Genomic DNA, 144,179 nt, shown 5'->3' with positions numbered 1-144,179 from the left:
CGCAGCCCCTCCTCTGGCAACCGCCTGTAGCTCTGGTGTAGTCACTCTGAATCCAAGTGGCCGCGCTCCTCTTCCTCCTCCTCGTCCTCAGGGCAGGCCCCAGTGTTCAGAAGCAGTCGTCCTGAATCCAATCAGCTCACCGCAGAGCTTCTCCTCTGGCAACCACCTGTAGCTCTGGTGCAGTCACTGCGAATCCAAGCGTCCACGTTCTCCTCCTCCTCCTCAGGGCAGGCCCCGGTGTCCTGAGTCCACACAGATCTCCTCGCCACTCCTTCCCTGGGCAGCCGCCGGAGCCCCAGTGGTTGCTCCGAGTCCCAGCGCTGTGCCGAGCGGCCTCCTTTACGGCGCTCCCAGTTGTCCGAGTTCACTGCTCCAGCGGAGGGAGGGGCGTCTCGCCGGCAGCTCTACTTCACAAAGTTTCCTGCGTTCCGGGACTACCGTCCCATCCGGGACGCCTTCCCAACGGGTGAGAGTCACCCAGCTGCTTTGAGTTGGTCCGAAGTGTCTCAATATCTCCTCTTTTGAATCCTGAGTCCTGGAGCAACCTGAAATGCAGCCACCCTCTAGGCCACCATCTTGAAACCTCCGAGATTTAAAAAATTTAAGGTGAACAAGGCAACAGATAATTTGTCTTTTGGGGATCTGTATGATGCCCCTATTCCCCCTTTTTGTTTAGAAAGCATGTTTTTAAGCATTAAATGGGCACGCTCAACAATGCTTTGTCCAGTAGGATTTTAGGGAATTCTTGTGACATGTTGAATACCAAAGGTGGACCAAAATTGTTTAAAGGCCTGGGACATATATCCAGGACCATTATCTGTTTTAATTTGTTTGGGAACATCTTTGTTTTTTTCTCCATTATGAGCAGAGGTCATAATAAACAGTGTGTTATCATTAACAATGTATTTGCTATCAGAGAATAGATTAAAAGGCTCATGGTGGGTTTTGAATACTTCTACAGCTACTAATAGTTCTGTTTGTTGTGCAGATAGAGTATTAAACAGCAATGTTTCTGTAACATTATCTATAGTAATAGCACCTGTACCATTTTTTGATATAAGGGTAGCTCTTATAATAGGTTCTTTTTGGGTGATTTAGGGAAAATTATAAGATGTTGACTCCAAAATTGGAGAAGAGAATCAGATGGCAAATGATTGTCAAACACAGCAGAAGTACTAGTAAAGACTATAGAGCATGAATTTGAATTATTAATAAGATATTGTATCTGATCAGTAGTGTATGGAGTAGTGATTGTTGAGGGATGTGATCCAAAGATGGAAAGGGATACTTTTAATGCCTTAAGGATTAATTCTGCCACAGATTCGGTAAACAAAGATAAAACCTTGCTAGGGGCATAATTCATGTGAACCCATACAATAGGACCCTTTTGCCAAAACACTCCTGTGGGTAACTTATTTATGGCCAAGACAATGAATGATAAAGGCTTAGCTAGGTCAATACGATCAAGATGAACCTTTTCCATAGCTGTTTCAACAAGCTTGAGAGCTGTTCGAGCCTTAGGGCTAAGAACCCACTGAGAAAGGGGGTCAGAATCACCTTTAAGAATATCAATCAGGGGGCCCAAACTTGAGGTGGATAATGAAGGTAAGGCCTAATCCAATTAATATCACCCAAATTTTTTGAAAATCATTTAAAGTTCTAAGTTTTTCCACCCAAATGGTAATTTTTATGGGTTTTACCATAGTTGCATTTATGATAGATCCCAGGAAGTTTTGGTGTCATTTGTACTTTATCAATGTCAATATGTAAGCCCCATCTTTCCAGTGACTTTAGTAAGAAATTATAACATTATTCTAAGACAGGTTTTTCCTTATGAGCTAGCAAAATATCATCCATATAATGATAGATTAAAAGTTGAGGGTTAATTTGTTAACCCCGGTGGAAATTAATCTGATTACCTTGCCCTTCATATGGTCCTTGGCCTGTCAGCATGTTTAGATTCCATTGAGGATTGCCTGCAACTGCATTACGTCAGGCAGTATCAGAATAGGACTCCTGGTTAGCCACCTTCCACATGAGATATTGTCCCCCAGATAAACATGCCTTTGCTAAATTACCCCAATAAGTCGGAGTAAGATTTTAACTTGCAACATTCTCTAATAAAGAAATGGTAAATGCAGCTTGTACTCCATAGGACATAACTGCCTCTTTTAATTGTTTTACTAATTTTATATCTAATATTTGATGATATCGCTGATTGTTTTGATCTTCAAATACCAGGAATATTGGGAACACTGATCGAGATTCTACATCAGTCCACTGTCTGGGGGCCGTCCCTGTGCAGCAAGTATATGCACCCCTACAACTTGGAAACGAGTGGTGATCTGGATTATACACCAGAGGGTGTGGCACGGTAGGGGTTAAATGCCACTGAAGGAACTTCTTTTCTAGTTCTGTCTCAGATATCTCCTGTTCTTCAGAGTCACATCCCTGTTCTAAGCCTGAACACCTACTTTCTCTTTTAGAAGCTTGACTTAATTGTTCTTCTTTTACAGTTTCTAGTATCTTTTTCCCTTCTCTTAAATGTTCTTGAAATTTTGGATTTTTGGAAATCAGACAAAAACAAACTAATGTCCATATCGCAACAAAAACAAACAGAAATGAAACAAGAAAAGGTAACACAAATAACACGTTACACATATTCATTTACTACAAGACGTCCTTTGCTGTCTCTTGGGACAGCCTTTCATTACATTCTCTCACTAGGGGAATCTTCCGTTATGTTCCCTCTCTAGGGGAACCTTGCATTAAATCCTTAAGGCAATCATTTCCTCAAATAGTGAAACCTGCTAGTTGACTGTGCTACTGAAAAATTTTCTTTTTTTTTTTTTTTTGTGGTACTGGGGATTGAACTCAGGGCCTTGTGCTTGAGAGGCAAGCACTCTACCAAATGAGCTATCTCCCCAGCCCAAAAATTTTCTTCTTTATTACTTTCCTGAGCACTCACCTTTCCCTGTACAGGCCACCACTTGCTGCTTGCCGCCAACCAGCAGGACAAATGACATGTACACTTCAGAAGTTCATGAAGCAGCTTTCTCTTTATTTGGATAACACCCTCACTATATAAGCAGTCTCTTGCATAAGGAATTGTAATCAGATATGTCCATCCAATCCTATTAAAGGTCAAGCGATCACGAGCTCAAGCATACATGTAAGATATATCTGTCCACATTCTAAGCGGCTGAACTAATTATCATACAGCCAATAATAAATGCTTCCTTTTTTTCTCAAGTCACATTCAGCACATCCTTTGGCTCTCTGCCAGTCACCATCTTAGATGCATGTGGCATAACACTGGGTCCTGGCTCTTGCCCACCACATGTAACAAAAATGGCATGGAATTGACACCAAAAAAGACATGTAGTACAATGGTACAGAACACACAGGAAAAAAAAATAAATAAATAAATAGGGTTTTCTCATAATTAAGGCACCAAAAACACATTGAAAAAAAGATACCCTATTGAACAAATGGTGCTGGGAAAAATGAAAATTCATATGTAGCAAAATAAAATCATAACTCTATCTCTAACCCTGCAGACAAATCATCGGAAAGGTGAGTAAAGATAGGCACTAAAACAGAGATCCTGCTAATAATAGAAGAAAAGTAGGACCAAATCTCCACCTAGTCATCTTAGAAACTGACCTCCTTAACAAGTCTCCAAAAGCACAAGAAGTAGATTCAAGTAATCATAAAAGGGATGGACTAAAAATAAAAATCTTCTCAGCAAAGAAAATAATCTGTAACATAAAGAGTGCCTATGGAATGGAAGAAAATCTACCATATACACCTTAGATAAAGTGATAATCTACAGAATATATAAAGAACTCAAAAACGTAACACCAAAAATAACAAGATCAGGGCTGGGAATGTAGCCCAGATGGTAGAGTTCTTGCATTACAAGCACAGTGCCCTGGGTTCAATCCCCAGCACCACAAAAAGCAAAACAAAACAAAAATTTCAATCAATAAGTGGGGCAATGAATTGAACCAACACTTCACAGAAGAAAAAATACAAATGATCAACTAACATGAAAAATTGCTCATCATCTCTAGCAGTCAGAGATATGCAGCTCAAAACCACTTTATGATTTTATCCCACTCCTATTACAATGATAATTTTCTAAAACATAAAACATATTTTTTGTTGAGGATATATGGAAAAAGGTACACTCATATATTGCTGCTTGGTCTACAAATTGATTTAACCATTCTGGAAATTTTATTGAGATTTCTGAGACAACACGGGATGAAACTACCATTTGACCCAGTTATCCCACTCCTTGATATAAACACACAAAGGATTTAAAACCAGCATACTACAGTGACTCAGTCACATCATTGTTTATAGCAGCTCAGTTCACAATAACTAAACTAGCGAACCATCATAGATGTCCTTCAACATATGCACGGATAAAGAAAAAGTAGTATATGCAGACAATGGAATGCTATTTACACTTAAAGAAAAAGAAAGTTATGGCATTTTCTAGTAAATGCATGGACCTAGAGATTACCACAATAAGTGAAATGAATGAAACTCAAAAAACTAAAGGCCACATATTTTCTCTGACAGGCAAATGGTGATTCATAATGGGGGGTAGGCGGAATGAAGAGTCTGGTTTGTGTAGAAGCTACCGGGGGGAAAGGAATCAGTGTAAGGAGGGGAATGACAGTAAAATAATCTGGACATCATTATCCTGAATAAATGTGTGATTACACTACCTTTGTGTCTGCAACACTTGTAGCCTCTGGAAGAATTTGTACTCCTTTTGTGTACAATTTTTCTGGATTCATTTTACTGTCATATATAATTAATTGGAAACAATTAAAAATAATTTTTTACAAATAAATGTTTGTCACATTCTTTTTATTTATAGGATTTCTTTTCAGTATGATTTCTTTTCTAGTGAGAAATGTATACTTTTCCATTAAAAGCTTCATCATATTCTTTGCATTTGTATGATTTCCCTGGTGGTTAATTAGTCATATTATTTTATTAAAAGTTTTGCAACGATCTGAACATTCCTAAGGCTTCTCACCAGTATGAATTCCATGATGTCAAATAAGGTTTGATTTTACATTAAAAGCTTTGCTGCACTCTTTACATTGGTAGGGCTTCTCTCCTGTATGAATTTTTTGATGGCGAATAAGGTGTGATTTTACAATAAAAGCTTTGCCACATTCTTTACATTGGTAGGGTTTCTCTCCAGTGTGAATTCTCTGGTGCTAAGGTCTGATTTTCATTAAAGGCTTTGTTGCATGCTGTACATTTGTAAGGCTTCTCTCCTGTATGAATTCTTTGATGGCAAATAAGGTGTGATTTTACAATAAAAGCTTTGCCACATTCTGTACATTAGTAGGGTTTCTCTCCAGTATGAATTCTCTGGTAATGACTAAGGTCTGATTTTTCATTAAAAGCTTTCTTGCATGCTGTATATTTGTAAGGCTTCTCTCCTGTATGAATTTTTTGATGGCATATAAGGTTTGATTTTGCAATGAAACCTTTGCCACGTTCTTTATATTGGTAGGGCTTCTCTCCAGTATGAATTATCTGATGACAAATAAGGTACGATTTGTCATTAAAACTTTGTTGCATGTTGTACATTTGAAGGGCTTCTCTCCTGTAAGATTTCTCTGATGTTTAGTAATTTGTGATCTTTGACATAAAGCTTTGCCACATTCTTTACATTGGTAGGGCTTCTTTCCAGTATGAATACTCTCATGTTGAGTAAGGTATGATCTTTGATTGAAAGCTTTGCCAAATTCTTCAGATTGATAGGGCTTCTCTCCAGTGTGAATTCTCTGGTGTTGGGTAAGGTATGATCTTCGATACAAAGCTTTGCCACATTCTGAAAATTGGTCATGTTTCTTTCCATTATCAAATTTCTGATGGTGAATAAGGTCTGATTTTGCATTAAAAGTTTTACCACATTCTTTCCATTTGAACAATTTCTCTCCAGTATGAATTCTCTGCTGGTGAATGAGGCATGGTTTTTGATAATATAATTTCTGTTGTTCACTTTCACTTAAAGTTTTCCATATTGTCCTGTGTTGTAAATAGTCAAGGTCACTTTCCATATTTTCCATTAATCACTTTTTGAAATATATGTCTTATGCCATGGTCTGGTAAAAATTCTTTGGTATTATGAGACGTCATTGCTGAAATAAATGAAAGTTTAAGAAAATTACTTAGTAGACTGGGATTTTTAGTATATATATCAGGAAATTATAGCAGAGTTACCAATGTCAGAACAGCAGCAGTGAAGCAGACTAGTAATCCAAGGTAACCATTACTTCAGAAACATGTTACATAAAAATTTACAGTCACAAATATGTTATAAAAATTACACAAATTATTGTAGAGAGCACAATATCAAAGATGACTATATTTCTATGGAGAGCAATATAGTAAAGGGAAGGAATGTATCAATGTATCTTATTTTTATCAACCAAAGTCTTTCCTTTTTTCTTATATAGCATTGTGCAATGAGGAAAAAAAATCTATAAGCTGCCTTCACTCTCAGTAGAATAAGGGAAATATAAAACATACGCCAGTATTTCTGGCTTCTTTGAAGATTGTGTGAAAACTGGTTTCTGTCTCTGAAGACACAGAGATTTGGAAATAACAAGTAGATTTTGGATGATAATACAATGAATATTCAACAAGTTTTAAGAAGGTAGGGAATCTTAAGAAGAAATATAGACAAAATTTTAAAGAGGAAAAAATATATATAAAATATATATATGTGTCTAGAAGATCTTACATAAAAACAAATTTGAGAGACAATAAAATCCTTGCAGAGCCTATGACAATATTACTTAGATGATGCCAATTATTTTTTGATCATCAGAGAATAATGTTAGAAATCAAAAGTGGAAAAGATATTAAAAAATCCACACATATGTGGCAATTGATTGAACAGTCTTGAACATAATCTTTTTCCAGAATTGAAAAATGAAATTAAATGACTTTTGTATTTCTCAAAGTTATCTTCAGACTCCATGTAAATATCCCTCAAGATCCCAATGATATTTTTTGCAAAGACAGAAAAAAAATTATTCTAGAAATTTTATGGAATCTCAAAATTTTATGGATATATCAAAAATATTCAAAATAAAAACAAAATTGGGAGAATGTTTTTTCATGATTTCAGAACAATAGAAACTGTAAAATTAAATTGGTAATAGTGACATCAATTAAGAAAGATGGACATAGTGATTTCTGAGTGTAATAAGACCTCACATATACATCAAATTAAGATATTTGAACACAAAATTTTATTACAGCATTAATCAACAGAGCTGCGATGAGGAAGCAAACCAAATATCACTTGAAATGAATGGATGGAGCAATTTGGAATATAGAAACCACAGAATATTTTTCAAGTTAAAAAGTAATAAATTTTCAAAAAATCTATAATCAGGATAAATCTTCAGTACATTATGTTAACAGAAATATGACACTACCACAATGAAAAACATGGGAGTACTCTACAAATATAAGATAACTAAAAACAAAGAAAAAAAGAGAATGCCATTAATGATAGGAGAAGACAGAAATATGCACTTGTTTACATGGAAATATATTTATTGATTTTTGAGTTGTAAGCATTCTATAGATATATTTTGGGACAATTTGAATTAATATTGCTGAACAGTATGCATAATATAGTGGGAGAGCAGGTATTGTTTTGTGGTTTTGATCACAATTAAAATTTCAAACAACATATAAAAATAAAAAGAATTGTAAAAACTTTGAAAGGTGCTGGGGTTCAGCCCTAGCAGGAGTCCATGGGTTCCACACTGGTAAACGGGGCACGGGGATGGAGAATGAAAGACACAGACTAGTTCTGGAGCAATCAATTCCACTTTATTCTGGGGAAGGCTGGGTTCATATACATTTTTCTTCAGGCTATGATAACAGGCTTATGATTAATAAAATCAAACAAGTTTCCAAAGCATAGGCAGAAATTGTTTTTACCAAAAGATTATGAGAAAACAGTAACCTTACAGATCATCCTTACCTAATCACAATTGTTTTAAGCATATCTAACTACATCAATGAGCTAATACAATGTTTATTTCCTTAATATCTAAACTCTATGTGACCTAAGACTATTATTATTCTTGTGGTTAAAGCGATAGACAAATAATCTCACGTGACCATTTCTACTAGGTCCATCTGGTTAATATCTAAATTGCTGAGTGAAGGGCTACAGGAGGGCAGTGGTCGCAGTGGTTCTCATGGCCAATTTTTTTTACTGAATAGATTACATTGTCTTATGTAGCTCTTTTTTCCAGAACAGGGCATTGTGTACCAATGTTTATTATAGGGGTGACCTATTCTTTGTAGGAAGGAAGGAATGTTGTGAAACCTTATTTTTTACTTTACCACCACACATAAACAAAACCATCATCTGGATTAAACCACCCTGTAGGAGACAGGGGGAGATCTATATCTACCTTCTCTAAGGGCTTGCCTTTAGGGGGGTACCAGGGCTTGCCATTGATAAAATAAGCTAGTCCATATCTAGTACCTACTGTGGGAGGTGCTTTGTGCTTAGAACTTGGGGAAACATTGTTATAAATAAATTTCTGTGCCCCAACAGGTTCTGGCTGTGCCAGTAAATGCAGTGTTTGATTTTTAACATAATAAAAACATTCTCCTGTAGTGAGGTTAACATCACAGGGTTTCAACATGTGTTTTGTCTCCGTGATGTTTTTCTGGAAATTTGTAGAATTATTCCCATCACCTCTAGCAAGATCCTGAGACTGGGGAAATATATTATTAGGAAAACTCCACAGAATAACATCCAACCTAGGGAGGCATACATCTGGCATACAATCCTTTTAGGATGAGTCTCTGCAATCATCCTTCAGTGGAACTCTGTCAAGCACTGCAAGGAGAGCCAGGTGCCCCCACAGAAAGGTAAATTCAAAATACTATGGTCTTCATCCTATAAATAAGAACAAATTCATGAATTATATATAAGGGGCATGCATATAATCCAGAATTACTATTGTAAATAGCCTCAAAAAAAATAAAATAGTTGGGAATCAATCTAACAAAAGATGTTGAAAGACCTATACAATGAGAAATACAGAACACTAAAGAAAGAAACGAAAGAAAACCTTAGAAGATGGAAAGATCTCTCATGTTCTTGGATAGGCAGAATTATATTTTCAATGGCCATACTACCAAAAGTTCTATACAGATTTCAATGCATTACAATTAACCTCGATGATGTACCTTACAGAAATAGAGCAAGCAATTATGAAATTCTTCTGGAAGAATAAGAAACCCAGAATAGCTAAAGCAATACTTAGCAGGAAGAGTGAAGCAGGGGGTAGTGCAATACCAGAACTTCAACAATACTACAAAGCAATATTAACAAAAATGGCATGGTATTGGTACCAAAATAGACAGGTAAATCAATAGTACTGAATAGAGGACATGGACACAAACGCAAATAATACAATTTTCTCATACTAGAAAAGGGGCTAAAAATATGCAATGAGAAAGATAGCCTCTTCAGAAAATGGTGCTGGGAAAACTGGAAATCCATAAGCAGCAAAATGAAACTAAACCCCTATCTCTCACCCTGCACAAAAATCAAAATGGATCAAGGACCTAGGAATCAGACCAGATACCCTGCTTCTTATAGAAGAAAAAGTGGTCCAAATCTTCACATATCGACCTAGGATCAGACTTCCTTAACAGAACTCCCATAGCACAAGAAATAAAGGCAGGAATCAATAACTGGATAGATTCAACTGAATGCTTTCTCTCAGCAAAGGAAACTATCAGCATTGTAACAAGGGTCTACAGAGTGGGGAGAAAATATTTGCCACACATACTTCAGAGAGAGCACTAATTTCCAGAATATATAAACAACTCAAAAAACTCTACAGCAGAGAATAAAAATAACCCAATCAACAGATGGGCTGAGAATGAACAGATACTTCACAGAAGAAGCTCCATAGCAATCAACATATATATGAAAAAATGTTCAACATCCCTAGTATAAGAGAAATGCAAATCAAAACTACCCTAAGATTCCATCTCACCCCAATTCGATTGGTGATTATCAAGAAAAAAAAGCATCAGTGTTGGCGAGGATGGGGAAAAAGGTACACTCATACGTTGCTGGTCAGGTTCAAGTTAGTGCAGCACTCTGGAAAGCTCTGTGGAGATTGCCTCAGAAGCTTGGAATGGAAACCACCATTTGACCCTGCTATTCGACTCCTTGGTCTGCACCCAAAGGACTTAAATCAGCATTCTACAGAGATGCAGCCACATCAATGTTCATAGCTGCTCAATTCACAATAGCAGGTTTGTGGAACCAACCTAGATGTCCTTCATTTGATGAATGAATAAAGAAAATATGGTATGTATGTATGTATATATATATGACCTTATTTATATATATATACCATAAGTATATATATATATATAACATACACATACATATACATATATATACTCAACCATAAAGATTATACAATTATGGCATTTGCAGGCAAATGGATGAAATTGGAGAATATCATGCAAAGTGAGATAAGCCAATCTCAAAAACCAATGGATGAATGATCTTGCCGCTAAGCAGATGATGACACATAAGGGGAGTGAGAGGGGGTAGAATGGAGTAAGGAGGGACTGTATAGAGGGAAAATAGTGGTGGGAGGGTGGGGGGAATGAAAAAAACAGAATGAATCAAACAGTATTACCCTATTGTAAATATATGATACTACACAAATGGTATGTCTTACTCCATGTCCAGAGAAAACAACATGTATCCCATTTGTTTACAATAAAAATTTAAAAAGAAAAATCAATCCTAAAACAATAGAACTGATCACAAATACATTAACCTAGGTATGTAAATCCAATTGTGAGCTCAAAAATATACCATTCAAGAAAAACAAGAATCCAGAAGAAAAATGTTAATGGCATTAATTATAGTATGAGAGAGTGAGAACAAGATAGGCAGAAGGTGGAGGAGAGGAAAGAGGGGGAGAAAGGGGAGATGGAGAAAAGAGAGAGAGAGAGAGACTTAAACTATTTTCCTGTCTTTCAGCCCAGAAGTTTTAAATAGACACTTTTTTTCTTTAGTCTCAGGTTGGTCCCCGCTGAGCCTGCTAGCTACATTCCATTGCAAGGAAATTGCTGCCTAGGGATTTTTAATCCTTGTTAAGTTCTTAGCTTGGATTTGGCTGAACAGTGAGGGCTATTGCCAAATCCTTTTGGCAACATTTTCTAGGTTAATTGAGATCCACCATCTGGTACCTTAAGGTAAACAGAAATTGTGATTGAAAAATCTAGGGTGTAGAGAAAAAGGCATCTTTTAAATCTAACATCATAAGACTAGGTAAGATACTGAAATTTCTTAATGAAGTTTGCAGAGTTTGGAGGTGAAGGAGATGAGCCCCTTCTCTATCTGGAAAGATCAGAGAGGGAGAAGGAATATGGTCTCTGAACCCTCCCTCCACACCAACACCTCCCACAGGGGAGCTAGAACATGTGCTTCAGACCTTGTGGTGGGAGGACTGGGTAGAGAGGGCAGAAGTCAAAACAGAGTGGGGCAAAGGAGACAGAGGAGCAAGGGTCAGTGGGGCCTCTGCTGTAGGAGACCAGTATGGGGGTAGATCATTTTCTGGGTCAGAGTCAGAGAAGGAGGAGGGATTAGGAGGCAGAAGAAGCCAAAAGAAGGTGTTCAGGTTTGCAGGAGCAGCAAAGACTCACAGAAGTTGTATGCCATTAAGTGACCATTTTGATTGATTATCTGAAGGATACTGTGGCGAAATATAATTACACAACTGAATAAAGATTTGGTGGCTCTAGGCCAGGTGAAGAGGTTTAAGATTATCTTGTAGACACCTCAGTGGTAAATCTGCCAGAATGGAGGACCCAGATCCATGGTGGAGACAGATAAATAGCCAAGTCAGTGTGTAAGGCATCCCAAGTTCACAGACTAGTTGACTGGAGATAAAAAGACAACCACATGATGGGAGTTGTCACCCCCATCAGTGTGTGCCAGGCCAAAGGCAAGGGGGCTAAGGACCTGGTGGCAGGAATTTTGAGAGAAAAACTAAAGAGGAGTCTCATTCCAGAAAGGAAATCACCACCATAAAAATCTGTGATCCACCTATCAGATAAGGTCAACTAATGGGGCCAACCATAATTGTAAAAGTCATGGCAGGTGGAACCCCTATTTCTCAACTGCCTCAAGAGTACTAGACCAACAGTCATGTCTCACTTCAGCAGAGAAGTGTTTAAATCGACCTATGGGAACTTACCAATCTGAAACTGGTTGTGAATATGCAACCAAGCGTCAGGGTGAATGGAACATGAGAAGAGCATCAGAGGGTCTAGGGCAACAGATGGGATTCCACTTGTTTAATTGGCAGTAGAAGAGCCCATCCAAATCATGGCACAAATGACAGCACCCGGAAACCATTCCTGATGTGGGAACACACACAAGATATTTTATTAAGCAGAGAGGTAGAGGGTCTGCATACAAGGGTGTGAGAGAGAATGGTGGGTGAGCTATTCTTAGGTAGTAGAATTTTGTGGGGTAATAACAATCTGAAACCCATGATTGACTAGGAAGTTTGTGGGCTAACAATCTAGGTTGAAAGATGGTGGGGGGTAGAACAATGGTGGCAGCAAAATGGCAGATCTGATGCCAATACCATCTATAAACAACTTAATACAACCCAACAGACAAAGGAGGAGGGAAACACAGGCCATATAATCCTCACAGGTGGGAGGGAAAACAGGAAGCTGAAGAACACAGCTGTTATAATTTTCTTAGATGAGGGTTCAGCAAACAGTTTTCTCAAAAAACCAGATAGCAAAGAGGTAGGTTTTACAAGCTCCATAGTCTCTTCCACAACTGCTCAACTCTGCCCATAGAACTGAAGAAGAATCTCAGCCAAGATGTGAACCAATCAGTGATGTACTCCAGTAAAATTTTAACTAGAGAAACACAAGACAGGCAGAGGGTGGGGCAATGTAGATTTGCCTTTTGGGCAATAGTTTGAGTAGAGTAGCAGTAGTAGTAACAAAAGAAGTAGAAAAGTAGTAGTTATTGTGATTTGCACATGCTGTTCAGATCAAAACCCCATTCTTGTAGGAAAGTAGAAGGAACAAGTTATGAATGGGCAGTGAGTAATGCATGGCTCAGAATGTAGGCAGAGGCAAAATTTAAATTGAGGGCTGGGAGAATCAAGCCTGTGATTTTATTCATGCCTTTATTGACTCTAAAATGTTCACCTCATTGTCCAGGGAATTGGAAACTGGAAGATTGTTGACCTGTCATCTACTCAGACATACTGAGATTCTGCAGGAGACAAAGTAATGGAAGGCTAAGAAGCTTTCTAATAATCAATTGTTGAAAGCAAAATGAAATCTATCTCTTGGTTCCTGTGCACCACTACTACAGATGCTTCTAGTAATAACAGCAGCAATTTTGGCATCTGTAGAGCACTTATTACATTCTTTAAATGTCCCATTTATTCTTCATAACAACCCTATGATAGAGACAAAACTGACTTCTCTGATCTCTAGTACATGTAAGAAATGAAGCACAAATCAATAACTGATTTGCCAAAGATCATATAAACAAGAGGAGGTGAAGCTGAGATGTGAAACCTGGTTTGTTCTCTAAGCCCAGGTCTGCACCATCAGACTGTACTGACTATGGCTTCCTGTTTACTTCACTGTACTTTAGGGCTTGAGGGAGTCACATTACATCCCTAAGGAGTACTCAGAATTATCTGCAGTTTGAAATAGTGATATGCTGAACTTGAAGTGCACAGCATCAAACAGGAATTAAGCAGTGATTGTGCTTTCACCATAATAATCATCTAAGGTCTTAAAGCTCTTAATACACTGCCTGCCCCCAAGAACAGCTACAAATATTTTCTACAGGAGTTCCCTTTTAGGAACCATCTAGTCTTTTGGAATAAAATGTTTTCTAATAGTGTTAGCAGGTATCATGTTTCTCCTCCCATTCCCATTCTCTAAGCTCTTGAATAACTGGAGATTCACAGACAGACAAACAGTTTTAAGTAATAATAATTCACAGATTCTTGTCCCATTTACACAATTTCCTGAAGCTCTAACAGCCTGTAAAATCAACACTGGACACGATCAGAAGGCTGCTGTGACAGAGTAAAGGCAGAGAATTTTCATGGCCACAAGGCTCCTTCGATCTGCCTTTCTATAGTTCACTCACCTTTGACACTCCATTACTTCACTAATGCCCAGTAACCTGCAATTTGCATATTTCAATAATGTTCTATAAATAGAATCAACAGCAAGTTCTTTTATTAGTGACAATGATACATTACTAAGAGAAATGCTATGAAAATAAATTTAGTTCTGTTCACAAAATATTTCAGCCTTGCCTAGCATTTGTAGGATAGTTAGCTAATCTTTTTTTTACTTCCCCTACTTCCTTTAAGATGTAGAACATTTAACAGTAGTACAGAAAAGACACAATTACAATGAGGCAAGTTTTGTACCCCCAGGAACTATAAACAGGAAGGTTGGCCAACCACATTGGTTTGCCCAGGGACTCAGAAAAATTCACTGTAAAAACTGATACAACTAGGACAAACTAGACTGAGCTGGTTACCCTGCAGTCACACACACACCCTCTGGACATATGGGCTAAACAGTCTTTCTTTCATCCTGTTATCCTTTTTGGTGGTAAATGAATCCTTAATACCAGCAGAAATTTATAATAGAAAAGATTCACAGTAAGGCAACAAAACCAGGAGACAAAGGAGATAGGTCCCAAGAATAAATCCTATTTCTTAAACATTTTCTTTAGTTAAAAATGTTAAAAGTGGTAAAGGTATGTATGAAACAAACTTCAGCTTGTTTATTTTGCACTTGAAACTACTCCACTTGGAGACAAAAACATGGATTTTCATTTCTCTGATGTGAGATAATTTATTTTCATTATAAACCATACACTAAAAATCAGTATTATTTTACTTGAGACACAGCAAGGGTCAAATAATTTTACACTCAAATAGGTTTTAAAATATGTGGAAAACATTATTTATTTAATTATCAAATTAAAACTATCACATCTAATTATAAAAGTCCAAAGAGAAATCAAATGGGTGTAGTTGTTTGTTGATGCATACATATGTATCTGTGCAGTCACACACACTTATAGTTAGATTACATAGCTGTAACATGTTAGCATGAGACACATGTGGAGAATACAGAGGACAAAATATTTTTTGCTTCACTTTCAATGTTGATGTGTAAGGCAAGGAAAGGAAGCAAAGAGAAGGCAAGGTTATCACTCCTAGTTCCATACCAAGGAACATACCAAGAATTATCTATGAACTTGTGATCCTTCTGCCTCAGCCTCCTGAGTCACAGGGATTACAGGTGTGTGACACCAAGGCTGGCTCAGATAATATCTTTAAAACCTGCGTAAACAACAACTCATCTCACAGAATTTCAGTACTAATAGTTTCTTTCTTCACACTGTTAAGAATTTGGACTCTTGTTCACAAAAGGATTAAGGCAATAATTTTTATACTTTCAGATTGCATGATGGTAATCAAATATACAAAATAATTTTTTTTCTTTCTTAGAGTTGCTTGTACTAACAACAGAATAATTCCACCATTGTCTCTACCTTTTTTGGAAACATGCAAAGAAGTAATAATATAGAATCCCCAACCCCTGATATTCAGGGATATGTTCCAAGATCCCCAATGGATGTCTAAAACCATAAACACTACCACCACCCACCAGTAATTTTTCTAGGTAGCTTCAGTGTTGCCAAAGAGTACTGGAATTTATCCATTCTTAATGTTTTATGCCGTGGTGTCTCCTTTGCATCACTATCCATATGCTTTGAAGCCATTATTAAATAAAACAAGCTTATTTGATAAAAAATATGTGATACTGCAACAATCAAATAACTTGGAGGTAGCATATACAGTATGGAGACACCGGTCAAAGGTATTATTTATGTCCTCAGAGAGATGGAAGAAGATTTTATCCTGAGATTCTGAGTCATGCGCCCAAGGACACATGCTGTGATGTGTCAGAGACAGAATTCAAACCCATGCAGTCTGATTTCCAAGATCACATTCTTAGCCACCATTTTGATCATTTACTCTTTTGAATATTTACTAGTTATTTATTTCTAAAGATGTTACAATTAGTAAGATAACAAAATTATACTAAATCAGGGACATTTTCCATGAACAAATCAGAAATAGTATTTTTTTAAATTTAGTCACTAGATGCTATCAAAAATTCCATGACTGCCACATTTACTCCTTCACAGTGTAAAAAAGTGACTAAATTATACTCAGGGCATTTACAATTTTTTAAAATTCATAAAGAGTGTAATAGGTGAAGGTCAAGCAGTAAATAACTAGACAGTCTACCCAAAATAAAGCATCAAAGATAAGTCAAAGTCAGGATACCAATGCCTCTTTCTCTTCAAATTTAATTAATGTATTGTTTTGCATTTATTTATACAGATAAAATTCTTAAATTTAACAGAAGTTTAACTCAGTAACGTTAACCCACATACAGCAGCTTCAAACAAGATTATGATTTCTCTTTATTTGTCCATTTTAAAATTAAGAAAAAGTTAATAAATGTATTGAGAGTGATTTAGTTGTTCAATGTACTTGGCATGATAGATTTGAAAAGAGAATTCCAAATTCTACAGAGAACAGGTAATTGATAACTTAGGTCACTAAATTGGGCAATAATTGTTTCTCAATGATTTCACAAGTTGAAAGATAGGTGTTGAAAAGACGATGAGCACAATCTTCACAAAGGTGATTTTCTAAACACCAAAATAACTCAGCATAGGCCATTCTCAAAATTGGTTCATGCATTAAGTTATAGACTCCTATAAAATATAAACATTGTGTATATCACAAGAGGACATAAATTATCTCTCAGATATCATAATTTGTCTTTCTAATAATTGGCAAGTCTAGACTGAAGAACAAAAGATCCATGCTTTCAAAAGCTAAGAAAATTCCAAGGATACCCCCTCACTTATAACCTTCCAAGGTAAAACAGTGCATACTACCAACAAGCAATAAAACAAAGCATTAAAACATGAAAAAATAATCTGGATGAAGCATGAACTAGTGCTTCAATGGTTGTCTATTTTTTACCATTCTAATCAGTCTACAGCATATTTTTCCCCAGGGAACTTTTCAATTTATAACTTTGGTGAGGGTGGAGCTGGACATTTTCTCAACCAGACTGTGGAGCTGAGTCTGTTTGTTCAGGTTTTACTCAAGAAAATGTATGCTATAAAGACAGGCTCCCCAGCCCCATCCTCTCTTCTCACTTTTCTTCCTCATACCTCCCAAACTCTGCCTCTGCTTTGCTGATTTCTTATTCATTTCTTTTATATGGAAAACACCTTTTAATGACTCAAGACTCCTCAATAAAGCTGGAATTAGCTGAAAAGTCTGATTCCTGTTGACTGCATGTCACCAGGCTCCCCTGATACCTTCTCAGCTGCACTTTTGTGGAATCTTATCTCTGTTCTTTTATGGATGTAGATTATTTGAGCTTGCAACTCTTCTCTCTAGAATCTCCCCCTAGAAGGGTTTGTCCACTAACATGGTTTCAAGTACTCCCTCCACACTGAAGAATCCCACATCTGCTTATTCATTCCCAGCTTTCCTGTGAGCTCTATACCTGCGTGTATGTAAATGTCCAGTTAATTTTTCTTCCTAGGGTTTTCATACATGTATCAAAGTCATTTGAATCCAGATTTGTTAATTTTAGAGAAATGTATACCAAAGAGTTCAAATTAGGTCCTGACTCCACTTTACACTCAACCCATCTTTAATACCTGTCCATTCTCATTTTGGCATAGCTTTTTGATGTGTCCACTCTGATTTATTTCTTCTATTCTGTCTTAACCAAGGCTACCAGTGCCAATGGATAGGACATATGAAGAATCTTTCCAAGTATTTTCTTCCAATTTGAACCTTGCATTTCATTATTCAAAGAGCAGCCAGGTTTTCTTAAACCAAATCAGATCATAGCACTTCACCTGGAAGAATCCAAACCTATTTCACACAAAGAAGAGCCAGGTGACCATGCCCTGCTCCTCTCACCTGGTGCACCCTACTAATAGCAATGCAGCCATTCTGGCTTCCTTTCAAAACTTGGAACTCATCTGACTCCTGACAAACTTGGCTCCAAATGGTTTACCCAATGTTTAGCAAAATCTCTGTGTCACTGAGTCCTCTTTCAAATTTTGGTATAAATATTTTATCCTTGGACAGTGCTTCTCTGATCATTTGATTACATTCATGTGTGTGTTTGCTCATGTTTCTCATTGTACCTTTAGCAGACTGTGAATTTAGTGAGAACAGAAACTCATGGAATGTGACATAAAGGAGGCATCTGACAAATACCTGTTAAAGAAAGGAGTGCCTTTTCTTTACTCCAAAGATCTCAGACCAGAAAACGGACCAATGAAATGACTCAGTGAAGTATAAGGATGACCAGAAAAAGGCAAGAGAAAAGAAAAAGAAAGCTAACTTAAGGTCGTGAATGGTGTCAAAAGGCCATGCACTGTATATTACTTCTGTATTAAGTGTTCAGAGTGGACAAATCATTGAGACAAAGCCTCACAGCTTCTGGAGGTAAAGAAGAGTTATAAATGGGAATGACTGCAAATGGGAACAGGGTTTGTCTAAGAGTAAAGGAAAATTTCTAATATTAGGATGGTTTCAGTTTCCCAAGAACATTGTCACAGTGGGAGAAGGGAAGGAGAGGGCTGATGGAACACAATTTCTAACAGTCTGCAGAGGTAGGCAGCACTTGGAAAAGCCTGAAAATTTATTTTGCAAAATCTACCTAAAAACAGTTCTGAAGGACATAAGAAGCAGGTGAATATTAATGTATATTCATGTGTCTAATTAGAGTGTAATCAGCAGAGATGGGCATGGAAATAATAATGTCACCACATGATGGTTACTTTACATGTGAAATTATGTTTTCCCACCTACAATTTTATTTAACAAATAAATACTTGCAATCATAACACCAATAATTTAGTAGGGCAACTACTACTACCTTCATCTGAGGTATCCCATTATCTCAGCTTTGTTGAGGATAGTTATCTGACTTGCCCAAGGTCACAAAGTCACTATTTTCAGGTTTGAGACTGAATCCTTCATTCCAGTGTACTTCATTCAACATCACATTTCCAGATGTCATGTGCTATCTTGTTTACTTATTAATTAATTCAATAAATACTTACCTACTCTTCTGATAAATATTCACTGCTCAGTAGGGGCAATCACTGTGATTAAGTTTCTGAGCCATGTCTTTGCCTCCAGGGATTACAGTTAGTACAATTAACCCAGAATTACAACGTGTATATATAGATAGGACAGCAATAAAGAAACACTATTTTAAAGCACATAATAAAAGCACTTAAAATGCGCATTACTTATGACTGTTGCCATTTCAAAACACTACATGGACGCAAATTTAAGAGTTCAAAAAGAGAAAGGTATGATTCAACTAACATTCCAGGATTGATAACTTCAGAATTTATTGCTCACTAAAACACTACTTTAATTATCCTAGTTTTAATTAAAGCAATTATTAGAGTTGGTGAAATGCAATTATGAGCAACTGACTTCAGCTATGTAATTGACTAATATTTCTTTAAAATGCCTTATTGTCACTAGATATGTGCATGTAAAATGAAGTGACATTTTATTTCAAATGAAAAATTGGTACACAGAATATTAAACTGTTGCCATTAAACACTACATTGTCAACTGAAGTGGAACGAAGTCATTCTTAGAGTCCACCATTCTATGGCTGTTCAGTTTGCAAAGAAATAATTCCTGACCTCACACACACCTTCAATAGCAGCACAGCTTCAGCTAACTGCAGACACCAAGAGAAGATACTAAAGACCTCAGTTACTTCAACTGCACCAGTGAACGATGAAAACCTCAATCTTAACCATTCATCTACTGCCAAGCAGTGGCCATAACCTGCTCTAACACTGCCTGTGAGAGAGCCTTTCTCATGCCTCCTGACAATGTCTAAGAAATATAAAATTCTTATAATAATCTTGGCCACTGAGGATTTCACTATGCACAGGGGGATCCTGTGTAAAGCATAGGACAGGCAACTGAGTTAGCAGGCTGGACACTATTAGCTTAACCAACTGACAACACATTAGAAGAAATGCCAGAGAAGGAATTTAGAATGTACATAGTCAAACTGACCTGTGAAGTAAAGTATAGAATAAGGAGTAAAATCAAAGAACAATACAGGAAATGAAAGATTCCCTAAATAAAGAATTATAAATTGTGAAAAAAAAATACCAAGCACAAATCCTTGAAATAAAGGAATCAATAAACCAAATTACAAATTCAATAGGAAGCATCACCAACAGCCTAGACCACTTGGAAGTTGGAACCTCAGACAAAGAAGACAAAGTACATACCCTTAAAATATATTCAACCACCCAGAGAAGATGGAAAAAAAAAAAAACAAAAAAAGATGGAACAGAACTTCTGAGAAACACAGAATAACATAAAAATACCAAATTTAATATTTATCAAAATAGACAAAGGCATGGAGATAAAAACCTAAGGAATGAACAGTCTTTTCAATGACATAATAGATAATTTCCCAAATCTAATGAATGATATGGGAAATCAAATATAAGAGACTTACAGGACCAGAAGTGTACACAATTACAACAGATCCAACACAAAAGCAAATTATAAGAATAACTGACATAGATAATAAAGATAAGATTTTAAAATCTGTGAGAGAAAGAAATCAAATTACATTTAGGGAAAAGTCAATTTGGATTTCAACTGATTTTCAACTAAGAAACTCAAAAGACACTCACAGACTGAAGGGATTAGGAAAAAAAATATCATATATATGGCCTTCATAAACAAGTTGGGGTTTCCATCCTCATATTCAATCATGTGGACTTCAAGCCAAACTTAGAAGGGATAAAGAAGGGCATTTCATACTACTTAAGGGAATCATACATCAAGAAGACATAACAATCCTAAATATATATTCCCCCCAAAATGGAGCATCTACATGCAAACTCTTCTCAACTTCAAGAATCAAGTAGAATACAAAATAATAATACCCACTTACTTTATTACACCTTTCTTTCCCCTGGATAGATCCTCCAAACAAAAAACTAAAAAAAGAAACCATAGAATTAAATAATACAATCAATAATTTAGACCTAACAGACATATATAGAATATTTCATTCATCATCAATCAAGTACACAAAGGCAGCCCATGGATCCTTTTCTAAAGCAGACCATATGTTACAAAACAAAGCAACAATTATCTAATACAAAAAAAACAGAAATACTAACCTGCATTCTATCAGATCATTACAGAATGAAACTATAAATCAATAATAAATGAAAATAAAAGCTGCTCCAACACCTGGAGCCTAAATAACAAATGGACTGCAACAGAAACCAGGAAGAAAATTTAAAAATGTACTTAGAGGTAAGTGACAACATCTAAAACACATATCAAAAGGTCTGGGACACTATGAAGGCAGCCCAAAAGTAAAGGTCACTGCATTGAGCTCACTCATTAAAAGAATTAAAGGTCAACAAATAAATGACCTAACTTTACTTCTCAAATTGCTAGAAAAAGAAGAAAAACTCAACACCAAAAGTAGTAGAAGACAGGAAGTAATTAAAACCAGAGCTGAAATTAATGAAATTGAAACAAAGAAACAATTGAATAGATTCAGATAAATTAAAAGTTGGCTCTTTGAGAAGATAAATTGATAATTCCTTAGCTACACATTGAAGTGAAAGAGAGAGAAGACCCAAATTACTAAAATTATGATGTAAAGGGAATATCATGATGGACACTACTGAAGTACAGAAGAAAATAAAATTATTTTGAAAATGTATACTTCAATGAAATAGAAAATTATGAAGACCTTGACAAATTTCTAGAGACAAATAAACTACACAAACTAAATCAAGAGGACATGCACAATGTAAACAAACCAATAAAAACAATAAACTTGAAGAAGCTATCAAAATTCTACCAACCAAGAAAAGCCACATACCAGAGATGAATTTTCAGCTGAGTTCCACAATGCCTTAAAAGAATTAACACCAATACTCCTCAAATTATACCATTACATAGAAAAGAAGAGAACCCTTCCAAACTCATTCTATGAGTATTGTGCTGATACAAAAAAAAAGACAAAGACACATGAAGAAGTGAAAACTTCAGATCAATATTCCTGATGAACGAGACCCAAAAATTCTTTTAAAAAATTCTGTCAAATCACATACAAAAACACACTAAAATATGGTGCTCCACAATCCAATGGGGTTCCTCCCAGAGATGCAAGGTTAGTTCAACATATGGAAATCAATAAACATAATTAATCACATCAATAGACTTAAAGTTGAGAATCATATTGTCATCTCAAAAGATGGAGAAAATACATTTGACAAAATGCAGATCCACTCATGTTTGAAACACTAGAAGAACAAGGGATAGTAGGAACATAGGTCAACATTGTGAAAGTCTTCTATGCTAAGTTGAAGGAAAACAACATTCTAAAAAGAGCAAAAATGAAGCCTTCCCCATAAAATCTGGAAGAGGAAATGAATGCCCTCTTTCACTTCTTTTTGACATAGTCCTTGAAATTCTAGCCAGCGCACTTGGACATATGAAGAAATTAAAGGGATATGAATAGAAAAATTATAATGTAACATATCATTATTTTCCAAAGACACAACTCCACATTTAAAAGACCCAAAAACTCCATCAGAAAATTTTTACACCTAATAAAGAAACTCAGAAAAATAACAGGGTATAAAACCAATACCAAAAATCAAATGCATTTCTATACATCAGTGATGAATCAACTTGAGGAGAAATTATTAAAACTAGTCCATTCACAATAACTTCAAAAAAATGGGAATCAACCTAATGAAAGAGGGGATAGACCTCTACCATGGAAACTACAGAATCCTACATAAGAAAATGGAGGACATCCTTAGAAGATTGAAAGATCTCCTATGCTCTTGAATAGGCAGAATTAACATTGTCAAAGTGATCATACTACCAAGACTGTTACAGATTTAATGTGATTCCTACTAAAGTACCAATGACATTCTTCACAGAAATGAAAAAAGCAATTGTGAAATTTATTTGCAAAATAAGAGACCCAGAATAGCCAAAGTGATATATACTAAGAAGAGTAAAGAAGGACTGATCACAATGCAGACCTAGAGAGTAATGGTAACTGCCACTTGCCACTGACCAGTGGGACAAATGACACATACACTTCAGAAGTTCATGAAGCAGCTTCCTCTTTATTCAAATAACACCCTCAATATATAATCAGTCTCTTGCATAAGCAATTGTAATCAGATATGTCCATCCAATCGTATTAAAGGTCAAGCAATCATGAGCTCAAGCATACATGTAAGATATATCTGTCCACTCACTAAGCGGCTGAACTAATTATCATAGAGCCAATGGTAAATGCTTCCTGTTTTTCTCAAGGCACATTCAGCACGCCCTTTGCTCTCTGCCAGTTGCCAACTTAGATGCATGTGGTGTAACCCTGGGCCCTGGGTCTTGCCCGCCACATCTCCTCCTTTCTGTTTATAAAAGAGACTGTGTCTGTCTTATAAAAGAGACAGTGTCTGTCTTAGGTTGTCCATGGCAGAGCAACATCCTTACCCGTCATCAAACAATGAGGCTCTAGCCTTCATTTCCTGTCTTAGGTGGGTATGAGTTTCCCATGAACCATACCCGTCATTGACTACCAGTCCAGCATATTTAACCAGTCTTGGGGGGATGAGTCAGCATCAATTGTGACGAGAGCTTGGCAAATAATGGCTGTTTCTCTGCACCAATGTATATGCATTTTGTATAAACACTATATGCACAGAACAGATACAACACACAATAAACCTCCCATGGAAAAAAACCCAAACCATTCTTTACCCCATTGAAGAGCGGACTGGAGAAATGTGGCCAATTGTTGTAAAAATAGGAGGATATAGAATAGAAGAATTGGTAAGGGGTATAGGATAGGGCCACGTCTTTACTATCCCCCATAGTTCACGTGAGTCTCCTCCATTAACTTGGTGAGAAATCGCCAACACCATCAGCGGGAGAAGCCTCCTCTTTTTCTTCCTGTTTTGGGGTCTCTGTTGAGGCCTTGGCCAATTTCTCTTGCACCCAAATTGGCGATTGTGTGTCCTGTGGGAAAACACGAACAGATCCTTGGATCCAGATGAACACCAGATCTGGGCCTTTCCATTGTCCAGATAGAATGTCCTTCCAGAGCACTTGAGGTAGATGTTTTTTATTAGGCTCTGAATGACGGTCAGCAGCCGATCGGTCCACAGAATTGAGATTTTAAAAATTTTTATACTTTTTTTTTATTGTAAACAAATGGGATACATGTTGTTTCTCTGTTTGTACATGGCGTAAAGGCATACCATTTGTGTAATCATAAATTTACAGAGTAATGTTGTTTGATTCATTCTGTTATTTTTCCCTTCCCCCCACCCCTCCCACCCCTCTTTACCCTCTATAAAGTACTTCCTTCCTCCATACTTGCCCCCCTCCCTAACCCTAACTCTAACCCTAACACTAACCCTTCCCTCCCCCCCATTATGTGTCATCCTCCACATATTAGCGATATCATTCGTCCTTTGGCTTTTTGAGAATGGCTTATCTCACTTAGCATGATATTCTCCAATTTCATCCATTTGCCTGCAAACGCCATAATTTTATCATTCTTTATGGCTGAGTAATATTCCATTGTATATATATATACCACAGTTTCTTTATCCACTCATCAAATGAAGGGCATCTAGGATGGTTCCACAGTCTGGCTATTGTGAATTGAGCAGCTATGAACATTGATGTGGCTGTATCTCTGTAGTATGCTGATTTTAAGTCCTTTGGATATAGGCCAAGGAGTGGGATAACTGGGTCAAATGGAGGGTCCATTCCAAGTTTTCTAAGGAATCTCCACACTGCTTTCCAGAGTGGCTGCACTAATTTGCAGGTATGAGTGTACCTTTCTCCCCACATCCTTGCCAACACTTGTTGTTGCTCGTATTCTTGATAATCGCCATTCTAATTGGGGTGAGATGGAATCTTAGGGTGGTTTTGATTTGCATTTCTCTTATGTTGAACATTTTTCCATATGTTTGTTGATTGCTTGTAGATCTTCTTCTGTGAAGTGTCTATTCATTTTGTTAGCCCATTTGTCGACTGGATTATTTGAATTCTTGGAGCAGAGTATTTTGAATTCTTTATAGATTCTGGAGATTAGTGCTCTATCAGAAGTATGATTGGCAAAGATATTCTCCCACTCTGTAGGCTCTTTCTTCGCATTCCTGATAGTTTCCTTTGCTGAGAGAAAGCTTTTTAGTTTGAATCTATCCCAGTGGTTGATTCTAGCTTTTATTTCTTTTGCTATGGGAGTCCTGTTAAGGAAGTCTGATCCTAGACCAACAAGGTGAAGATTTGGACCTACTTTTTCTTCTATAATCTGCAGGGTCTCTGGGCTGATTCCGAGGTCCTTAATCCATTTTGAGTTTAGTTTCGTGCATGGTGAGAGATATGGGTTTAGTTTCATTCTGTTGCATATGGATTTCCAATTCTCCCAGTACCACTTGTTGAAGAGGATATCTTTTCTCCATTGCATATTTTTGGCACCTTTGTCTAGTATGAGAAAATTGTATTTATTTGGGTTTATGTCCATGTCCTCTATTCTGTACCATTGATCTACCTTTCTATTTTGGTACCAATACCATGCCGTTTTTGTTACTATTGCTTTGTAGTAGAGTTGAAGATCTGGTATTGCAATACCCTGTTTCACTCTTCCTGTTAAGGATTGCTTTAGCTATTCTGGGTTTCTTATTCTTCCAGATGAATTTCATAATTGCTTGCTCTATTTCTGTAAGGTACGTCATTGGGATTTTGATTGGAATTGCATTGAATTTGTATAGCACTTTAGGTAGTATGGCCATTTTGACAATATTAATTCTTCCTATCCAAGAACATGAAAGATCTTTCCATCTTCTAAGGTGTTCTTTAATTTCTTTCTTTAGTGTTGTATAGTTCTCATTGTAGAGGTCTTTTACCTCTTTTTGTGAGATTGATTCCCAAGTATTTTATTTTTTCTCGAGGCTATTGTGAATGGGGTAGTTTTCAAAATTTCTGTTTCTGAAGATTCATCACTTATGTATAAAATGCGTTGGATTTATGGGCATTGATCTTGTAACCTGCTACTTTACTGAATTCACTTATGAGTTCTAAGAGTTTTCTGGTGGAATTTCCAGGTTCCTCTAAATATATAATCATGTCATCAGCGAACAGGGATAGTTTGAGTTCTTCTTTTCCAATTCATATCCCTTTAATTTCTTTGGTTTGTCTAATTGCTCTGGCCAGAGTCTCAAGAACGATGTTGAATAGAAGTGGTGAAAGAGGGCATCCCTGCCTTGTTCCAGTTTTTAGGGGGAATGCTTTCAGTTTTTCCCCATTTAGAATGATATTAGCCATGGGCTTAGCATAAATGGCCTTTACAATGTTAAGGAATGTTCCCACTATCCCTATTTTTTCTAGTGTTTTGAGCATGAAGGGGTGCTGTATTTTATCAAATGCTTTTTCTGCATCTGTTGAAATAATCATGTGATTCTTGACTTTAAGTCTATTAATATGGTTAATTACATTTATTGATTTCCTGATGTTGAACCAACCTTGCATCCCTGGGATGAAGCCCACTTGATCATGGTGCACTATCTTTTTAATATGTTTTTGTATGCGATTTGCTAAAATTTTGTTGAGAATTTTTGCATCGATGTTCATTAAGGATATTGGTCTGAAATTTTCTTTCCTTGATGAGTCTCTGTCTGGTTTAGGTATCAGTGTGATATTGGCTTCATAGAATGAGTTTGGGAGGGTTCCCTCCTCTTCTATTTTATGGAATACTTTGAGAAGTATTGGAATGAGCTCTTCTTTAAAGGTTTTGTAGAACTCGGCTGAGAACCCATCTGGTCCCGGACTTTTCTTTGTTGGTAGGCTATTGATGACTTCTTCTATTTCAGTACTTGAAATTGGTCTATTTAAATTGTGTATGTCCTCCTCGTTCAGTTTAGGCAATGCATATGTCTCTAGAAACCTGTTGATGTCTTCTAAATTTTCTATTTTGTTGGAGTATAGATTTTCAAAATAGCTTCTAATTATGTTTTGTATTTCACTTGTGTCTGTTGTGATATTTCCTTGTTCATTCTGAATTTTAGTGATTTGGGTTTTCTCTCGTCTTCTCTTTGTTAGTGTGGCTAAAGGTTTATCAATTTTGTATATTTTTTCAAAGAACCAACTATTTTGTCAATATTTTGTATTGTTTCTTTTGTTTCAATTTCATTGATTTCAGCTGAGTTTAACTATTTCCTGTCTTCTACTACTTTTGGAGCTGGTCTGTTCTTTTTCTAGGGCTTTGAGCTGTAGTGTTAGGTCGTTTATTTGTTGAGTTTTACTTCTTTTATTAAATGCGCTCCATGAAATAAATTTCCCTCTAAGTACTGCTTTCATAGTGTCCCAGAGATTTTGATATGATGTTTCTTTGTTCTCATTTACCTCTAAGAATTTTTTAATTTCCTTCCTAATATCTTCTGTTATCCATTCATCATATAATAGCATATTGTTTAATCTCCAGATGTTGGAATAGTTTCTGTGTTTTACTCTTTCATTTATTTCTAACTTCAATCCATTATGATCTGATAGAATACATGGTAGTGTCTCTAAGTTCTTGTATTTGCTAACATTAGCTTTGTGGCATAATATATGGTCAATTTTAGAGAAGGATCCATGTGCTGCTGAGAAGAAAGTGTATTCGCTCTTGGTTGGATGGTATATTCTATAAATGTCCGTTAAGTCTAAATTATTGATTGTGCTATTGAAATCTATGGTTTCTTTCTTCAATTTTTGTCTGGAAGATCTGTCCAGTGGTGAGAGAGGCGTGTTAAAATCACCTAGTATATTGTGTTATGGTCTATTTGATTTCTGAAATTGAGAAGGATTTGTTTGACATACATGGATGAGCCACTGTTTGAGGCAGAGATGTTTATGATTGTTATATCTTGCTGATTTATGCTTCCCTTAAGCAGTATGAAATGACCTTCTTTATCCCTTCTGACTAACTTTGGCTTGAAGTCCACATTATCTGAAATGAGGATGGATAGTCCAGCTTTTTTGCTCAGTCCATGTGCATGGTATGTTTTTCCCCATCCTTTCACCTTTAGTCTATGGGTATCTTTTACTATGAGGTGAGTCTCTTGCAGGCAACAAGATCTTGGATCTTTCTTTTTAATCCAATCTGCCAGTCTATGTCTTTTGATTGATGAATTCAGGCCATTAACATTCAGGGTTATTATAGAGATATGATTTGGTTTCCCGGTCATTTGGTTCATTTTTAAAACTTTATTTATTTATTTGTTTGACACGACTTGGTTCCTCCTTTATTTGACAATTCCTTTAGGATAATTCCTCCTATTGCTGATTTGCTTCTTTGTTTTTCATCTCTTCCTCATGGAATATTTTGCTGAGGATGTTCTGTAATGCTGGCTTCTTTTTGTAAATTCTTTTAGCTTTTGTTTATCATGGAAGGATTTTATTTCATCGTCAAATTTGAAGGTAAGTTTTGCTGGGTATAAGATTCTTGGTTGGCATCCATTTTCTTTCAGGGCTTGAAAAATGTTGTTCCAGGCCCTTCTAGCTTTTAGGGTCTGGATTGAAAAATCTGCTGATATCCGTATTGGTTTCCCCCTGAATGTAATTTGATTCTTTTCTCTCACAGCCTTTAAAATTCTGTCTTTATTTTGTATGTTAGGTATTTTCATTATAATGTGCCTTGGTGTGGGTCTGTTGTAATTTTGTGTATTTGGAGTCCTCTTGAACTTGATTTTCCATTTCATTCTTCAGATTTGGGAAATTTTCTGATATTATTTCATTGAATAAATTTTTATTCCTTTGGCTTGTTTCTCTAGGCCTTCCTCAATCCCAATAATTCTTAAATTTGGCCTTTTCATGATATCCCATAGTTCTTGTAGATTCTGTTCATGATTTCTTACCATCTTCTCTGTTTTTTCAACTTTGTTTTCAAGGTTAAATATTTTGTCTTCAATGTCTGAGGTTCTTTCTTCCAGGCGTTCTATCCTATTGGATATGCTTTCTATGGAGTTCTTAATTTGGTTTATTGTTTCCTTCATGTCAAGGATTTCTGTTTGTTTTTTTTTTCAATATCTCTAACTCTTTATTGAAATGATCTTTTGCTTCCTGTATTTGCTCTTTTAACTGTCGATTGGTGTGATCATTCAATGCTTCCATTTGCTCTTTCATCTCATTGTTTGCTTCTCTGATCATTTTATGTACATTCTGAACTCCTTTTCTGTCATTTCTTCTGCCATGCTGTCATTGGGTTTTATTGATGTAACATCTAGATTTGTTTGAAGCATTTTCTTTCCTTGTTTTCTCATATTGTTCAGGTATCAGTGGACCGCTGAGATATTGCAGATTTCCTCTATTGACTTACAATGTCCCTGAAGATTTCTATATATATCCCCCCTTAGCCTTCAGTAGGCTGAAGTCTTGGAAGAAGTTGATAATGCGGTGCTCCACAAGGAAGCTGCCTCTCTAGGAGTGGTGGCCTTCAGGTGGGGTATAATCCCTGCTAGTGGGCAGAGGTGCCTCTACTTGTTGACCACTAGTCATCCAAAGGGGACCTAGGCTGCGGGCTGAGGCAAGGCCTGTTTGGTCCTGAGTCTCTGGTTTTACCATCCTTGTGGGGAAACCTCACCCGGTCAGTTCCCTCCTAGAGGTTCCCCTCAATTTACAGGTACCACCTGGGCTGGGCTGCCTTCCTCTGCAAAGTTCTCAGGGGCCCGGCCCTACCTCCTGGGCCTGGGAGCCTCACCCTTCGCAGATGAATCTCCTTAGGCTGCCCCTCCTCAGAGAATCTGCCCGCAGGCCTGAACCTTGGCTCTGCCCTAAGCATGTCTCTGTGCGGCTCTTCCACCAAGAAGCCTCCTAGATCCTGGGACCCTGCTCTGCACCTAATCACCTGACTACGCGGCCCCTCCTCTGAGCAGCCACCTGGGGCCCCATACAATCGCTCTGAGTCCCAGAGACCCGCCACACGCCTTTTCCTCCAGACAGCTGCCCAGTATTCCGGTGCGGTCACTAGGAGTCCAAGAAACTCACTATGTGCCTCCACCTCCCACCAACCACCCATAGCCCTGGGCAATCAGTCACTCTGATTCGAACTGACCCTCCCCATTCCTCCTCCTTCTCCAGATAACCCCCCAGGTGTTCAGGAGTGGTCGCTCTGAGTGGCTCTGAATCCACGTGACCCGCTGCATGGGTCCTCTGGGCAACCGCCCGGAGCTCTGGTGCGGCCACTCAAGACCAAGCGACCCACCACGCTTCTCCTCCAGGCAGCCCCCCTGTGTTCAGGAGCTGTCACTTTAAGTCCAAACAACTCACCACTCGCCTTCTCCTCTGAGCAGCCGCCTGGAGCACTAATGCAGTCACTGCGAGTCCAAACAACCCGCCGCACTCCTCCTCCTCCTACTCCTACTCCTCCGGGCTGGCCCCGGGGTTCAGAAGTGGTCTGAGTCCAAACAGCTCGCCACGCAGCCCCTCCTCTGGCAACCGCCTGTAGCTCTGGTGTAGTCACTCTGAATCCAAGTGGCCGCGCTCCTCTTCCTCCTCCTCGTCCTCAGGGCAGGCCCCAGTGTTCAGAAGCAGTCGTCCTGAATCCAATCAGCTCACCGCAGAGCTTCTCCTCTGGCAACCACCTGTAGCTCTGGTGCAGTCACTGCGAATCCAAGCGTCCACGTTCTCCTCCTCCTCCTCAGGGCAGGCCCCGGTGTCCTGAGTCCACACAGATCTCCTCGCCACTCCTTCCCTGGGCAGCCGCCGGAGCCCCAGTGGTTGCTCCGAGTCCCAGCGCTGTGCCGAGCGGCCTCCTTTACGGCGCTCCCAGTTGTCCGAGTTCACTGCTCCAGCGGAGGGAGGGGCGTCTCGCCGGCAGCTCTACTTCACAAAGTTTCCTGCGTTCCGGGACTACCGTCCCATCCGGGACGCCTTCCCAACGGGTGAGAGTCACCCAGCTGCTTTGAGTTGGTCCGAAGTGTCTCAATATCTCCTCTTTTGAATCCTGAGTCCTGGAGCAACCTGAAATGCAGCCACCCTCTAGGCCACCATCTTGAAACCTCCGAGATTTAAAAAATTTAAGGTGAACAAGGCAACAGATAATTTGTCTTTTGGGGATCTGTATGATGCCCCTATTCCCCCTTTTTGTTTAGAAAGCATGTTTTTAAGCATTAAATGGGCACGCTCAACAATGCTTTGTCCAGTAGGATTATAGGGAATTCCTGTGACATGTTGAATACCAAAGGTGGACCAAAATTGTTTAAAGGCCTGGGACATATATCCAGGACCATTATCTGTTTTAATTTGTTTGGGAACATCTTTGTTTTTTTCTCCATTATGAGCAGAGGTCATAATAAACAGTGTGTTATCATTAACAATGTATTTGCTATCAGAGAATAGATTAAAAGGCTCATGGTGGGTTTTGAATACTTCTACAGCTACTAATAGTTCTGTTTGTTGTGCAGATAGAGTATTAAACAGCAATGTTTCTGTAACATTATCTATAGTAATAGCACCTGTACCATTTTTTGATATAAGGGTAGCTCTTATAATAGGTTCTTTTTGGGTGATTTAGGGAAAATTATAAGATGTTGACTCCAAAATTGGAGAAGAGAATCAGATGGCAAATGATTGTCAAACACAGCAGAAGTACTAGTAAAGACTATAGAGCATGAATTTGAATTATTAATAAGATATTGTATCTGATCAGTAGTATATGGAGTAGTGATTGTTGAGGGATGTGATCCAAAGATGGAAAGGGATACTTTTAATGCCTTAAGGATTAATTCTGCCACAGATTCGGTAAACAAAGATAAAACCTTGCTAGGGGCATAATTCATGTGAACCCATACAATAGGACCCTTTTGCCAAAACACTCCTGTGGGTAACTTATTTATGGCCAAGACAATGAATGATAAAGGCTTAGCTAGGTCAATACGATCAAGATGAACCTTTTCCATAGCTGTTTCAACAAGCTTGAGAGCTGTTCGAGCCTTAGGGCTAAGAACCCACTGAGAAAGGGGGTCAGAATCACCTTTAAGAATATCAATCAGGGGGCCCAAACTTGAGGTGGATAATGAAGGTAAGGCCTAATCCAATTAATATCACCCAAATTTTTTGAAAATCATTTAAAGTTCTAAGTTTTTCCACCCAAATGGTAATTTTTATGGGTTTTACCATAGTTGCATTTATGATAGATCCCAGGAAGTTTTGGTGTCATTTGTACTTTATCAATGTCAATATGTAAGCCCCATCTTTCCAGTGACTTTAGTAAGAATTATAACATTATTCTAAGACAGGTTTTTCCTTATGAGCTAGCAAAATATCATCCATATAATGATAGATTAAAAGTTGAGGGTTAATTTGTTAACCCCGGTGGAAATTAATCTGATTACCTTGCCCTTCATATGGTCCTTGGCCTGTCAGCATGTTTAGATTCCATTGAGGATTGCCTGCAACTGCATTACGTCAGGCAGTATCAGAATAGGACTCCTGGTTAGCCACCTTCCACATGAGATATTGTCCCCCAGATAAACATGCCTTTGCTAAATTACCCCAATAAGTCGGAGTAAGATTTTAACTTGCAACATTCTCTAATAAAGAAATGGTAAATGCAGCTTGTACTCCATAGGACATAACTGCCTCTTTTAATTGTTTTACTAATTTTATATCTAATATTTGATGATATCGCTGATTGTTTTGATCTTCAAATACCAGGAATATTGGGAACACTGATCGAGATTCTACATCAGCCCACTGTCTGGGGGCCGTCCCTGTGCAGCAAGTATATGAACCCCTACAACTTGGAAACGAGTGGTGATCTGGATTATACACCAGAGGGTGTGGCACGGTAGGGGTTAAATGCCACTGAAGGAACTTCTTTTCTAGTTCTGTCTCAGATATCTCCTGTTCTTCAGAGTCACATCCCTGTTCTAAGCCTGAACACCTACTTTCTCTTTTAGAAGCTTGACTTAATTGTTCTTCTTTTACAGTTTCTAGTATCTTTTTCCCTTCTCTTAAATGTTCTTGAAATTTTGGTTTTTTGGAAATCAGACAAAAACAAACTAATGTCCATATCGCAACAAAAACAAACAGAAATGAAACAAGAAAAGGTAACACAAATAACACGTTACACATATTCATTTACTACAAGACGTCCTTTGCTGTCTCTTGGGACAGCCTTTCATTACATTCTCTCACTAGGGGAATCTTCCGTTATGTTCCCTCTCTAGGGGAACCTTGCATTAAATCCTTAAGGCAATCATTTCCTCAAATAGGGAAACCTGCTAGTTGACTGTGCTACTGAAAAATTTTCTTTTTTTTTTTTTTTTTGTGGTACTGGGGATTGAACTCAGGGCCTTGTGCTTGAGAGGCAAGCACTCTACCAAATGAGCTATCTCCCCAGCCCAAAAATTTTCTTCTTTATTACTTTCCTGAGCACTCACCTTTCCCTGTACAGGCCACCACTTGCTGCTTGCCGCCAACCAGCAGGACAAATGACATGTACACTTCAGAAGTTCATGAAGCAGCTTTCTCTTTATTTGGATAACACCCTCACTATATAAGCAGTCTCTTGCATAAGGAATTGTAATCAGATATGTCCATCCAATCCTATTAAAGGTCAAGCGATCACGAGCTCAAGCATACATGTAAGATATATCTGTCCACATGCTAAGCGGCTGAACTAATTATCATACAGCCAATAATAAATGCTTCCTTTTTTTCTCAAGTCACATTCAACACATCCTTTGGCTCTCTGCCAGTCACCATCTTAGATGCATGTGGCATAACACTGGGTCCTGGCTCTTGCCCACCACATGTAACAAAAATGGCATGGAATTGACACCAAAAAAGACATGTAGTACAATGGTACAGAACACACAGGAAAAAAAAAATAAATAAATAGGGTTTTCTCATAATTAAGGCACCAAAAACACATTGAAAAAAAGATACCCTATTGAACAAATGGTGCTGGGAAAAATGAAAATTCATATGTAGCAAAATAAAATCATAACTCTATCTCTAACCCTGCAGACAAATCATCAGAAAGGTGAATAAAGATAGGCACTAAAACAGAGATCCTGCTAATAATAGAAGAAAAGTAGGACCAAATCTCCACCTAGTCAACTTAGAAACTGACCTCCTTAACAAGTCTCCAAAAGCACAAGAAGTAGATTCAAGTAATCATAAAAGGGATGGACTCAAAATAAAAATCTTCTCAGCAAAGAAAGCAATCTGTAACATGAAGAGTGCCTATGGAATGGAAGAAAATCTACCATATACACCTTAGATAAAGTGATAATCTACAGAATATATAAAGAACTCAAAAACTTAACACCAAAAATAACAAGATCAGGGCTGGGAATGTAGCCCAGATGGTAGAGTTCTTGCATTACAAGCACAGTGCCCTGGGTTCAATCCCCAGCACCACAAAAAGCAAAACAAAACAAAAATTTCAATCAATAAGTGGGGCAATGAATTGAACCAACACTTCACAGAAGAAAAAATACAAATGATCAACTAACATGAAAAATTGCTCATCATCTCTAGCAGTCAGAGATATGCAGCTCAAAACCACTTTATGATTTTATCCCACTCCTATTACAACGATAATTTTCTAAAACATAAAACATATTTTTTGCTGAGGATATATGGAAAAAGGTACACTCATATATTGCTGCTTGGTCTACAAATTGATTTAACCATTCTGGAAATTTTATTGAGATTTCTGAGACAACACGGGATGAAACTACCATTTGACCCAGTTATCCCACTCCTTGATATAAACACACAAAGGATTTAAAACCAGCATACTACAGTGACTCAGTCACATCATTGTTTATAGCAGCTCAGTTCACAATAACTAAACTAGCGAACCATCATAGATGTCCTTCAACATATGCACGGATAAAGAAAAAGTAGTATATGCAGACAATGGAATGCTATTTACACTTAAAGAAAAAGAAAGTTATGGCATTTTCTAGTAAATGCATTGACCTAGAGATTACCACAATAAGTGAAATGAATGAAACCCAAAAAACTAAAGGCCACATATTTTCTCTGACAGGCAAATGGTGATTCATAATGGGGGGTAGGCAGAATGAAGAGTCTGGTTTGTGTAGAAGCTACCGGGGGGAAAGGAATCAGTGTAAGGAGGGGAATGACAGTAAAATAATCTGGACATCATTATCCTGAATAAATGTGTGATTACACTACCTTTGTGTCTGCAACACTTGTAGCCTCTGGAAGAATTTGTACTCCTTTTGTGTACAATTTTTCTGGATTCATTTTACTGTCATATATAATTAATTGGAAACAATTAAAAATAATTTTTTACAAATAAATGTTTGTCACATTCTTTTTATTTATAGGATTTCTTTTCAGTATGATTTCTTTTCTAGTGAGAAATGTATACTTTTCCATTAAAAGCTTCATCATATTCTTTGCATTTGTATGATTTCCCTGGTGGTTAATTAGTCATATTATTTTATTAAAAGTTTTGCAACGATCTGAACATTCCTAAGGCTTCTCACCAGTATGAATTCCATGATGTCAAATAAGGTTTGATTTTACATTAAAAGCTTTGCTGCACTCTTTACATTGGTAGGGCTTCTCTCCTGTATGAATTTTTTGATGGCGAATAAGGTGTGATTTTACAATAAAAGCTTTGCCACATTCTTTACATTGGTAGGGTTTCTCTCCAGTGTGAATTCTCTGGTGCTAAGGTCTGATTTTTCATTAAAGGCTTTGTTGCATGCTGTACATTTGTAAGGCTTCTCTCCTGTATGAATTCTTTGATGGCAAATAAGGTGTGATTTTACAATAAAAGCTTTGCCACATTCTGTACATTAGTAGGGTTTCTCTCCAGTATGAATTCTCTGGTAATGACTAAGGTCTGATTTTTCATTAAAAGCTTTCTTGCATGCTGTATATTTGTAAGGCTTCTCTCCTGTATGAATTTTTTGATGGCATATAAGGTTTGATTTTGCAATGAAACCTTTGCCACGTTCTTTATATTGGTAGGGCTTCTCTCCAGTATGAATTATCTGATGACAAATAAGGTACGATTTGTCATTAAAACTTTGTTGCATGTTGTACATTTGAAGGGCTTCTCTCCTGTAAGATTTCTCTGATGTTTAGTAATTTGTGATCTTTGACATAAAGCTTTGCCACATTCTTTACATTGGTAGGGCTTCTTTCCAGTATGAATACTCTCATGTTGAGTAAGGTATGATCTTTGATTGAAAGCTTTGCCAAATTCTTCAGATTGATAGGGCTTCTCTCCAGTGTGAATTCTCTGGTGTTGGGTAAGGTATGATCTTCGATACAAAGCTTTGCCACATTCTGAAAATTGGTCATGTTTCTTTCCATTATCAAATTTCTGATGGTGAATAAGGTCTGATTTTGCATTAAAAGTTTTACCACATTCTTTCCATTTGAACAATTTCTCTCCAGTATGAATTCTCTGCTGGTGAATGAGGCATGGTTTTTGATAATATAATTTCTGTTGTTCACTTTCACTTAAAGTTTTCCATATTGTCCTGTGTTGTAAATAGTCAAGGTCACTTTCCATATTTTCCATTAATCACTTTTTGAAATATATGTCTTATGCCATGGTCTGGTAAAAATTCTTTGGTATTATGAGACGTCATTGCTGAAATAAATGAAAGTTTAAGAAAATTACTTAGTAGACTGGGATTTTTTGTATATATATCAGGAAATTATAGCAGAGTTACCAATGTCAGAACAGCAGCAGTGAAGCAGACTAGTAATCCAAGGTAACCATTACTTCAGAAACATGTTACATAAAAATTTACAGTCACAAATATGTTATAAAAATTACACAAATTATTGTAGAGAGCACAATATCAAAGATGACTATATTTCTATGGAGAGCAATATAGTAAAGGGAAGGAATGTATCAATGTATCTTACTTTTATCAACCAAAGTCTTTCCTTTTTTCTTATATAGCATTGTGCAATGAGGAAAAAAAATCTATAAGCTGCCTTCACTCTCAGTAGAATAAGGGAAATATAAAACATACGCCAGTATTTCTGGCTTCTTTGAAGATTGTGTGAAAACTGGTTTCTGTCTCTGAAGACACAGAGATTTGGAAATAACAAGTAGATTTTGGATGATAATACAATGGATATTCAACAAGTTTTAAGAAGGTAGGGAATCTTAAGAAGAAATATAGACAAAATTTTAAAGAGGAAAATATATATATATATATATATATATATATATGTGTCTAGAAGATCTTACATAAAAACAAATTTGAGAGACAATAAAATCCTTGCAGAGCCTATGACAATATTACTTAGATGATGCCAATTATTTTTTGATCATCAGAGAATAATGTTAGAAATCAAAAGTGGAAAAGATATTAAAAAATCCACACATATGTGGCAATTGATTGAACAGTCTTGAACATAATCTTTTTCCAGAATTGAAAAATGAAATTAAATGACTTTTGTATTTCTCAAAGTTATCTTCAGACTGCATGTAAATATCCCTCAAGATCCCAATGATATTTTTTGCAAAGACAGAAAAAAATTATTCTAGAAATTTTATGGAATCTCAAAATTTTATGGATATATCAAAAATATTCAAAATAAAAACAAAATTGGGAGAATGTTTTTTCATGATTTCAGAACAATAGAAACTGTAAAATTAAATTGGTAATAGTGACATCAATTAAGAAAGATGGACATAGTGATTCTGAGTGTAATAAGGCCTCACATATACATCAAATTAAGACATTTGAACACAAAATTTTATTACAGCATTAATCAACAGAGCTACGATGAGGAAGCAAACCAAATATCACTTGAAATGAATGGATGGAGCAATTTGGAATATAGAAACCACAGAATATTTTTCAAGTTAAAAAGTAATAAATTTTCAAAAAATCTATAATCAGGATAAATCTTCAGTACATTATGTTAACAGAAATATGACACTACCACAATGAAAAACATGGGAGTACTCTACAAATATAAGATAACTAAAAAACAAAGAAAAACAAACATGCAAAAAACCTAAGAGAATGCCATTAATGATAGGAGAAGACAGAAATATGCACTTGTTTACATGGAAATATATTTATTGATTTTTGAGTTGTAAGCATTCTATAGATATATTTTGTGACAATTTGAATTAATATTGCTGAACAGTATGCATAATATAGTGGGAGAGCAGGTATTGTTTTGTGGTTTTGATCACAATTAAAATTTCAAACAACATATAAAAATAAAAAGAATTGTAAAAACTTTGAAAGGTGCTGGGGTTCAGCCCTAGCAGGAGTCCATGGGTTCCACACTGGTAAACGGGGCACGGGGATGGAGAATGAAAGACACAGACTAGTTCTGGAGCAATCAATTCCACTTTATTCTGGGGAAGGCTGGGTTCATATACATTTTTCTTCAGGCTATGATAACAGGCTTATGATTAATAAAATCAAACAAGTTTCCAAAGCATAGGCAGAAATTGTTTTTACCAAAAGATTATGAGAAAACAGTAACCTTACAGATCATCCTTACCTAATCACAATTGTTTTAAGCATATCTAACTACAGTCAATGAGCTAATACAATGTTTATTTCCTTAATATCTAAACTCTATGTGACCTAAGACTATTATTATTCTTGTGGTTAAAGCGATAGACAAATAATCTCACGTGACCATTTCTACTAGGTCCATCTGGTTAATATCTAAATTGCTGAGTGAAGGGCTACAGGAGGGCAGTGGTCGCAGTGGTTCTCATGGCCAATTTTTTTTACTGAATAGATTACATTGTCTTATGTAGCTCTTTTTTCCAGAACAGGGCATTGTGTACCAATGTTTATTATAGGGGTGACCTATTCTTTGTAGGAAGGAAGGAATGTTGTGAAACCTTATTTTTTACTTTACCACCACACATAAACAAAACCATCATCTGGATTAAACCACCCTGTAGGAGACAGGGGGAGATCTATATCTACCTTCTCTAAGGGCTTGCCTTTAGGGGGGTACCAGGGCTTGCCATTGATAAAATAAGCTAGTCCATATCTAGTACCTACTGTGGGAGGTGCTTTGTGCTTAGAACTTAGGGAAACATTGTTATAAATAAATTTCTGTGCCCCAACAGGTTCTGGCTGTGCCAGTAAATGCAGTGTTTGATTTTTAACATAATAAAAACATTCTCCTGTAGTGAGGTTAACATCACAGGGTTTCAACATGTGTTTTGTCTCCATGATGTTTTTCTGGAAATTTGTAGAATTATTCCCATCACCTCTAGCAAGATCCTGAGACTGGGGAAATATATTATTAGGAAAACTCCACAGAATAACATCCAAGCTAGGGAGGCATACATCTGGCATACAATCCTTTTAGGATGAGTCTCTGCAATCATCCTTCAGTGGAACTCTGTCAAGCACTGCAAGGAGAGCCAGGTGCCCCCACAGAAAGGTAACTTCAAAATACTATGGTCTTCATCCTATAAATAAGAACAAATTCATGAATTATATATAAGGGGCATGCATATAATCCAGAATTACTATTGTAATTCTGAGGCAGGGAGGTAATAATTTCAATGCCATCCTCAATAACTTTGTGAGAACCTCTCTCCAAATACGAATAGAAAATGGCTGGGGATATAGTCCATTATTAGAGTACCCTTTTATCCTATCCCTATTACATTCACATATAAAAAATACATTACTATCTACATACACAGGATAAAAAATCAATCTGGATAAAATATAAAATTAATTTTAAAAGGTATAATACTTATACAATAATATTTATACAAACAAGTAAAAACATATAAAATTATATTGGCAATAGAAACAAGAATCATGCATAACTTAATTCCAACAATGTCCTAATTTGTGAAGTAATGGAAATTGTCATACATTCATAAAATAGGGACAAAAATAAAACAGTGTTATGTGAAGTGAAGAAACCTCTTCTACAAAGTGAAGTGTAGTCTATAAAATGAAAAAATAAAGGAAAGAAAAATTTAACCAACCATAGATATATTATTTACAAATGCTTTCATATCACTACAATCTGCAACTCTTACTATATACCAAAAAAGAGCATTTATTGTGAAAATTGACTTTTATTTCACAGAGAACCATAAAAAGTATTTATTTATAAAGAGCACCTGTAAGTGAATTTTAATGAATAAATATATGAATAATATTAAACTGCTTTAGGATATTAATTTATTAAAATTACTTGACCTAGAATTCTCCAAAAATGTGCACATTTTCACCTGGAGACCCACAAATAATAGAAAATATTTTAGATCATGCTGTCACTGACAAGCAAAGGGGAGTTGGGTGGTTAATTTAAATGAACTGGGACATCACTGTAGACACACAGAAGATTTTAAAGAATTTTAAAACATGATAAACTTAGGGCAGTACATATTCAATGATAACAGGAAAAATAAACCTAAGCTTCTGAAAATTTTTTCTGATAGATAACTTCTACATCACTATTTTAAAGTTTGGCTTCTTCCTTAAATTTTGGGCCTCTCAACTATGTCTTCTTATAACTGTAGGCCACAGTATTTTAAATCATTGTATCAGTATTCTAAAGTGAAGGGTAAATAACATACCAAGAAAAAGAGAGATTAAAAAATAACAGGAATGTCATTAACAATTTATTTATACCAAAAGTGCCCTGTTTTTCTTGAAAGCACAAATCTAAAACATAGACTTATAGAGAAGTTCCCAGAAGATATTCATCAAGGGAAGAAAATTAAATAATCATAATTAATTAAAAATTGTGAAGGGAAGTTATGCATACCCAGGAAGACCAAGTTGCTGTAATTCTCTAACATCACATCTCTATATAAGTTTTGTTGAGCTGGCTGAAGGCATTTCCACTCCTCTTCAGGGAAATCAATGGCCACATTCCTGAATGTCAACAGTTCCTGAAATAAGAATAGGTAAAAAAATAGTACAGAGGAGAAGAAAGCAGCCTGAATTTCATCTGACAGTGGCTGCAGACCATGGATCAACTGGAGGGGACTTTCAAAGCATCAGGCCTTGGATTGCCCAGAGAACCTCTGTTGAAGAGGTGATTGTGTACTGTTAGCCTTCAGACCAACTACAGACCCCCAAGGGAACACCAGTTGCCTGCTGTTGCCTGGAATTTCACTGCCACAGTACCCACAGAAATCAATACACATGACTGCCACAATTTTGAGACAATAGCCAGTACCTGTAGGACCTGTGGATGGACTGACAAAGCCCCATCTCCAAGACCACTAAGCCCAAGTCAATGCACCCTTCCACCAAGACTCCCAGACCAAAAGACCACATGCCACCTCCAGGACCCCTGAACTACACAGATCATGCTGTGCTCCAGGACTCCTTCCCAACCAATCACACCCTGTCCCTAAGACACCAAGGCAACCACACCCATGCCATTAGCAGCAGCTCCCCATTTGTCAACATACTTGTAAGCCAGTGTGGCCATCTTGGATTATCTCAGAAGTGTAAGCTTCCATCTTTAGGTGGGACAAATCCCATCCAGAGAAGCCTGCTGGAAACTGGAAACTCATTGTCATGTACCACTCATGCAGCAGGCTATCAAAGAATGTGAAGTTTGAATAATACATATCTGTTACAGTGCAGGGTTTTTTTTTTTTTTTTTTTTTGAAAAATTTTAAGTTTTTGTTTCTTTATTTTTCTTGTTCTATTTTCATTTTGTTTACCTGTTTCCTCAGAGTCTTTCTCTCACTTTTGTCATGCTAACAACTAACTTATTTTGATTACACTTTCACACTTTCTACAATCTAGAACTTCTATATACTCTTTTCTTATCCCTTTAACAGTTACATCCTATACCGCTTTTCATCCTCTTTATCCTCCATTAGAAACTGCAGACCTTATTGCAAATCTATCTGTTATACTGTACATAATAATTGAACTCATCCTCTCTGTTTGTTATGACAATATTGTTAATAACTTCAAAGGGGCTATTTGGCTTAGGGCTGCATACTATGTTTACTGGGTGCTGCTAATAGTGATCTCCCCTTTAAAGAATAGGTTTTGGAAACCTATAGGGTCACTATAAGCCTATAGGGGGGAAAATGCAACACCAAAGATCTGCACTGCTAGAGGGGAAGATACATGAACAACATGAAAAAACAAGGGAAGAAAATGTTCCAAACAAACCTTACTTCTACATTCAGAGAACACAGTGACAGCATGGCAGAAGAAATGTCAGAAAAGGATTTCATAATATACATAATTAAAATGATTTATAAAGCAATGGATGAAATAAAAGAGAAAATTCAAGCAATGGAATGATCACTCCAATAAGCAGTTGAAAGAGCAACTGCAGGAAGGTAAAGGTCACTTCAACAAAGACACAGAGATTCTCAAAAAAAAATGGAAATACTTGAAATGAAGGAAACAATAAACTAAATAAAAACTCAATGGAAAGTGTCACCAACAGACTAGATCACTTGGAAGAAAAAAACTTCAGATAATGAAGACAAAATATTTAATCTTGAAAATAATGTTGACCAAACAGAGAAGATGGTAAGAAATCATGAACAAAATCTCCAAAAACTCCGGGACAGCGTGAAAAGACCAAATTTAAGAATTATTGGAACTGAGGAAGGCACAGACATAGAAACCAAAGGAATGAACAACCTATTCAATGACTTGGTATTTAAAAATTCCCCAGACCTGATGAACGAAATGGAAAATCAAATGCAAGAGGTTTACAGAACACTAAGTGTACAAAATTATAACAGATCCACACCAAGGTACATTATAATAAATATGCCTCATATATAAAATAAAGATAGGATTTTGAAGGCTACAAGAGAAAAGCATCAGATTACATACAGGGGAAATCAATATGGATATCAGCAGATTTTTCAGACCAGACTCTAATAGTTAGAAGGGCCTGGAACAACATGTGTCATGCTCTAAAAGAAAGTGGTTACCAACAAAGAATCTTATACCCAGAAAAAGTAACCTTCAGATATGAAGATTAAAAAAAAATCATTCCATGATAAACAAAAGTTAAAAGAATATACAAATAGAAAACCCATGCTACAGAACATTCTCAACAAAATATTCCATGTGGAGGAAATGGAAAACAACAAGGTAGATCAGCAAAGGGAGGAACTACCTTAAAGGAAAGACTAATCAAAGCAGATACCAACTCAAGTTAAAAACCAAAAACAAACCCAAATGACTGGGCATACAAATCATATCTCAATAAATCAGTAAACCATAAAATGACTAGGAATTTATTAGCAAATCATCCATCTCAATAGTTTGAAACAAATAATTTTATAAAATTAAGAGTAGAGAAAAGAAAATCCTAAGCAAAAGAGTAAAATTAGAAGATACTGAAAATAAACATAACAAAGAATCACAATGGTCAATGATGGTGCTTTTAAAAAGCAAATGATCCAGATGTAGTGCAGTAAGCCTGTATTCCAAACAACTCAGGAGGATTAGGCAGGAGGATCAAGAGTTCAAAGACAGCCTCAGTAATTTAGTAAATCACTTAGTAACTCAGAGAGACCCTGGTAAATTCATTAATTCAATAAGTAAAAATTATATCAATTATGTACTATGTTATTGCATATATATGTATATATATAATGATGTCTCATTTGAAGTGAATATATTCTGTGAAATTTATTGTAAGATGATTCTGCTATTTTCCAAGTACCTAGACAAGTATCTAGTTGGGACAGATTAATACATAGTGAGGCCCTTTGATATATCCATTCCACTGTTGTACATGAAGTCTACCACTGACCAAAACACCATAATGTCACAATAGAATGATGTTATAAAGTTAAAGCAATCAGTGTAGACACATAATAAAATTAATACATTGTGGAACTCAAGGACATAACTCTTAATATGTCTTTTGCTATTTAGACAGTTTCAAATCATAGAGATTGTAGTGCAGGAAAGAGGAAAAATGGCATTCTTTCCAAAGAAAAATGCTAGGATATGGGGATATTTTTATGATAATAAAAATGCTATTGTATTCTTTACTCATAACACATAACCTATTTTCACATACTAAATATAAATATAAAAATTATGAAAAGTGAACTAAAAAGAAAACATGAAGCTTCCAGAAGTTGACAAAAAAAGTGTGATAGGATGCATATGGTGGTACACAACCAAAATATCCAGTACTCTAGATGCTAAGGCAGGAAGAACACAAGTCTATAACCAACCCAAGAAACTTATCAAAATGTGTCTGAAAATAAAATTTGAAAAAGAGCTGAGGATATAGCTCAGTAATAGAACACCAGTTTCAATCCCCAATATCAAAAAGGGAAGAACAACAAAAAAGTTATTTATTTTCAAATAATATTTTTAAATTCATAAATTATACAATATTAAAATAAAAATTTCATTCATCAAATGATTACATGAAATGGTCCAAGGACAAATGAACTAATTACCTCATATATAATCAAACACTTATAAGAAGAAAACTACAGACTGCAAAAAGAAAAGCAGGCAAGAGACTTGAATATTCACTTTAAATTGGCCATATATGTGTTCCATAATCATGAAAAACTAAAAATCTTTAGAAACTGGGTAATGTAAAATAAAATCACGTCATATACACAAAGTTAAATATTATTGATGAACATGTGGAAGAAAGGCATTCTCATAAATGGAAGATATAGTTAAACTGCTATTATCCATGTGCAGAATTTTTTTAATCAAACATACATGATACACCACCACGAGAAACAGACTGAAATTACAACACCTGGACATATGAAGGCATAACCATATTTCTCCTGAGTTGAAACCCAGGTGCATGGTTAAAGGGGATGTATATTTAGGAATAAATAAATAATAATCTGTTAAAAATAATGGTTCTAGAAGTTAGACTTATTTTTTGTTATATTCAGTTTGACAAGTACTAAAAAACACCATGTATACTTTAGAAAGTTGTCACATCAATGTTGTATTTCATATGTAAGAATATTTAAAAATGTGCAGAATAAGAAAATAAAAATACACAGAGGGACATCAAAGAACCAATTGCTCAACTTATGTATAGATGGTAAAACTATCATAAGGAAGACCATTACTCCAAGTCAACTATAATAATACCTCAATGAAATTAAAGAAGGGAACAATGCAAAAACATCCAAAATTCTCCAGGAAGTTTTTACATATATATAATTAGCCAAGAACTCTCAGAAATATAGAAGCAAAGTACCACCTATTATTACCTGATACTGATATATGTTATAAAATTATAATATTGCAGTAGTATAAAGACTAAGAAATCACAATAGAGAAAATTAGGTAAATCCACATGTATCTAAAGATTGTTTTTATTGTTAAGTGCAATAAAAAGGTCCATATAAACACAATCACATCAAGAAAATTATTTAATATGAATGAATAATACAATTCAAACAAAAGATAAAAATTAGAACTAGAGGCTCAGACAACTGGTTGGGATTGTGTGCAGAATATGTGCAACACTGGAATTATATTTCAGCACCACCCACGAGAAAGCAGATATTAAGAGGAATGAATATGAAAATATAGCAAAATATGAACCTCCTGACTTGATCCACTCACAGATATGCCAAATTAATATTTGCTCCTGTTTTGAATCTGTCTTAAACTTGTAAATTAATTAGCGGCATATAGTCTACCATCAGATGTGTAGGAAAGGTTGGGTTATACTAGTATATTAGCATTCCTTGGGCAATGACCCTTATAACTGGGACAGGATATTTTAAATCCACTATTCCTCTGAGTAGAGGAAGACAGTTTGGGTCATAAATATAGCACATTTAATTCTAAATTTCCTGTAGTTTGAATTTTAATTTAACTGGTGCACACGGAGAAAGAGACTAGACATACATGACTATAAAGATCAGAGAAAAGGAGTGGTTGTCTAGGAAAATGTAAGAGTCATGAGTTTTATTTCATGGGACCAGGGAAGAGGAGTTAAAACTTAAGGGTCCAAATTTTTCCTAAGACATTTGTCAGCATAATCTGCAAAAGGCTGTTGCTAACAGTTGAACTTCTTTCTATTCATCACCAAAGAGATAACAAGGGAAATACAGTCCATGACTGGCAGCCCAAGTGGAAGTGAAATACTTCATGAGCCCATTCCCTAAGCTCACCTCACTAATAACTCCAGGACTAAGCAATTCTTTCTGTAAGGAATTTGTCTGAAATTCAGATTTTTCCATTCAATGGACTACATCCTAAACCTCCAGGCTTTGGGAGCAATGACAAATGCACATGTGCATATCTCAGAATATCACAAAGAAGAGACTACATATTGGTATGCAAGCATTTCCATGAGCTAAAATCCCCACAAGGAGCTAAAAAACAGGATTAAAAGAACAGATCCCTGTTTATTTCTAAAATAAGATCACATCACCTTCTTTCAATGAGTATAAGACAGCCTCGGTTCTAGGAAACTTGCATCATAAATATAGTGCACCATTCAACTATAAGAGTTTCTGTGACTTGAGAGCACCTGTTAGAATGGCTACTATAAAAAATGGAAGAATACAAAGTACCCCAATTATATGGATATGGAAGAAAGAAACACTTTAAACTGCTAGAAATGAATTTACTAAAACCAATTTTTAAAAAGTCTTGAAAGTTGAAAGTTCTTAAAAATTTACAGAATAATAATTCTGGATGCATTTCCAAAGTACGTGAAATCAGTATGTTGAATAAATGATTGCATTCTCATCTTCACTGTAACAGTATTCACAGTAGCCAAGGTCAGGAAACAACTGGAGTACATTTTGGACAAAGGGTACCCCAGGAGATTTCTTCCAGCTTTAGGGCACTTAGCTACTTCCCTGAAATCTATACTCCTTAAATTAAATCTGCTGTCTAGCAAGATAAGGCCCAAGTACTGATATTCACTGGACTCTCAAGAGACATTAATTGTGCCAGCTGTGGGATCTCATATCAGATAGTTCTGAAACACAGTACTGTGAAAATATCAGAGAGAAAAGGAGAACTTTCTCACATAATTTCCATCAGTGGAACTTTCAACACAAAGATATTTTGACAAGGTATCTGGCCTTGGAGAGACAAAAGGAGAATACAAGCACATAGTTTTACAAAGGTCAAGTGATTTTTCTCTACTTTTATATCATGTGAAATTCTCATAAATAATAACAACAACAAAAGCCTTTGCTTTTGTCTTTTTTCAGTGGTACTGGGGATTTAACACAGGGGCATGTTAAATATGAGCTACATACCCAGTCTGTGTTTTAAAAATTGGAGACAGGTGTTTCTAAGTTGCCTCTGCTCAACCTAAATTTCTGATGTTGATCTTGGAATTACAATCTTAGCCACCTGAGTCTCTGGGATTTTATACATTTGTCATTGCACCCAGCCAGAAAACAAATCCTATAGAAAGTTCTATCTAGTTCTTGATAAATAATAATAATTATTATTATTATTATTAAAAAATAATGTGTTCATTTGAAATATAATAGGGAAAAATATTTGATAATATTGAGGATAGGAGAAGTTGTCATTGAAAATATGAACAGGGAGCTGAAATTTTAGGATTTTATTGACATATATATAGAGGTTTAAGCTGTGAGACAGGGTTCTAGATTTCACATTTTGCTTCCCATACATTTAGAATATTCAGGAGAATTCAACCAGGTTGTCACACATCTGTAATCCTAGCAACTTTATGAGTCTTGTCACAAGTTTAAGGCCAGACTCAGCATCTGTTTCAAATTAAAAATAAGAAGTTCCATGGGTGTAGCTCAGTGGTAAAGGACCTCTGGGTTCAAAGCACCAAAACAGGAGAATGAGCTCAGGAAGAAGGAAGAACTGAGAAATGTACAGACTACAGATCACAGCTCTCCTCATGCAGGAAAACAATACATGGAGTTGTGATTCTGATGATCTTCTCTCTCCACAATCCACCACACAATCTGGAAATGTGCTGGAATGCTGGCATGTATGTGCTTCGATGGAAGTTCAGATAGTGACTGAAAATATTCTGCAGAAAGATGACAGCCTACTGCTGACATATGCCCCACTTGAGTGGCAAGTGAGGATTCATGATTAAAGATCAACACCTTAATTTGAAATTTGGCCTTAGACCTAACCGCCAGTCTGTGATATTTTCTTCCTATGGTGAAAGCCCTAAATGAGCAAGTGAACTTGGAATCAAGATAAATTTTGTTGCCAGGCATGGGGGCACACACCTATAATCCCAGCAGCTTGTAAGACTCAGATAGGTGGATTTCAAGTTCAAAGCCAACCTCAGCAACTTAGCAAGAACCTGTCACTAAATAAAATTTTAAAAGTTCTCAGAATGTGGCTCAGTGGTTAAGTGCCCCTGGGTTCAATTCCCAGTACAAAAAAAAATTGTTTCTAATTTAAAAGCCCAAACACCTCCACTACATCACATGACTCATACAGTTTTTCTTATTATTTTAGAACTTGGCTAGTGGCACTTATTAAATAAAAGCAGGATTTCTAAGGGTGTGTGTGTGTGTGTGTGTGTGTGTGTGTGTGTGTGTGTGTGTGATTTTAATATATTTTCTTGCTTTCTTGTATCTGGGTTGGAATGGACCATGGCCAGCATTTGGAGGGAGAAAAACTACCTCTAGTAGCTTTCTGCTTACAGCTCCCTGCTTTCGTTCACAGCAGTGTCTCTCCAGATTTTTGATCCTGAGATAAAATACAGATAAGGAATTGTATTTCTCACCTGAAAGAAAGCAGGTAAGAGAATTGCCTAACATTTGTGCATATATAGAATAAGCACATACATTCCATATAAACAAAACCTTTTTTTTTATACCTGATTTTTTATGGGGCTTCCTTTCTAGGGCCAGAAAATCCTGGTTCAGTTTATAAGAAGGAATGACACCAGCCAGAAGTAAGCTGAACCTTTCTGTACAAATCAGCAAAGAAAAAAAAAACAGGTCTCCATCTAAACATACCTGATAGAGGCATGGAGCAGACAACCCTTTTATTGGGGATATGAAGTAAAAGCAGTGCAAGGAAACACAATTAGTTTTACCATCTTGAACCACCAGTGAAGTGGAATTTGGAATTAAGACAAGGAAGATTCACCCTTTTATGTTGGGAATATAAATGACATTGATGTCTACAGTGAAAATGTTATTACATACATTGGAAAGAAAATTCATGTGAGTGGCAGATAATGATTAAACAATTAATTTCTACAGTGTTTCCAGGTGGTTTGTCAGCGAGGGCCATAGCACATACATGTATTACTAGCCTCCATGAAAAGCATTTTCCATCTGTGTTCTCTAAAATCATTTCCCATTATAGAGAGAAGTAAACACAGTTTTCTGGATATTAAATGGCAACCCAGTTGCACAGAGAACTACCCATAGACAGAACCATATAAAATTTCTTCAAAGCTCCTCAAAGACTGATTTGCTCCTGTTGTAGAGGATGTGTCTGAGAAAATATTTTCACTCCATTTTGAAGAGAGAACCTAGAGAAGACATTCCAGGAACAACACAAATATTTTTTCCTACTTTCATGTTAAGTAACTCTTCAAAAACTGAGCTATCAACCTAGATTTTTTATGAGGTAAGTGTGTGGAGATGAAAGGGTGCAAAAAAGCACATCACACATCCAGAGTATGAGTATGACTAAGAAGAGATGTAAATCTAAAAGGCTCATAAATTATAAAGAATATATGTGGAATTTTTTCTAAAAATAAATGTCCATTTGTTGCTATCTCTACAACATATCATTTAGAAAACAATAGATTATAATGCATATTTCTTGGATGCCAAATCTCTTTTTTTCCTTTTATTTATTTATTTTTATTGTAAACAAATGGGATACATGTTGTTTGTCTGTTTGTACATGGGTTAAAGGCATACCATTTGTATAATCATAAATTTACATATGGTAATGTTGTTTGATTCATGCTATCATTTTTCCCTTCGCCCCCACCCCACCCACCCTTCTTTTCCCTCTATACAGTACTTTCTTCCTCCATTCATGCCCCCCTCCCTAATCCCTAACCCTAACCCTAACATAAACCCTTCCCACCCCCCCATGTGTCATCATCCACTTATCAATGAGATCATTTGTCCTTTAGTTTTTGAGAATGGCTTATCTCACTTAGCATGATAGTCTCCAATTTCATCCATTTGCCTGCAAATTCCATAATTTTATCATTCTTTATGGCAGAGTAATATTCCATTGTATGTATATACCACAGTTTCTTTATCCACTCATCAATTGAAGGACATCTAGGTTGGTTCCACAGTCTGGCTATTGTGAATTGAGCAGCTATGAACATTGATGTGGCTGTATCTCTGTAGTATGCTTATTTTAAGTCCTTTGGGTATAGATCAAGAGTGGGATAGCTGGGTCAAATTGTGGTTCCATTCCAAGTTTTCTAAGGAATCTCCACACTGCTTTCCAGAGTGGCTGCACTAATTTGCAGCCCCACCAGCAATGTATGAGTGTACCTTTCTCCACACATCCTCGCCTTGCTTGTATTCTTGATAATTGCCATTCTAATTGGGGTGAGATGGAATCATAGGGTGGTTTTGATTTGCATTTCTCTTATTACTAGAGATGTTGAACATTTTTTCATATGTTTGTTGATTGCTTGTACATCTTCTACTGTGAAGTGTCTGTTCATTTCCTTAGCCCATTTGTCGATTGGATTATTTCTATGTTTGGTGTAGAGATTTTTGAGATCTTTATAGATTCTGGAGATTAGTGCGCTATCTGAAGTATGAGTGGCAAAGATATTCTCCCACTCTGTAGGCTCTTTCTTCGCATTGCTGATAGTTTCCTTTGCTGAGAGAAAGCTTTTTAGTTTGAATCTATTCCAGTTATTGACTCTTGCTTTTATTTCTTGTTCTATGGGAGTCGTGTTGAGGAAGTCTGGTCCTAGGCCGACAAGTTGAAGAGCTGGACCTACTTTTTCTTCTATAATCTGCAGGGTCTCTGGTCTGATTCCAAGGTCCTTAATCCATTTTGAGTTGAGTTTTGTGCAGGGTGAGACATATGGGTTTAGTTTCATTCTGTTGCATATCAATTTCCAATTTTCCCAGCACCATTTGTTGAAGAGGGTATCTTTTCTCCATTGCATATTTTTAGCACCTTTGTCTAGTATGAGAAAGTTGTATTTATTTGGGATTGTGTCCATGTCCTCTATTCTGTACCATCCATCTACCTGTCTATTTTGGTATCAATACCATGCTCTCTCTGTTACGATTGCTTTGTAGTAAAGTTGATATTCGGGTGTTGCGATACCCCCTGATTCATTTTTCCTGCGAAGGATTGCTTTAACTATTCTGGGTTTCTTATTCTTCCAGATGAATTTCATGATTGCTTGCTCTATTTCTGTAAGGTTCATCATTGGGATTTTAATTGGAATTGCATTGAATCTGTATAGCACTTTTGGTAGTATGGCCATTTTGACAATATTAATTCTGCCTATCCAAGAACATGAGAGATCTTTCCATCTTCTAAGGTTTTCTTTAATTTCTTTCTTTAGTGTTCTGTAGCTCTCATTGTAGAGGTCTTTCACCTCTTTTGTGAGATTGATTCTCAAGTATTTTATTTTTTTCCAAACTATTGTGAATGGGGTAGTTTTCATAATTTCTCTTTCTGAGGATTCATCACTTATTTATAAAAATGCATTAGATTTATGAACATTGATCCTGTAACTTCCTACTTTACAGAATTCACTTATGAGTTCTAAAAGTTTTCTGGTGGAATTTCCTGGTTCCCTAAGTATATAATCATATCATCAGCAAATAGGGATAGTTTGAGTTCTTCTTTTCCTATTTGTATTCCTTTAATTTCTTTGGTCTGTCTAATTGCTCTGGCTAGCGTTTGAAGGATGATATTGAGTAGAAGTGGTGAAAGGGGGCAACCCTGTCTTGTACGAGTTTTTAGGGGGAATTCTTTCAGTTTTTCACCATTTAGAATGATATTAGTCATGGACTTAGCATAGATGGCCTTTATAATGTTAGGTAATGTTCCCACTATCCCTATTTTTTCTAGTGTTTTGAGCATGAAGGGGTGCTGTATTTTATCAAATGCTTTTTCTGCATCTATTGAAATAATCATGTGATTCTTGACTTAAAGTCTATTGATATGGTGAATTACATTTATTGATTTCCGGATGTTGAACCAACCTTGCATCCCTGGGATGAAGCCCACTTGATCATGGTGCACTATCTTTTTAATATGTTTTTGTATGTGATTTGCTAAAATTTAGTTGAGAATTTTTGCGTCAATGTTCATTCATGATATTGGTCTGAAATTTTCTTTCCTCGATGTGTCTCTGTCTGGGTTGTGTATCAGGGTATTATTGGCTTCATAGAATGAGTTTGGGAGGGTTCCCTCCTCTTCCATTTCATGGAATACTTTGAGAAGTATTGGAATGAGCTCTTCTTTAAAGGTTTTGCAGAACTCGGCTGAGAATCCATCTGGTCCTGGACTTTTCTTTGTTGGTAGGCTTTTGATGACCTCTTCTACTTCATTACTTGAAATTGGTCTATTTAAATTGTGTATGTCCTCCTCGTTCAGTTTAGGTAATTCATATGTCTCTAGAAACCTGTTGATGTCTTCTAAATTTTCTATTTTGTTGGAATATAGATTTTCAAAATAGCTTCTAATTATATTTTGTATTTCAATCATGTCTGTTGTGATTTTTTTTTGTTCATTCCGATTTTTAGTGATTTGGGTTTTCTCTCATCTTTGTTAGAGTGGCTAAGGGTTTATCAATTTTGTTTATTTTTTTAAAGAACCAACTATTTGTTTTGTCAATTTTTTGTATTGTTTCTTTTGTTTCAATTTCATTGATTTCAGCTCTGAGTTTAACTGTTTCCTGTCTTCTACTACTTTTGGTGCTGTTCTGTTCTTTTTCTAGGGCTTTGAGCTGTAGTGTTAGGTCGTTTATTTGTTGAGTTTTACTTCTTTTATTTAATGCGCTCCATGAAATAAATTTCCCTCTAAGGACTGCTTTCATAGTGTCCCAGAGATTTTGATATGATGTTTCTTTGTTCTCATTTACCTCTAAGAATTTTTTAATTTCCTTCCTAATATCTTCTGCTATCCATTCATCATGTAATAGCATATTATTTAATCTCCAGGTGTTGGAGTAGCTTCTGTTTTTTACTCTTTCATTTATTTCTAATTTCAATCCATTATGATCTGATAGAATACAAGGTAGTGTCTGTATCTTCTTGTATTTGCTAACATTACCTTTGTGGCATAATAAATGGTCTATTTTAGAGAAGGATCCATGTGCTGCTGAGAAGAAAGTGTATTCGCTCTTGGTTTGATGGCATATTCTATAAAGGTCCATTCAGTCTAAATTATTGATTGGGTTATTTAGGTCTATTGTTTCTTTATTCAATTTTTGTTTGGAAGATCTGTCCAGTGGTGAGAGAGGTGTGTTAAAATCACCTAGTATTATTGTGTTACGATCTATTTGGTTTCTGAAATTGAGAAGGATTTGTTTGACATACATGGATGAGCCACTGTTTGGGGCACAGATGTTTATGATTGTTATGTCTTGCTGATTTATGGTTCCCTTAAGCAATATGTAGTGTCCTTCTTTATCCCTTCTGACTAACTTTGGCTTGAAGTCCACATCATCTGAAATGAGGATGGATACTCCAGTTTTTTTTTGCTGAGTCCATGTGCATGGTATGTTTTTCCCCATCCTTTCACTTTTAGTCTATGGGTATCTCTTTCTATGAGGTGAGTCTCTTGCAGGCAACATATTGTTGAATCTTTCTTTTTAATCCAATCTGCCAGTCTATGTCTTTTGATTGATGAGTTCAGGCCATTAATATTCAGGGTTATTATTGAGATATGATTTGTATTCGTGGTCATTTGGCTCATTTTATTTATTTATTTATTTATTTATTTTGACACGACTTGGTTCTTCCTTTATTTGACAATTCCTTTAGGATAGTTCCTCCTATTGCTGATTTGCTTCTTTGTTTTCATCTCTTCCTCATGGAATATTTTGCTGAGAATGTTCTGTAATGCTGGCTTTCTTTTTGTAAATTCTTTTAGCTTTTGTTTATCTTGGAAGGATTTTATTTCATTGTCAAATTTGAAGGTAAGTTTTGCTGGGTATAGGATCCTTGGTTGGCATCCATTTTCTTTCAGGGCTTGGTAAATGTTATTCCAGGCCCTTCAAGCTTTTAGAGTCTGGATTGAAAAATCTGCTGATATCCGTATTGGTTTTCCCCTGAATGTAATTTGGTTCTTTTCTCTCACAGCCTTTAAAATTCTGTCTTTATTTTGTAAGTTAGGTATTTTCATTATAATGTGCCTTGGTGTGGGTCTGTTATAATTTTGTGTATTTGGAGTCCTATAAGCCTCTTGAACTTGATTTTCCATTTCATTCTTCAGATTTGGGAAATTTTCTGATAGTATTTCATTGAATAGATTGTTCATTCCTTTGGTGTGTTTCTCTAAGCCTTCCTCAATTCCAAAAATTCTTAAATTTGGCCTTTTCATGATATCCCATACTTCTTGGAGATTCTGTCCATGATTTCTTGCCATCTTCTCTGTTTTGTCCACTTTGTTTTCAATGTTAAATATTTTGTTTTCAATGTCTGAGGTTCTGTCTTCCAGGTGTTCTACCCTATTGGTTATGCTTTCTATGGCGTTCTTAATTTGGTTTATTGTTTTCTTCATTTCAAGGATTTCTGTTCGGTTTTTTTCAATATCTCTAACTCTTTATTGAAATGATCTTTTACTTCCTGTATTTGCTCTTTTAACTGTCAATTGGTGCAATCATTCAGTGCCTGCATTTGCTCTTGCATCTCATCATTTGCTTCCCTGATCATTTTAATTATGTACATTCTGAACTCCCTTTCTCTCATTTCTTCTGCTATGCTGTCATTGGATTTTATTGATGTAACATCTAGATTTGTTTGTAACATTTTCTTCCCTTGTTTTCTCATACTGTTCAGGTATCACTGGACTGCTGAGATATTGCAGATTTCATATATTGACTTATAATGTCCTTGAAGATTTCTATATATATCCCCTCTTTGCCTTCAGTAGGCTGAAGTCTTGGAGGAAGTTGATAATGCGGTGCTCCACAAAGCAGTACCTCTCTCGGGTGGTGGCCTTCCGGTGGGGTATATTCCCTGCTAATGAGCAGAGATACCTTCACTTGCTGACAAATGGTCATCCAAAGGGAAACTAGGACGTGTGCTGATGCAAGGCCAGTTTGGGCCTGTGTCTCTGGTTTTACAGTCCTTGTGGGAGAACCTCACCCGGCAGGGGAGACTTAATTGGTGGGGAGGTCCCGCTGGTCTGTTCCCTTCCTAAAGTTTCTGTTCAATTCACAACTACCACCTGGGCTGCTCAGCCTTCTTCTGCAATGTTCCCAGGGACCCAGACCGACCTCCTGGTCCTGGAAGCCTCACCCTTCGCAGATGAGTCTCCTTAGGCTGCCTCTCCTCAGAGAAGCTGCCTGCAGTCCTGGAGCCTTCGCTCCGCCCCTCAGTTTGTCTGTGCAGCTCTTCCATCAAGAAGCCGCCTAGGTCCTGGGACCCTTCTCTGCAACTAATCACCTGGCTATGTGGCCCCTCCTCTGAGCAGCCACCTGGAGCCCCTTACAGTCACTCCAAGTCCCAGTGACTCGCCACATGCCTCTTCCTCCGGCAGCTGCCTGGTGTTCCGTGCTTTCGCTCTGAGTACAAGTGACCCACCGTGCACCTCCTTCTCCTCCAGGCAGTCACCCAGAGATCTGGTGCATTTGTCATGAGTCCCAGGAACTCACTGTGCACCTCCTCATCCTGACTGCCACCTGTAGCCCTGGTGCAGTCACTCCGAGCCCAAGCACCCCGCCGTGCTCCTCTTCCTCCTCCAGGCAACCGCCCTGTGTTCAGGAGTGTTTGCTCTGAGTTCAAACCACTCAGCACGCTCCTCCTCCAGACAGCTGCCCAAAGCCCTGGTGCAGCTGCTCCAAGTCCAAGCGACATGACAAGCCCGTGCTTCTCCTCCTCCTCTGGGCAGCCCCCAGTGTTCAGGAGTGGTCGCTTTCACTCCAAACAGCTCACCACACACCCACTCCTTTGGGCAGCCTCCCAGAGCCCCAGTGGGTTGCTCCGAGTCCAAGCACTGTGCTGAGCAGCCTCCTCTCTGATGCTTCCAGTTGTCCGAGTTCACTGCTCCAGTGGGGGGAGGGGTGTCTTCGTCAGACAAATCTACTTCACAATGTTCCCTGCGTTCGGGGCTACTGCCCCATCCAGGATGCCTCCCCAATGGGAGAGACCCACCCGGCGGCTTTGAGTTGGTCCCAAGTCTCTCTATATCTTCTCTTTTTGAGTCCTGAGTCCTGGAGCAACATGAAATGCAGCCACCCTCTAGTTCACCATCTTGAATCCCCAAGTCTTATCCTATATGATTTTGTATTAAAGTCCCAAATCCACATAAGACAATGCATGATTCACTGTCCAAAACATTAACAAAAATCTTCAAAGAAGGAGTGGATATTTTTGTGAGTGTGTCATTCCACAATTTACATAACAATGATGTTGAGGAAATATATTCATTTTCCTGCAGCCATAGGGAAGTAAGATTTTCCTTACTTATATATCCTGTTAGAATTTCAAAACATAAGCACTAGAATTTCCTTGATATTAGCTTCAAATACAAAATATATGAAATATCCACAAAACAAACTCAGGGGAATAAAAATGTAATTTTTTTTTATTAATTAAATGCAAAACCTTTTATTTTCTTGAAATCCAATTCTATCTTCCTTTTTGGATTTATTTTCTTAACTTTGAAGCTAGAAACCACACACAAAAAAAAATGTGGGAAAATGCCTTGAACTGTCATTTAATACAGGGGATAGCTATATCTAAATCTTCAATAATAATAAAATCTAAAGGAATATTCAAAATATTTAGAGAAATATAAAATTCCATCACAGACAAAATAACATTGATGATGATATAAAACACATGAATATTTATAACCTCAAGGAGTTTATTATTATTTGTGGAGAAGTTTGTTATTGAAGATATATGTTGCTCACTCTCACAGAGACTTCCTAAAGTTGCAGCATATGTGACCATGATAACAGGTAAGAACAAAACAGTACTCATCCAAACACCAACCATACAATCCCATGGGCATGGTTCAAGTGAATATAAATTTTAGAAGAGAAATAATTATCTGGGAAAAATGGTTACTAGGATCCAAATTTTTAGTTGTAGTATATTCACTTTAAGAAATAGTATAAAACACCATGATTAAGTTTTATATGTATGCAATATGCATGTGATATTTCAAATGTATACATGTTTAGAAAGAAAATATGTAGAACTTATGAGAAAATAAATATGATCAGAAGCACATGAAACACTTACTTACATATCCCACGTGTAGATGATAAAACTCATCATTACAAGGAAGATAATTTTCCCCCAAATTTACGGATAATATGCCCAGTAAAGTTGCTATGTGCCTGTATGAATATATCATAGTAAATTCTATTTTTATGTGTATCTATAAAGTAGTGATGTATAAAACTATAAATAAATGGAAGAGACAAGGTAGGAGGAGAGGGAAAGAGAAATTACTGGGTAGTGAAGTGGAGCAAACTATATTCCATGCTTATATGATTATGTCAAAATGAACCCAAATATTATGTATAACTATAGTGCAATAATAAAAAAACAACATGCTTTACTTTTATTTAAATAAGTAACCATAAATTTCTAAAATTCATCCACAAAATTATATATAATTTTTAGCCAGGAAATTTTTCAATTATAAGAGAAAAAGGAGTACTTCTCATTACCAGATATTCATGTACATTGTAAAACTACACTACTACAATAATCAACAAGGAATCATAATATAAATTAATTCCACATATGAATCCATATGTATGTAAAAATCAAATACTTAATTGCAATAGAAAAGTCTAGACAAATCAAATCATATCAAGACAATCTCAGCAAATAAGCTAGACCCTGTCTCAAAATAAAAAATAAAAATCACTAGAGCTATAACTCAGTAGTGAAGTATCCTGAGGATCAACTTCCAGCAACACACGCAAAAAAAAAAAAAAAAAAAAGAAAGAAAGAAAAAGGAAAAGGAAAAAGAAAGGAAAAATGAAAATTCGCTGGCTCAGTAGGAAACGTGGTCCTTACAGACCACAGCTGCTCTCCTTCAGGAAAATGGCATGTTGAGATTTGATTACAATAATGGGCCCCCCTGTCAATCACCAACATCTGAGAAAATGCTGGGCCAAAGACACACACCTGTGTGATAGTATTTGAGGATATCCTGCAAGGATAAGGAAGGCAGTGAGGGGTCTCTGTCACTGACATGTTCTTCACCTGGATGGCCAGTAAGACAGAGGGTGCACTGCCCCCAAAGGAGGGCTCAGGCCTGTAGACTCAAGAGACTGCAGAGAGTCCCGGTTTGCCAGGTCTGGTTTCTGCCACAGCCAATACCGCCGTTCCAACAGCCTCCCCCCCAGGCTCATCATGCCACTGCCCACTCACCATTTCCGAGTGTTAAGGAGCCAGTTCTTGTCCATAGGAACCTCCAAGCCCTGCACAGCAGAGCAACCTGGGGATCCTAAGCAGGAGAGTGAAGCCTAGAGTTGAATGGCTGATATGATTGACTCAGGAGAAATGGAGAAGGCAGCGGAACCCCGCCCCCAATTCCCTGTCAGCACACAGGATTGGACAGTTCTAACTGCTCCTGATTGGACAGGCCTTCTGACCATGCCTCTAGGGTATGAGACCAGGGAGCCTTCCCTGTGAGTGACAGTGAATAATAGCCAATGCACATGAATAAGAACAGAATGATAAGTCATTGGTTGCAGGTTTTTTTTTTTTTTTCTTTTGAGGTCTGGGAATTGCATCCCATAGCCTCAGACTGCTGCTATTTGAAGACAATATTTTCTTCCAGAAGTGAGATCTAGTCCAACCAGCAGAACATTTGAATTTAACCTGGTGCATGTTTTCATTTCAGTTTATAGATTATATACACCAGTATATTATTCAGGAATGAAAATAGTATAATGGTAATTAATATAAAATGATATTAACTATTCTGTTCTCTGTTCTTGTTAGGAGACAGACTAAACTTTAAATGGAACAACCCCTTAAGGCAAAAATATCCAATGAAAACAGCACCTAAGGTGCCAGGGTAATTTAAATATCTCTAATACTCATATTGATAGCATAAAAAGAAAGAGTTGGAATTGATATAAATAGCATAATGCAACCTTTTGAGAATATTACCTTCATGTGATTTATAAAATACTACCAATAAAGAACATGTGCTTTTGGAACTACACCCTCAAGTTTGACTCTCTCCAGAATACTTTATTTTACCATAGCCACATGCAAGTTTTGAGGGATATGGATCCCCTGATGTCAGGGATTTAAAGGGCCTAGTATATCACTTTAAATGCTAGTGTTGAGGGATAGATTTCCCTAATAATATTGCTCCTCAGGCCCAAAATTATAAGAAACAATACCCTCACTGGAAGCAGGAAGTTCCAACCAGGAAGTGTCCAAAAGTAGATTATTCTTTCTCACTTCATTCTGACCACAGGTTTTTCACATTGCAGACATTACACGGCAGAAAAATGAAGATGCCTAGGGGTTGGGGACATTTAGCCTGCAATCTTCCACAGTCCTGATTCTGTTTTTTAAACACATGAAATGAAAATTTATTTGGCAATTTGAGGTTAGACCTATTGGCCAAGATTTAATATATGTTTCCTCCTGTAAATGTATTCCCACAATTAATAAGTAGGTGCACTGGGACTCAGGATAAGCTGTATCTGATTTCAAAACCAAAATAGTTACACCAATCACAAAACTCTTGCAATATTTCTTGTTCTCATCAGACTATAAAAATGACAATAATTCAAAAAAGCAGGATATATGGTATATGTATATAAAATCCACTACTGTGTATTACATAGCACAACACAAAGAGAACATTCTCATATAACTGTATCATCTTGGGGTTCCCATTCCAGAGTCCAGGGAATCCTGATTCATTTGCCTCCAGGGCAAACACCAGCTAAATTTTATCTCAACATACCTTTACATATCAAAATATAGGTTGATATTAAATATGTGGGAAGTTAAATCAAGGTTTATTAATTATAAAACAGGCTGGTCTAGAGGAACATAAAGGACCACTAAGCCCTATGTTTTCAATACAAAGTGAGACATGCACTGTAGAATCATGCAGCAGAACTCTTTTTATTGAGGGCATACAGCAAATGGAGGCCAAGTAGGTACATAAAATTAATGGAAGTACCATAAAATATCAAAGAAATTGAATCTGGATGGTAGACAAACAAGAGTTGGCATATTGTGTCTGGGCATGTGGATGATATGAGGACCCTGATGAGAAGGTTTTAAGATTTTGAAAAAAAGAAGTGGTGATATGTCAGAAAATGGTTAAGCACTATCTACACAGTAACTTCAAGGTGTTTTGACACTTGTGGGAGCAACTAATATTAATTATTCCATGAAGCCTTGATCCAAATGAGTCCTCTAAAATCATCCAAGTGTAGAGATAAGAAAACACAGGCTTCTAGATATCAAATGGTTTCTCAGCATCATATGTCAGACTAAAACTGTCCAGGACCAAATGGTATCAAATTCTTTCTAGGATTCTCCAAGTCTGGTTTACTCCTAATATAGGAAACATATATCAAGAAAAATAATATTTCTCCATTTTAAAGAGCGAGCCTAGCAAAAACATCCCAGGTGGTCGGTTTGAATTGAGACACTATTGTTTGCCCTTTTCTCATGTTAAGGAAAGTCTTCAGTAACAGGTCAACACAAGTTCAGTAACAGGTCAACCCAACAGGGCAAATGATCCCCCCATAAAAGAAAGAAAAGCAAGCTCAGGAGGAAGGAAGAAGTGAAAGCCCTATAGACCATAGTCCCTCTCATGCATGAAAACAATATATGGCATTGTGAATCTGATGATCATCTCAGTTCAAAATTCATCACAATCTTGGAAGGTGCTGGAATGCTGCCACATATGTGCTCAAATAGGACTTCAAGTAGGAGCTGCAGATATTCTGCTGGGATAGGACAGGACTTCCAGAGTCTACTGCTGACATATGCCCCGTTTGACTGTCCAATGGGGATTCAGGGCTGACTTTCCCCAGAAGAGGACTCAGGTCTGCAGACACTAGAGACTACCACAGGGATTGCAGTCTGAAATTGCCAGTTCTCACCATAATCCATGCAGCCAGTTTTAAGCAGCCTTACCCCTCAGTTTCAAGATGCCACAGCACACTCACCTATTACTGGCTTTTGAGGGGACCAGTTTTATTTCTATAAGATATTCCAGCATCTGTATGGCAGAGCAAACCAGGTCCCCTGAACATAAAAGAGAGAGCCTAGAGATGGATATAAACACTAGCAGACTCCAGAGACAAAAGCCACACCACATTGTCAAAGCCTGCTCCTCTTTACTGCCTGTGTGCTGGATTAGATAATGCTTACTTAAGGGCTCCTGAGTGGACAGGGCTTATGTTTTAACATAATCAGACTCAGTCTAGTGAGTTTTCTAAGAGGTGGTGACATCAAATACATAAATGAATGAGCTCACAATGGCAGGTTCTTGCTGTAGCTTTTTTTCTTTTCAGGTGCTGGGAATTGAAATCCAGAACCTAAAGCTGCAGCTAATTTAAGGCAAGATTTTCTTGGAGAAGTGGGGTCCATTCTGTCCAGGAAGACATTTGCATTTAACCTTACATATAAGTCCTTTTCAATATGTGGATTATATGTGTCTATATATTATTCATGGTTGGAAATAATAAAGTGACAATCCTATAAAATTTCATTTAACTTCCCTGCACTCTTTGTGAGAAAACAGATTGAACATTAAACTGGGAAGGAATCCCCTAAGACAGTAATATTTAATGAAAATAATATATGAGTTTCAAGGGTAAATAAAAATTTTCTAGTATTCACATAAAATAAGTAGTAGAAATTGAGCTTAATAACATAACCCAACATATCCATTATGTGAATATTACCATTATGTGACCAACAAAATATTACTAGTTTAGTATATGTCTTTTTGGAACAGCACACTCTGAAAACTATGTCAAGTCTCCAGAATATCTCAGTTCACAGAAACATTTTCAAAATTTGATAACTATGATTCCCCTGATCTCCGGAAGATGAAGGTCCTGACCACTTTTTTGTAAGTTATAAGTGAAGGATTCAGTTCTTTGCAGTAGTTGTGGCTCATGTGTTCAGATACAAAGCTTGGAGCCTATTATTTAAATGCATTAAAGGCAAACTTTTTTGCAATTTGGACTTAGACCTAATGTCCAGTCTATGACTTTTTTTCTTCCTATGATGAAAGCCCGTCAATAAGAAAGTGGGCTTGGAATCAAGATGAATTATGCTGCCAGGCATTGTGACACACACCTGTAATTTCAGTAGCTTGGAAAGCTGAGGTAGGAGGATAGCAAGTTCAAAGGCAGCCTCAGAAACTCAGCAAGACCCTGGTACTAAATAAAACATAAAAAGGGCTGGGGATGTAACTCACTGGTTAAGGGTCCCTGGGTGTTCAATCCCCAGTACACACACACACACACACACACACACACACACAAAGTGTCTAACTTGAAATCCCAAATACAATTACCTCCAATATACCACATAACTCAAACAACTTTTCTTATTAATTTAGGACTTGGTTAGTGACACTTGTTCAAAAAAGGATTGTGTGTATGTGTGTGTGTGTGTGTGTGTGTGTACATACTATATTATATATCTATATCTATATATATATCATTTATTATATATTTACATATATATATTGCTTGCCTTCTGCTCTCTGGAATGGAATTGACCATGACCAACATTGGGTGGGAAAATGTTCACTTCTGGAAACTTTCTTGGTAAAACTCCCTGCTGTCAGTGCAGTATCTCTCCTCTTTTTTGGAACCTGAAAATAAAAGAAATATTGGTAAGGAATTGTATTCCTCACCTAAAAGAAATGCAGACAAGAGATTTGTCTGCACCTATGTCCATATATATATGTGTGTGTGTGTCTGTGTGTGTGTGTGTGTGCCTATATTTTTATATGTGTGTGTAAATATATATATGAATATATATATATATTTATATATATATTATATGCACATTTCATATACCTGATTGGTTATGGGACTCCCTTTCCAGAACCTAGGGAAGTCCTGGTTCTGATTATAACAAGGACAGGCACTAGCCAGAAATAATCTGAACCCTTCTTTTTTTTTTTTTTTTTTTTTTTTTTTTTGCGGTGCTGGGGATCGAACCCAGGGCCTTGTGCTTGCAAGGCAAGCACTCTACCAACTGAGCTATCTCCCTAGCCTCTGAACCCTTCTTTGTTAGTTATCAAATAATACAGGTTTCTAAGTCTTTTCTGTACACAGCTGAACATGGGCAATAGGGGCATGGAGCAGTGAACTCTTACTGGGGACACAGGGAGAGAAAGACAAGGAGAAACTAAATTAGTTGAACTGCCAGAAAATTGGAACTTGAAATTTAGACAAGGAAGATTCAACCTTTAATATTTGGTAATGTGGATAACGTGGGTGGCTAAATACATGTATTAGTGGCTTACATAAGAGCATTATCCATCTGTGTCCTCTAAAATTATTCTCATTGTGGAGATGAGACAACTCAGGTTTCTGGACATTAAATGGCAACTCAGCAGCACCCAAAAACTACCCAGAGACAGAACTGCATGAAATCCCTTCAAAGTTCCTTAAAGGTTTGTTTGCTTCTGACATAGGGGATGTCCATCTGGAGAAATATTATTTTTTCTTCATTTGGAAGAGAGTGCCTAGAGAAGACATCCCAGAAGTAAAACAAATATTTTTCCTTCTTTCATGTTAAGGAATTCTTCAGAAACAGCTATCAACCCAGATAACTTATGAGGGTAAATGCTTGGAGATAACATGATGCAAAAAAGCACAAAACAGGGCCAGGGTCTGAGTATGACTCAGGAAATAAATGAATCTATAAGGCTTATAAGAAATTGAAAAGAAAATTTATGTAACCATTTCTAAAAAATAAAAGTTATTTTGTTTTTATTGTCATAATATTCAGTAAACAAACATTTATGCATATTTCTAGGATTTTTCTATTATTCCATATGATTTTGTATTAAACACTAAAATCCAGATAATAGAATGCATAATTCACTGTCAAAAAAAAAAAAAAAAACATCAAGGAAGAAGAGTGAATGTTTCACTCAATGTGTCATCCAACAATTTACTTACAAATAATTTTAAGAAAATATATTCATTTTCCTGCAGCCATAGGGAAGAGAGATTTTTCTTTTTTTTTTTTTCTGTTAGAATTTCCAAAGATACACCCTAGAATTCCATTTGAAATAACCTTCAATATAAACAGAAAAGAAACCTACATTTTATGCTCAGGGGAAGAAAAATGGCAATGTTGGGAACATGAGGTGGAAAGAGGCTTACATTGCCTATGTGAGAGGTTCTCAGGACCTGAACTGTGATACTGTGGTTAGAACACTAACTGCACTTTGCTCAATCACTATGGTATCCTAACCCCCTTCCATCTTCACCTGCATTTCTTTCCTTATTTTTTCTGCCAGTGACCTTTCAGCCCATGGTTTGTAATCTCTGCACATGTTGTAAGCCCATTGGGTCCAACAACTCTTAGTGATATTCTACCCAGTGACTGCTTGATGATATAATCCTGCCCATGTTACAATAAAGTTGATCAAATTCTCTGAAACTGATCACTAGAGGTCTTTCTTCAACTCCATTTCCACACCCTCCTCAACTATTTGCTGGGTTTCAGCTGGACCAAGAGATCCCACAAGGCAAATAATTTTTTAAATAATTAATACACTTTTTTTCTTGAACTCAAACTCTATCTGCCTTTTTGGATTCATTTTCATATCTCTGATGCCAAAAACTACAAAAAAATGCAAATAAGAGCCTTGAACTGCCAATTAATACAGGAGATATCTAAGTGTTCAATAATCATAAAAAGTTCAACATCTTTAGAAATTAGAGATATATAAAATAAAATTCCATCAGAGACAAAATCAAATAGTATTGATGAAGATATAAAATAAGTGAATACTCATAAACTCAAAAAGAGTTTAAGTTATCTAATTGTGGAAACTGTTTTGCTATTGAAGATATATCATACTCCCCATCACAGAGGCTCACTGAAATGACAGCATTTGTGACTATGATAATGTAAGGACACAACAGTATTCATCCAAACACTTGTAACCAAGGGAGATGATACAAGAGAATGTACATCTTGGAAGAGGTAAATAATAACTTCAGAGAAAACTGGTCACTAAGGGCCAGTCACATTTTGGTCACAGTATATCCAGTTTTAAAATAGTATAAAACACCATGTTTAATTTTTTGTAGATGTAATATTCACTGGTATTTCACATGTATATATGTTCAAAAAGAATGCACATAGATTTTATAAAACAATGAAAATCATCAGATGCTCATTAAAGACTCAATTACACATCCCATGTGTAGATGATGAAACTCATCATTACAAAAATGAAAAATATCCGCAAAATTAAAATACAATATATTCCTACCAAATTTGCTATGTACATATATGAATAAATCACGGTGAATTCTACCTTTATGTGTATCTATGAAGCAGTAATTTAAAAAAAAAACTATAAGTAAACGGAAGAGAGGGGAAGGGACAAGGAGAAGGAAAGGGGAACTAGTGGGTACTGAAGTAAAGCAAATTATATTCCGTGCTTGTATGATTATGTCAAAATGAACCCAAATTTTATGTATAACTATAATGCAATAATAAAAAATAACATGCTTTCCTTTTAATGAAATAAGAAACCAAAGTATAAAGTTTTAAAATTCATCCACAAAGTTATACATAACATTAGCCAACAAATTTTTCAATTGTAAGAGCAAAAGAAATACTTATCATACCTGACATTCATGTACATTATGAAACTATACTATTGCAATAAGGAATCACAATATAAATGAAATTCATATATAAATCTATATGTATGTGAAAATTATGTACTTCATTGCAATATAAAAATCCAGATAAATCAAACCGTAAGGCCAATCTCAGCAACTTAGCTAGATTCTGTATAAAAATAAAAATAGTAGGGATATAGCACAGGGTTAAATCTTCCCTCGGTTCAAATTCCAGTAAGAAAAAGAAAGAAAAAAGGAAGTAAAGAAAAAGAAAGCAAAAATGAACAATAAGGTATTTCAGGAGGAAGCAAGGTTCCTGTAGACCAGAGCTCCTCTCCTGAAGGAAAACAATATGGGGATTTGATTATGATAATCGTCCCATCAGTCAATCACCAGAATCTGGGAAGACCCGGCTGCTGGCACACACCTGCCAGATAGTATTTGAGGCAGGGCCTAAGGATGCCCTGCGAAGATAAGAATGATGGCAAAGGATCTCTTCCCCTGACATGCTCCCCACTTGAATGGCCAGTAGGACTGAGGGGTACTGCCCCAGAGGAGGGCTCAGGCCCGCAGCCTCCAGACACTGCCCAGAGTCCCCATCTGCTAGTGCCTGTTCCCACCACAGCCAGTCCCGCAATTCCAACAGTCTCCCTCCCCCAGTCTCCCTTCCCAGGTTCCTAATGCCACTGCACACTCACCATTTCCTGGTGCCTAGGACACAGGCCTGTCCCTAGGGATCTTCAGCACCTGCACAGTAGAGTAAACCAAGACTCCAAGGGATGAGGGTTAAGCCTGTAGCCAAATGGCAAAAATGGCAGACTCAGGAGGAAAGGACCCCCAGCCAGATTGTGGAGGCCAGCCACTCCTCCCTGGTTGCACACAAGATTGGATAGTTCTCACTAACTGCTCCTGATTGGACAGGGTTTCAGACCGTACCCCCTGAGTCTGAGTGCAGTGAGTCTTTTTTTCGTTGTTGTTGTTGTTTTTGAATGACAGGGAGTATTATCCAATCCAGGCATTAATAAAGCCAGAATGACAGGTTTGTTGGTTGCAGCTTTTTTCTTTTTTTCTTTTGAGGTCAAGGAATTGCACCTCAGAGCCTCAGGCTGCTTCTCTTTTAAGGCAAGACTTTCTTCCTGAAGTGGGATCTAGCCCAGTCAGCAGAACATTTGCTTTTAACATTACACATAAGATCATTTCATTTTATGGGTTATATCCTGTTTATCAATCATGAATGAAATTAATATAATGACAATTACTATAAAATTTCATTTGACTTTTCTGCTTTCTGTTCTTGTTTAGTAGACAGATTGAACTTTGAACTGGGAATTAACCCCCTAAAGCAACAATGTCCAATGCAACACAGAAGGCACAAGGATAATTAAAATATTTCTAGTATTCACATTAATAACATAAAAAGAAACAGTTAAAATTAATATAAATAACATTACCTGGCACATCCAGAATATTATCTGTGACTGATAAAATACTGCTAATAAAGTATTTGTGTTTTGAGAACTACACCCTCAAGTTTGACTCTATCATAACTCAGTTCACAGAAGCTATATTCCATATTTGAGAGCTATGAGTCCCCTGATGTCAGGGACTTAAAGGGCCTGTTCTATCTCTTTATATGCTAGAGTTGATGGATACAGTTTTCTACTAATATTTCTCCTCAGACTCCATAAGTAGGAGAAACAGTGTCTTCAGTGGGAGCAGGAACCTCCAAACAGAAAGTGTCCAAAAGTAGGTCATTATTTCCCACTTCACACTGGTCATAGTTTCTTTCCCATTACAGATATCAGACAGCATAAAAATAAATGTGGGGGAGCCCAGGAGATTAAAGTCACATAGCCTGCAATCTTCCACAGTCTTGACTCTATTGTTTAAATACATTAAATGCAAACTTATTTGGCAATGTGGACTTAGACCTGAAGGCCAGGCTGTAATATCTGTTTCTTCTGGTGGACAAACTTCCACAACTAATAAGCAGGTGGGCTAGGACTCATGATGAGTTGTGTCTGACTCCAAAGTCAAAATGCCTCCATCATATCACAAGGCTTTTCCAATGTCTTAATATCATCAAAAAAGCAGGATTTTCCTGGTTATGCTCTGGCATCTCCTTTTAGCATCTCAAGCACTTTTAGAAATATCTCTTTTATAATACCTTTTAGCATATTGCTTTTGGTCTGTAATATCTGCTGATGGCATGAGAGAGCCAATATATTTATTAATTTGACATGGGTTTAAGATATTTTGATAGATTTTAAAATGTATGAAATAGAAAAGGATAATATGATCATATCCATTTGTGTTATATGTACAGTAAATCCAGTTTTGATTTTTAATAATGAAGTGTTTTAATTTAATTGCTAAATGTATACTTTTTTCTTATGACATGTGTAAAATGTATGGATAAACTTGTGATAAATAAGGTATTAGGGTGATTATGTGTATATTTGTTATTGTAAAGAAATTTTAGTGTAAAATTGCCTTGGTTTTAACTACCTTTGGGTTAATATATGCACAGTGCTTCTAGCAGAGTCTCAAATGTAATGAATCAATAAATGTTAAAAAATTAAGTGAAACAAAAAGCACGATTTTGGGGGGCTGGGCATAAAGCTTATTTGGTAGAGCACAAGTTCCTGGATTCAATCCCCAACACTGAAAAAAAAAAAAAAAAAAAAGAAGGATTTGTGACATATGTTTATAAAATTCAGTCTTATGTAGTATATAACAGCATAACATGCTCATATATCTGTGTCATCTTGGGCCTTCCATTCCAGGATCCAGGGAATCTTGCTTCAGTTTATATCTAGGGCAAACACCAGCTAGAATTTAACTCAACACCCCTTTAAATATCAAAATATAGGTTGATATTCTTAATCAGGGTTTATTAATTATAGAACTGGTTGATCTAGAGAGATGTAAAGGAACACAAAGCCCTATGAGTTCAAAACAAAGAGGGACATGGGCTATAGAGGCATGCAGCAGAGTGTTTTGTTTTGTTTGTTTTTTATTGACAGTATAGAGCAAAAGGGAGGCCAAGGTGGGAGAGATATATAACTATTAGCAGTACCATAAAACATTAGAGAATTGGAATCAGGATTTCAGGCCACAAGGAGTTGAAATTGTATTTGGGCATGTGAATGACATGAGTGCCCATGATGAAAAGGTTTTATTTCTGAAAGAAAATATGGTATCACATAATGGTTAAACAGTATCTACACAGTAACTTCAAAGTGTTTTGTCAGCTGTGGAAGCAAAGCACCTACTTAAATCAAAAACCCCCATGAAGACATGATCCAACTGAGTCCTCTGAAAACATACAATAGTAGAAATGAGAAAACACAGGTTTCTAGGTATGAAATGGCTTCTCAGCAGCAGGTGTTTATACTGAGAACTGCACAGGGCAGAACTGTATCAAAATCATTCTAAGCATCTCAAAGTCTGGTTTGCTCCTGATATAGAGGATTTCCAACTATGGAAATATTATTTTTTCCCATTTTAAAGAGAGAGCCTAGAGAAGACATCCCAGGAGGTCCCTTTGACTTGAGAGACTAATGTTTATCCTATTTTCACTTTAAGGGAACTCTTTAGAAACAGAGCTACGTCAGCCCCAGTTCCTCATTGGGGCAAATGCTTGAAGAATAGAGGGTGCAGAAAACTGTAACACAGGGCCCAAAATCTGAGTATGACTTAGGGAAGAAAAATATCTAAATTACTGATAAATCAACTAAAAGATAATTCAAGCTTATCAGTTGGGAAACTCTAAGAAATGGAACACAGTGATTTTGTTTGCCACATGGACAAGAGATTAACCAAGAAAAATAATTTTTAAATGCCAACACCCAGATAATTCTGGATGCAGAGAAGTAGATAAAACCAGACATTCTGTGGCAATGTAACTTCAGCGACCCTTCTGTGATATAATCTGACTGTAGCTATTAAAATGCTACATGTACATATCCCCTAACTCAGCATTCCCTTTCCCAGGTGTCTGTCATCACCAGAAAACTAGTTTTTTATTAGCTGAATTGTGCCCCTCCCCAAATCTTATATATTGATGTTCCAAATCCTGAGTGCCTCAGACTGTGATTCTATTTAAATATGTTTCCTAAAGGCATGATTAATTTAATCCAGCTAATTGGTGTAAAGTCTAATCCAATTCACCTTTTCTCCTTAAAAAGGAGCAATAAGGACACAAATAGCATAGAAAAATGTCAGGCAAACATAGAGACAGAAAATGACAATATAGATGTCAAAGAGTGGACCTCAAAGGAAATCATTCCAGCAAGCACTTTGATATACAGGACTCTGAAATTAGAACAAATAATTTTCTGTTTAACCCCATTTGTGGCATTCTTGTAACAATCCAATGATACTGATGTAGTTTATTAGGACACATATACACTGTTCCTACATCATGGCAGAATGAAGGAACAATTGAATCACATCACATTCCACAAGCACTGAAAGACTGAAGTGCTGCAAGAAATGATATTACTTACTAGAATATTATAAAGCCATTTGGGAATATTCTCCTTACCTGATGGGACTGTAGAGTTTTTTTGTGGTATGGTAGTCTTTTAAAACATGTAGACTGCTTTTACCTCATGTGTTTGTGTAACTGTCATTCATGCTTAGGCCATTACTTTCCTGATAAAGGTGTTAGTGCTAAGTCTTGTAAAAGAACTAGGAGTACAGTGGAGATGACTGGTATATGGGTTACCTGGGGCAGGTAGCACCAGAAAAGAAATATTCAATACCTAGTAATCATTAAAAACAATGTGGAAATATCTTCTCTGTTATTTCTACAAGTATGAAATCTGGAGATTTACAGCTACTAGATTGCCAGGAGGAGTAATACAGTCTAGATTTCTTTAGGGGTGGGAATATAGGTCATTGAAGTGGTAAATTCCTGGAAAGTGTTTATGGGAGTCCCCATACTTGAGTATTTTTCCTGGACCTATCTTGGACTTCTCCAATATTTATGCCTGTGGAGACCCTTCTCCAGAAGTCTCATCTAACCTTCGACCAGAGATATCATTGTTGGTTGTGTGGTTCACTTGTTCTTTTCTCAAGGAGAAAAAATTAAGAAGTAGCTCCTCAATGATCTGCATGGGACTCTGAAAAGAGATTGTCTTTCATGTTGGACAATAATTAACTCTGGCCATCCTGGCTGATTCCAAAGGGGACACTCCCATTGAAAATATTTATACCCAGATTAGGTATGGATGAATATATGCATAGGTTTCCATATATTGGTGACACTTGGTCACAGAATAAATCCTTTGGATAAATATTTGAGTAGAAAAATCTAGTATCCAATACTTAAATATCCACCCTACACATCATTTTCAGTGGTACAAACATGAAAGTTCTGCCACAGTTTCAACATGGAATAATCTATGCCTATTATTATAGGTCCCCTAATCCCCCCCCACACACACACACAGACAGGGAAGGTCAAAGGACAGCTCAGATATAATCCCAGATGAGAACTTGTCTTGATTGGTCATCTCTAGGCTCCTCTCTTTTACCTTTGTGTGCCTCCTTATACGTGGTCATAAGGGTCTGTTGTGAGGGCTAAGTCAACATCTGAAAATACTCCCACTACTCTTAACAGTTGTTTAACCATGATTGTATACACCCCAATCTTTAAGACTAATTGTTTTAAAGAATAAAACTTAATAGACACAAAGTTAAGAGTAATTTAGTGTTTCAAATCCTTGTCATTTTACCATGTCATTCTACCGTATAGGTAAGGAGAATATTCCCAAATGGCTTTATAATATTCTAGTAAGTAATATCATTTCTTGCAGCACTTCAGTCTTTCAGTGCTTGTGGAATGTGATGTGATTCAATTGTTCCTTCATTCTGCCATGATGCAGGAACAGTGTATATGTGTCCTAATAAACTACATCAGTATCATTGGATTGTTACAAGAATGCCACAAATGGGGTTAAACAGAAAATTATTTGTTCTAATTTCAGAGTCCTGTATATCAAAGTGCTTGCTGGAATGATTTCCCTTGTAACTTTATAGGTGAATCTCCATTGCAGTGTAACAGATGTTCAAAAACTCTAGTTGAATAAAAAATAGAACTGATCAAAAAATCATGAGCTCAAAAAAACATATAATTAAAAATATAGCATTTACTTTGCTGGAGTTTTAAAGACTCTTTTTACCTTTTCTTTCCCTGGGTTTGAGACCGGTCTCCTACTGAGCCTTTAGGCTTCTTTTATTTATATTTCAATGTAAGCCTGGACTGAGATCTGGAAGGATCTAACAGGTTTTAACAGAAACTCTGTGTCTAAGGCATTTTAGCCATCTCATCAGGACAGGTTGGATGTTAAAATTATGAGACCCTATTTTTCATTACTTTTGAGACTGAAGCTACTTTCCTAAGTTACCCTTCAGGGCTGTCGGGAGGGGGAGTCCAGAGAAGAAACCTTTGGGGTCCACCCGAGAGTAGCCTGGGCCGAGAACCCCCCAGTTGTTCTAACCCTTCCTCCACCTCCGCCACAAACACACAACAGAACCAGATACAAACGGGCGCCAACCTCTGATCCACCAATTGAACCCCATCAGCGCCCTTACCGACGGAGACTACCAGGCGTCCCTGGCTCTCCTTCCACCCTTAGGGCGTCCCCCAGGGCCGCAACCTGTGGCCCCCCAGGCACGTCTGCCGGCCACTGTTCGGCCACTCTCACGAGTCACCGAACGGCTGCCACCGAAACCGAAAGCGCGCTCACAGAACCAGACCAACTAACAAAACACAAGACAAAGACAGACAACTTCGGGGTACCCCTTCTTACCTCCAAGGTCGACTCCGTGGATGAGGGGGGGCCATCTTATCCCGGACGAGCCCCCAAATGTAAGGCCCCCAAAAAGGAAACCCCAACTCTGTCCCATGGATGGACGGCAACCCCAATCAACCGCAGGAGGCGTCACTTGATGCAAACCGCAAGAGGTGTTTATTCCAGCGCGCTGGGACCCAACTCCAGGAGTTGAGTCCCTAGCAGAAAATCTTGTAGGTTTATAAAGGCAGAAACCACACATCGGGAGGGGTCACACATGAAAGGGGGAAAAGGGGGAACAAAGCTGCCAGGAAATTTCAAAGGGGGTCTGGGTTTGCTGACAAAATGTTTCACAATGTTTTACAACAGGCTGTAGATTCTGGTCAATAGTTTCTGGTAATCCTACAGTTTGAGCACTATCTGGCTATCAGGCTCAATTTACTCTTTTACTCTCTGTTTGGGGCTGTTTCTTGTAACAGCTTTAAGGACTTTGTTCCCATTCCTGGGAGGGTGACCTTAGGGAGTTGAGATAACTGGGAGGGTGACCTCAGACAGCTTAAAAAAATCTCCATTCTTTCAGAACGAACACACATACCCATGTTTATAGCAACACAGTTCACAATAGCCAAAATATAAAACCAGTCTATTGTCCATCAATAGATGAATGGATACAAAAAATGTGATATATATATATATATATATATATATATATATATATATATAATGTAGTTTTACACATCCATAAAGAAAACTGAACTTAAGTCTTTGCAAAAAAATAGATGGAACTAGAGACCATCATATTAATGGAAATAAGTCAAACCAGAAGTTTAAGGGTTATATGTTATATATGTAAGCTGGGGAGAAAAAAAAAAAAGAAAACAAAGCAGGTGGTACATCTTCTAAAAGTCAAAGAAAGATCAGTAGAGAAAAGTGACAAAGGGGTGGGGATGTATGGAGGGAGGAGGGAAGTTCTGGAGATTGATATTAGCAAAATAATATTGTTATATTTTGTGCATGTACAAATAAATAACAACAAATTCTAGCATTATATACAACTGGAACCAGTCTTAAAAATCAGGATAGGGTCCTTTTTCCTCCTCCATTGAAGATTAAACACCCAAGAAGTGCCAAGACAAGAAAAAAGTTTCATTTAATGAATAGAATGAAGAGAGAGAGAGAGAGGGAGAGAGAGAGAGAGAGAGAGAGAGAGAGAGAGAGAAGAGAGAGAGAGAGAGAGAGAGAGAGAGAGAGAGAGAGAGAGAGAGTTCTCTGGAAAGAAGGAGTCCAGTGCTGATGCCCAAAGAAGTGGGGGTGAATTTTCCCTTTATAAATTCTAGGTTTTCTTTATTCTCATGTCTCCTCCTCCTCTTCTCTTGCCTCTGTGGCCAAAGATGACCAAAAGTGCAGGAAGAGAGCCAACAAGGTGGTGATTGCTTTTATTGGAAGATGTGATCCTTCCTTTCCCCCAGGGGCTGTCAGCAATCAATTGATGGTGAGTGATATCTACCCATCTCTCTTTCTTTGATAATCAGCTATTTGGTCTTTGTCCTGGTCTCACAACTATAATGCACCAATAAAAAATGTGACAAAAAAAGTTTAAGTCCATACAAGCTTTGAGAATGACCTAATACTGGCCACGTTTTGAAGCATGACTTTAGACAGTCCCAGAGACATGTGTCTGCCTTCATGGATTACTCCCTATTCAAAGATGGTTAAAAGTTACATTTTGCTACTGGGCTCATATGTAGATGAATATAATCCAGGACAGAACATATTTATATATTTTTCTTAGGATTTCAAAATAAAACATTTCCATGCAATGTAGGCACTCTACTGATCAACTATGAAAATGCTTGTTTTTTTTTTCTGTATTATAAATAACATTTTTGTCAGTGAACATACATTTGAAACTAAAAATTGCTTTCTATTTTAAGGAAATCATTTTTCACTAGATCTACTGTGCATATTACGAACCACATCAACTGAGGCATATTTCTTGAGTAAATAGAACAGGTATAGCCCTGGGGATTTCTGTTGGTGGGGTGTCTGAGCAACAATCACTTCTGATTGGTCAAATGTAGTTGCAGTTTGATCGGGCCAAACAGGAAGGAAGAGAGGAGATCACAGCACTGCTCACCTTTAATTGGCTAAATGCAGTTTTCTTATTGGACCCAGCATTGGTCAGAACCCATGTGCTGGAGATTGCAGGCAAGAAATGATCATCATATGAAATCATGCTTGTTGTGTAGTGCAGAGGCATCCCCTTTGTACTGGTAAATCTCTAGCATGAAAAGCATCACATATAAATCTTTGCAAAAAAGTAATGAAAAATTATGTATATCTTGTAGAGTCACCTAAAACCTGGCCTCAGGGAATATGAATGATGAGAATCCTGGCATCATTGACCATTTGCATGTTGCAGTGGGAAACAAGGGAACTTGATGCTCAGAGATGGGTCCAAATTTATCTCCTGGTAAACCTGTCTGCTAGAGTGTAAGAAGGGCAAAGACACTCCTAGTATTTACCTCTATTCTCACACTTTCTACCTCTGACTCTTCCTGAAAGAGCTGTAGACTGAGGTCCCTGAAATCTTGATAGTGTATCTGGAGCAAGATCAATGCAGATCATGAGAATTTTCAAATGTTCAATGTTACAGAACTGGTGACTTCTGGGGAATTGAGACAGTGAAAAGGCTCCTCTCCAAACCCCAATTCTTGTGATTAAGTCAGAAAGACTTCAGAAATGTTACTCAGAGTAATAGAAATGGGTTTATTGAATGGATAGAACAAGGGTAAAGGACACTCTGGGGAAATAGAGGGAGTCCTCTCAGAAATGAGAGAGACTGTGTGCCTCTTTTGCACTCTAGTTTCATTAGAGAGTCCTATAGAATTTTCCTGATAGTCCCAACAATGTCCACATCTTGATTTTTGACTGACAGCTTAATTATTTCAGACTGTCAAGTCCTCACTGCCACAACAACCCTAGATGATTTTCACCCATGCTGATGGTTTCTCATTTAATTCTTAACCAAAAATTCTTACAGATTATATGATTAGAAGGAATTGTCTTTATCATCATGAGTTTTGGCATCTGGCCTGTAGAAAGGGTCACTAAAATCTCCCTTCCTTATCAACATTATATCAGGACTCTATTTCTCCTGCAGAAAACTGGTAGTTTCCTGAGGAATATGAAATATCCTGTCCACTTAGACCTGACAGGGTTGCAGGTAAATTGCTTCTTGAAAAAGAAAGCAAGGAATCAGCACAGTGTGCCCGCTTTATAAGATTATTCTCTTAAATTCATGTGCTCACATCTGTCTGTCCCCTATCATTTAAGAAGAAATAGTTCTGCCTAAGTTATAGTATAGTTGAATGGGTTTCTAAGAGTGGGTCCCAGACCAACTGAGTTTCACCAGAGAACTTGATAGCAATGCAGATTCTCAAGCCACACCCCAGACCTACAGTATCAGAGGCAGGGATCCTAAGTTTTATGATCTCTCCAGATACACGGTTGCAGTTGACCACCTGTTTTGGTCTTTCCTCCAAGAACACGATCTTTTTCACCACTTTGAAAAAACCCTTTTTATGACGATCTCACTGACTGACACTGCAGGCAGACAGACTTCCAGTGTTAGTCAGTTTCAGCCCAGGTAGACAGACCCTGATACAAAAGGCTGCACAAGCTGTTCCCTAGCACCCAGGAGTCCAGAGAATCCTGTTGCAGTGTCCCCTTTAAAATCCACAACCACACCCAAGATTAATAGTCAAAATCCTGTAAATGTTTTGACATTTACTTCTCTTCCAGAGGTGGAAGCATTAGCTAACCTGCTGTTTAAGACGCTCTAAAAACCATGTCACTGCACCATGATCATGATTGGGAGGACTATGATTGAGAGAACCACGTTTTTCCTGTACGGTAGATCCTGGGTCATGGTGTGCAGATCCCTGCAGTTTCCCCTTGTGACCACTAGATGGTGAGAGTGCACTCTCTTGCAAAAACTGCAGGGCACTCTACAGTCAAGACTTCTGGCTTCTCTGAGCCCCATCAGAATTCCTAAATTGTCAGTATGCTGAGGACAATTTTACTGTGGTGTCCAAGAAGTGATGTGCAGCCAGGGGCATTGACTGGAGAAACCAATGACCTTGATACTGCAGCAGGAAAATCTTTTACAATTTTACAGGTCCTAGTCCCCACGCACATTAGGTTGACCGTGTTCCCATAGTTCTTTGTCCTGGGGGTGGGAGAGCTCTGGTCACAGGCCCTGATAATACTAATGAGTAGGAGGAGAGGTCATAAAGTCATGACAGGCCATTTTCTTCTCATTGGGAAGTCTAATCTGATAGTAAGAACACCCAGGAAAGAAAATGACCTGCCCTTTATTATGCTTTAAAGTGTTCATTGGGAAGGTAACTGAGAAAATGGAAAGAAAACTAGTATTGGAAACACCAGTCCAAGTCTAGCTCTACTACACAGACTATTGTGAGCTTTTTTCTGCTCCGGTGCCTCTTCTGTGACCCAAGTTTGCAGCCATGAGCAAATAAACTATGTGCAATAGAAATAGTGCTTGCATAATTTCCACTTTCCAGGTGTAGTAACCTTCCTCCCCTGCCGTCTCTTGCAGCCCTTTCTATTCTTCAGTTCAAAGATGGAGAAGGCCTAATAAAACACAGAGGACTGGGTGGGCTCTCATGACCCAAGCCCACAGACTCGGGCCATGGATGCAATTGCCCTGGCTCTTTTGAGAAGTTTTGCAAGTTTGGCATTCTTTTAAAGGTACCTTAGGTTTGTTTTAATCACAGAAACAGATTTGACTCTCAAAGACTACTAGTTTCCATAAACAGTTTTGCCAGGCAATATGGGAAGCACCAGAGTTGGTCAGGATGCAGAGAGTGTGGAAGGTGAGGGAGAACTTGGGAAGGAGACTTTATTTGTTCAGGAAGAAAAGAGGAGGCAGCATAAGCAGGCTTAGGATTAGTATTTTTCAATAATTTCAGTGGGCTCTAGTAGACAAGGACCATCCCTTATTCTCTGGGAGGTAGTTTGGTATGATTAAGGCAATCAAATAGTGGCACAAGAGGTTGGAAGACCAATACAGAGGGAATTGCTGGTATGGAAACTGGATCAGTTTGTGTAAGGTAAACATGCTGGAGAGATGGCTGACTCTCAAGGCATTAGCTATTTCCAGGTAGGCATGTCCTGGGTGCAGTGGCATATGTCTGTAATCCAAGTGACTCAAGGAACTGAGGCAGGAGGTCAGTCTGGGACATTTTGTGAGACCCTGCCTTAAAATAAAATTTAAAAAGGGGCTAGGGATCTAATTAAGTTGTGGGTGAGTTGTAGAATGCTTCTGAGTTCAATCTGAATAACCGCCCCCAATGCACATGCACACACACACACACACTCACACACTCACACACACAAAACAGCATAGGAGGGCAAGACCTTCAGGGTCAGAAAAGCCCCAATGTCAAAGATATAGTGTACCAACAATAAATGGCAGGTTAATGGAAGTAGTTTCCATTCCCAGAAAGGAAGAAAGTATAACTCTGCAGGTGCTTCTAGCAAGCCTGCTCTCTGGTACCTCTAATCCAGGACCTGTGTTTATGGTCTTTCAGATCGCATGCTTCAGACTCCAAACTCCCGAGTGACTGCAGAGCATGAGGAGTCATTCATTTTAATGGAGAACCTCCCAGTTTGAAATAAAGCTTGGCCAGTAGAGTAGAGAATGCAGATACTTATCAATAATCTGTCCTTTTATCCTCAGTCTGGAATGAGCTCAGGATGCTTGGGACAAGGACAGACTTCTCAGAGAGAAGAGGGCAGTGAGCACGATTTGCAAGATATTGTTTCTCATTGGATTTTATATTTTCTCTAATTGCTACTTTGAAGAGGAAATGAGGCACCATGTGGACCACTCTGAATATATGGGATCAGAAGAAGTCATTGGGTTTTCTTTGCAGTTGGCATGAGAACTCCCCAGGTCAACAGCTCCAGTTTGGGGCAGTGGATTCCAGTGGCTCTGCATGTTAATGTGTGTGTGTGTGTGTGTGTGTGTGAGTATGCAGGTGAAGTGCTCAATGGCTCATTGTGCATGCTTGGGATAGAGGAGGAAATACTACTTTCTCAATAGGGGGTTACTACTTACAAGGAATCTTGCCTGATATTCAAGGAATGACATCTGGTGTCACATCAACAACTGGACTTGGACTGGAAAACTTTTGGTAGTCTGGCCAAACTCATTGACAGAGAGGCTGTAGCACAAGAATCAGGCCCAAATTATTAATTCCCTTGCCCCCAGGTTTTAATATGCCATGTCTTCCTCTCCCCCTTCTTTCTTTCTTTTTTTCCCTTCCTCACCTACTATAAAACAATCACTGTTCTTGAAATTCTGGGGACACAATAATGAATAAGAAAAGACCCAGTGCCTTCCTGACTGGCATTGATGATCTATACCAGGATTCCTGATCTTCAGCATGATTACTGTTAGAGACCAGATGCTTCTTTGTGTTGAGGAACTTCCCTGTTTATGATGATGTGTTTAGTAACAGCCAAATAGATAACCTACCACAGACACCTGCAATTTTTGATATTTAAAAATGTCCATAGAAAAGCCCAATTTCCCCTTGATGTGACTACTGCCCTGACTGACAACTGAGGCAGACAACTAAGTTCACACCTGCAGTGGAGTTTGCACAGATGTCTCTGTGACTACATGAGGTCTGCTCAGGAGTCTGCTACTGCTCACAGAGTCTGGATCAGCAGGAATTGCAGTGGGTTTTAGTATATGTCTGTTGTGAGACGGTTATTGACCAAAGGCTACCAAATAAAACTCTGGTCAAGAGAGGCTCCATCTTAATAACATGGTGGATTATCATGGAGAAATTTCGGTGACAGCAAAAACCAGAAGTCAGCAAAGGTATCTGAGAATAATTTAAAGACTAAAATGGTCTTTTCTGTTATTTCATTTCAGCCTGTCCTTCACCTTGAAATAACTCCACAGTGAGAGGATGAGCCTATTGGTGACAGGCCTGCATCCTATAGTTTTTTTTTTTACATAAAATTCCAAGTCTTTCTGTGTCTTTGTAGCCCCTAAATAGGAGGCAAAGAGTGTAAATGACTTTATTTGTGACTGAAGCAGGAGTGAGCCTCAGCTTTTGCCAAATTTACCCCAGCATTTGTTAAAGGCATATGTGTCTGCTTCCCATAACATCTCACAGAATGTTACCATCTGATTCTGGAATCCAATACAGAAGTTACTCTCAACACTCCTGCTTGTCCAACCCCTGTTGAGCTGAAGTTCTTTCTTTGTTTCTCTCTACATTATTGATAGGTAAATTAATAAAACTGTTATGATTCAGATATGAGATGTCTCCCAAAAGCTCATGTGGGAGACAATGCAAGAGGTGAAATGATTAGGATATGAGAATCTTACCATAATGAGTTAATCCTCTTGAATAAAATAACTGGGTTTCGTTTATGAACTCTTCTTTCCTATTCTCTCATAATGTAGGGAGCATTCAAAAATGTGTGATAGGGAGTTCTACCACAATCTCCCTGTGCATGTGTATAGACATTGCATTCTTTGCTATCAGACTGCAGTTTTTGACTCCATTTCCCCCATGGCAGTTCTCAAGGAGCTAACTGCTTCTTTGGTTTTCTCTCACTGCTCCCTGCAGATAAGATTTATAGCGCTAATTATACTATTCTGTAGATGTCATTCTCAGTTTGCTTATATACTCTTCAAGGCTGTGGCTTCCTGGGGAGGATAGAATAAGTCATTCTTCTGTATGAGTTCATTGTTGAGTGAAATATATAAGTGCTCTTTGTTTAGCTAAATATTTCTCAAGGATAAGATAAAAAATGTTAGATTGGGACCACACAGTGCTGGACAGTAGAATAATGAGTTTCAGATATTATCAGATTCAGTTGTACCAAAAGTATAAAATGTTCAAGCATTCCACATAAATAAGAAGAGGGAGAAAAATAATAACAGAAACAGAAAAAACCTGCTTTTAAGCTAGTCTACATGGAAGTAACTTTGATAGCTGCCATTATATTATTTTTTCATAAAATACTTTTATTTTAAACATGTAATAAAGCTATTTCAGGATCTGCAAATTTATAGCAAGCAACTGTATACAGATAACAAAAGTAACAACTTCCTACCAATAGGCATATAGCATGCAAAGCAAACAGGCATGAGAAAATGTAATTTTATGTACATATTTGTGCAGCATTGAAACCATATGAACAATATATTGCAGGACAAAGGAAGGGATGGAGGGAAAAACTGTATATGAAACATCAGAGTTCCCCAATGCTTTAAATGTAGTGCATTACAGCAAGAATGGTAAGAATAGAAATAACAGATCCATATACCTACTTAATACAAAGTTTGCTAGTAGGTCTTTCAGTGGTAATGCAGTTGAGTATCTTCTGTAATTATTGTGTAATGACAACTTACTGAACTCAGCCTTAAAACTCCCTAGATATAAATAATGGATAATTTGGTACTTTTTCTTTTATAATAAATTATGGTTATAAGTTTTATTACAAGCATATACAGTCCTGATCAATGTTAAAAATTTTTGTATTTAGAAACATAAAACTATAGTTAATAAAGTATTTAAAATTTACATAAACACAACATATTAGGAAACCTTTAACTAGGAAAATATAAACATTTAAGGTATCCCACATTGGGATATTCTCTCTTGGGGCCTGATGGCTTCTGCACTCTATATGGTCACTGGGTGCAGGTTGTGTGGGACAGTGCATGGGTGACTCACTGTCCCCCAGCATAGCTGGTACAGGGCTTGGACTTGCACCAGGAAGCTCTGGACCTTGGAGCATGTCTTCAACCTCCCATAGGAAACAATTATAACAGCTGCAATGCACAAATATCCAAACCCCATAAACTTCAATGTAATTGGAGTTGATATGCTGGACAGCCATATAGATCCCTCTGGAAAGCTGTGCAGCCACAGACTTCTCAGCATACAGTGGGGAATTTCTTCCTTCCCTGAAGTCTCTTATTGGTGCAGCAAGAATCAAAACAACTGCAAGAATATTCTGTACTTGATCCTGTAGAGAAAACAATGAAACTTAAAACTACTAATATTCCTTTACAAATATTTCAGGGGATGAGAGACTTACATAAAAATTACATCCTTAATACACACAAAATCAGTTCTGATTCAGGAAGCCATCATCTCCGCACAGGGAGTCAGCCTTAGCAGTTACCTGGAAGGGTTGATGGCAAGCATGATATCTTCCAATGCTGGTAAAATCTAAGAAGCTATGGAATGGGTAATATATAAATTAAATGCTGAGATCAAAATGTTGACAGCTTTGGCAAGAAGAAGTATAAGAACACTGATGGTGGTGGCAGCATTTGTAGAGAAATGAAAAAGTCAGGATGTATCAGGTCCCTAGGTCTCTCCAAGCAGACAATGTATTTATTTGTCATTAAAAACTACAAGTATATTTTAGGTAGAATTTTAAAAATAATCTGGAGTAAGGCTATATGACTTTATATCCAAACAAAGATACAAGGCTTCTAAAATCCAAGGAATCATCTGAGGTTAGTGAGCTTGAAATGACTAATTTCTAAAATTCTAGTATTTATGTAAAAATTTAACAATTTTTTTAAAGAGTACTTGGGAAAATTGGTATTCACATTGAGTCTCCTTAAAATATAATTTTAACGCTTTTCAGATTTTGGAACTGTACTTGACTCTGGACCAACCTCAGAACCAAGCAAGATCACTTTGGTAATACAGAATAGAACAGAGTGCATGAGAGAAGTCACTCTAAAAGGACAAATCATATAGTTTTAAAATACATTAATCTGTATAAAATAACCTGCTATCCTAGAAGCCATTGTTTGATATGGTACGTAATGATAATTTTGGAGTGGAAATTATTACTAAGTCTAAAATATGACTCCAACATAAATAATATGTTATTGTATTAAAGAGTACTGAATTTCTTTGCCTAAGTTTTGTAACTTAGTAAAGGTATTACCTTCCTTGAATTTGATTTAGCATGCAGTACTCTGGGCTGGTTATGTTAACAAAAAAAAAAAAAATCACTACCTGAGTTCTGTAGCATTCTTAGAACACTGAAACAGAACAACTTTTCAGCTCTTTTAGCATTTCACATTCACCTAACTTATAAACAGCCATTGTCAAAATAATGGTTTTGATATTGCTAAGGTATGATATGTCAGGTTATTTGAATATAAATACTTATTGAGGTAATTATGACTACAGAACATCTTTTTTACATGGAGAGCTTTACATCATTTAAAATTGCTCAGATAATGTTTTCATGTGAACCATAAATCCCAAGTAATTAAAGCTTTAAATTATATGATTCCATTGTGAAGCTGTGGGGACATTTTGGGAGAAAAAATGAATACTGGAGGGTGCGAAGTGGCCCAAATTAACCACTGAGTAAAGTTCACTGCAGGGTTTTTTTTTTTTTTTTTTTTGATTACTTATAAACAAATGGGGTAAAACTTATTTCTCTGGTTGTACATGAAGTAGACTCATACCATTTGTGTAATCATACATGTACATAGGGTAATGATGTCTGTCTCAATCTGTCCACTGCAGGTTTTAATTATGAAATATTCTCATTTATTTTTCCAGAGGGGTTGTGATGTGAAAAACAATCCAAAATATGTATTTTATTTAAAAATATAGGGCTGGGGATATAGCTCAGTTTGTAGAGTACTTGCCTGTGAAGCACAAGGCCCTGGGTTCAGTCCCTAGCATGGAAAAAAAAAAAATACACACACACACACACACACACATATACATACATTCATATAAACATTTAGGTATTGAAATAGTCTTAGAATTTTTGAACTCTACAAATAAGATCATTATTGATATATGGAAAGGGGTATCACTGAGCAATATATAGTCTGAAGTGTCTCTTCAGACATTTCTGACACAGCTTTCTGATAGTTCTTAAAGATATTGATCAATATCATTATTTGGCACAAAAGTGATTCAATAATTATGGCTCTACAAAATTTCTTAACTGAATGTTTTAACCTTAAATAATGTAAACTGGTACATATTAATTTTACTTTCTTGTAATATGTCCACATACCCTTTTATGTGATACATTAGAACATTCTAACTCAGTCTGCAAGACAATCCCACTATAGTTTTGCTTTTATTTTTTAATCCCCTTCAGCAGCCCATGAAATACTATGGCATTGCTTATTTTAACAGAGTACTTCAGTCAAAGTCTCTTTGGTAAACAATAATGAAGGCTATATTTTCACTTATAAAATAATTATAGATGCTTCATTAATTGTAACTTGCATGTGTTAAAGATGAGCTATTATTCAAAACATTCACATGTCATACCCTGTCAAAAGAATTTAAATCATTTGTGAACAAGTTATATCAAGATCATATATAGAATGATATAATATAGGAAAGAGAAATTCAAAAAAGAAAAACATACAATTTTAATGGTATTATTCTGAAATAGTCTATTATTATTTAACAAGTTAGTGACCAAGCTGAGGATATTTTCTTTCATAAGTATATCAGCTCTCTATTTTCTCTGTGAAATTCTGCATATTTGATGAGTAGTCATTTAGGGCACAAAGACATTAAAATATTCATGCTGTGGTTCTTATAGTAGATCAGCCTGCTCCACTGCTTTAAGAACTTTTTTTTTGATGTTTCCCATATTTCCCCTACCAAAAGAAACTCATCCAAAATAATATAGGCCTTTTCAAAATGAAAGATATCAAATCCACACACACACACACACACACACACACTGCCAAAATACTTGACAGGTACTTACACATAACAATGGATTATTTCTAGGAAAATTAAGTCATTGTTCTGATCTTCAGTAGCACAGAATAAAAGAGACTAGCATATTGTTTGTAAACCACTCAAGGAAACAACATTTTAGGTTTCCTTGATAATTGGACTGGACAAATTCTTATGATTTTATTCCTTCTCTTTGACAGTAGGACATATCATTTCTATAATCTAAACTTTTCCTCACAACTGAAAAACAACATAAACTGTATGGCAACTGCTGGCCACAGACATGGAGAAGCTCAGCAAGGGTAACTGAGGGGAAGCCCTTTTTGCCTTGCCAAGGAAGAGAAGATGTGTTCCTGTGCGGAGGCAGATTTCAAGAGATGGAACATCTGGCACAGTGAATTGCAATAAAAATAAGGATGGGTTTACGTGGGAAATATATCTAATTAGAAAAACAGGAAGAAGTAAGAAAGAAGGACAGGGCATTGGGATTTTGTAGCATAGTACCAAGAAGTTTTGGGTATCATATGTGTTTAATTTCCACAAGAAGTTTCATGGATTTTTATATCATTTGAATATAAAAAGAGAGCTCTATAAACTTAGTTCTTAGGGTGGCTGACCCTCTTCTATCCGTAGCACATAAGCCAAAACAACAATTGTGAACTCTGGACAAAGGAACAAAAGGAATCCTACCCAAAGGAATTAAAGAATGAACAAATCAGGTCATAGCACTGGGCTGGGCTGGGCACAGGTTTTCTTTCATCATTTTTCATAAAGACATGCTCCAGGGTGGAGGAGTAAAAGTATCTTAACACAAACCTGTAGTCTGGCTGCATGCAGATGTACAAAACAGATAGATTTCCTATGTAATGCAAAGTGAGGAGTAATGAAGAAAGGAGAAAACCTGAGAATTGTGAACCCAAGTTTTGTGGTGTATACCTTCTCTAGCTAACATCTGATTGTAAACAAATTTTAGCTAACAGAACTGAGATCTGAGGATTCATGAAGATGGAGTTTCTGGTGATTGACCTAATGACAATTTATATAATTTATAATGTTTGAGGCTACATCATTAAAAGAACATAGCAAAGTTGTCTGTGCATGTGTGGGGGATTTGTATAAAGCATGTGATCCTTGGAACTGGACATTGCCTTATGAAAACAAACACTACCCAGTCAATGTGAAGTTACCATTTGAGTTTTGTCATTAATAATTCCAAACTGCCCTCCTGTTGTATAATTTTCTCTAGAAGTGCTCAAAGTTCACCAAAAGGAGGGATGTTTTCAGCACAGAGTAAAGTAATAAGGATCAAGAAAGCTGAGGTTAAGGAAAACCCAATAGCTAAAGGATTCTCAGTCAAGCTCCATCAGACCTTTAAAGAATAACTAATGCCAACTTTTCTCCAATGATTCCATGAAACAGAGCAGCAGAAAATACTGTCAAATCATTCTATGAAGCAAGTACTACCCTGATACCAAAACCAAAGGAATATCAAGGAAACAAAACTTCAGAAAAATATTCCTGACAAACACAGATGTAAAAACATTTGATAAATTATTGTTGAATGACATTGCAAAACATTAAGAAGATAATGCACTATGATCAAGTGAGTTTCATCCAAGGTATAAAAGTTTTCTAAAAAATATATGCCAGTCAGTAAATATTATTCTTTTACTGACTGATACACAGGTACTTGAAGGTAGGTTGTGGTGGTGAGGCCTGAGACACAACGATATCCTTTAAGAGGACATCTTATTCAACATGACTAACCTGTGTTGACTTTCTGTTCATTACACCATTAGAAATCACTGGGTGTTAATGTGGTTCAGCACAGACTGAAAAATCAAGATTCTTGCTGAAAACAGCAAAAGTATATGAAACTTAGAAAAATTTTTAAGAATTATTGTTATTTAGAAGCTGGTGTAATGGTGCAGACCTTTAATTCCAGCAACTGATGAAGTTGAAACAGGAGGATTTCAAGTTCAAAGTTAGACTTGGCAATTTACCAAGATCACTTCTCGAAATGAAACATGAAGGGGGAGGCACAAGTTGGTGGATTAGAGTAAAACAGCATTTCTCCAAGTTCAGCTATCCAGAACTCAAGCAGTGGTAATACTGTTTATACCTGAGGCTTAAAGTAAAAAATCCTGAGACTGGAGGGGCAGTCTGTCCTAGCTGAATCAGAGACTCTTTGACTCATTAAATGCATCTAAAAACAAAAGGACCCAAATGTACAAAATTTCAAGAGACCCACACAAAGACAAATTAGTATGAAAATGCTTAACACACAGAATAAGAATAGAATTTTAAAGACTTTCAGAGAAAATAACAGGCAACATTTAGAGGGAAACAAATCTGATCTCAGTTTATTTCTCAACTCAGACCCTCAATGATAGGAGGTCTTGAAATACTATGTACCAAGCTCTGAAAGAAAAGTGATGCCAACCAAGGATACTATTTTCAGAGTAATTAAGTTTCAGAATTTACAATGAAATAAAAACCATCCATATTAAACAAAAGTTAAAAGCACTGACAACTAGAAAACCTACAGTACAAAACAGACAATAAGATATTTCATGAAGAAGAAGTGGAAACCAGTGAAGGGAAAAACAACACTAGAAGAATAGTTAATCAAAGGAGAAACTAATTCAGATAAAAAAGCAGAAATAACTCAAATAACAGGAAATAAAATCATATCTCAATAATAACATTGAATTTAAATGGTATAACTCATCAATTAAAAGACATAGACTGACAGATTGGATTCAAAACCAAGACCCCAAAATATGCTGTCTCCAAGAGGCTTAACTCATAGGAAAAGACTAAAGGTAAAATGATGGAAAAAGATATTATTTACATGGAACTATTATACAAGGAGGGGTATATATATCAGATAAAGTGGTCTCAAAGCCAAGTTAATGAAAAGGAATGAAGAAGGTCATTTCATTCTGCTTAAGGGAATTTAGACATCAACAGGACATAACAATTACAAATATCTGTGCCTTAAACAATGTAGCATCGTACATCAAACAAATTATTTACAATTTCAAGAATTAAACAGATCACAACACAATAAAACTGGGTGACTTTAATACTTGTCTATCACCAATTGATAGATCTTCCAACCAAAACCTAAAGTAGCTTTAAAAATTAAAAAATACAATTAATAATCTAGACATAACCAACATATATAGAATATTTCATACATCAATGACTGAATACACTTTCTTCTCAGAAGCACATGGATACTTCACTAAAATAGACCATATTTTAGGCCACAAAAAAAAAAACTCTTTGTAAATACAAAAAATTAGAAATAATATCTTGCATGATATCATATAATAATAAAATAAATTTTGAAATCAATGATAAAATAAAAAATAGAACCTACCCTAACAAATGGATAATGAATAATAATGAATGGCTAATGGAAAGCTGAAGAAATAAGAGATGAAGTTAAAAAAATACTTAGAGGTAAACGAGAATAGTGGTGCAACATACTAAAATCTCTGGGACACTATGAAGGCAGTTCTAAGAGGAAAGATCATCACACTGGGCTCATTCAATAAAAAAATAGAAAATCACCAAGTAATTGACCTAACATTACATCTAAAAGTCCAAGAAAAAGAAGAACAAATGAACTCCCAAAATAGTAGAAGACAGGAATAATTAAAATTAGTGCTGAAATCAATGAAATTGAAACAAATAAAAGTCAAAAAGTCAATAAAAAAGTTGGTTCTTTGAGCAAATTAATAAATTTGATAAATCCTTAGTTATGCTAATGAAGAAAGAGAGAAAATTCAAATTACTAAAATTCATAATGAAAATGAAGTAGCACCACGGGCACTACTGAAACTCAGATGATAGAAACTATATTGAAAATCTATACTTTAATAAGATAGAAAATCATGAAATCATCAAAAAGTTTCTAGAGAAATATGAACTATCCAAATTGATGAAGGAGGTCACAGAAAATATAAACAGAACAATTCCAAGAAATGAAATTGAAGATGCCATCAAAAACTTAACACAAAGAAAATCCCAGGACTGGATAGATTCTTAGCCAAGTTTTTCCAGACCTTCATAGAATGTGTTACATTAATACTCCTTAAATTATTAAATAAAATAGAAATGGAGAAAACAGTTCCAAACTCATTCTATGAAACTAGAATCACCCTGATAACAAAACCAGATAAAGATACAGCAAGGAAAGAAAGACTAATTGTCCTGATGAACATAGATGCAAAAATTATTAATAAAATACTGGTAAAGAACATAATAAAAAGATAGAGCACCATGATCTAGTGAGGTTTGTGTCAGGAATGCAAGAATGGTTTAACATACAGAAATCAAAACACATAATTCATCACATCAACAGATTTAAATATAAAAATTACATAATTATCACAATAGATGCAGAAAAAGCATTTGACAAAATTAAGCATCTATTCATGTTTAAAACACCAAAAAAATTAGAAATATTCCTCAACATTGTAAATATTACATATGCTAAACCAAAGGTCACTATCATTCTAAATGGAAAAAAACTGAAAGTATTCCTGATAGAAACTGGAACAAGACAGAAATGCACTTTTTTACCATTTCTATTCAACATAGTCTTTGAAAGTCTAGCCAGACCAATTAAACAAAAGAAAGAAATTAAAGGGATATGAATAGGAAAAGAAAAACTTAAACTATCCCTATTTGCCAATGACATGATTCTAAATTTAGAAGACTCAAAAAGCACCACCAGAGAGCTTCTAGAATCCATTAACAAATTCAGCAAAGTAGCAGGATATAAAATTAATGCCATAAATCGATTGTGTTTCTATACACCCTTGATGAATCAGCTGAAAGCAAAATTAGGACACTAGTCATTCACAATAGCCTCAAAAAATGCTTGGAAATGAATCTAATAAGAGTCAAAATACCTTTAGGATGAAATCTATATAACCATATAGAAAGTAATTAAAGAAGACCTTAGAAGATCGAAAGATTTCCCACGTTCTTGGATAGGCAGAATTAATATGTCAAAATGACACACTACCAAAAGCATTATACAGATTTAATGCAACTGCTATAAAAATTCCAATGATTTTCTTCATAGAAATAGAAAAAGCAATCATGAAATTTATTTGGAAAAACAAGAGACCCTATATAAATCACGCCTTAGTTAGAAAACTGAAGCAGGAGGCATCACAACATCAGACCTTAAGTTATACTACAGAGCTATAGGAATAATAAACAGCATGGTACTGACACAAAAACAGTCATGAAGACAAATGGAACAGAATAGCAGACACAGAGAAAAACATATATATATATATATACAGTTATCTCATAATAGACAAAGGTCTATCTTTATCTTGTACTGGATAAAAATAGATTCTTCAACATATTGTGCTGGAAAAACTGGAAATCCATGTGTACTACAGTAAAATTTAAGCCCTATTCCTCAACCTGCACAAAACTCAACTTAACCTGGGTCAAGGTCCTAGACATCAGATCAGAGATACTTTGCCTACTACCAAAAATATAGGCCAAACTGTCCACCATGTTGGCTCAGGAACCAACTTCCTCAACAAGATTTCTAAAGCACAAAAAGTAAAATAAAGAATGAATAAATGGTATGGCATCAAACTAAAAGTCTTCATCACAGCAAAGAAAACAAGAATGTGAAAAGAAAGTCTACAGAATGAGACAAATCTTTGGCACCTTCACTACAGAGCATTAATATCTAGAATATATAAAGACTCAAAAAAAAAAAAACACCAAAAAATCAATAAATAGGCAAAGAAACTTAGCAAGCACTTCACAGAGGAAATACAAAAGGTCAACAAATATATGAGAAAAGGTTTAATGTCTTTAGCATTTAGATGAATGCAAATTAAAACTACTGAGATTCCATCCCATTCCAGTCAGAATAACAATTATCAAGAACACAATAATAAATGTTGGTGAGAATGTGGGGAGAAATGTTCAGTCTTACATTGCTCTTGGGACTGCAAATTGGTGAAAACACTCTGGAAAGTAATATGGACATTCTTCAGAAAATATGGAATGGAACCACCATTTGACCCAGTTATCCCATTCCTCAGTAGATATCCAAAAGATTTAAAAATCAGCATACTAGTTAGTGTAATGGAGCTCACTTCACAAGAGCAAAGCTATGGAAGCAAACTTGGATTGCATTCATCCTCAACAGATGAATGGATAAAGACAATATGGTATGTATACACAATGAAATATTACTCATCCATAAAGAAGAATGAGATTATGCCATTTGCTGGTAAATGGATGAATCACTATCATGCTAAGTGAAATGAGCCAGTCCCAAAAAATCATATTCTCTGTGATATGTAGATGCTAACACACAATAAGTGGTTGGGTGGGAAAAACAGAAGTTCATTGGATTAGACAAAGAGGAAAAAATATAAGGGAGTGGCATGGGATTAGGAAAGACATTAAAATGAATTTTATATAACTGACCTATTTTCACATATGAATACATGATGAGTGAAATTCTACATCATGTAGAACCACAAGAAGAGGATCCTAATTAGAATAAGCTATATTCCGTGCATGTATAATATCTCAGAATATACTCAACTGTCACGTATATCTAAAAAGAACAAATAGAAAATGAAGAAAGGAACGTGGGGGAGGGAGGGAAAAAGAAAAGAAAAACACTGGGAAATGATGTTGTATATTTTTATATTGAATTTATGTATGAATATGTAACAATAAATCTCATCATTATGTAAAACTATAATGCACTAATAAAAACATGAAAATCATTTAAAAGTGGTTAGTAGTATACATAGCTAATCAGTAAATAATTTCTATGTTCAATCACCAGTACCAAAAAGTAATTTATATATATATATTTTTTTCATTTACATATATAAATTAAATGTAAATACATAAAAATACATATACATAAATATATACATATAAATTTATATATATAAGACATATATATATAACCAATGGAATAGAAAACACAGACAAATCCACATAGAAACAGTGACCTGATATGTGATGAAACTACCAAAAATATATGTTGGAGATAAGAGACCTTAAAGAAATGGTGAAGCACTCTGGAAAGCAGTATAGAGAATCCTAAGAAAACTTGGAATGGACCCACTTTTTGACTCAGTTTTCCCATTCCTTAGGTTATACCCAAAGGACCTAAAATCAGCAAACTACAGTAACACAGACACATCAATGTTTACAGCAGCTCAGTTCACAATAGCTAGATTGTGGAACCAACCTAGATGCCCTTCAACAGATGAATGGATAAAGAAACTCTGATATATATATATATATATATATATATATATATATATATATATATATATATATATATAATGGAATACTATTCAGCCATAAAGAATAATATTATTTCATTTGCAAATAAATGGATGAAATTGGAAAATACTATGCTAAGTGAAATAAGCCAAGCCCAAAAAAATCAAAGGCTGAATGTTTTCTCTGATAAGTGGATAATGATGTATAATGGAAGTGGGGTGTGAGGAATGAGAGAATAATGGGGGAACTTTAGAATTTGTAGAAGGAAATGAGAGGGAAGGGGTATGAAAAATGGTGGAATGAGTCAGACATCATTCCATATGTACATGTATGATTACACGAATGGTATGAATCTACATTGTTTATAACCATAGAAACAAAATGATGTACTCCATTTATGTACAATGAATCAAAATGCAGTTTGTAAAAAAATTAAGCTAAATAGTAATAATAATAATAATAAAAAGAAATGTTGCTGTGAAAACAGGATATCCATATGTAGAAAAAAATACAACTTGATCACTATTTCTCACCCTGCACAAAAGCCAACACCAAGTGGATCAAAGACCTAGGAATAAAAATAGAAACTATAGTTGCTTAAAGAAAATGTATGTCCAACACTCCAATATATTGACAAATGCATCAACTTCCACACAAGAAATAAAATCAAGAATCAATAAGAAGGATGAAATAAAATTTCAAAACTTCTTCAACACAAAGAAAGCAAGAATGTGAATTAAGAGCCTAACGATGGAAGAAAATCTTTTTCTCAGATAGAAAAACCTCCTCAGACAGGAAATTAGTATACAGAATATAAAAAGAAATGGAAACACCATGAACTCCCACAATTACTGAATGGGGAAAAAAATCTAAACACATATTGCTCATGAGAAGCAATACGAATGGCCAACATATATATGAAAAAATGTTCACATCTCCAGCAATCAGGAAAATGCAAATCAAAACTGCATGGAGGAGAAAGTCTATTATTGTCCACTTGCTCTTTTCCTATACTTCAATACAACTACTACATTCAAAAAGAACTACATTGAAATTTTATCTCACTCCACCCACAATAGCAATTACCAAGAATAATGTGAATAATGTGAGGGATTCACATATCAGGGGGAAGCAAAGTATAGGAGTTTATTGGGTTAGATAAAGAAGAATGAAGGAAAAGGAGGGGATAGGCATAGGAATGACAGTAGAATGAATCAGACAAAACTTTCCTATGTTTCTATATGAACACACAGAAGAATAGAAAGTTATAGTGCACCCAGTTGTTCCACTCCTCTGTATGTATCTAAAGATCTAAAATCAGCATACTATAAAGACACAGACACTTCAGTGTTTAAAGCAACACAATTCACAGTAAACAAATTCCAAAACCAGCCCACACACCCATCAACAGACTAATGGATAAAGAAAATATGGTGTGTATAAACAATGGAGTTTTACTGTCATACAGAAGAATAAAATGATAGCACTTGTTGGAAAATTGATGAAAATGAAGAACACAATTTTATGTGAAATAAATCAGACTCAGAAAGTCAAGGGTCAAATGTCTTCCCTCACATGTGAATGCTTGACCAAATAATGGAAAAAGGGGAAATCCAATGAAAAGAGAAGAAACATCTGTGGAGTAAAGGAACGGATTATAGGGAAGGGAAGGGGGACAACGAGAGAGATAAACAGTAGAATGAAACAAACAAAACTCTCTCACATACATAAATACAAAAAGCACAGTGAATTTTAATTTTATGTATATCTATAACGCATTAATTTAAAAATCTAAAAATAGGAGACAAACCAATAAAAGACAAAGTCATTGTCCGCTCTTTTACTCTTGCTTTTTTATACCTCTATTTCTTCTTCTCCCCCTCATAAACAACACATCCTATGTTGCCTCTGCATCAGCCCTATTCTACTTTTGAAATTGCAAACCTTTTTCTACCCTCTGATCTCTTCTTTCCTCTTAACTCTATTTTTAATTTCTCTTACCACTGATTTATAAAATGTCAAACCCTACCGCTAATGCTATAGCAACAGTTAATACACAGAAATTTATAAATAATACCTATTATTTGAGTTTATGACAGACATAATTTATGAGTACCTATTGTTTTTATTGAAATTGCTGATCTCACCATTTTTGTTTACTGTGTCAACCAACATTGTAGATGTCAGAATAGGAACTAAGTACTTAATTTAATCCCATATATTATATATAAGACTTTTTGCTTTTATTTGACTCCCCTAATCTGTGAGGCACTGTAAACCTACAAGGTAATTAAAAGCTCACAGAGTAGAAGCCCTACTGCTTCAAATCCATTCAAATAGATGGGTAGATACATAAACAATATGAAGAAGAAAGGGAAAACTTCCACAACAAAACAGAATGATTCACAGTAGACTCCATTGACATTGCAGTGCAGGAAATGTCAGGGATGAAATATAGAAAGTTAATAGATAAGATGATCTAAGGGGTAAAAGATGATGTAAAGAGTGGAATCAGAGAGAAAATACTAGAAGTGAAAAATCACTTTGAAAAGGAGATAGGGATTTTGAAGTAGAATCAACTGGAAATACTTGAAATGGAAAATCAATATACCAAGTTAAAAATTCAAACAGAGAATCAACATGTATCTCATTTGTTTACAATTAAAATAAATTTTTAAAAAATTCAATGAAAAGCATTACTAATAGACTAGATCATTTGAAAGATATATTTCAGGCAACAAACACAATGACATAATTTATTTGTAAACATTTTGCTTAAATCTTGATAGACCTTTATTTTATTCACTTATATGTGGTGCTGAGAATTGATTCCAGTGACTTACACTTTCTAGGCAAGTGCTGTACCACAACCCCAGCCCCATGATCTTGAAAATAAACTTAATCATGGAGAAAAAATGTTAGGAGACCACGAACAGAATTTTCAAGAATTATGAGACAATAGTAAAAGTTAAAATCTAGGCATTATAGAGGCTCAGAGGTACAAATTAAAGGAATGCAGAATATTTTCAATAAAAAAATAACAGGAAAATTTACAAATTTTAAAAATAAAATGAAAAATCCAATACAGGAGGCATACAGCACTCCAAATATACAAAATTACAGCAAACCCATTTTGAGACAACTTTCTGCCTAACCTACAGAAAAAGGACAGAATTTTTAAAGCAGCTGGAGAAAAATGGTCACATTTAGAACTAGACCAATCTGGATTTCAGGTGATTTTTCAACCCAGGCCATAAAAACTAGGAAGACTTGAAATAATTTAAACAAAGTTCCAAAAGAAAATGTATGCTATCCAAGAGTACTATTCCCTGGAAAAATAAACTTCATATTTGAGCATGAAATAAAAACCTTTCATAACTTTTGATAAACACAAGTTAAAATAATTCACAATGAGAAAGCTGGCACTACAAAATGTATTAAATGAAATATTTCATGAGAAAGAAATAGAGAACACTTATGAAAATTATCAGAGGATGAAACTACACTTGAAGAATGGTATATCAAAGGAAAATCTAATTCAACTTTAAAACTAGAAATAGATCAAAATGCCAGGAAATAAAATTTATCTTCCAATAATAATGCTGAGTGTTAGTGTACTCAATTTATCACTCCAAAGACACAGGCTGGTAGATTGGATTAAAAAACAACACCAAACAATATTCTGTCTTCAGTAGTCTCACCTCATAGGCAAAGACATTCACAGACTGAAGCTCAAAGGATTGAGGAAACTTACCATTCACATGGATCTCCTAAGCAAGCAGGTGTTTATAGTCTCATACCTGATAAAGTGGGATTTGGGATGAAGTTAGTAATTTGGAGAATGGCCAGGTAGAATAATTACATTTGGATTATATTAATTTTATCACCATTGTTTTTTCGACTCATAACACTGACCCATTGGTAAGAAAGATTGGATGTAAATATGCTTCCAAGAATATGGCATAAAATTCCTTAAACAGAAAAGAAAAAATATTTTTATTATTCTCACTGAAATAATGTACTGGAGAATTTAGAAAACATATTGTTGAAAGTTACATCCTCTGTTCTCTGAAGGACACAACTTTATGCTAACTCTTCAATGACTTGTGCAAATGGAAGGAATGTGTTGTTTTATTATTTCAGGAAAAAAATTTGGATAATTAAAATGTGGCTTATAGCAAGAAAAATCAAGGACAATCTTTTGGGGCTGAACCCTTCTTTTTGCATCCAATTTAGCAAGCTAGTGCAACATATCTAGCAAACCATCCTCAGCCTTTCCCCCCCTCACAAAAGTTGTTCAAGGAAGGACACCAAGACATCTATGAAATTTATAATCTGGTAATATTCAATCATTTCTATATGTATTTATTCAACCATGGTAGTCATTGTTTGATGTACTTGGGATAAGGAAGTAAATAAAACAAAGTCTCTGTTATCTGGGAATGTCATGTTCCAGTGGTACTAAGACACAGTTTGCATCAGAGTATTTAATGTTTCTCCCTATATCCCCCATAGAAGAGCTCTCACATATTTCAGGGAAAAAAAACATTCAAGATGATGTCAAAACCTATTCCACTCAGACCAAGTGCAGAGTTGGTGCAGCAAAACAAGATTGGAAATTACAAAGATATTTGCGGTTTGGTCTTTAATTATAATAAACTTAAAGGAAACAAACTTGTGCCAGGTCTTAGTAATTTGGTTTTGGCCAACTCCCCCACCCATATTCTCTCTCTCTCTCTCTCTCTCTCTCTCTCTCTCTCTCTCTCTCTCTCTCTCTCTTTCTCTCTCTCTGTGTCTGTCTCTCTGTTGCTTTTCATAGGACATTAAAAAGAAAAACTTACAATCTTTATCAGTAAACTGATCCTGGTTTCAATTCCCAGTACAAAAAATAATGAAGAAAATTGCAAATGCTATGTTTTTAAATCTCAATAAGTATCAAACTAATGATCTAATTGAAGATAAAACATCATTAATTCTCAAACCTTTATTTGAAAGGTTACACATCATTATATCTCAATGAACTCTCCCAGGCCAGATACCCAAGAACAAATTAAGAAATACAACCATCCTAAGAATGATATGGATTCTTGTTCTGAATTATCTTTATTAAATTGTAGTAACTATATGAAATGCTTTTATCCTTCAAAAAAAGAACCCAGGTCATCAAAACTCTACAATTCATTGGCAATGAGATTCTATGAATTAAATGTAAGGTAGACTCAAAGATTTAAGGAATTAAACTTATAGGGTCTGAAGCAATGTTATTCAAATTTAAGTTTGAAGAGCTAGTCTTACATTTAAGCAAAACCCACATAAGTAAAAATTATTGAAAAACAGAAGCACCATTTCAAAATATTCCCCAAATCTATAAATTCATCAATGAAGAAAGAAAAATTGATCATAATTTTTACAAAAAATTTCTCCATTTCTGAAACCACCTTCTGTTACTTATAGGAGTAAAACAGAATTATACAATCGGAAAATGGAATCAATTTAACTAGATTCAATCATTTGAATCACTTTTGATTTTTGTTTATCTTTGGACAAATGATATTCTTGCAATTTAAAACAAAATTCAAACCTTCTTGATCAAAACTTCTTTGCAATAGCCTCAAAGTTTAGACAGAAATTTTAAGAAGTGTGGTGCTATGAAATGTTTACAAACATAGAAAATACCTTCTAAGTTTAAGAGATGGGAGAAAAATTCAATTATGTGAGGAAAAAAGGCATGGTGCATCTGTAACTTTAACATATATATTTGGCTAAGCATTCTCTATATCACTTGATTTTGTTTGAGGATTGAAGAGTAATTGAAATGGTACATTCTAGATAATATTCCTCTAGCTCAAGCCCTTTAGACCCCTTTAGTGATATTTTACTTCATAAGTCTAAAACAGAGTTTGTTTTGGAACATAGGGCCCACATGAGGAAATACCTAATTTTTTAAAAATGATGTTGGTTCTATGAGCATCTGGCCACTCAGCAAGTATAGGTACATTAAATTCTTCACCAGTTTTTCTTCATTTGTTTTCTATGTCACAGGTCCTGGGAGGCAAGATAGGTCCTTTTCTATACCAGGATCTACTGCACCTCAACCCCATGGAAGATGGAGACTGAGGAAACTGTACAGAAACCTCTGCTATGGTCAAGATCTTTGACTTAAGAATTTACAAATGTAGGGAATTTGCAAGAATATGGGAAACAAAATACAGTACACTTTAACTGTACAATTATAGATGTAACTTAAGCCAATGTAACTTAAGTCAAGAACCAATAATGAATGCCAAATATGGTTAAGGTAAAAGAAGCGGCAAATAGTCATTTCTAGTTCACTTTTAAAGTAAAGGCCCTAAGGGATGAGAGGAAGGTGTATTTGCAAAATGGTTATGAAAACAGAATTTACGTCTGTGTCTACTTTTAGTTGTAAAACAAATGTTTGCTCATTATTTTATATTTTATAATTATGTCAAAAGCTTAATAATAGTATAGTTTTGAAAACTATGATTTGATTAGGAAGTCAGTGAAATAGAAAGTCACCATAAGTAAGCTATATGTTTTCATAAAAGTGTTCTGTATTCTTTGATTATTTAAAAATTCATGAATAAGTGGGTTTAATCCCAGAGATGCACAATTGATTCAATATACATAAATCAATAAATGTAATTCATCAAATAAATAGACTTATAGACAACAACCACAGGTTATCGCAATAAATGGAAAAAATACAGTATCCATTCATCTTAAAAACACTAGAGGTTTGGGGAGATAGATCAGTTGGTAGAGTACCTGCCTTGCATGCACAAGGCCCTGGGTTCAATCCACAGCAATGCAAAATAAAAAAGACAAAGAAACATCAGGGATAGAAGGAAAATCCCTCAACTTTGTAAGTCATACACATCAAAATCAAGGCCAACATTCTAAATAGAGAAATATTGAAAGCATTTCCTATAACAATTTGAACAAGAGAGGTATGCCCTCTTTTACCACTTCTACTCAACATAGTCCTTGAAACTGTAGCCAGAGAAATTAGACAAAAAAGAAATTAAAGTGATATGAGTAGGAAAATAAGAGATCAAACTCTATTTGCTGATGACATGATCCTATATTTAGAAAACCCAAAAACTCTATATCCAAGGAGTTAAGATCAGTATACTGTCCCAGCAGCTTGAGACAGAGGCAGGAGGATCAGGAGTTCAAAGGCAGTTCAGAGGCAGGAGGATCAGGAGTTCAAAGACAGCCTCAACAATTTAACAAGACTCCAGCAATTCTGCAAGACCTTGTTTCCAAATAAAATATGAAAAAAGTAGGTGAGGATGTGACTCAGTAGTTAAGTATCCCTGGGTTCAATCCCTCATAAGAAAAGAAAAACATCAGCCTACTACAGTGATGTGGACACATCAATATTTATAGCAGCTCAGTTCACAATAGCTAAGCTATGGAACCAATCAAAGAGCCCTTCAACAGATGAATGGATAAAGAAAATGTGGTATAGATACACAATTAAATATTGCTTATATATAAAAAAGAATGACTTTCTGACATTTGCCAGTAAATGGATGGATACTAGCATGGACTATCATAAGTAAGTAAAATATCATGAGTAAGTAAAATAAGCCAAACCCCAAAATACAATGGTTGAATATTCTCTCTGATACATGGATGCTAAAACACAAGAAAGTAGTGGGGAATAATAGTAGTTAAGTAGATTAGACAAAGGGAAATGAAGGGAATGGGTATAGGAATAGAAAAGACAGTACAAGAAATGACACAAGTTTCCTTACATATGTAAATACAACACAATGAATCATATCATGTATGACCACAAGACTGGGATCCCAATTAGAATTTGATATACTCCATGTTTCAATAAATATGTCATAATATACTTATTGTTTTGTTTATCTAAAAAGAAAAAAATTAAAAGACAAACACTTGGGGCTGGGGATATAGCTCAGTTGGTAGAGTGCTTGCCTTGCAAGCACAAGGCCCTGGGTTCAATCCCCAGCACCAAAAAAAAAAAAAAAAAAAAAAAGACAAACATCTGTCAGAAAACTTCTAGAACTCATAAATGAATTCTGCAAAATGGTATGAATCAATTATGCTATAATATATCACTGACAAATCAACTTTAAAGAGAAATTAGGAAATCTATCTCATTCACAGTAATCTCAAAAATATACTTGGGAATTAATCTAACAAAAGAGGTGAAACTTCAATTAAAACTACAGAACTCTATAGACAAAAATTGAAGAACTTAGAAGATGGAAAGATCTCCCATGTACTTGGATGGGCAGAATTAATATTCACCAAATGGCCACACTTCCAAAAACTTCCAAAAGATTTAATGCAATTCCTCTTAAAATTCCAATGGTGGGGCTGGGGTTGTAACTCAGTGGTAGAGCACATGCATAGAATGTGTGAGGTACTGGGTTTGATTCTCAGTAGCACATAAAAATAAATGAATAAAATAAAGTTCAATCAACATCTAAAAAAAGTCTAGTGGCATTCTCCATATAAATAGAAAAAAAAAAAAAATGTCATTAAATTCATTTGGGAAAATAACAAGCCCTGAAGAGTAAAAGCAAACCTTAGCAAAAAAAAAAAAAAAAAAAAAAAAAAAAAAAAAGCATACCAGATATTCAATTATACTATATAGTATATAGTTATAGAAACAAAAACAGCATGGTATTGGCACCAAAACAGGAAGAACACCAATGGAGTAGAATAGAAAACACAGAGAGAAAATCACATAAATAGAATAATCTCATACTGGACAAAGGCACCAAAAATATAAATTGGAGAAAAGAAATTATCTTTAAAACCTGGTGCTGGAAAATCTGGAAATCCATGTGTAATAAATGAAATTTAACCCTTCTCTTCACCCTGCAAATAACTGAACTCAACATGGATGACAAACCTAGGTATTAGACCAGAGACCCTGCTCATACTAGAAGAAAATGAAGGCCCTACATGCCATCAAGTTGACTTAGTAACCAACTTCTTCAAAAAGAGCCTGAAGTGCAATAATTAAAATAAAAAATCAATAAATGGGAGGCTGGGGAGATATCTCAGTCAGTAAATCAATAAATGGGATTACATCAAACTAAAAAGCTTCTTCGCAGAGAAACAATCAAGAGCATGAAGAGAGAGCCTATAAAATGGGAGAAAATCTTTACCATCTGAACCTCAGATAAGGCAGTAATTTCCTGAGTGTGCAAAGAACTTAAAAAGCTTAACAACACAAAAACAAATAATCAATAAATGAGCAAAGAAACTAAACAGACACTTCTCAAAAAAGGAAATGTGAATGGTCAACAAATATATAAAAAATGTTCAACATCTCTTGCAATTAGAGAAATGCAAATTAAAACTGCACTGAGATTTCACTTCACTCCTGTCAGAATGGCAATTATCAAGAATACAAGTACCAATAAATATTGGTGAGAATGTGGGGGAAAAGGTACATTCACACATGTATTGCTGGTGGGATTGTCAATTAATGCAACCACTCTGGAGAGCAGTTTGTAGATTCCATAAAAGAACTAGGAATGGCACCAACCATTCAATGCAGTTATCCCATTTCTTGGTATATATCCAAAGGAATTAAAATTAGCACACTTGTGACACAGTCATATTGATGTTAATAGCAGTGCACCGCAGTGCACCTGACAATAGCTAAGCTATGGAACCAACCAGGGTGGCCTTCAAAAGATGAATGAATAAATAAAATGTGACATAACACACACACACACACAATGGGGTATTACACAGTCATAAGTTAGAATGGCTTTATGACATTTGCCAGCAAATTGATGGATCTGGAGACTATCATGCTAAGTAAAGTCAGCCAGTGTGCACAGTCCAAAGGAATAATGTTCTCTCCAGCATGTGGAAGCTAATCCACAATAAGGGGGTAATATAGAAGTTCAGTAGAGTAGACAATAAAGAATGGAGGGAAGGAAGGGTTATAAGCAAAGCAAAGATGGTGGAATGAATCTGACATAATTTTCCTGTGTACATATATGAAAATTTCACAGTGAACCCCATCATCATGTACATCCACAAAAATGGGGTACTAATTAGAATAAGATATATTCCTTGCTTGTATAATTATGTCAAAATGGGTTCTACTGTCCTGTATAACTAAAACATCTAAATTTTAAAAATAAAGTAAAAAAGATACACTCGATGTTTGTATTAATATATCAAAACAGACTCTACTTTCATGAAGAGCTAGAAAGAACAAAATAAATTTTTTTTAAATTTAATTTTGATTTTGTGTAAAGGGTGGCAGAAGTGAAGTTGAGAGTAGTAGAAGGAAAATTTATAGCACATCTGACATACCTTATGATTGGTGGTGACCTTTAAAGTCCAATGTCAACTTTGTGAAATTTTATGTATAACTTCTAGCTCTTTCCAGAAAGAAATATTACGCATACTGAAATAAACCATGTATATTGCTGCATAACTACATAATAGAATACGTAAAGATGGACTTCAACCTTTACGACAATAGTACAATAACAGATTCACAGTTCAGTTTTACTTCAAATCCATTATTAAGTTTTTCTTTTAATTCTCTGCAAGACCTTATGTTAGCTGACTGCCTGAAAATGTACATTCAAGAGAACAGGCATTTGCTTTCTTGGACTGTCAGAGGCCAATTTGAAAGCAGTGAGGCACCGGAGCCAGAGAGCTGACTACAAGTGTTCAAGTCAATTTTAAGAAAACACTATGTTGGTGATTAGGGACTTGGGCTAGAGATATATTGGTCAATTGATACAAAGTTTCAGCTAGATGAAAAGGAGTTCGGGTGATTTCTTGTTTAACATGGTAACTATATTTAATAATAACATTATATATTTTGAAATTACTGACAGTAGATTTTAAGTTTTCTCTAATTTCTTGTTTTTCTCTTTGTATGTCTTCTACCTGTGTTGAAAAAGAAAAGATTTTGGAGACAGTTTGTGAGATTTGAAAGCCAGTTATTTCATATGTAACTTTATATTCTGAGGTTACTTTTTCATTTTTAAGGTAACAATGTTGATGATAATAATAGCTGCCCCTTAAATTGTTGTAAAAGATAAAATTGCAAAATGGCAAAATGACAATCATAATATCTGCCATATACAGAGGTACAACATAACATAAAATGCCATCCATTTATTTTAAAACTTGAAGGATACTGAATATTCATTAAATGTCTCTTTTAAAAATTTTTTTAGTTACTTATGGACCTCTATTTTTATTAGTTGCTGAGAATTCAACTCAGTGCCTCACACATGCTTGGCAAGTTCTCTACCACTGATACATAACTCCATCCCTCAATAAATGTTCTTATGAGTGTTTTTTTATGTGTCAGTGGGATAAAATGCAATCTCAGTGGTTTTCTTTTATAAAAAAAGGATAATTATATCCCACAGAATATGTCATGATGAAGAAATTGTGGAAATACATGTCAGCCAATCTTTAAAACCTCAGAAAACACAAGATTGAGAAGTCTCTTCTGTTCCAGTGACAAAGAAAACTTTAAGAACTGAATGGAGTTTGAGAAAGGATATGTGAGGGGCAATGTTGCTTCTTTGCAGAGCATAGTCTAATTTATCTGAGCACGTTTATGCTGCTTTTTCATGAAACAGATTAGACTATCTCTTCCTTATATTTCAATTGCTACATGAGTTTCTTAAAATTTTTTGAAGTAAAAATAAAGTGCTCAGCTAATGCCAATGGTGTCTATCATTTTCCCATGTGGAGACACATTTGCATTCCAGAGAACTTCCCTCCCAAATATCCTTAGCCATAGTTTATAGTCTAAACCAAGAGGTATCAGTACAGGTTTGGGTAGATGATCATTCTCACAGATGTCTGTTAGAGGCACTCCAAACAGCTGTCCTGGCTTGGGAGATTTTGCTGGGATGGATGAAGTGTCCAAATTAGTGCTCAAACTACAGCATCCAGCTCCGATTATGATAGATTTTCTAAGAATATCCCTCTCTGAATCTCAGAAAAATTGAAAATGAAGGAAACTAGTGAAATTCACTTATACTTGCTTCTACAATATCTACTTTAGAGTATGTTTATTACAGTGGCTGAAAGATGCAAAATTCTTATAGCAGTTCATTATTAGCAAAAAGAAAACCTATGAGGTTACATTATAATTGTATTATAAATCATGGAGAAATTTATTATATATTCCTTTTGGGGGATTTCACTGAATTGTTTACTTGAGTTTATCTCCCAAAATTTCACAGGCAAAAGGAAATTTCTTTTACTAAAGAAAAACAACTTTATAAATTGCTTTATGCCCACACATATATTTTATTATAGAAGATAGAACAAGCTATGCAAAAATGTTGAAAACTGAAGTAGGTCACAATTAAATAGTGAGAACAAAAAACAATGTGAGTTGAAGAAAGGGAAGAGATAAAAAAAAAGAGGGCAAGATGAGGGAAAAATGAGAAGAGGTGTTGTTTGTATTAAGTTGTTCTTCAGAAACAAGCAATGTTTATTACTCAATGTCTTACTCTACTACTGATAATGGAGAAAAAGAACTAATTTTCTAGATTATTTTTCCCTTCCTTTATAACTGCAAAATCTCTCACATATTTTTCCAGTACACAATTTTAGAAAGGCAGCATGGAAAGCCACAAATATGAGTGAGATTGGCCTGTTCACAGTGACTCATATGGGCAACAAAGACTGGTTTCAGTGAACGGAGCAAGACTAGTGGTGGTGAAGATAAAAGCAGGTATAGGAGTAGATGAAACATCATCAGGGAGGAAGACAGCATCAAAGGCAGTCAGAAGAAAGTAAGCCACATCTACTCAGTGGGAAAGAGGAAAGTGAAACCAGGGCAATGAGAATCTGGCACAGTGCTTTACACTAAAAGTGAGAAAGGGCTTATGTGGGGCTTATGAGAAAGGGCAATGAGCATCTGGCACAGTGCTTTATACTAAAAGTGAGAAAGGGCTTTACACTAAAGGTGAGAAATGTGTTATTAGCAAAATAGGCAGGGTTAAGGGAAATGAAATAGGCATTATTCTTTTACCATACCATAGTGTCAGAATGTTTAACTCCAACATGAAAGTTTATGGATTTTCATACCATTTAAATATAAAAAGAGAACACTTTAAAATTTATTTCTAAATTGGACCACTCCTCTTCTTCCCTATCCCCTGCACAAAAGCACAGATAAAAAATAAAAACATTGGACAAAGGAACTACTTTTTCATGGGGCCACCAAAGAATGACTATAGAGAATACAGGTAAAACTTTAACACTTGGAAGAAGGCAATGACATGGCACTGGGGTGTGGAGTTTTTTTTTCATTCATTTTTTTAGCATGAGGAAAGAAAAGGGTGGAGGGGTTGACAATATTTTAAGAGAAACCTTCAGTCTGGCTGGCTTGCAGAACTAGAAAATAAAGACAGTGACAGCCAAGGCTCAGGGAAAGAGGAAATGCCAGAAAGAAGAAATGTAATAGTAGGAACCCTAAGTTTTGTGAACAACTTCTGCCTACATCTCTGGTTAACACCTAGATCAGATATTTGTGGGCAGATTTAAACAACTTGCAATTAAGCTAGCAAAACAGTGATCTGGGGATTTATGGAAAAGGAGTTCCTGATAAATGAACCATTAATTAATTCAGGAGTGTAAAATGTTTGAGGTGAGTTCAACAGAACATGATAAAGTTATCTGTGCAAGTTTGGGAAATGTGTATAAAACATGACTGAAAAAATTGGAAACTACCTTAGAAAAACATAGTTAAGACAGTCCACCAATATGGAGTTGCCTTTTGAGTTTGGACATTATTGATTTCAAACTGCCTTTCTGCTGTATGATTTCCTCTAGGAGTACTTAGAGTTCAGCAAGAGGTGAGATATTCTCAGATGTAAAGAAAATTAAGGAGGATCAAACAATATATCTGCAAGAGGGTTCTTATCCTGATAAACATGGGATTTAAGCTGTGCATGGAGGCAAGAATAAACATGTGATGGCACTAATGGATGGAGAAATTGGCAGAGCACAGCAGGTTGCAGTAAAAAGGAATCTGGGCTTCTAGAAAGAAAAAACATAATGAACAGAAAATGAACAAAGGGCACAGAGAGCAGTTATAACCATTTGGTCCCCCAAAACTTAAAATTTTGAATCAATGTGGCATAGTAAAAAAAAAAAAAAAAAAATCATACCTGCAGGGGTCCAGCCCTAGCAGGGTTCAGGGGTCCTAGGTGGATGGGAGGCATCAGCATGGTGGAGAAACAGCACATCGAGACACCAAGTGTTCTGAGGCTAAATCTATCTTTATTTTTTCTGCCAGCCTTTTTATAGATATTTTTCTTTAGTAATGATTATATCATTTTTGGTTAGTTTAAAACAAGAAAAACCTTCAAAAGTACAATCTATGTTTCTTGTCAAAGTGCACATTCTCTCTGTATAACAGTCCAGACCCAAACAATCTTATATCCCAGTTAGATTAAAACAACCTCATCTCCCAGCTAAACTGAGGACACCATGATCTGGCTGGCTTCAACCTTCAGAACAAACACATCACTAGATTTTCTGAGAAACCACCCCCACCATGAACTCCAGTGTTTAACAATGAGAAACTTTTACTATTATTAAAGGGCAAAGAAATTAAATTATAGTTAATATTTAGTCTATTCTGATATTATATAATGGCAGACTACAATCTTATTCTGATTCTCAAAGAATTAGACTAAACATAGGAAAAGTACAAATTATATTTATGACTAAGCTAAATGTTTTTATTATGTGAAGTATCTCTAGAATCAACTATTGAAACTAAGAAAGCAACAAAGGCTAAACACTGCATCCAAGCTCAGAGGAATGCTTCTTTATCCATCTATTATTTTACTAAGTAATCACAGGCTCCTTTAAACTCAAGCACAGCTACAATTGTTTCTTTTCATATATTTTATCTATGTACAACTGCCAAATTTTTATTGTGCACTATTTTCTGTCCCAATACAGTAAAACCTTCCCAATGTTTTTTCCAATAAATTTCTAATGATATATTGATTATTATTATGGAAAAGCAACTACACATGGAGACATGTCATGCCTATTGTCCCCAAGAGGGAGGATGATCAACAGAACTGTGTCAAGTGTTGAATCCTTTATTCCAACAGACTGTGTCAAGTGTTGGATTCTCTACTCCAACAGTGTCATGTCAGAGTGGCAGAAAGTAGACACAGCACATACCAAAGTTTCAGTTATTTAAGAGACTCTGTTTTAGTATGAAAATAATAATGTTAACTAAATAATTTTAAAAGCTTTAACGGAGGTTCTCTTTTAAAGGATCATACTGTGTAATACCTAAATCAAATAAAAAAATAAAAATAAAACTTAACAATGAATGGTAATATGTCAGTTTTCCTTAAGTTTTGACACAATTTTTCCACAAAATGGTGTCATTATAAATTAAAGTTAAAAGTAGTATGAGACACTTATTCTTTAATACTACATCAACTGTGTCCTAGGAAGACAAAATAATGTGAAGTTTCATCTGGCATTCAGATTATGTCCATAATTTGACATGTGGCAGCAAGTGAGTTGTCCTTAATGATCTCACAAGGTCTACACTTTCCTTCTTGAGCCCAGGTTTGCTAATTTGCAAAACACAATGACATTGTTCACTGGATCCTTTAGTTGGTTCAGAGTGAAAAAAGACAGATGTAGAAATTCTGTTTCTCTTTAAAATCACATTTATTTTTAATAGTATCCATTTTCATTTGTTTCTTATGAAGTCATACTTGTATAATTTAAGGAAGAGCAAAAGTATGGTGAATTATGGGGCTCTTTCATTGATCACCACCCTTACCATATAAGAATCCATACTGTGGGCTGGGTAAGAAAGAGAGATTTCACACAGAATGTATATTAGATTATTCAGGTAAAAAAGAGACTTCTCTACAAAGCATGTTAGTGCTCACATACTAACCAGTACAAGTATACAGGCAAGACTTCACTGTCTTCTGATACCTAGCAATCAGTAACTTCCTTTATATAATGTGAACATTTCAGGGAGCACAAATGTAGTTGTATTTGAGTACAAAGAATCACTTATAGCTTCTTGGACTCTGCTATGGGCAAGAGGTTAAAAGAAAAAGCTGAAGAAAAAAAGGGAGTGATTATATTGCTACTTACTGCCACTTATAGAGAAGCCATGCCTATTGCTTACTTATAAAACCATACTCTTAAACCTTCAGCTTTTCCTTTTAAAGCACTAGAAAAATCAAAATAAAAAGTACTTCACAGAAGATCTACAAGCAATCAACAAACATATGGAAAAATGTTCAACATCTCTAGTAATAAGAGAAATGCAAATCAAAACTACACTAAGATTCCATCTCACCCCAATTAGAATGGTGATTATCAAGAATACAAGCAAGAACAGGTGTTGACAAGGATGTGGGGAGAAAGGTACACTCATACATGGCTGGTGAGGTTGTAAATTAGTGCAGCCACTGTGGAAAGCAGTGTGGAGATTCCTCAGAAAACTTGGAATGGAACCACCATTTGACCCAGCTATCTCACTCCTTGGACTACACCCAAAGGACTTAAAATCAGAATACTACAGAGATACAGCCACATCAATGTTCACAGCTCCTCAATTCACAATAGCCAAACTGTGGATCCAACCTAGATGCCCTTCAATTGATGAATGGATAAATAAACTGTGATATATATATATATATATATATATATATATATATATATATATATATAACGGAATATTACTCAGCCAAAAAGAATGATAAAATTATGGCATTTGCAGGCAAATGGATGAAATTGGAGAATATCATGCTAAGTGAGATAAGTCAATCTCAAAAAAAAAGGATGAATGATCTCACTGACAAGTGGATGATGACACATAATGGGGGGTGGGAGGGGTTAGTGTTAGGGTTAGAGTTAGGGTTAGGGAGGGGGGCAAGAATGGAGGAAGGACTGTATAGAGGGAAAAGAGGGTTTGGAGGGATGCGGGGAAGGGAAAAAATAACAGAATAAATCAACAACATTACCCTATGTAAATTTATGATTACATGAATGACACATCTTTACTCCATATACAAACAGAGAAACAACATGTATCCCATTTGTTTATAATAAAAGAAAAGAAAAAGGAAGCTCTGGAAGAGCAAAAGGAGCTAAAAAAAAAGTACTTCATCAGGATGAAAATTTGGATCCTTGTTTTTGTACTAAATGAGTGCTCAGGAAGGAAATCTTGTGCCAAAGGAAGGTTCTTGTAAAGGAGGAAAAGCAAACTCACCCTTTGAATCCTGAGACACAGCCAGCTGCCTGGGTTTCAGGATGAACTGGCACTGCATTCTAGGGGGAACCTCTTCCATGAGGAAGACCTGTAGGAGGTTGGAAGTGGTGGTGCAGTACTTTTGATCTCTGTGTCACAGTGCAGTGTCTTGAAGAGTGCACATTTTTATTCCATAGGGATATTTGTGTCCTATAAAAGGGAAAAATCTATATGGTGGCTAGTACTGTGACTAAGTTTGTTGCGATCCAAACTGTACTGCCACTTACTATTTGGGTTTTACTGTAAGGAATCTGTTTGTTGCCTGAATTTTCACATATACACTCTTAGAGTTGGTGACAACTACCTAATGCAACAGTCCTTCCCACATACAATTATGAGGACTAAGTGTAACTGAAGAAAAAACAGTTCTTTAAAAATATCTTTTGTGGAATGAGCATTCACATCAGTTTGTGAGCTACATTAATGTTGGCTTTGTTTTCTCAGTGAAGAGCATTCAAAAGTGTTCTAGCTTCTTCTTATATAGGTAAGAAATCAATGCAGATGTGCCTCATTTATGAATTCATACAATATTTAATTATACTGTAAATACATTGCTAAATTTTGCTAATAAGCCATATTTCAAAGTTTGGTTTCCCTGAATTCTTAAGGGCTTAGTATAGGATTATGTAAAGGCAAATGTAAATGCAGTCAATAATACTATGACATATCTTAAATGTATCATAACACATCATATTAATCATATTTTTATAACAATAGAGAATCTCTCTGAAGAAATAATGTTGTTCAAGTACTTTCCTTACTTTTCAGTCTTCTGTCACTCCTATTACTATAAGTGCTCATTTTGTGTTGTTTACATAACTTATAAGGAAAGCAATGAGACAATCTTCAATTTCCTCACCCCTCAATCATCCTCAATATTACATCTTTTCAACTAGAAAATGGTTTAAACTTCTTCTGCCTCAAAAAAAAAAAAAGAAATAAAAAGCAAAGGCCAAAAGCAACCAGAAAGTTTACGCTTTTCATATTAGTGCTATTCAAGTCCATTATCCAATCAAAGCTTTTTTTTTTTTTGTCACTAAAGGCATCAATCATTTCATCCTCAGAACCTGCAGCCACCAAATATGTCAAATATTATTTATCCAAAAATTCTACTATGGAATAAATTCTTAAGTATACAACATCATTAGTATCTCTGATAATGACTTGTCCAATAATAGGAGGGATAATATTTACAACTAAATTATTAAATACTACTTTATATATAATTTATCACAGTCTTTTTAACATTAAGAATATCCAGCAGGGCTGGGGATATAGCTCAGTTGGTAGAGTGCTTGCCTTGCAAGCACAATGCCCTGGGTGCAATCCCCAGCACACACACACACACACACACACACAAAAAAAAAAAAAAAAAAAAAAAAAGAATATCCAGCAAGGTAACTTACACTTATCCTTAGCTCTGGTACTGACCTGTTGAAAACTTCACTTGCTTTATCTGAGTTCTTTCTATAGTATAAAAAAGAAATAAGTACAGCTATAAATAATGACTTTCAGACAGGCGAACAAATAATAATCAACCAATAATCATTCAAGGACAAATCTTAATTTCCATTGTGAAGAGTGGAAAGCATAGGACTTAAGAAGAACATAAGCCTTTGATTATAAGATATTCTCATTCCCTGATACATTATTTCACTTAATAAAATATGTATTTTCCTTATGATATATGATTCACAAAATATAGGAGCTTAACTAAGTAAGAAGTTAAAATATATTTTGAAGAGAGTACATGAAGGCTACACCCAATCACGCACTCACAACAGTCAAAGATGTTCCTCTGCCTAATTTCCATTACTGTATTTCCATAATTCAATGTGAATAAGAAAAGGAGAAACCTATATTCTATTTCTTCCTGAATGCACTTTTTATAGTGGGGAAGCTTATGTCATTGTTTGTTATAAAAGCAGCTGAAGTAAAATCAAAATAAGAATTAGTCACTAAATACATTTAAAGTATAATTGTTAACTGGGTATTTTCTATGTGTCTGTTACTGTGGCTACCCAGATTTTTTGTTGTTGTTGAAATTTTTTGAGAATTGAAAATTGAGAGTCCTAACAAAAGGTACTGAAATTTTTAGAAAACTAAGTTCCTTTTTTCCAATTCTGTCATTAAAAAGGTGAGCTTTACTAGCTATGTGCTAACCTAAATTGAAAATAGAAGGACAATCTGCAGCAAACGCAAAAAGAATTCTGAGGTATTTATAGAGATCACTGAATTTCCAAAGACAGTGCATACAGTGCAATGCTACCAAAAATGTATAGGCTATGCACATATGTTTTACATAAGATAACTGTCAAATAAATCAGCAGTTAGGGCTCTGGACTTGACAGAGCTGACATGACATATAAAAGCAGAATAAAGGGTCACAAAGTGATATAAACACAAAGTATATAAAAACAAAGCAACATGAAACCCACTGATAATTTACATGTCTTTAATAGTATTTTTCCCAATTAGACCAATTACTTGACAAAACAAATTGCCTCAAAAAGTTGTTGATTAACTGAATTTTAGTTTTTATAAAAAGCATTTTAAATGCATCAATTTCTAAAGTGTTCCTTGTAGGTCCAAAGATTATGCAAAAGTAACTCAGAACCCAACCAACAGGGAAGATTTGAAGTGCCCAACCCAGAAACTGCCTTCTACCAGAGTAACAAAAGAATGCTACATATACAGCCATAACTTGAAATATAAGTTTCATGAAAATTTGAAGAATCTCTTTCATGGAATCTATAGTGAAGAACCTATTTTCTGAATTACCTTGTTTCTGAGATAATTTTTCTTAACATTAGGTATATATTTTCATAGCAGTAATTACATGAAGTATATTTTTCTCTGCAGGCCTCTCTGGGAGTGAAAAACAATTACAATTCAGTAGAGAGAGTTCTTTGGCTAGTAAACAAATAATAAGACAGACAAAAGTAGAAATATGAGTATTCTGTTCCATATTAGCAGAACTCATAAATTGTGCACAAAAAAAGCAAAAGATTACATGAAAATATTTTTCAAACATGCATTCCTGTTTGGGAAAATAACTCTCTGGAAACAGGGCTCCCTGAAAGAGACTGTTGCCATTAAAACTCTATCAGAGAGCAAAATAGTGTCACTTCATTCTTGACTTATTCATGGTTTTAATGATAAAAGCAGAGTACCCCAACCTGCTCACAGCTCTTGTCAAAATGAGAGTGGTAATTCAGGTTCCCTCACACACATATTTTCATACATAAAAGATGTGACTAAAAAAACAAGGGATTTTTTCCTTGAATTCCATAACATAAACACCTGTCACAAAAATCCTAATTGAGGTGTGTGTGCTTTGTTTCTACTGAGCTATAGGAGAACTTTGTAGTCTCAAACTTTTAAAAATCAAGTATTTCCCTCAAACAACAGCATCTGACTCTAAGGAATGGGTTAAAACTTTCGCATAACCTTTTACTTCTGTTGAAACATAACTCTTTTGCTTTACATATTTTCTACACACAAAAGTATTCCATGTGATTTTGAACTGCTGTAAAGTACAACAGTTGATAGTTTTATAAAAATATTGCCATATTTTCCTTATTGATAACATCTTTGTTCTTGTACCATAACTTCAATCAAAACATTATACATAATAACTTGAATTAAAGATTTAATATTTACTTAACAATATGATTGGCATAAACAGTTTAATCTGTTAAAATACCTCTCCCAGATCATCCACTTTTTTTATCTGCAAGTATTCAATCCACAAAATCTCAAAGATTGAAGAATTTTTCAAAACTACTTTCAAGATGTGAGATGTTTGGAGACACTTGCTTTATGCTAATAGGGAATACCTTCCTGTAGATGTAACTTTAAGCCTCTCTCTTTTCTCTTGAAAAGGTCTCAGAGAAACATTCACATCAGTGATAAGAAAGACATAACAGAAAAGCAATATTTTTCCAAGCATAAATGCTAAATATTGAAATTAATACTAATTTCTCTTGTTCCATTTCCTCTAGAATTTAGTTTTCATGCACACAAAGATAAACATATACCCTGGAAAATGCATCTCCATCATGATATTTCTAAACACTTCCTTATAAAGCACATTCACTGTCTACCTGCCTACCTGCCTGTCTCTCTTTATAGTCATGGACTTTTCCGCATTATGCAGGGATTTTAAATTTAATTTCCTGGCTTACAAACACCTAGACACAATTTGCAATGTCCCTGGTGAATATTTTGATGAGACTCCATTTTGGGTAGTCTTTCTCTTTCTCTACATTGATGTATCTAATGAAATGCAATGATAACCCAAAAGAACACAAAGTCAGATGGCTTTTGCTATGGTTTACTTTAAAATAAATTTATTTTGCTAAGATTTTCAGTATATTCATAAGTGATTTTTAAAGATACATGAATGACTCATCACATAGATTATGTTATGGAATAAAAGAGGCTTTGTAAAATTTCAGGACATGCCAGATGTAGTAACACATCACTTTAATCCTAGTGACTCAGGAGGCTAAGGCAGGACCACAACTTTGAGTCCAGTCTCAATAATTAAGAACCCCAGCAAGTTAATTAAACCCTGTTTATAAGTAAATAAATAAACAAATAACAAATAAACAAACAAAAGTTGTAGTTATAGTGCAAGGGCACACTCTGGATTCAAACTATATCCCACCATTTTTTTTTTTTTTTTTTTTTTGGACATTGGGAGTGAGGGCTAACAATAATGGAATTAAAAATCCAGGCAATATGAGGCTTGAGAATAATAATAAGGTTTTGGCGCATCTGCATGATGTTGTATCCAGAAAGCCTCCCTCTTTTTTTGAAGGGTTACGGCATCTTGCTTATAAGTACAAGAAGAAAACACATGGTACTTTACTAGATCAAACAAAGGAATGAACTCTTTTCATTTAGCTTTTCTTCATTAGTTGGGGAGAGAAAAATGGAAAGAAAGAGTGAAGGACTTCGGGTCCAACCCATGATCCTACGTTGAGCACTTCAGTCTGTATACTCAATGATAGGGATACAATCAATCTTTGATTTTTGAGGTATTCCACAGAAAACCCTATGTTTATGGAAACTGAATAGATAGATATGTTAAAGAAACTTCAAGTGGTAGATTGGAGACTACAAAAAGAGATGGAAGGTATTACTTAAAACTTTTAATTTACTTACTACAAGTTAAAATTTAAAAATAACTATATTAAGAAAATACCTCTGAATGGAAGAGAACCATTTGTCATTTTGCTCTAGAGAACTGCAATCAAAGAAAAGGGAAGAGAAAAATTAAACCACATAAATGCTAACACTAATATTTTAAAAATTGCTAATCTATATAAAATGAAAGCAAGACTGTTCTTGTGATGTAGTTTTTCACATGAGCTGTAAACCTGACATAATTATGTTCTGGAGACCCTGACTAAACAATGCCTCCTAGGAAAAACTGCAGAGTCAATTTTCCTTTGGATGGATCCAAGGGAGATCCATTTTTATTCGTTCCTCATTTGAAATTTCTTTGTTTTAAAATTAAGAATATTTATAGGACATGAAATGGTAATATCTATAGAAATTTGCTATTGAAAATAAAATGTGATATGGAAAATATAATGGAGAGAAAATATGATGGGAAAATTATGATGGAAAAGAATAATGATACAAACCCATGTTTTTTTCAACATGGCCTCTAAATCCTCTGGCAGTGATTCACCTTCTCTCTGGAAATCTAAGTTTTTTTTTTTTTTTTTTTTTTTGAGTAACTGTGAATATTCTTTATAAAATATTCACCAAGGAAATGTGAGGAGGTCTACCCTTATTCTCATTTAAGAGAATCAATGTCAAATATTGAAGTCTAGTTGTCTTTTAACATCAGCCTCTAACTTTTCTGTTCATTTTCAGTAACTCTTAAAACATTATTTTTGAATGATGTTCCATTATGCAAATATCTGGAAACAATTTCCCATCAAGTTTAAGATCCTGAAATAAACAAAGTAAGCGCATATTCTTATTCTTTGTCAATTAATTTTCATTAGACTGTTTTCTACTCTCAAGTTTCTGAATTGGAATGGTGTTTATTTTCTAAGTACAACCTGGTTAATTCTAATGGGCTTCTCTGGACATAGGTAGGCCTTCTTCATTACAAAGATATCTCATATTACTACCATCTACTTTATTGTGCTTTTCAGATATTACATCTGTTTCCTATTTGGAGGTTTGTAAAACCTGCCTCAAGCATATCTATTAGCTTCATTTTTAAAACAGCTCAGATGATTGCTACAACTTTTAGCAATAAAAAATTTTTAAATCAAGGTACATTTGTAAGATAACATTGTACACTTAATACAGTAAAATATAGTATGAGCATCTTTTATACACAAAAGAAAGCCAAAACAATTGTGTGACTCACCTTAATGTGCTATTCACATTATTGCACTGGACTGGAATCAAATCCACAGTATCTTTGAGGTATGCTTATAGTAGAGTCCACTGGGCTATTCCAGAAACTCTTGACACAGACAGCAATCAGAAATCAACCATACCATTTTCCACTGTCCATACCTGAAAGACAATCTTCATGTACAGTAAGGGTAGTTGTACATGAAGTCATAATCTAGTTGTGATGTATGATTGAGTATGCTAGCATGCTACATATGATCTTTAGGTTCACACAGTTCCAGGCTTAAATTCATGGCCCTCCACTTAATAATAATTGAAGTATTAAGTAAAAAATAAAAAACATAAAATAGCATGTGATAGGTCAGTAGTGCATTACAGAACTTAGTGGCAAGCCTGACCTTTGTTAGAAGAATAACAGTTTGGGTTATTATAGTTATCTGACTTCAGGACTTTGCCCAGGCAGGTTGGTGGTAATGGGAATAAAATAATAATAAAAATCCTCAAGTGCATGTGATGAACACTAACTCATGAGTGTAAAATGAACACTGGAGTTGGGGCAGACAGGTGTGCATTCGGTATGCTCACCATGAGTCAAAAGTCCTAACTGAACATGTTCAGATTACAAATATGAATATTTTGTGTTTATACATTTGCCACAATCTCAGGTATTAATATGACTTGGAAACTAGTTTCCAACAAAAGTCTAAATTTGGATTTCACTGACACATTATACAGGTACCAAATCAAAACTGGAGACACAATTCAGGAAACTGAGTATTTTGTAATATTCATTTTATTGGTGTACTGAAAACTATTTTGCTCAAAGTATATATAGTATAAACTATTCAAATATAATCATAATATTTTATAAAATTTGCCCCAATAAAGGTCTGTTTTAAAATATTAAAAAGACTGATGAGGCCTAAAAACTCAATGTGTAAAACAAGCAACAATCCATTAGAAAAAGGGCATTTAGAAGAAGCAGTTTCCTAGAGATCCTACCACTCTATTTTATACTCATATTTCTAAGTTTCCTTTCTTCAAGTTGTTTTGGTATTTTAAACCCTTTTAAAATCACTATCAAAACCAAAGTGACTCCAAGAGTTTCTTATATTGACACATGACTTTCATATGGATTTTAATCCAAAGTTCTATTGGAGAAACATAAGGTGCATGAGTGTTTTGGTTGGATGTGTGTTTCAAAGGTACTAAAACAAACTCAGAAAAAAAAAATGTTTCAAAAACTATAGCAACAAAATTTGAATAAATCTTTCCTCTTTTCCCAGACCTTATTTCAGCTGTGGAGTCAGGCAAATACAGGGAAAGTAGCAGTTCTTACCTTAAAGTAACCAGGTAGTTCACTTTGGGCCAGTCCAAGACAAAGAATGTTACAGGATTGATTTTGTCTTCTTCCATTTCATCCACAACAGTACACATACCTGTTAGTTTTATTTTATTTTTTTTCATTCAAGTTATTTCATCTAGAAAGATTAAAAAAAAACAGGAATTGATATTTCATTTCTTAAATTTCACAGAATCTTCTGTGTGTTATGACAAGACATTTGCTAATAATAATGGTCAGAGAATATCTCATGGTGTTTATCTTCAGTGCCTAGCAGAGTAATATCTGGGGAACAATTTTAACTTCATAACTGTGTTTATGGCAGCTTTGTTTTTCAATTTTTTAACCTAGCTATTTTCATTTTCTATATGCTGAGGATTTGGATCAAACACCCAATTGAAATTTACTGTGGTTATAAATATTCATAAATTATTTGCAACTTCCTTACTTTCAAAGACAAGTTGTTGGAATAACCATCATTTATTATAATATTTACAAATATATCTCATGGCATATGTTCTAAAATATTCAACTTAGAGAAATTTATCATACATTTTCAGCTCTATGGTTATAAGATTGTCTGACCTTTACAAAAATAGGTTGTTTTAAATTTTACTTCTTATGATTTCACTGACATTTACTCCCTATATTCTGGAAAAAATCTGAAAAACTATGGCCTAAAACAGTCTAAACTAATTGTAAAAGAAAAAAGCAGAATAGAGCTGACACAATCATCTTTCATCTCTGAGAAACTCAAAAGTAACCTACTTGTTAAGATTATCAGTAAAACTGCTTTTTTGACAATCTCTAATATGAAAATCCCCATGGCTTTTGATTTTATGGATAGTTTTAATTTTCATGAAGGATCTGAGACTCAAAAGCTTAGAAGGCCCTGAGATGGACAAATACTCTGGGAAGTCTGACACTGCCTATCATTCAGAACCATTTGAGTAAATGCTAAATGATAAAGGGAAATCAAAGATAGCTTATGTAGAAAGAGCCCTAAAGCTCCTCTACTTCATGGAATGCTTAATGCCAAAAATTCCAAATGGAATTTATAAAATTAAAAAGGATTTTGGAGAAACTATACATAGAGGCTAACATAATTTCAATGCCTCCTTTGTTCCTCCCATAGGGTTCACTGACTTTCAATGTAAGATAAAAGTGCTTTGTAAAATAATGGCTCCTTTTTGTCTTATAATAGTTTTATTGATCTGTAGTTTTTTTTTATGAAACAGACTTGATTATCAATAAAAATCTTATTTCTTAATGGAATATAGATAATAGTGAAGGAAAACTAAAATTTCTTTGTGTAGACACTATTTTCTATATTTGTTTTTTATTCAGGTCTGAATTAGATTTCATGTGCGGATGAGTATCTATTGATTTAGAAACAGTGATTACAATAATTCTTTCTCTAGATCAAAAAGTGTCAATGTTGCCAATTCCTGATGTCAAGAAAGGTAATTTTGGCATGTGTAACAATGTTTTCTGTTCTCCTCTACTAAAAATAATAGTTTATATTTACTGAAAACTTACCAGGTGCCACTTTGGAAAAGTCTACAATATTATTTACTTTAACTCTCAGACATCTTATCCTTAAGTAAATGGAGTCATTGAGAGACTAACTTGTCAAAAGTGAAACGGCTTAAAAAAGCAGAGCTAGAATCTGAACAGGGAGAGAGTACACTTCTGAGCTTATTTATGTTCTTACCTCCTAAGAATCTGCAGAAAGACCTGGAAATTGTGATCCCTATAAAGCAAATGGATGGAAGTCACTTTCCATGAAATTCCCTTTAGTTTTTCTATCTTAGGCCTACTTTTTGCAGTTACCCTAAAATACAAGTATTCCTGATATGATTATTTTTATTTTGGGGTTGGGCAGAAAAATTGTGAACAGTTATGGATACAAATGTAGAATGTCTAGTTCACAAGTATTAAAAAGAAGTATTCCAATATCTTTATTCTAAAATGGACAATCCTGAGGTCATAGTGGGCTTCCGATTTTTACTCCCAAACTCTAATAGTATTATACTGCAGAAATTAAAGAATATGAATCTAGTGTTTACTGGCTGCAACAGTATTGCTATTATTATCTGGAATTGTACTCCACCAACACAAATCAAATTCTAACATTTTATGTTGTATTATTACATTATAATTTTACATAAGTCATTCTCATTGTGACATATTCCCATATGCATGTATTACAATTTACTCTAATTCATTCTCTGGTACTTCCCCTTGTCCTCATTACTTCTCTTGTCCTGTTCCCCTTCCCCTTCTCTTCTGGTTTTTCTTTAATTTATTTACATTTTTTCCATTGGTGCACACATAAATGTGGGATTTACAATGCTATATTCATAATTAATGCAGTATAATTTTTTCAGAACTATCCCCTAGTTCTTCCTTGTTCCCTCCCTACCCCCATCTCAATCTGCTAACTCTCCTCTAATGACTTGCCTATTTCCTTGAGATGTTCCCTTTTCATTCTGCTTTCTAACGTCTGTATCTAATGGGAAACTGACTGAAATCAAAAAATAACTCCCCAAAATTAATTACTTTTTTCTACATGTAGTTTATCACTTCCAAATTTTTAAGATGACAGGTATATTGGGAATTTTATCCTGGAAAAAATTTCAGTAAACTCTAAAAATGGTAGTTTTCTTCCCCCTTTTATATAGAGTGTTATATAGTTACATTTTGGAGTAGAAATCACAATATATGCCACAAATATCCAATCAAAATTCTAGTGAAAATTACTAATCAGAAGATTGTTTAAAATCTCTCTTACCTACACAGAATTCATGGCTTACCATTTGCTTATGGAATAAAATATGAGATAAGTGATGGTTTGCATGGGTGTGAAGTGAGTAGTCATTTCTTTTCTGTTAATATCACATGGTTTTCCTATGGCTATTAGCATATAGAAAATATGCTAACATTGACTTCTTTCTAAAACTTTTTTTTTTTTTTTTTTTTTGCAGTGCTGGGGATTGAACCCAGGGCCTTGTGCTTAGGAGGCAAGCACTTTGCCAACTGAGCTATCTCCCCAGCCCTCCTTCTAAAACTTTAATGTTTACAAAACAGATCCTGTTTTTAACATTAAAAACCCTAATTTTGTTTTGAAAATAACATACCTTTCTAACATATTGCCATTAAAGCCCATCTATCTTTAATCCTTTTTCCAATTTAGTATGGAAAAGACTGATAATGAACTCAAAATTATTCTCAGAAATACTGTCAATATTCAGCACTAAATGGAGCAAATATATTATTTTAGCAATAAAAAATACAATAAAATCCTCTCTATTGAACTCATGAACTTTCACCTAGTTTAATTAAATAAATATGTGGCAGCTAGTCAATTATTTATCCCACTTGACTTTATTTCTGTGAGCTCAACCTAATGACTGAAACAGTTTCTTAAGGAGACTGAAGAAGAGCTGATATGAGGAACATGTGGCTGCCACCAGCATTTTATGACTGAAAATCAATGGACTAAGTAATGAATACTAAGTGCTGACTCAGATTATTTCAACAAACTAAATTATCCAGGACACCACCCAGTCTTTCATCCAAGTATGAAAAGGCAAAAGACACACATTTGCTATTTCAGGGGCTGTTTCTTTTTGATTGTTGTTCATTTTAGAAAAAATATTATTTTCTATTAAGATGATTTTGTGAATATGAGTAAATGTTTGCTATGAGAATGGACATGTAGACAACATTCTGAAAATTTGTGGTTATAAATTTTGCAAGGTGGTAGCATTTGATAATTATTATTTCATCAAATAATTACATACTATTTTAAGGGTTTAGGTTTTCACAAATAACTAATAATAAATAATAGATGACTTGTATTTTAAAATATCTCTAATAAACAAAATACTTATAACTTTTTGTGAACTGATTATCTTTAAAAACATTTAAATCAATTGACATAGAGTTTGTGACTGCATAAAAACATACAAGTGGCCCAAAGTGTCATGACAAAAGCAGTATGTGGAAAACATATAGTGTTACTTTATTTGAGATGTAGAAGATCAAAATAAAAAGTCACCCATAGAAGAAGATTGTGAGCACATATTTTGCCTATATATTTAAAAATTGAAATTTTCCAGTGGAAAAGAGTATGCAAAACAATTTTAGCAAAATAGATGACCAAAAAAAAAAAAAAAAAAAAAAAACATTTGGATACTTGCAATATTCAGAACAATAGGCAACTTTAGGTAGGAAAGAAAGATTACTATTTTGAACATTCTATAATTGTTAAGAAAAAATTCAAAAAGATGAAGAAAAATGACTTCCTTTCTAACAACTGAATGTAAGTTACAAGTTAACAGACTTTGAGATCCTAGAGAGTTCAGGGATTTTGGATATTATATAAGTCTTGTCTTATTGGCCTCCAAGCTGAGCACAGGCTAGGCAATTGAGAAGAATGCAGTCAAGTAGAAGGAGTTAGCTTTTGAATTAAGCCCTCTGTTTAAGCCCCTTCTTTGCCAAGTCCCTATATATGATGAACATACTGAGACTCATGGTTCAATATGTAGAACGACTCTTGCCTTAAGGGATTGTTAGAAAAATTAAAATGAACCTATCTGGTTCTCCTATTACAATACCTAGTCAGGAGGCTGAGGCAGGAGGATCACAAGTTTGAGAACAGCAAATGACACCTCATAGGACTCTCAGCAACTTAACAAGACACTTTCTCAAAATGAAAAAAGGAAAAGAAAAACAAAGCTAAACCAAAAGACTGGAATGTAGCACCTGAATGCAATTCCCAGTACAAAAACAAACAAACAAAAAACCCAAACAAACAAAAAAACTATTCAATAAACCTTGTATTACAATTTTTACTCAATGAGTATTTAGTAGAAATTTTTTTTCTCATCAAAAGTAAAAATGAGCTGGGCACGGTGGTGTACACCTCTAATCCCAGCAGCTTGGGAGCCTGAGGCAGAACGATTGTGAGTTGAAAGCCAACCTCAGCAACGTAGCAGGCCCTAAGCAACTAGAAAGACCCTGTCTCTAAATAAAATACAAAAAATAGCTGGGGGTGTTGCTCAGTGGTTAAGAACCCCTGGGTTCAATCCCAGATACAAAAGAAAGAAAGAAAGAGAGAGAGAGAGAGAGAGAGAGAGAGAGAGAGAGAGAGAGAGAGAGAAAGAAAGAAAGAAAGAAAGAAAGAAAGAAAGAAAGAAAGAAAGAAAGAAAGAAAGAAAGAAAGAACAAAACAAAAAACAAAAAAAACAAGTAAAGATGAAGTTAAAAGTTAAAAAAAAACTTACATTGTTGCAATTTGTGTAATTCAGAAGAATTCAGTTATAGGGGCAGCCAATTCCTTATTGATTTATAGAGTAGACTTTGAAATAAAATGGACCTATTTTCTACTAACTACTAAACTGGTAATCTAGGAGAAATCATTTAAGTCCTCTGAATATCAATTTTTCACATAATGAGAAAAAAACCTCTTTATACTTTATTGTTTAATGTCTTCTGACTAATGACTAACATACTATAAGATTGCAATAAATGCTAATTTTATTTGTATTAAAACCATTCATATTAATTATGTTGTTTTGCCAAATTTGGACTTAGCCTTGCCTGTGACTTATATATGCCATGGCTTAATTTAGGTGTGAGGGTATTAATAGTAAAAATAAAGCTTTTACTCTTTCTAGTGACTAAATTCTCATTGTGCAGAATGGATCTGTTAAAATATTCTTCCCTTCTTGATGTTTGAAAAATAACAAGGAGAAATGAACTTTCCCCATAACAGAAAAATCTCACAGATCAGTTGGAATATATATCAAGAATTATAGAACAAAGATTTTATACAACTATAGCTTACAGTTGGTAAGAAATGTAAGACTATAATATTTTTAATTCAACAGCATTGTGTCATTAGTGGTCCTGTAAGGCCCCCAAAAAGGAAACCCCAACTCTGTCCCATGGATTCCGGACGGCAACCCCAATCAACCGCAGGAGGCTCACTTGATGCAAACCACAAGAGGTGTTTATTCCAGCACGCTGGGACCCAACTCGAGGGAGGAGTCCCTAGTAGAAAATCTTGTAGGTTTATAAAGGCAGAAACCACACATCGGGAGGAGTCACACATGAAAGGGGGAAAAAGGGGGGGAAAAAGGAAAAATGGGGAACAAAGCTGCTGGGAAATTTCAAAGGGGGTCTGGGTTTGCTGATAACATACATGTTTCACAATGTTTTACAACAGGGTGTAGATTCTGGTCAATAGTTTCTGGTAATCCTACTGTTTGAGCACTATCTAGCTATCTGGCTCCATTTACTCTTTTATTCTCTGTTTGGGGCTGTTTCCTGGAACAGCTTTAAGGGCTTTGTTCCCATTACTGGGAGGGAAACCTTAGGGAGTTGAGATAAAACAGACAGCTTAAAAAAATGTCCATTCTTTCAGTCCCACAGCCAATTCTACACACAGTAATTTTTAGTGCTTCACCATAAAAATTTTGAAATATAAAATTTTAATTAGTTTTATAATTAACTATGAGAATATTCAGTTTTCAAACAATATGTTCTCAGACAATTTGTTACAGTTCTTTCTCTCAGTAGCTGAATTGTTAACTCTTTGCACACTTGTCTACAACACATGCCCTATGTCTTTAAGTGTAAATCTAGGCATACCCCAACCTAGATTCTAACATTAGTATTTTATGATGCTTGCTTGTGCATATACAACCAAGTATTTGGTCTTCAACCAATTCATTCATTTTATTTTTGGCATTTTGCCATGAACTGCAAAAAGCATTTCATATTCCTTTAAATACTGCAGCATGTCCATCACTAACTACATTTCAATATTTCTTTTAGAATTTTTACCTTGCTATAAAAACTTCCACAAAGAAATTCACAAATAAACAAATCTGAAGTACATATTCACCAAGGTCTAGCAGATTTATTCCTCTGTGAACTCTAAACTCTGACCAAAATATACATAATTATCATCAGTCCAAAAACTTCTCTTTTGCTTCGTTGTCAGTTATTATTTAAACTAGCAAGGATGGTTTCCATGTGTTTACTCCTGGATTAGGTCTTCACTACAGACAGAACTGCTAGGTAAAAAGCTCATGAATGCCAAATCCAAATTCATTCACACCTGATTATTTTAAAAATTAGGTCCAAGAAGCAAAAATTTTAACCACTCGCCTCCCACCTGCTTTGGGCACCTAGCATCTGCTGTCCAAAGAAAAGAGTGTGTGGTTAAGAGATCCCAAGCTACTACTCCCATTCAGATCTCTCTAACCCCTGCCATGCTACTAGCTCCATAACCTGGGCAAATAATTTACAGAGACACCTCCTCTGACTCTCTTCTTCTCTATGACTTCCCTTGAATGCTTCCCCTTTTGGATGATGGCTGCTTGTCATAATACTGTGGACGGTTTCAGGTTGTTAGGGATGTCCTTTCTTTACGTTATTTGCTCTTTTTTCTTTTTGTACTAGGGATTGAACCCAAGGGTGTTTTTAATTATGAATTCACATACCCAGTCCTTCTATTTTTTATATGAAGACAGGGTCTAAATAAGTTGCTTACAGCCTCATTAAGTTACTGAGGCAGGCTTCAAAAATGTGATCCTCCTGCCTCAGAATCTGGAACTGCTAGGATTATAGACAAGTACCACCACACCCATTGGAACATACTTTCTTATGCAGCCCTGTCCCATGGCTGTATCTTCTTGCTCAACAAGCTTTCGAATACCTCACACTCTTTACACCAGTCAATTTTAACTCCATCACTCCAAAAGCAATCACTGCTTTGATATTTTCTCAACTGATGATTTAACTGCCAGAATTTTATACAAAAGACACCAGAGTTTATATTTTTTATTTAAGATATATTTTGTTATCATGCTTGGTTATTAATTTCTGTTTCATTTGTCAGTAATGCATTAAAGGACTTCACTAAATATTATTCAATGTATGATTCAGTGTAATTTACCATAGTATATTTATTCTCCTATTGGTTGACTTCAAACTATGGTTTTTATCTATGGTAAATTAAAAGTTATCTTTGTGACCTCTATTTTCATTTCCCTTCAGTAAAATGTCAGAGTGGAGTTGATGGAACTCAGATTTGATGTCAAAATTTAATTTCACAAACAAAAATAAAAAATTCCCTCTTGTTTTCCAAAATGTTGGTACCAATATATTCTCAGAAATACCACAGGGGATTTCCAGTTGCACCATAATCTTGCCAACATGAGGTGTTGTTAGCCTTTTGTATTTTTATCAGTCTATTAGATGTATAACAGTATGTCACTAAGATTTTAATTTGAATATTTCTGATGACTGGTTTCTTTCTTATTATTACTAGTATTTTGTGTATCTTCATGTATGCACAGTATTCAAATCTTTTGCCCACTTCTAAAAAATGGGTTATATGTCTTTTTTATTATTGAGTTTGCAAAACTTTTTACATATATTGCTTAGTAGATCTTTGCCAAATATTTTTTTGGAAAATACTGCCTGTAGGGGAGTCAAATAAATATGACTGTGGCTCTATACTTCAACTTAAAAATTCAATTTGAATATGACTTTTCTGGATAATTTTGTTGTTTTCCCATACAAAACCTCCCTTATTTTTAATTTTTTAAAATTCTAGAATGATAACATGCTTTTATTTTATTTACTTATTTATATTTATGCAGTGCTCACAATTAAACCCAGTGCCTCACACATGCTAGGCAAGTGCTATGCCACTGAGCTACAACCCCAGCCCCAAAACCTCACTTATTTTAGAAAAACTAAAGCAATCACATTGAGAAGTGTTTGTAGTCTTAGGTCTGCCTTAACATATCACAAGTATTTTATGCAAGCTTCTACCTCTGCTGTAAAAATCTAATCTTAACATTCACATTTTGAAAAAATCAAATTTAACATACTTCCCACTTCAAACAAAAGTAAACCCAAGCCTTAACATAAAAGCATTAGATAGAATATATAAAACAAAGAGTGGTGACATGGACAGTGCTGACTTTTAAAGAGTAAAAAGAAACAAATTTTGTACTTAGAATTATATGGGAAATTAATTTTCAATTTTAATCTTTTCACCTGCTGCTGTCAGCATTGGTATAAATATCTTAATAACATGATATAAAAATATTTAAAAGGCATGAAATTTTAAAGGAAACTTTTGACTCTATAGAGTATTAACCTCTTTTACATTTCACTGTCAGCAAACAAAAAAACAAAACAGAAATCCTGTAAATTAAACAGGCACATATTAACAGCTGTTCATCTTTACTGAAAGCACTGTAATTGAACATAAATATGATATAAGCCTAAAAGTGAAAAGATAGTTCAAATATTAAGGAGTTTAGGAGTTATAAAGTTTTCTTTCAGAATATAGGTGGTAAAATAGGAAGATGGGATAAGTGCTGGGAGGAAGACAAGAGTTCAGAAAGACTTCACAGAGAAGTCAGAAAAGATTTGAGTCTTTCCCAGAATTATGTTTTGGACAAAACAGAAAATATGCAGCATAAATATATCAAGTGATGTCCAAAAAAAATCATAAAACTGCTTTTTACAAAAAAATCAGACCTAGAATATTGGCTCCAAAGAACTAGTCTTGGGTCAGGCATAAACATTTGGACAGGAGTGGAAGTTTTAGTAGTATTTTTATGTGGTTTTACTCATAGAGAATAATCTTTGCCAATTCTCCATTTTACTGCATGGAATTAATTAGAATTTAAATATATGCTAAAAGAGCACTGAAGCAGAAAAATATCAATGGTTTATATAACAAACACCTACATTGCCTGATCTTTTCCTCTCTAAACTCATAAATCAACACGAAACCATCTTTTAATGGATATCTCTATCCCTGAAATATTAGCAGAGTCCAACTAATAAAATATACCATGGTTACTTGTGTCTTCATGAACTTATAGACTATGAATGTGCTGCTTAGCACTTAGTTATAAATTTCCATTATGTTCTCTACTTATATTATGTCTGTATGCCAAGTTTTGTGCCAAGCTCCTAGTATGTGCCTTAATCACACTCTGCAGCATGGTGGGATTCAAGTCTTATTTCTGATACTTTGATCCCAGAATTGTGCCTAAAAGAATATTTATAAAATAATTATGTAAGCAACAAAAAAATCTATCTACAAAATTAAGTGGAGAACTCTACTTATTTGTACCACTCACAATCCATTTTGGAGTACAACTATAGAGATCCTAGTATATTTTAGTTGGAGTTGGGGATGAGAAATTAAAAAAAAAGGTTTTTCTCTTTGCTGGCTGGTGATTTCCACAACCTAAGTACCCCAGTGAAGGACAGGGTGAATTAAGTAACAACGATTTGTTGGAAGCAGAGCAATCTGCTGACTTGCTCTTGTTTTCTTTCTTTAGAATTATAGATAGACCTTCATACCCATACTATACTTTTTGAAATTCTTTTGTGTTAGTTCACCTAAATAAAATAAGTGAAAAGGGAAGAATGCTAGAAAAACAAATATTTGATTTCACGCAATTTATTTCCTAAGATCAAGATTTTTTCAAATAATCAAAATTTCTGAAAAGTGAGAAAAGATAAAAAGTAGCATAAATAACCTAAGCCAGTTTTCTCTTTTGCCCAGGACAGTAGACTCTAACTCCAATTCATCCCTCTTTAACAATTGAACTGTGTGCACATATGCAAAAATATGTGCTATGATGTCCCACATTTTCAAAAAATTTTCTTAGATATTGATAGGCCTTAATTTTATTAATTTATTTATATGTGCTGCTGAGAATTGAACCCAGTGCCTCATAAATGCTAGGCCAAGTACTGTACCACTGAGTCACAATCCCAACACAAGTGGTTTTTGATTTTCAAATCCCCACATAGCTCAAATCTATCACTTTTTCTTTATAAAATACAAAATGTGAAATTTGTATACTTAACAAACATTTGCTGAACTGAAATTCAAACATTTGCTGAACTGAAATTCAAAATGAACTATAGAAAATCAAAAAACATAGAAGGACTTACCCACTGAACATTAATTTCAGGAAGTCATAATATTTAAGCCATTATATTAAATGTCTTTTTATCACTCACAAAGTTTTTCCTCCTGTCTATATTATCAAGATATTAATCAAGACTTTAACACATTTAATAATGAATATCTTAATTTCTATTTTACTCAGTCTTTTACAACTGTTAGTAAAAATAGAATATTAATAATTAAATGTTCATACTTATTAAAGTATGGAACATTTAAAAGCTATGGCAGCATCTGCTGGCACTGCTGGTGACACCAATGCCACCACCCCCAGTGCCACCATAGCCCCCTAACTGGGACCTACAGGTCTATTGTCAAGGTGCCTGCAGGTTGGATTTTATGTGGCTGACTCTACCTTGGGATACCAGCCAGGATCTTAAGATCCAAAATCAGGGTGCCATCACATTTGCCACTATCTCTGCCCTCTTGGGACAGCCACCACCATCTGGAGATACCAGTCAGAACCTGAAGTTTCAATATCAATGTGCCAGGCTGGGGCTATAGCTCAGTTGGTAGAGTGCTTGCCTCACAAGCACAAGGCCCTGGGTTCAATCCCCAGCACCACAAAAATAAAAAAAGCAATATCAATGTGTCTACAGGGTTGGTTGCACCTGAGAACTTCCTGCTGGGAGTGGTAGTAGCTGCCATCTTGCTGATTCTTCACATTGTCCTTTCTTTTGTGTGAGCACATTGCTGGTAGTCTCTCTAGTTACAAACTAGAACAACATGGAGATATTGGACTGCAGTGTGGTGGAGCTTCGGCTTCACTGAAGCCCAGATAGGTGAGTTTGCAGCTGGGTCTCCAGGGGCCAGTATGGGCCTAGCAATCTTCTGGAGGGTCAGAGACTAGAAGCTCTTTACCCTGGGGGTGGTGTACGTTAGAGAGGCTGGAGAGAGCCAGGTTCCCCCCAGTTCCATGAGTCCTGAGGTGGGCAAGGACAGATGGGGTTAGCCTCAATAAATCAGAAGACTGCAATGGGGAGTGAGGGCATCTTGCTATCAGCTTGCCCAGCCAGCTGGTTTGGCATCCCCCAGACCAGAGCTACCATCAAATTCTAGACATCTCCACCCATTGACTGAGAAAGGAAGCTGAGAATCTTTTGAATGCCAATGGAAAAAATTATCAATTTTCCATCAAGATTTTTCTCACTCTCACATCTCTAATTTTTGAAAGCAAGTTCTCTTCATGCACCAGTTTATTGAGAAGAGGAAGGTTTGAATAGTATATTACAGTTTTGTGTATTTTTATACTTTTGCTTTTTTTTTCTTTTGCTTTTGCTTTTATTTTGTACATATTCTTCCTCTCCTTGTACATATTTTGGCTGTCACCCTGAAATCAGAGATAAATTCAAGGAGGTGAAATCTCTAGGATAAAAACTAGAGATTCTAAAAAGAAATCAATTGGAATTCCTTGAAATAAATGAATCAACAAACCAAATTAAAAATTCGATGGAAAGTATCACCAAAAGACTAGACCACTAGGAAGACAGGTTATGAAAACAAAATATACAGACTTGACAATAAAGTGGGAAATGCATTAAGAAACCATGAATGGAACTTCCAAGAATTATGAGATAACATGAAAAGACCAAATTTAAAATTTATCAAGATAGATGAAGGCATGGAGAAACAAATCAAAGGAATGCACAATCTTCTCAGAAAATCCCTCAAACATAAAGAATGAAATGAAAACTCAAATAAAGAGACTTACAGGACCCAAATATACAAAATTACAACAGACTCACACCAAAGAACAATATCATGAGAATGACTAACATAGAGAATAAAGATAGAATTTTAAAGGCTGTGACAAAAAATAAATCAAATTATGTATAGGGGAAAACCAATTCAGATCTCAGCTGATTTCTTAACCCAGACCCTGAAAGCTAGGAGGTCCTGGAATAATATATATCAAGCTCTGAAAGAAAATGGATGTCAACTAAGATTGTTATGTCCAGCAAAATTAAACTTCAGATTTGAAAATGAAATAAAAACCTTCCATGATAAACAAAAGTCAAAACAATCAACAACTACAAAGCCTGTACTACAGAACATTCTGAACAAAATATTCTATGAGGATAAGATTTTTTAAAAAGTGAAAACCAGCAAAGGGAGGACTACACTAAAGGATTAGTTAATCAAAGAAGAAACTAAGTCAAATTAAAAACCAGAAATAAACCAATATGACCAGGAACACAAATTTTTTCTAAATAGTAGCTTTGTTAGTGGCCTACCCTCATCAATCAAAAGACACAGACTGGCAGATTGGATTAGAAAACAAGACCCAACAACATGGTATCTCCAAGAGACTCACCTCATAAGCAAAGACATCCAAAACCTGAAGGTGAAAGGATGGGAAAAAAATATCACCCATATATGTTGTACAAACAAGCATGTGTTTCAATCCTCATATCAGATAGAATGGACATTAAGCCAACATTAACCAGATGGAACTAGGGATATTTCACAATGTTTAAGAAAATTATATATCAGTAAGTTGTAAGAATAATAAATATTTATGCCCCAAATAATGAAGCATCTATATACGTCAAACAAATCCTTCTCAATTTCAAGAAGCAAATAGACCACACCATAATAATAATGGATGAATTTAACACACCTCTCTCACTACTGGACAGATCTTCCAAACAAGAATTAAACAGAACTATAAAGCTAGAACTCATTGACACAATCAATGATTTAGCTTTAATGGACACATAGAATATTTCAACCATCAATGAGTAAATATACTCTCTTCAAAGCAGCACATAGATCATATCTTTAAATAGATCATATCTTATGCCACAAAGAAACTCTTTAGCAAATACACAAAAAAATAGAGATAATGCCCTAAAATCTATCAGATCGTAATAGAATGAATTTAGAAATTGATTATAAAATAATAAAAACAAAAATTTCTCTAACACCTGCAGATTAAATAATATGCTACTGAATAATGAATGGATAGCAGAGGAAATCAGGGATGAAAATTTTTAAAAATAGAGGTAAATGAGAACATCAAACACTGTATTAAAATATCTGGAACAGTATGAAGGCAATGCTAAAAAGATAATTGAATTGAGTTCACTATTTAAAATAATACAGTTCACAAATAAATGACCACACATTACATCTCAAAGTTATAGAAAAAGAGGAACAAGTCAACATGAAAAGCAGTAGCAGACAGAAAATAATTAAAATCAGAGCTAAAATCAATAAAATTGAAACAATAGAAACAATTCAAAAAGTTGGCAAAACAAAAGGTTATTTTTTTGAAAAAATAAATAAAATTGATAAACCCCTAGCCACACTAATGAAGAGAGTGAGAAAGAAAACTCAAATTAAAAATTGTTCTGAAAATGGAAATATCAGGATGAACACAACTGAAATACAGAAGACAATTAAGAACTACTTTAAAATTTACACTCCAAAAAATAGAAAGTCTTGAAGACATTGACAAATTTCTGGAAACATATGACCTACCCAAACTGAATCAGAAGGACATACACAATTCATTTATTTATTTTAAAATTTTATTTATCTTTATTTTTACAGGCTGCATTTTGAATCATTGTACATAAATGCAGTACAACTTTTTATTTCTATGTCTGTTCGTGATGTAGATTCACACCATTCATGTAATGATGCATGTACACATGGTAATGACGTTTGTCTCATTCCACTATCTTTTCTTCCCCCACCCCCTTGCCTCCCCTTATTTTCCTCTTATACAAACCAAAGTTTCTCCATTCTTTGCTTAAACCCCTGGCATCCCCCATTATATATCATCCATTTATCAGAGAAAACATTTGGCCTTTGTTTTTTTTGAAATTGTTTTACTTCACTTAGCATGATATTCTCCAACTCCATGCATTTAAATGTGAATGCTATAATATTATTATTCTTCATGGCTGAATAATATTCCATTGTGTATATATACCAAAATTTCTTTACCTATTTATCTATTGAAGGGCATCTAGGTTGGTTCTACAATTGAGCTATTGTGAACTGAGCAGCTATAAACATTGATGTGGCTGTGTTACTGTAGTATGCTTATTTTAAACAATCCAAAACCTATCAGCTGGGTTGGGTAGATAGCTTAGTCAGTGAAGTGCTTGCCTTGTAAGCACAAGGCCCTGGGTTCAATCCCCAGCACCCCACCCCCCAAAAAAAAAAAGAAAAAAAAAAACTACCAATCAAGTAAAGTTCAGGACCAGATGGATTCTCTCAGTCAAGTTCCACAAGACCTTTGAAAAACAATTAACATCAATACTCTTCAAATTATTTCTGAAATAGAAAAAAATCAATCTTTCCAAACTCATTCTATGAGGCTAGTATCACTGTGATGCCAAAACCAGACAAAGACACATCAAGGAAAGAAAATTTTAGAAAGAAAATTCCACCATTGGGGAAAACAGTTTGGCAATGTTCCAAAAAGGAAACATAAAATTATCATATGCCACAATTCTACTCCTAAGTGCATACCCAAAGGAAATGAAATCAGGTACTCAAATGCATGTGAACACATGCTTTCAGAAGTAGCATACACATTAGCTAAAGGATACAGACAGGCCAAGTATCTATGAATGCATGACTAGATAAGCAGATCACAGTATATACAAAAAATGCATTTTTTTTCTTTTTTCTGCGGTGCTGGGGATTGAACCTAGGGCCTTGTGCTTAGGAAGCAAGCTCTGTACCAACTGAGCTATATTCCCAGCTGAATGTAATATTATTTGAACATTGAACAGTCCTGACCATACTACAATATGTTCTCAAAAATATTATACTACATAAAAGAAACTGCCAGGGTCCAGCCCTAGCAGGAGTCCATGGGTTCCACACTGGTAAACGGGGTGCGGGAGACAGCGTTGGCGATGGATGGAGAATGAAAGACACAGACTGTAGTTCTGGTGCAATCATTCCCACTTTATTCTGGGGAAGGCTGGGTTTACATACATTTTTCTTCAGGCTATGATGACAAGCTTTTGATTAATAAAATCAAAGATGTTTCCAAAGCATAGGCAGAAATTGCTTTTACTGAAAGATTATGAGAAAACAGTAACCTTACAGATCATCCTTACCTAATCACAATTGTTTTAAGCTTATCTAATTATGTCAATGAGCTAATACAGATATTAGATAATATTATTAGCTAATATTAGATATTAGATATTTCCTTAATATCTAAACTCTATGTGACCTAAGATTATTATTATTACTTTTGTGGTAAAGCGATACACAAATAATCTCACGTGACCATTTCTACTAGGTCCATCTGGTTAATATCTAAATTGCTGACTTAAGGGCTACAGGAGGGCAGCGGTCCCAATGGTTATTATGCACCAATGTTGATTATAGGGGTGACATATTCTTTGTAGGAAGGAAGGAATGTTGTGAAACCTTATTCTTTTACCTTACCACCACACATAAACAAAACCATCATCTGTATTAAACCACCCTGTAGGAGACAGGGGGAGATCTATATCTACTTTCTCTAAGGGCTTGCCTTTAGGGGGGTACCAGGGCTTGTCATTGATAAAATAATCTAGTCCATATCTAGTAGCTACTATGGGAGGTGCTTTGTGCTTAGAACTTAGGGAAACATTGTTATATATAAATTTCTGTGCCCCAACAGGTTCTGGCTGTGCCAGTAAATGCAGTGTTTGATTTTTAACATAATAAAAACATTCTCCTGTAGTGAGGTTAACATCACAGGGTTTCAACATGTGTTTTGTCTCCGTGATGTTTTTCTGGAAATTTGTAGAATTATTCCCATCATCTCTAGCAAGATCCTCAGACTGAAGTGAGTAATATATTATTACAAAAACTCCACAGAATAATATCCAAGCCAGGGAGGCATACATCTGGCATACAATCCTTTTAGGATGAGTCTCTGCAATCATCCTTCAGTGAAACTCTGTCAAGCACTGCAAGAAGAGCCAGGCGCCCCACAAGAAACCAGACATAAAAATACACATGTGTTTTCATTTATAAAAAATATTCAGAAGAGGCAAATTCACAGAAACAAAACAGATTGGTGATTGCCAGGGGCTGGGAATAGGTACAGTAGGGAACTGCTCAGAGTATACAGGGTTTAACTTTGGACTGAGGAAAATGTTTTTCAGTTAGAGATCATGATTGTACAACACTGTGAGTGTACAGAATTGTTCACATTAAAATGGTTAATGCTTGATACAAATTTCACCTCAATTTTAAAAACTCAATACTCAAAGAAGGAGCAACTTTCAGGAAACAAAGAAGCCTCAGGAGACTGAAATATGGGAATTACAAGTTAGATACTAGCCTCAGAAACTTAGTGAGATGCTGTATCAAAATAAAAATAAAAAAGACTGGAGATTCAGTTCAGTGGTGAAGTACCCCTGGACTCTAAACCCAGAAACACATTCTCCAAAAAACAAGTTACTGAAAACTCTTCCTCCTCCTTACACAGATACCTGCTACTAAAACAAGAAAAACAGATGAATCACTTCAGCAACTGGGTCCCTATCCTATCCCAAACTTAATTGCCTTTATTAAATTCTGAGATTTTTAACCTAATTTAAAAACAGCCTGTTATTCACCCAGACCAAAAATCATCAGTTGTAGAGTTAATTGGAAACTAGATCAATTAAATATTTTAAATATTTTGGCTCTCCTTCCAAAATTCCCTTTGGATTAAATTTTTTTTTAAAAAGACAATTTACTGGAAGAAGCTGAAATTATTATTTTTCTATTCTAAATAAAAGAAAAAAATCATTTATTCAACAAATATTAGTTTGGTGCCACTGCGTCAAAGTCTTTTTTTTTTTTTTTTTTTTTTGGTGGTGCTGGGGATCGAACCCAGGGGCTTGTGCTAGTAAGGCAGGTACTCTACTGACTGAGCTATCTCCCCACCTCGAACATTCTTGATACATGGGATATATTGATAAGTGAAAATCTTTTTTCTAAAGCAATTTAAATTCTAAGAGGGATAGAGAGAGAAAAAGACAAGTATGCATTAAGGAATGAGTAGGGAACAATATGTTAGAAAGTGTTAAGTGATATGAGTGGGGAGGGAAGGGACTAGGAATTAGAACAAGGGAAAAATGAATGAATCTGTAAGGCCCCCCAAAAAGGAAACCCCAACTCTGTCCTATGGATGGACGGCAACTCCAATCAACCGCAGGAGGCGTCACTTGATGCAAACCGCAAGAGCTGTTTATTCCAGCGCGCTGGGACCCAACTCCAGGAGTCGAGGAGTCAAGTCCCTAGCAGAAAATCTTGTAGGTTTATAAAGGCAGAAACCACACATCGGGAGGGGTCACACATGAAAGGGGGAAAAGGGGGAACAAAGCTGCCAGGAAATTTCAAAGGGGGTCTGGGTTTGCTGACAACATGTTTCACAATATTTTACAACAGGCTGTAGATTCTGGTCAATAGTTTCTGGTAATCCTACTGTTTGAGCACTACCTGGCTATCAGGCTCAATTGACTCTTTGACTCTCTGTTTGGGGCTGTTTCCTGGAACAGCTTTAAGGGCTTTGTTCCCATTACTGGGAGGGAAACCTTAGGGAGTTGAGATAAAACAGACAGCTTAAAAAAATGTCCATTCTTTCAAACCAATGTGTCAGTACTAAATTGGAAGTTATTCAAAGGAGTCTCACCAAGAAGGCAACATCTGAGTCAAGACTTGGAGGTAATATTTGGAACATGAATATTACAGTTAGGACGAAAGTCAAGACAGGAGTTTATTTGGCATACATGAGATATGTTACAGAGGCTAGGTACAGGACCTGGAGTAAATGTGGTATGAAATAAAGTTAGAGAGCAAAGGAGCAAGAGAAAGAAAAATTTTAGCATTTTCTGGGCACTCACCTGTGTAAGAAACACACAAAAACCATGCTGGACACGGACATTGACATAAAAGGGTTTATTAAGCAAACAAAGTGTCTCCCTGCAGGGTAAGAGAGAAACAGAGGAAAAGAGAAAGGGTGTGTGCAAGAGAGAGTGTGAAAAGCGAGGAGGAGAGAGAAAGAAAGAGAGTAGGAGAGAGAAAACATGAGAAAAGATGGTGGGGAAGCTATCCTTAAACAGTTGAATTCTGCCAGGCTATCAGGACCAATAACAGAAAAGGATACTTGCAAGCTGATGAACCAATAGGATGTTCTCAGACTGACAATTAATTGGGAAGCAGGGAAATGGCTGCAGTGGAAAGAGGTGGGGACAGTAGTTTTCAGACTGACAAGCTTGGTTGTGATGCAATGTAAAGGGGTAAAGGGCAGTGGAGCAGCTTTGTATTACAACCTGAACATTGTAAAGGGAGAAAAGATAATTAACATAGAAAGAGCAGGCCAGGGGCTGGATGCAAAGTAGTCTCTTCAACGCCTACCCAATGAAGGTCATGTTGTCACGTCAGTGACTTCCAGTAAGAATTTTCCTAGGTGATAAACAATGGGTAGGAACTGAAAGTTAAAACAATAAAGACTACATGATGAAAACAAGGTAGGATCATGAAAAGCATGATTTACATAGATTAATGTAACTGGTGGTATAGAGCAAGAAAAACACAGCTAGAAATGAAAGTTGGACTTGATTGGAGATGGACACAAAAGCTGGGCTGAAGTCCTTCTTTTTAAGCATTTAGTGTGTGTGCATGCATGTGTTGAGAACAGGGTGATATCTGTGCAGCTAACTGTCTTAATTACCAGGATGCAGGCAGTTGTGACTGCACCCTCAAAAGCCAATACAGTGCAAAGAGGACTGCTGCGCCCCGTGCTTATCGAGGTTGTTAAGAAATATTTGTCTGAGAAATGTGCAGCTGCCTAGAAACCTTATCTATCAAGGACAGGGGGGCCTAACTGCAACTCATCTCCTGCACAGTTCACCCCTTCCCTCCTCCCTTCTTCCTGTAGGACGGTTCAGTTCTGGTGGGACCCAATGAGAATCAAATAGATTGGCAGGACCCAACCAGAGGAGGACTAATGTTTAGCTGTTTAAATGTTAACCAATTAAAAATAACACTGTAAAACTGTTTGCTTTTCATTATAAAAGGCCTGTTGAACAAAGGCTCAGGGCCTCTTAGTGTCACCGGGTTACTGAGTGCGCAGAGGACCAGGCTCGAGCTTGTCAATAAATGACTCTTTGTTGCTTGCATTGATCGTGGTCTCTGGTGGTCTTCGTGGGGTCTCAAGCCGCAGGGCACAACACATGGAATATTGTAAACATGAAACTTATAGTCCTAATACATCTGAAGATCACTGTGATTACTGTCTTTGTAATATAAAGCTGCTCCCCTGCTACTGTTGGCGTCCAATATCGACTGATCCCCAGAGAATCAAAGTGGACACACAGTAATGCAAGACACACAATGAGGTTTTATTGCAAGCTTGAGCTTGGACTGCAACCTGCCTCTCAGACTATTGCAATGGCCAAGTGGGGAGCGGCCCCAAGGGGTGAGAAAGCCCTCTATTTAAGAGATATTCAAGCTTTCACACACAAAGACCTGTATGTTATTGGTTAACATTTGAACAGCTAAACATTAGTCCTCCTCTGGTTGGGTCCCACCAATCTATTTGATTCTCATTTGGTCCCGCCAGAACTGAACAGTCCTAGAGAAAGAAGGGAGGAGGGAAGGGGTGAACTAAGCAGGAGATGAGTCAGGGCTATGCCTCCCTGTCCTTGTTAAATAAGTTTTCCAGGCAGCTGCACATTCCTCAGACAAATATCTCTTAACAACCCTGATAAGCACAGGGACCCAGCAGTCCTTTTTGTCCTGTATTGGCTCTTGAGGGTGCAGTCGCAACTGCCTGCATCCTGGTGATTAAGACAGTTTGCTGCTCAGGTATCAGCCTGTTCTCAACACTACTTATGCTGCATTCATTTCCCCACCTCCCAACTTCTTTTCGCTACCCCCGCCCTTTCAGCAGCAGCCATTTCCCCACCTCCCAACTACTGTCAGTCTGTGAACATCCTAGCTAGCTATTGGTTCATCAGTCAGCTTGCAAGTATCCTTCTCCGTTATTGGTCCCCTGTTAGCCTGACAGAATTCAACTGCTTAAGGATAGCTTCCCCACCATCCTTTCTCATGCTTTCTCTCTCCTACTCACTCTTTCTCTCTCCTCCTCACTTTTCACACTCTCTCTTGCATGCCCCCTTTCTCTTCTTCTCATTTTCTCTCTTACCCTGCAGGGAGACATTCTGTTTGCTTAATAAACCCTTTTATGTCAATTCCCATGTCTGGCATTGTTCTTGGGTTCTTACAGTCTTAAAATGAGAAGGAATATTATAAGAATGGCAAAGAATTTGGAAATGACTTTTTCAGAAAGGTTTGAAGAAAGTAAGTAATAAATGAAACAGCTACCACAGCTTTCAAATGTGTAAAGGTCCAAAATAAGACAAAATAGGAGATGTAACTTCTCTGCACAGGACCTCATACAAGGGTCATTTTCCTAACAATACATAATGGCCACCAGGGTACTACCTCCAATTTACTCTCATGCCTTTCCCTTCCTCTTTTGCTCCAGTGCCCAACAGAGCAGAAGGGAAATTAACATAACTTGTAAAATCAAATAGATGTAAATTCTTGACTTTCAACTCCTTCCTAATGATGTGACCTTGAAAGTCCTATTTTTAACTTCTTTGAGTCTCAGCCTGTTTGCCCTGAAATGGGCAAAGACATAAATGATACATTGCAAAGACTAGGCAAGTCTTAAGGCTTGGCAGACACATACTTCTCCTTTATCATTGAGTCAGCTCCTGTCTCTCCAATCATCTGCTTCCAACAGATGCTCTGACCTTCTTAAAACCCTATTAAAGCCAGATGAGGTGGCACACACTTGTAATCTCAGCAGCTTGGGAGACTGAGACAGGATGATCTTTAGTTCAAAGCCAGCCTCAGCAAAAGCAAGGTGCTAAGCAACTCAGTGAGACCCTGGAGATGTGGCTCAGTGGTCAAAACCCTCTGAGTACAATCCTCAGTACCCCCCCCACAAAAAAATCCTGATTACAACCAAGAATAATGAGATATTATAGTGTATTGGGATTGCAGGTTAAATGTCTGCATCAAGAACACATTCACAATCCAGGCACAGTGGTACACACCTATAAGTCCAGCAGCTCAGGAGGCTGAGGCAGGAGGATCACAAGTTTGAGGCCAGCCTAAGAAACTTAGCTTGGCCCTAAGTAACTTAGCAAAATTATGTCCCAAAAAAGTAAAAATAAAAAAGGGCTGGAGATGTGGCTTGTGGTTAAGTGCCCGTCGGTTAACACATAGTAAAAAAAAAAATATATATATATATATATATATATGTATATATATATATATATATATAAACAAGTTTCTTTAAAATTATAATTGAGAGATTCATAAATGGCAGAGGATGATCAGGTCAATTGGTTTTCTGCCTTTTCTGCACTCAATTATCTTACTGAGTAAAAAAGATGTAAAAAAATATGAAAAAAAAAATCAGTGCCTACTCACCTTAGGACAACTTGGCATATATACCATTCTCTTTCATACATACAAACATGCTTTATATATTCATAAACCTGTATGTAGTATGTATACATACATATACATAAACATATGGTAAATTCAATTATACAAATATTGTTTCAAGAATGAAGTAACAACAAATTGCAGTTTTAATGGTTTTGGTACTGAAAATATTAAAGTATGAAGTCAAAATATGAATAATTGTTCAGTTTAAAATGTTATTTATTTATTTTCTACAAATACATTACATTCGAGATAAATTTTAAAAACTCAGGGAAGTAAAAAAAAATATTCAGAAAGAGCAGAAATTTAAAATAGAATGTTTTTGAAATAGAAAGCTCTAAAGACTAATGCCCCTCATTTAAAAGGAAGCACAAACCAGGAGAATTGAGAGTTCAAATCTAGCCTGAGAAAATTGAGGTGGTAAGCAACTCAGTGAGATACTGTCTCTAAATAAAATACAAAATAGGGCTGGGGATGTGGCTCAGTGACCAACTGCCCCTGAGTTCAATACTCAGCACCAAAAAAAAAAAAAAAAAAGAATTATATCATTGACTATTTCATTTCTCCTGTGTTGAATCTCATGTTACAGGAGCAGAGAGCCAAACTGTTCACTGTGACCAGTGAAATTATGAAAAATAATTAGATATCTAATTGAAAAAGAAAAGAATATTAAAGTAAAAAGAGACCTGTTTAAGGAAAAATGAGTCTAATGCAATATGATAGAAGAATAGACTGGCAAATGACTAAGAACCAACAATTAAAATAAATTGATTATTTGGTGTGAAATGTGGTTGTATAAGATCTTTTCATAACTGATTGAGATATGCAAATAAATAACTTTTTTAAGGTGGTAATGAAATTACATATTTTTATTCATTTGTAGATGCTTATTAAGTCTGGGTAACATTTGGACCAGAAAAAGAGTTCCCCTCTTCCCAATGTCCCCATCATAAAATAAACATTATTCAGATAAAAGTATGTTGTGAAATACTATAGGAGTAACTACATATTTTTAAGTATTATTAAACTTTAAACTATTAAAATTTAACTCATAAACAGGCAATGTACAAACCAATAACATATAAAATCAATAACATAAAATGTTACTTTTTTCAAACTAGCACTGGTTTCTCATTCATCCTTAAAATAAAAAGTACCATGTTATAGAGAAAAAAAAAAATTATAAATGCCAATGTCACTTTATTCTAGGTTTTAAGGAGAGAATTTCTATGTTAAAAAGAATGTAAAATACACAACCACAACACAGAATCATCCCCCCTGCAATAAAAACAGTAGCATATATTATAAACTGGAAAATGTACAGTCAACTATGATACCTGTTGCACATTAAATAAATATATGACTAAAAAGTGAGGGGACCCTTCCTGGCACTTATAAGGACATTATCCAAGGATTTTCCCTACAAATCCAGAAAAACAAATTTGATCTGAAAGCAAAAACAAATTAATGAGACTTAAAATTATTCATACCTGTATATATTTAGTAAACAGAAAAAGTGATTTAAAAAGTTGAGTTACAGTGCCACAGGACTCTAACATGGCATTTCTGCAAAAGGAATCCATGGTGAAAATAAAATGACACAATGATAATGAGGTGAAAATAACAGGACTAAGTACCCATGAAGCCTTGCAGTTTTGTAGCATAGCTTGTCTTAACCTCTAATTCTTTTGCTAAACACACCCTCATACAAATTCCAGGAACTAATGAATATTTTATCTTACATGGAAAAAGGAACTTTGCAAGTATAACTAATGTTAAGCAGTCTGTGATAGGATGGGCAACCTGCATTATCCAGGTAGGTCAATTAAATCCCCTGGGTACTAAAAACATGTTTCCAGAGCTAGGTCACAGGGACAAAGTTGTCATCACTGAAGCTGGGTAAGGAAAACAACATGATGACTTTCCCCACATCACCATTACTGGCTTCTTTAAAGATGGAAAATGGGGACCACAGTTGAGGAACATGGTGTCCTCTAAAAATGGAAAACACAAGGAAGAAGGCTCTCCCCTATAGCCTCAAGGCAAGAACACAACTATTCTGATGCCCTGACTGTGATCTCATGAAAACCATGTTTGACTTTAAAGCTACAAAATGGAAGATAAATTTATGAACTTTTTAAGCCTACTAAATCTATGATAGTTTGTAATAAAAAGAATAGAAAGCTAACAAAAAGCCCCTTTTGTGAGCACAATTCCCTGCTTCTCTGCCAGATACAGTATGCCAAAACTTATTGAAAACTAATAAAATGGACAAGAAGTCAACCTAGAGTACTAATGTCAATGATATGTCAAATTAACAAACTTTGGGATCATGAACCACAAGATTTCTGGGTTTCAATGGTTCTCTACAGGCAAATTCCTCATCAGTTCAGAAAAAGGTTAACACACACATGGGTAGCATGTAAAATTCCAAAGTCATCTTCTATGGAAAGATTTGGAGATATAAGTTATATTCTGAGATAAGTAGATTTCAATTGAAGAGCTTTGTCCTCCTTTTCAATTATTTGACAAGCTGGTAGGAAAATGGAAGTACTAACATTCATTCTCAACTACAAACTAAAGACATTTCTTGATGAGTTTCCTTTATTTGTTTAGGAAATAAACATCCAGTAGAATCATATAAAGTTTTTGATATGTCAAAAAGGTAAAATTTCAACAATTTTATATAGTTCATCCAACTAATTTCTCTTAGCTTGCACCATACAGCTAGAAGAGGTTAAAAAAAAAGCAATCTGTTCCCCCAAAATTATCACTGCTCTGAAGCTTCTACCAACACTATGAAACAACAACAACAACAAAAATAAGTCATCTCCCCTCCTGTAAACTCTGGGGTGAATTTAGTGTATAAGCTTTACTTGGCACTTCTATTTGCCTATTAACTAAAGTTTCCTAATGTCTTAGTGCATCCCAGTTCCATAATTACATTAAACCATCCTTACCATGCTCACTAATCTTTGAAACTATAAATAACTGTCATAATAATAACAAATTTTTAACAACTACCAATATGATTTTATAAAGAACTTAATAAACTTTTCAAAATCACTCTGAAGCTATCAGCTCAATGTTTTAGAATTAAATCACACCAAGAAAAGTGAAGCAAAAAAATCACAGATTTAAATCACATAAAAGTACAAAAATTGCATGTGCTGAAAAGAAAAACAATCTTGGAATAAGAAAACAGGAGAGGTGCCTAATACATCTTTATATATATTCATGATTTAGCAAATATCTATCTTAAGAAACTTAATAAAGCTCTCAATAATATCTAAAAATGAAAGTAACAGGATAATCTACTATTACCTTCTAAAATTAATGGAATGGACAAGTGTTATATTAAGCTTCATAAGTGACTCTTTAAAAGGGTCAGTTAGCACAGTACTTTTGTGGTTTAGAAAGCTTACTTGAAAGCAGGTTTATAGCTAAGTATAGGTCAAAAAAGTTGTTATGAGTTGGGGTTCTGGCTCAGTGGTACAGCACTGCCTAGCATGTGAGAAGCACTGGGTTTGATTCTCAGGACCACATATAATATATAAAAAAATAAAAATAAAAGTCCATCATTAATCAAAAAAAATTATTAAAAATTTTGTTACACTAGGTATTGGCATAAAAAAAACCAGACCTGTGAAACAAAATAGAGATCCTACAAATAAACCCACATATCTGCAGCCAACAGAATTTTTTACTAAGATGAGAAGAAAGGTCTAGGGAAAATGACAGTATCTTCATTAAATGGCATTCAATAATTGGGTTTTCACACAAAGAAAAAAATTAGGTCCCTATTTCCCATCAGTTTAAAAAAATCAACTTTAAGTGATTAAACTATAAAATTACTAGAATAAAACATAGAGGAAACACTTCAGGACACTGGAATAGGCAAGGAGTCGTGAAGAAGATTTCAAAAGTACAGAAAACAGAATCAAAAATAGACAAATGGGATTAAATCAAAGAAAAATATCTTCTGCATAGTTAAGAAAACATTCACCAAAGTGAAGAAACAACCCAAGGTATGGGAGAAAATATGTACAAATGATACATTTGCAAAGAGGTTAATAACTAGAATATAAGAAACTTCAAAATCTTAATAGCAAAAAATAAAAAAGAAAAGAACTACATACTTGATTTTTTAATGGGCATTAGACCTAAATAGACATTTCACCAAAGAAGACATACAAATGGCCAAAAAATGCTCTACGTCACTGATGATTACAAGTCAAAAGCACAATTAAGCATGTATAATTCACTTTAGTACAAATGGCTACTATCAAAAAGATAAAGGCTGGCTAGTATGTGGAGAAAAGTGAACCCATGTGCAGTGTTGGTAGTAATGTAAATTGGTATTCCATTATAGATAACAGTATGGAGACCCTTCGAAAAATTTATAATAAAACTGCCATGTGATT

The 144,179-nt window shown here is 35.7% G+C and overlaps 1 long non-coding RNA gene and 1 pseudogene across 5 annotated transcripts; one reads left to right on the top strand and one right to left on the bottom strand.

Annotated features, from left to right (window-relative positions):
* Positions 1-40,952: 40,952 nt before the first annotated feature.
* LOC306652692 lies at positions 40,953-114,786 on the bottom strand. Of its 4 annotated transcripts, none has more exons than XR_013761514.1 (4): positions 114,735-114,786; positions 109,484-109,672; positions 41,740-41,869; positions 40,953-41,211 (listed from the first exon to the last, which is right to left on the bottom strand). It is a non-coding gene; the product is annotated as an uncharacterized lncRNA (long non-coding RNA). The 4 variants fall into 4 exon arrangements; XR_013761515.1 differs by lacking the exon at positions 114,735-114,786 and adding an exon at positions 106,383-106,511 and having other exon boundaries at positions 109,484-109,689; XR_013761516.1 differs by lacking the exon at positions 114,735-114,786 and having other exon boundaries at positions 109,484-109,689.
* Positions 77,931-82,900, top strand: LOC306652691 (PRELI domain containing protein 3B-like; annotated as a pseudogene). The gene is made up of 4 exons: positions 77,931-77,973; positions 78,691-78,767; positions 81,875-82,149; positions 82,216-82,900. The product of its transcript is annotated as a PRELI domain containing protein 3B-like (transcript).
* Positions 114,787-144,179: the final 29,393 nt, after the last annotated feature.

The sequence above is a fragment of the Sciurus vulgaris genome (assembly GCF_902686455.1).
Source record: "Sciurus vulgaris genome assembly, contig: HiC_scaffold_442_arrow_ctg1, whole genome shotgun sequence".
In the NCBI taxonomy this organism is placed as follows: domain Eukaryota; kingdom Metazoa; phylum Chordata; class Mammalia; order Rodentia; family Sciuridae; genus Sciurus; species Sciurus vulgaris.
This window is presented reverse-complemented; position numbering and strand designations above follow the sequence as displayed.